General features: G+C 43.3%; 1 protein-coding gene across 1 annotated transcript; it reads right to left on the minus strand.

Moving 5' to 3' along the window:
• Positions 1-1,271: 1,271 nt before the first annotated feature.
• LOC124022075 (potassium voltage-gated channel subfamily D member 1-like) lies at positions 1,272-81,226 on the minus strand. The gene is made up of 7 exons (XM_046337133.1): positions 81,087-81,226; positions 78,081-79,986; positions 16,279-16,441; positions 15,905-15,988; positions 3,752-3,847; positions 2,977-3,224; positions 1,272-2,422 (listed from the first exon to the last, which is right to left on the minus strand). Exons 2-7 carry the CDS (start codon positions 79,193-79,195, stop codon positions 2,221-2,223), a joined length of 1,908 nt encoding a protein of 635 aa, XP_046193089.1. The 5' UTR covers positions 79,196-79,986; positions 81,087-81,226; the 3' UTR covers positions 1,272-2,220.
• Positions 81,227-111,440: the final 30,214 nt, after the last annotated feature.

The following is a 111,440-nucleotide window of genomic DNA, read 5'->3' on the forward strand; positions in this document are numbered from 1 at the left end:
TAGAGATAAAAACATTGAGGTAATGTCATCATTGTCTACCGTCATTTGAGTGTAAAGGTGAAAGGGGATTTTTTTACATCATATGTTGTAGCCTCCCCTACTGGTGACTTCTCAAATGAAATCCTACCAGAGGGGATTATGGATAAAATAGAAAAACACCACCATTATTCAGGGGAAGAAGCACCGGAACAAAGCGTCTATCCCTTCTCTTTTTGGGAGACTGAAAATAAAAGGCAACACAATTGTCTGAATTCTAATTGCTTTATTTGTGGAATAGAATATAGACAACTGTGCTTTTGATCTGTTCTGCTCGTCGTCCTCTAGGGAATCAGTGCATCTCTATCGCTGACTGAGTACTGGCTGGCGCCACCTCTCCTGAGCCTACACATCTGGTCACTTATCATTGGGTCAGGTAAACACTTCATTAGGAGTGGTATGTATAAGCTTCTTATAATTACTATATAATCTTCCCAGCAAACGTTTGTTGTATTCATACATCATAAACACGTATAAAGCACATGACACGACTTTACTCATCTGTTGTCACTTCCATGAGAGAACGACATTGTGTAAATAATGTGAATCATATCGCTATATATGTTTGGAAATAAATGTCAGCAAGTATGTGTGAGGTCGACATAGTGCTCATTCTACTCCTATCTGCATTATATGAATAAATACTAAAGTAACTTTAGAACAGCTGTAGTGCACAGTTACAGGGAAGTCTTTCATTGCAATATTATGAAAATAATAATCATCTGAGAAATAAAAGTAGGATTTGCCAAAGTTTGCGGAAAAATAATTACAACGGTTATTGCAGACACCAGATCTCATAAACAGAACTGGAGCCATGACAACAGTAAAGTCCAATGAAGTACAGTAGCAGCACCGATATGTTAGCATGTTTAACAAAAAACGTTGTTTGTCAATTACACAGCCATCAACCGGCTTGCATACACTTAACCCTGTAACACAATATTACAATAAGAGAAGTCAACGAAAGGTAACTGTGAGCTTGTCTTACTGGTAACCTCTTCTCCCGAATTTCTTTCTCATTGACAATGGATGCTGTTGAATCCCTCCTCTACATTTTATTTCCCAAAAGAAACAGGTAAAATACCTACAACGGTATCCATGCATATTTGTGATCAATAAACACAAGTCCTCCCAACCTACCACACACAGACCACACAATCATACTCACCCACTTCGCATTCTGGCGAGGAACATGCCTCAATATTTTTATTTCATTCATTCATTTTTTTTTTTTTTTTTTTTTTTTTTAACCTAATGTACACTTCTGGTGCAGCACGTGACATCATTATTACTTCACAATGTTGTCAGGAGACAGAAATCAAACTAACTGTTCTGCGGGAAAGAATAAGGTACCATGCAAAAAACCTATGAGCTCGTCATATCTGACACCACTAATATCAGGTTCTATTCTCCAGCATCTACTGTACAGGAACATGCATCGCTGTATTAAGCTCGTCATTACACTGACATTTTTTGGTAAGGTTTGAAGATGCATGTGATTTAGAGACGTATGATACAAAATATGTTACATATGCACTACCATCTAACAATCACTCCTTAATTTCCATCCGAGTTTGTGTGAAGAAATCTATTGCAGAATGCAGAACTAATATTTCTCTCTCTATAGGTGTATTCATATATCAATATCCTTTTGTCGTTATTCATAATCTTTATAATCTCTCCCTGCAATATTTTTTGACACACATGATGTACTGTATATTCGTTTTTCCTGCTTGTTCTAACGTTGCATATCTTGAAAAGTAAAAAGGCCTTCGATGCCACGGTGGGTATATGTGTCCGTTCTCTGAGACCAAGAGGCATGTACATTCCTGTTTCACACGCTGTCATCTGTTCCTGCTCAGCTCACAGTCTCCGTGAGTCTCTGTGATACTCACTCAATTTACTAACTCCCCCACCCCCCGTAACTCCCTGGACCAAAAGGTCAACCTCACAGTAACTTCCCCAGCACGTCACATGGATGGTTCAAATCAAATGAATGACTAAATGAAAAAGATTCACGCTAGCCCTACCTCTATTCAGTGGACATTACGTTGGTATTGGAGTGAAGCATTTGCAAAGAGTGTGTGGTATCATCCTTGAATGTCCTTCTTTCCCATGTTCTTCTCTGATGGGCCCCTTTCCTCTTCTTTTGTGCAATGGGTCAAGGTCCTGTGCTTCAGGGGGTTATAGAGAGGAGATCTTGACAGTTTCCTGGGTGTTGAAGGTACTGGAGCGAGAGTTGCGTAGAATGCCAGGGATGGCGGGGGAGTTAGGTAGGCTCTCATCAGGAGTGTTGGCTGGGGGAGTGGGGATACTGATGATGGCTGCCGTGTAGTCATCACAGTTCAGCTTCAGGTTTTCAGTCCTGGCATTTAGACTGGAGCGACTGTTCAGACACACACACATAGATAAAGTTAGACAATGCACACCAATATTCCTTTTAATAGTCCAACTTGTTAATTTTGTGTGGACTTGTGTGTAATCATTGTAAGTAGATCAGTGTATTCTAGACAGGTAATTTGTTCTTCCACTCTCTGTAAAGTGATACATCCATCTACAACAACTATATATAAAAATGCAAGTGCAATCTCACCATGATCAACTGTTTCTCTAAACAATAAACTACCATTAGTCATGCTACAGTGACAAATGTAAAACATTTTTTGCATGGTTTTAGGCTTCTGGTACATTTATCATTAAACCCACGGAGGTTGTTTTGACAAACATCAACAGCATCAGAATAGTTCGAGGCAGCAGAGCTTGAACAACTTTGCCTCAGCTCGTAATTCAGGATCAGCAGAAGGTTATTTTCAATGAATCAGCCAGAGTAATATATACTGAAACATCAACAGCCTCTACAGGTGATTTAGTGGTGGGGCAAAGATAGAAAGGGAGGGGTGGGCTCCTTGGATCAGGTGGAGGGTGTGTGTGGTACAGTACCTCTGTGGGTACTGGGTACTAGCAGGAGTCTTGGTGACGTGCAGCGTGTCCAGCTCCTGCACACTGCCCCGGCTGACAGAGACAGTGGAATTGGCAAGGCGGAAGGCCCTCCTCTTGGCCCGGCGGGAGCAGCAGGTTGTGGTGGCCCCCTGCTGGCTGGACAGCGAAGTGCTGCGGCTGGTGCGGAAGCCCACTGAGTCGGTCACACACACCTCGCTGTAGGTGACTTCATCGGTGAACTCGTGATTCTGTTCGAAACATACAAGAAATAAAAATGTCTATCATGTCCTTCAGTGAGTTTAAAACTCTGGGCAAAGATGTTCAGGAAGAGTGTAAATGTTTCCTGCAGACTGGATTGTGTTACTTTGCTGTACATTTTGATAATGTATTGACTACTGCTGCCTTCTTGGCCAGATCACCCTTGTAAAAGAGACTCTGTGTCTCAATGGGATTCTCCTGGTTAAGTAAAGAAAGAAAGAAATCAGCCTCACAGCTTTGAACTAGCTGTAGGTTTCTGCATGCTATAGCTCCTGATGGTGTTTAATGTCTGTTTTTAAGTGGTGAAGCCCAAAGACACATTTCCACATTGCGTGGACAATAAGGTTTTTGTAATTCTGTGATCACTGCTCATAACTGCTGAAAGTGTGAAACATCATGAGTGTAACACTGCTGAGTGTGCATAAAGTACATCAAAGTGAGTGATCACCTTGAATAAAACGTTATATCAGACAAAATGATCCATGAGATAGTGAACAGGCAAAAAAGGAGCACTCACTGTGGTTTTCTCCAAGCAGTGCAATAGGTGATGATGTTGGTGCTCAAAGGCGGACCTGTTCTTCACACAAAGAGGTGTGTTGTCACCATCACCATCCTGAGGGACACAGCAAGAGAGCAAATCACTTAGCCCAACATGGCCCCCACATGAAAAGATATTGTAAGTGAAAATACAATGACATGAATAGTTGAATTAGTAGCTGGTAATTGCTGTGATAAGCAAACTTAACATTGTAAACACATGTGAGACTTGATTTTGCCCGACAAACAATGTAGAATGAGTTCTTACTGATACAATAATACCATACACAGTACTACTGAGTAGACCGTGTGCCTCCACAGGGCTAAGGAAATACATCTGAGAGACTGTCCTTGACTGTCTGATTGAACAGTAAGTGACCGTTCATGGTCTCTCTCTCCAGTGATGTTCACCCGGACACACAATACCCCAGAGGACCAGTGCCCCCTCTGACGCTTCCTGGTTTGTTAAACATCTGGCTGTGAAGCTGAGATTTCTAGGTCAAGGTGGTTGATCGCTATCATTATTGCAATAGACGGCGAACAGCCTGTCAAAGTCATCTACATTGAGATCATCTTATCTGTTAGACTGAGAGAGAGTGTGTCAGACTGGGAGGGAGGGAGGGAGGGAGGGGGAGGGAGGGAGGGAGGGAGGGAGGGAGGGAGGGAAGGGAGGGAGGGGGAGGGAGGGAGGGAGGGAGGGGGAGGGAGGGAGGGAGGGAGGGAGGGAGGAAGGGAGGGAGGGAGGGAGGGAACAGCTATGTTAGTCACAAAGCTAGTCTGGAGACCTGCTGCAGTGTCAGCGGGCTAAGGGACATCTGTTTGATTCACTACAGACATGTCCGATAAGATCGTCCCTAAGTAGAAATAAAAACAATTAGCTTTGGCCCTTTGGAAGTCGTGCTCTATTGGGTCACTGAATAACAGAGGAGATGGATTAAGTGATTAGTGTGTTCTTTAGTTCATGGTTTTGCTGTTCTGCACCAGTCTATATGTTGCCGTGTACAACAGCACAAAACACTGCACTGCGGTGACATTGCATGAGTGGTTGAACATTTCATGTTAGCTATTGGAAATCTGAGAGAATGTTTTGCATTACACTACATTACATCACATCAAGTAGAAAACAGACTGCTAGCTTTCCCTCATACAGTAGATTAGAATGAATGTTAATCACGGTCATTTGGAATAGGATTATGCAGTCCTCATGATAGAATTCAATCCTAGGTTATTTGTTTTGCAATATATGACATAATTGGCTATATTTGTCCTAATTTATCAAAAGAGGAACATACTGTAAATAGAAATACTGTGGGAGATAGCATTGCAAATCATGATTCATAGATTAAGTTTGGTTATAATATAATAATAATATAATAATATATGCCATTTAGCAGACGCTTTTATCCAAAGCGACTTACAGTCATGTGTGCATACATTCTACGTATGGGTGGTCCCGGGGATCGAACCCACTACCCTGGCGTTACAAGCGCCATGCTCTACCAACTGAGCTACAGAAGCCATGCATTCTTTATGCTAATGTTTTTTTAAAGATCCATGTTACGGGAAACAGTGAAGGTTCAAATTGAGGAGATGGTTCTATAGGTGTTTGTGGGGGGGGGGGACTCTGGTATAGAGACTATACTGCAGGCAAGACTAAGAGGACCAGGAAAATATACAACGCTGTGATAGACCTGGGAGAAAAAACAACCCCTCTAGGTTTATAAATAGCTCTGCAGTCCTGTTAGTAATGGGTTTATAGATCCGTGCTGAAAAAATACCCTCTCACTCTGGGATTGTAAATATTGGATTATAGTAGCTTTCAGCTGCTGAGAAGAAATAAAGACTACTCTGGAATCAACCTGGTGCATAGTAAAGATGAGAATTCAATCCCTCCCCATCTGTGCCTCCTCCTCCTCTTCCTCCTCCTCTCCCACCTCCACTCGTTACATCAGCAGAATGGGCATCTTCTTATATCCCTCTCTCCTCCTTTGGTGAAGCAAGATTAGTATACTGAAATATGTATGGGAGGGAGCCCTTCTTTAATTCCCTGCACTGGCTACGGCTATTAAGGAATGTTACTGGAGATACTTCCAGTTGCATTGCTGTCTTCAATCATATTTGGCATCATAGAGAGTATGATATAACACACAGTTACTAACTACACTAGTCTGCCATGCACATATGTATGTCAACCTGGTCACAGAGCATTTAGTATTATTCTGTACGGAAATCTGAGACTCTCCATTTAGTATGATATGTTACGTTTCATATGGTATGTATTCATTTGTGGATATCCATCACCCATTCCGTATGATATGTTACGAATTACAATTCATATTATATGTTATGAATTGGCAAAACATACTATACAGTATGTTACAAATTTGCAAAGTGTATATTACATGTTACGAATTCTAGTTAAGTGGCTAACGTTAGCAAGATGGCTAACGTTAGCTAGGCTAGGGGTTAGGGTGAGGGGCTACGCGTTACGGGTTAAGGTTAGGGTTAAGTTTAGGAGTTAGATTAAAGGGTTAAGCTTATGGTGATGGTAAGGGTTAGCTAAAAGGGTTAAGGTTAGGGTTAGGGGGAAGGTTTAGCTAACATGCTACGTAGTTGCAAAAGTAGCTAAAAAGTAGTAAGTCTTTGAAAAGTGGCTAATTAGCTAAAATGAAAAAATGTCAGTCCAAGTCAAGCACTGATGATTACATGGAGTAAAACCTCTGTGAGGAGGTTATGCATGTTACGTGCAATGATGATAACATTAGAATAGTTACCTAATGCCTAGATTCCCTATAGGACAGGGCATTTCAAAATAGGATGCGGACAATATATACAGTGGGGTAAAAAAAGTATTTAGTCAGCCACTAATTGTGCAAGTTCTCCCACTTAAAAAGTTGAGAGAGGCTTGTGATTTTCATCATATGTACACTTCAACTATGACAGACAAAATGAGAAAAAAAATCCAGAAAATCACATTGTAGGATTTTTAATGAATTTATTTGCAAATTATGGTTGAAAATAAGTATTTGGTCAACTACAAACAAGCAAGATTTCTGGCTCTCACAGACCTGTAACTTCTTCTTTAATAGGCTCCTCTGTCCTCCACTCATTACTTGTATTAATGGCACCTGTTTGAACTTGTTATCAGTATAAAAGACACCTGTCCACAACCTCAAACAGTCACACTCCAAACTCCACTATGGCTAAGACCAAAGAGCTGTCAAAGGACACCAGAAACAAAATTGTAGACCTGCACCAGGCTGGGAAGACTGAATCTGCAATAGGTCAGCAGCTTGGTTTGAATAAATCAACTGTGGGAGCAATTATTAGGAAATGGAAGACAGTCAAGAACACTGATAATCTCCCTAGATCTGGGGCACCACGCAAGATCTCACCCCGTGGGGTCAAAATGATCACAAGAACGGTGAGCAAAAATCTCAGAATCACACGGAGGGGCCTAGTGAATGACCTGCAGAGAGCTGGGACCAAAGTAACAAAGCCTACCATCAGTAACACACTACGCCGCCAGGGACTCAAATCCTGCAGTGTCAGACGTGTCCCTCTGCTTAAGCCAGTACATGTCCAAGCCCGTCTGAAGTTTGCTAGAGAGCATTTGGATGATCCAGAAGAAGATTGGGAGAATGTCATATGGTCAGATGAAACCAAAATATAGCTTTTTGGTAAAAACTCAACTCGTCGTGTTTGGAGGACAAAGAATGCTGAGTTGCATCCAAAATAACACCATACCTACTGTGAAGCATGGGGGTGGAAACATCATGCTTTGGGACTGTTTTTCTGCAAAGGGACCAGGACGACTGATCCGTGTAAAGGAAAGAATGAATGGGCCATGTATCGTGAGATTTTGAGTGAAAACCTGCTTCCATCAGCAAGGGCATTGAAGATGAAACGTGGCTGCGTCTTTCAGCATGACAATGATCCCAAACACACTGCCCGGGCAACGAAGGAGTGGCTTCGTAAGAAGCATTTCAAGGTCCTGGAGTGGCCTAGCCAGTCTCCAGATCTCAACCCCATAGAAAATCTTTGGAGGGAGATGAAGTCCGTGTTGCCCAGCAACAGCCACAAAACATCACTGCTCTAGAGGTGTCAAGCAGGTGAAAGAGGACCCAAAAGCGACTTGGCGAAAACAGAGTCTTTAATCCAGAAAAGTGAATACAAACAAAAAAACACAACTTTCACTCGAAATGACGAGGACCAACTGGAGACTCGATCTTGAACAGCAGGTGAACAGCAGGTTGCCTCGGGAAGGCACTCGAACCAGACAGACTCAGACACCTGCTCACCACGCAGCATCTGAGGAAAACACGACACGACAGGGCGATTCACAGCACGGTGAATTTAAACAAGGAACCGACAGGACAGGAAACACAAAGGAAGAAATAGGGACTCTAATCAGGGGAAAGGATCGGGAACAGGTGTGGGAAGATTAAATGATTGATTAGGGGAATAGGAACAGCTGGGAGCAGGAACGGAACGATAGAGAGAAGAGAGAGCGCTGAGAGTGAGAAGACCTAATAAGACCAGCAGAAAACAATAGAATGGGAAGCACAGGGACAAGACAAGATAATAAATGACAAAACATGACAGTACCCCCCAATCCCTCCTGGCGCACTCTGTCCTGGCGGCAACGGAGGAAATCATCGATGAGTGAACGGTCCAGCACGTCCCGAGACGGAACCCAACTCCTCTCCTCAGGACCGTAACCCTCCCAATCCACTAAGTATTGGTGACCCCCTCCCCGAGAACGATGTCCATGATCTTATGTACCTTGTAAATATGTATGACAAGGACGGGAGGGGGAGGGAAGACCCGAAGAAAGGGCTTGACACAGGAGACATGGAAGACAGGATGGACGCGATGTCCGGAAGAAGCTGCACAGCGACAGGATTGACGACCTGGGAGACAGGAATGGACCAATGAACCGGAGTCAACTTACAGTGTCGTAAGAGGAAGGTTGCTGTCTCTCCGCAACAATACCTTGGACTCTTAATCCTAGGCGGCTCTCACAGTCTGTGCCCTGTAACGGCAAAGTGCAGACCTCACCCTCCTCCAGGTGCGCTCACAACGTTGGACAAACGCTTGAGCGGAGGGAACGCTGGACTCGGCAAGCTGGGATGAGAACAGAGGAGGCTGGTAACCCAGACTACTCTGAAACGGAGATAACCCGGTAGCAGACGAAGGAAGCGAATCTGCCATTCTGCCCAGGGGAGCTGTTCTGCCCAAGATGCAGGGTTTCTGAAAGAAAGGCTGCAGTATGGTCAAGAGCATTTGATTGGCCCTCTCTGCTTGACCGTTAGACTGGGGATGAAACCCGGAAGAGAGACTGACGGACTCCAATCAAACGACAGAACTCCCTCCAAAACTGATATTGTCTGTCTGAAACGGCGTCTAACGGGAGGCCATGAATTCAATACATTCTCGATATGATTTGTGCCGTCTCCTTAGCGGAAGAAGTTTAGCGAGGGGAATGAAATGTGCCGCCTTAGAGAACCTATCGACAACCGTAAGAATCACAGTCTTCCCCGCACAAAGGCAGACCGGTATCTAGGGCGATGTGAGACCATGGTCGAGAAGGAATGGGGAGCGGTCTGAGACGACCGGCTAGGAGAGTTACCCGACTTAGTCTGCGCGCAGTCCGCAAGCAGCCACGAAACGGCGCGTGTCACGCTCCTGAGTCGGCCACCAAAAGCGCTGGCGAATAGACGCAAGAGTGCCTCGAACACCGGGATGACCAGCTAACTTGGCAGAGTGAGCCCACTAAAGAACAGCCAGACGGTGGAAACAGGAGCGAAAAAGGAGGTTACTAGGACAAGCGGGGACGCAGTGTGCGTGAGTGCTTGCTTAACCTGTCTTTCAATTCCCCAGACTGTTAACCCGACAACACGCCCATAAGGAAGAATCCCCTCGGGATCAGTAGAAGCCACAGAAGAACTAAACAGACGGGATAAGGCATCAGGCTTGGTGTTCTTGCTACCCGGACGTGAAATCACAAACTAAACGAGCAAAAAACAACGCCCAACGAGCTTGACGGGCATTAAGTCGTTTGGCAGAACGGATGTACTCAAGGTTCTTATGGTCTGTCCAAACGACAAAAGGAACGGTCGCCCCCTCCAACCACTGTCGCCATTCGCCTAGGGCTAAAGCGGATGGCGAGCAGTTCAGTCTTTGACCCAAATCATAGTTGCGCTCAGATGGCGAAGGCGATGAGAAAAATAAGAAGGATGAACCTTAAGACTGGAAGCGCTGGGATAGAATGGCTCCCACGCCTAAGTCAACCTCGACAATGAATTGTCTAGTGACGTGATAGGAGCGGACGTAAAACGTTTTTACAAAAGCTCCCTGGGCGGAACCGGACCACTAAAACACGTCTTGACAGAAGTAAGAGCTTAGAGGGGCAGCAACTTGACCGAAATTACGAATGAAACAAGAAATTAGCGAAACCTAAAAAGCGCTGCAATAGTGACCTTGGAGGGCCAATCACTGATTGGACCTTAGCGGAATCCATCTGAATGCCTTCAGCGGAAATAACGGAACCGAAAAAGTAACGGAGGAGACATGAAAAGCACTTCTCAGCCTTTACGTAGAGACAATTCTCTAAAAGGCGCTGTTTGAATCTCGAGTATCAGATAGACAAAAACAAAGATGTTCAGCATGTCTCTCAGAACATCATTAAAATGCCTGAAAAACAGCTGGCGCATTGTGATTTTCAGAACCCGGTACTCAAAATGCCCTAACTATGAAACTCAGACAAAATGAGATGCGCAAGATGGTAAGCGTTAAAGGTCCAACTTGTAAAGCACCTGGCTCCCTGCAGAATCTCGAATTTGATGACATAAGGGAAATTTCTTAACCGTTGATTCAGCCCTCGAAATACGCAGGGGCGCAGAGTGATCCTTCTTCTTAACAAAAAGAACCCCGCCCGGCCGGAGAGGAAGAAGGCACTATGGTACCGGCGTCAAGAGACACAGACAAATAATCCTCGAGAGCCTTACGTTCGGGAGCCGACAGAGAGTAAAGTCTACCCCGAAGGAGTGGTCCCCGGAAGGAGATCAATACTACAATCATACGACCGGTGAGGAGGAAGGGAGTTGGCTCGGGACACTGAAGACCGTCAAATCATGATATTCCTCCGGCACTCCTGTCAAATCGCCAGGTTCCTCCTGAGAAGTAGGGACAGAAGAAACCAACATTAAACACTTCACATGACAAGAAACGTTCCAGAAATAGAATTACTAGACCAATTAATAGAAGGATTATGACATACTAGCCAGGGATGACCCAAAACAACAGGTGTAAACGGTGCAAAAATCAAAAAAGAAATAGTCTCACTGTGGTTACCAGATACTGTGAGGGTTAACGGTAGTGTCTCAAATCTGATACTGGGAAGATGACTACCATCTAAGGCGAACATGGGCGTAGGCTTCTCTAACTCTCTGAAAGGAATGTCATGTTTCCGAACCCACTTCGTCCATGAAACAACCCTCAGCCCCAGAGTCTATCAAGGCACTACATGTAGCACCGAACCGGTCCAGCGTAGATGGACCGACAAAGTAGTACAGGATTTAGATGGAGAGACTTGAGTAGTTGCGCTCACCTGTAGCCCTCCGCTTACAGATGAGCTCTGGCTTTACTGGACATGAATTAACAAAATGTCCAGCAACTCCGCAATAGAGGCACAGGCGGTTGGTGATCCTCCGTTCCCTCTCCTTAGTCGAGATGCGAATCCTCCCAACTGCATGGGCTCAGTCTCTGAGCCAGAGGAGGGAGATGGTTACGATGCGGAGCAGGGAAACACCGTTGATGCGAGCTCTCTTCCACGAGCCCGGTGACGAAGATCTACCCGTCGTTCTATGCGGATGGCGAGAGCAATCAAAGAGTCCACATCTGAAGGAACCTCCCGGGAGAGAATCTCATCCTTAACCACTGCGTGGAGTCCCTCCAGAAAACGAGCGAGCAGCGCCGGCTCGTTCCACTCACTAGAGGCAGCAAGAGTGCGAAACTCAATAGAATAATCCGTTATGGACCGTTCACCTTGGCATAAGGAAGCCAGGACCCTAGAAGCCTCCCTACCAAAAACTGAACGGTCAAAAACCCGAATCATCTCCTCTTTAAAGTTCTGGAACTTGTTAGAGCAATCAGCCCTTGCCTCCCAGATAGCTGTGCCCCATTCTCGAGCCCGGCCAGTAAGGAGTGAAATGACGTAAGCAACCCGAGCTCTCTCTCTAGAGTATGTGTTGGGTTGGAGAGAGAACACAATCTCACACTGCGTGAGAAAGGAGCGGCACTCAGTGGGCTGCCCGGAGTAGCAAGGTGGGTTATTAACCCTAGGTTCTGGAGGCTCGGCAGGCCAGGAAGTAACAGGTGGCACGAGACGTTGACTCTGGAACTGTCCAGAGAGGTCGGAAACCTGAGCGGCCAGGTTCTCCACGGCATGGCGAGCAGCAGACAATTCCTGCTCGTGTCTGCCGAGCATGGCTCCTTGGATCTCGACGGCAGTGTAACGAGCGTCTGAAGTCGCTGGGTCCATTCCTTGGTCGGTTCCTTCTGTCAAGCAGGTGAAAGAGGACCCAAAATGACTTGGCGAAAACAGAGTCTTTAATCCAGAAAAGTGAATACAAACAAAAAACACAACTTTCACTCGAAATGACGAGGACCAACTGGAGACTCGATCTTGAACAGCAGGTGAACAGCAGGTTGCCTCGGGAAGGCACTCGAACCAGACAGACTCAGACACCTGCTCACCACGCAGCATCTGAGGAAAACACGACACGACAGGGCGATACACAATCACAGCACGGTGAATTCTAAACAAGGAACCGACAGGACAGGAACGGAACACAAAGGAAGAAATAGGGACTCTAATCAGGGAAAGGATCGGGAACAGGTGTGGGAAGATTAAATGATTGATTAGGGGAATAGAACAGCTGGGAGCAGGAACGGAACGATAGAGAGAAGAGAGAGCGAGAGAGTGAGAAAGAGAGGGGATGAGAGGGGAAAGAACCTAATAAGACCAGCAGAGGGAAACGAATAGAATGGGAAGCACAGGGACAAGACAAGATAATAAATGACAAAACATGACAAGAGGACATCTGCATGGAGGAATGGGCCAAAATACCAGCAACAGTGTGTGAAAACCTTGTGAAGACTTACAGACAAGTATTGAGATAAACGTTTGTTATTGACCAAATACTTATTTTCCACCATAATTTGCAAATAAATTTATTAAAAATCCTACAATGTGATTTTCTGGATTTTTTTTAAGTGGGAGAACTTGCACAATTGGCGGCTGACAAAATACGATATGAGTGTACAAAACATTAGCAACACCTTCCTAATATTGAGTTGCACCCCTTTTGGCTCCAGAACAGCCTCAATTCACCGGGGCATGCACTCTACAAGGTGTCGAAAGCATTCAACAGGGATGCTGGCCCATGTTGACTCCAATGCTTCCCACAGCTGTGTCAAGTTGGCCAGATGTCCTTTGGGTGATGGACCAATCTTGATACACACGGGAAACTGTTGAGTGTGGAAAAACCCAGCAGTGTTGCAGTTCTTGACACACTCAAACCGGTGCGCCTGGCACCTACTACCATACCCCATTCAAAGGCACTTAAACCTTACAAGAGATACAACAGTACAAGTAATTGCCAAAATAAAGGAAACACCAACATAAAGTGTCTTAATAGGGTGTTAGGCCCCCACAAGCTATGCCATACACCTTGGCATAGATTCTACAAGTGTCTGAAAATCTATTGAAAGGATGCAGCACCATTCTTCAACAAAAAATTCCATAATTTGGTGTTTTGTTGATGGTGGTGGAAAATGGTGTCTCAGGCGAAGACCAGAATCTCCCATAAGTGTTCACTTGGGTTGAGATCTGGTGACTGAGACGGCCATGGCATATGGTTTACATCATTTTAATGCTCTTCAAACCATTCAGTGACCACTCGTGCCCTGCTGATGGCGAAATTGCCATCTTATGGGGGCATAGCTATGGTAGCCAAAATAAGCATTTTTACCCTAAGCATGATGGGATTTTAATTGCTTAATCAACTCAGGAACCACACCTGTGTGGAGCCACCTGCTTTGAATATACTTTGTATCCCATATTTACTGAAGTGTTTCCATTATTTTGGCAGTTACCTGTAGAATGTTTATTTAGGTGAAGTCTGAGGTAATACAACTGAGGCCAAAAAAAAAATCACTGCTTTAAAGATGAACAGCTCACGATGGATGGTGAATCAGGAGACTAGAGAATTGCTACTCATCCTCTAGTAACTATTTTGTGGCCCCTGTTACCAACACCATTACCTATGTGTGTCCATAAACCGCCTGTCTACAACCTCTGCTTTCTGTTCTCTGACTCATTGACTCCCTGATCTCTCAATACATTCTTAGAAAAAAGGCTTCCAAATGGGTTCTGTGGCGGTTCCCATAGGAAAACCCTTTTTGAATTCAAACAGAACTATTTTGGGTTCCATGTAGAACCCTCTGGGGAAAGGGTTCTACATGGTACCCAAAGAGGTTATTCAAAGGTTCTCCTATGGGGACAACCGAAGATCCCTTTTTTTTCTAAGGGTGTAGGATCATTGGTTGAGAACAATTTAATGGAATACTGTGAATGAGATTCATTCTGAGGGAAAAATAATAGATATTTGGTGTAGCAAGTCATCATTACAGGACTATTGGTGCTGACTGATAGATTTAATCAAAGGAAAGTTTGGGATTAAATATTAATGACTGTCAACGTGGCATTCGGTTATTTTAAATGTCATTGAAACTGAAGCTGACTGATTCTTACAATGTGCTTGATGTTCCCGGCCAGCAGCTTAATTCATCTTTCTTTTAAATGTATATATATATGTTTTTCAAATTGGCAATCATAATGACATGAGATTATTATGCAGATAAGGCCAGCAGGCTAGTCTCTTTTTATTGGTTTGTAACTGTTATGAAAGTTGTATTGTCAATTTGTTTTGTAATTAAACACCTCTTTAAATGTGTACATGACACTGCAACAGCATTTCCCCATGGGGACAATAAAGTCAGTAAAGTAAAGTAAAGATTAGGTAGGTGAAACTACAGCAGAAAGTGTTGGTGTCTGGGAGGTGTTCCAGAATTGAGAGAGAGAGAGAGAGAGAGAGAGAGAGAGAGAGAGAGAGAGAGAGAGAGAGAGAGAGAGAGAGAGAGAGAGAGAGAGAGAGAGAGAGAGAGAGAGAGAGAGAGAGAGAGAGAGAGAGAGAGAGAGAGAGAGAGAGAGAGAGAGAGAGAGAGAGAGCGAGAGAGAGAGAGAGAGAGAGAGAGAGAGGGGAGAAGAGAGATGAGAGAGAGACAGAGAGAAAGACAGAGGAGAGAGAGAGAGAAGAGAGAGAGAGAGGGAGGAGAGAGAGATGAGAGAGAGACATGGGAGAGAGAGAGAGAGAGAGAGAGAGAGAGAGAGAGAGAGAGAGAGAGAGAGAGAGAGAGAGAGAGAGAGAGAGAGAGAGAGAGAGAGAGAGAGAGAGAGAGAGAGAGAGAGAGAGAGAGAGAGAGAGAGAGAGAGAGAGAGAGAGAGAGAGAGAGAGAAGAGAGAAAGAGAGAAAGAGAGAAAGAGAAAGGAGAGAGAGAGAGAGAAAGAGAGAGAGGAGAGAGAGAGAGAGAGAGAGAGAGAGAGAGAGAGAGAGAGAGAGAGAGAGAGAGAGAGAGAGAGAGAGAGAGAGAGGGAGGGGGGAGAAAGAAAGAGAGAACAGCAATCTGTCTGATTCTGAAGTAAATCCAGTTATTATTGGCCAAGAATAAGCTACAGTTAAAGGAACAATTAATGATGCCATGGCAACAAAACTATCTCCAGAAAAGAGAAAAGCTTTAGTGCCATTTTGTTTTGTCACGAAGCTGAACTCCAAATGCTTTATCTTATCAGTCCAGAACCTCTGCTAAAAGCATTAAAGTAGGAATTCACCCTTTTGCCATGGACTCTTCCCTACTTTGCTCAGACCCTGATGAGTGTGTGCTACTATATATATTTAAACATACTTTAGGTGAAATACTGTATGCTGTACATGTGAAATCCAAACATGAAATAACTGTGATTCTCTATATGAGCATAAGGAAACATTTGCTCATGTGTATTGCTTACCTGCAATCCCCCATCCTCTTTGTGCTGCAAGAATGCATTGGTGGCCCCTTTTTTAGCCATTCGAATCCTTGCCTGGCGCACTTTCTGGAGAATGGAAAAGAATTGGATAGAAATGCCTGTGTCAGCATTTGCTCCACATACAACCCAGTGAGCAATATCTGGGGAATAAATACAAAACGGACATTTCACAAGACAGTGTGAATCCTTGTAGCTTTCCAATCGGCATTTGCCTGACAAGCACACCTAGTAAGAATAAAACCCTATCATACATAGGATACATTACAACAAAGGGTCTGTCAACCTTCACAACAAACTGACATGCAGATGATGAGAATGACATCACGCCTCTCTCTCTCTCTCTCTCTCTCTCTTACCTGCTGTGCCCTCATCTTATCTGCCCTTTGGTTCTGGTGGTAGATCCTTGCGAAGTTGGAGACTATAACAGGCACAGGTAGAGCAATCACCAGCACGCCACTGAGGGAGCAGATGGAGCCAAATATCTTGCCCGCTATGGAGTCGGGAACCATGTCTCCATATCTGCAAACAGCAACAACAAGCCAGGGGGGGATTAATGTGAGGAACGCTCCTCTCAGGTCATTACTGTGACTAGTGAGACAGAACAGTTATATCTCAGCATCGCAGTGTATACAGGCAGAGACACAAAATAATGGTTGTGAGTGTAAACGTGTCAATCATCCTGTCTTGGACGTTAGAATGGCTCTGAAATTAAAAAAGAAATGTGCCTGAAATAGATGACAGGTACAGCACTCTACCACCTGTGTAAAAACTCATAGGGTGACAAGAAAATTAAATCAACACAATTACTCTCACTACACTAGTAAGACTTCTGTCACGCCTTGGTCATTGTATTTTGTGTTTTTGTTATATGTTTGGGTAGTTCAGGGTGTGACATGGGTTTATATGTTGTTTTCGTATTGGGGTTTGTATTATTTGGGATCGCGGCTGATTAGGGGTGTGGTATAGGCTTGGCTGCCTGAGGCGATTCCTAATCAGAGTCAGGTGATTCTCGTTGTCTTGGATTGGGAACCGTATTTAGGCAGCCTTAGTTTCGCTTTGTATTTCGTGGGTGATTGTTCCTGTCTCTGTGTTGTGTTCACCAGATAGGCTGTAATAGTTTCACGTTCCGTTTTGTTGTTTTTTGTATTTAGTTTCAGTTATTTCATGTACGCGTTTCTTTCATTAAAGTCATGAGTAACCAACACGCTGCATTTCGGTCCGACTCTCTTCTTTCAACAGACGAACGTCGTTACAACTTCAATAAATCCATTGTGGCAAGTCTTCATTGTGCTTGTGTGAACATTTGATTACATCATACATTACTTGTCAAAACTCAGAAACTCATCTTTGCAACTGAACACCTCATTTAAGAAAGACTGATTGCCATGACTGAGAGTGATCACGCCAGAGCAATTAAGTAGACCATTTATGTCTCTCTCCTTCACTCTCACTGAACACACACATACTGTACATGCACACACGCACATGCACAGTCGTGCACATACACGCACATACGCAAGTTGCTGGTGGTTGCCTCATATAGAGTATTACACCATCTCACCTCTGGTTGGCCTAGGTTACTCCATAATTCACTGGTGCTGAGCTGAATGACTGTTACAAAGCAATAATAGGGGAGTGATGTCAGAAGCCAGACAGGTGTGGTGGAGCCAACATTTCCCACTTTCATCACGGCCATTGCTGTGCAGTAGAGGAATATGCCGCCTGCCTCCTGATCAGCAAGCTTTCCCATTACAATAAGGCCTACATAGACCTGCTGTGTCCCAACATGGCAGGGGGCTACTATCAGAGATAAACACTACGAACCTGTTAGCATCATTCACTCATGGAACGTTCGTCTTTCAAATCATGTGAAGACCAAAAGGTTTGTTTTGCCCATCTGGCTGTCACTGCCACTGGATAGATTTCTTGAAGGGGCTATTTACATAAATGATAAATGCACAACAAACTTCCCTGCTGTAAGACACATACAGTATGGCAGCTGTGGCACTGTCTGCACTTTGGACCACCAACAATACAAGTGCATAGTGGTACTACTGTATGTACTCTATTCACAACGGGTTGCCTTTTTGACGACATTCTGCAGGTACAAAAACAAGCATGAAGATACTGTGACCCGCATGCATTAATAGTCCATCACTGTTAGAGGAGAATATTGATCGGAGAAACATTGATACGCATATACCCATAAGGGAAAAGAGGAAAATATGAATTTTCTGTCTTAAAAACAGATTTGATTTACTGCTTTAATTTGAAGCTACTGATGGACTCCTCAAGCCATACAGTTGAAATCAGTTCTGGATAATTACAGGGGGAAACTGAGAAAGATTACTGTACAGTTGATGGGAAAGTTAATAGAGTTTCTCTGGACTGGGGACATTTGTAAACCACTCAAGTCATTTAGATTAGCACCATTTTGAGCAATTGTTTGTGCCTCATACTGTAGTTAGTGCAGCACACAATCATAGTGCTGAGGGAGCATCAGCTAGTTCCAACCATCCGAGTAGCTGCAATAGCTCTGTTAAAGTAGAGCTGTAGTGAAGGTGGTGGTTGTAGTAGTATTAGTACTAGTGTTTGGTTTAGTATGTTGATACTGTACTTACATACTGTACATCTTCATTCATGACAGAAATTACATGCTCATAATGAGACTTACATTTCTTATTACACAAGTTAAATTATGTATCATAAGCAAATGCCTAAGGGACATTTTTTTCCTACCATATCATTCAAATTCATTCTAGGTCTGATCCTAATACATTTTACAGCCAACTGTTTCCCCTTTGAATTGAAAAATAGATTCATGTTAGCAACATTTTATCCGATTGCAAGTTAGCTAGGAGGCAAGACGACTATCTCAAACCCAGCAGAATAAGGAGGGGGAACATCAAAAAAAGCACTCATCGAGACCATGAGACAAAGAGTTTGATAAAATACTACCTGCTGCCTTCTTTTTATGTGAAGATGTTGTCTATTGTTGTGTTCCCTGCTTCCCTCCGTTCAATAGCCCATAAGGGGCTCTGTGCTCCCTGGACCAATCTACATCAACTCCAGCCTCTAATCTAGTTTCGCATTGGAAAACGTCCAAATGATTGAATGGCAGGATCTCTGCAGATGGCCCTCGGTTCAAAGATAAGCAAGAGAACAAGTTATATACAGTACCAGTCAAAAGTTTGGACACACCTACTCATTCAAGGGTTTTCTTTATTTTTACTATTACTACATTGTAGAATAATAGTAAAGACATCACAACTATGCAATAACACATATGGAATCATGTAGCAACCAAAAAAGTATTAATCAAATCAATATATATTTTGCATTTGAGATTCTTCAAAGTTTGCATTTTGCCTTGATGACAGCTTTGCACACTCATGGCATTCTCTCAACCAGCTTCACAAGGTAGTCACCTGGAATGAATTTCAATTAACAGGTGTGCATTGTTAAAAGTTAATTTAGTCGAATTTCTTTCCTTCTTAATGCATTTGAGCCAATCAGTTGGGTTGTGACAAGGTAGGGGTGGTATACAGAAGATAGCTCTATTTGATAAAATACCAATTATATTATATTATGGCAAGAACAGCTCAAATAAGCAAAGACAAATGACAGTCCATTGTTACTTTAAGACATGAAGGTCAGTCAATGCATAAAATGTCAAGAACTTTGAAAGTATCTTCAAGTGTAGTCGCAAAAACCAACGCTATAATGAAAGTGGCTCTCAAGAGGACAGCCACAGGAAAGGAAGACCCAGAGTTACCTCTGCTGCAGAGGATGAGTTCATTACAGTTAACTGCACCTCAGATTGCTTCACAGAGTTCAAGTAACCGACACAACATGTCATGCAGGTGAATGAGGACCCAAAAGCGACTTGGCGAAAACAGAGTCTATAATCCAGTAAAGTAAAATACAATCAAAAAACACAACTTTCACTCGAAATGACGAGAACCGACTGGAGACTCGATCTTGAACAGCAGGTTGCCTCGGGAAGGCACTTGAACCTAGCAGACTCAGACACCTGCTCACCACGCAGCATCTGAGGGAAACACGAAACGACAGGGCGATACACAAACACAGCACGGTGAATTCTAGACAAGGATCCGACAGGGCAGGAACGGAAAACAAGGAGAGAAATAGGGACTCTAATCAGGGAAAAGGATCGGGAACAGGTGTGGGAAGACTAAATGATTGATTAGGGGAATAGGAACAGCTGGGAGCAGGAACGGAACGATAGAGAGAAGAGAGCGGGAGAGTGAGAGAGGGGGAGAGAGAGGGATAGAAAGAGGGAAAGAACCTAATAAGACCAGCAGAGGGAAACGAATAGAAGGGGAAGCACAGGGACAAGACATGATAATCAATGACAAAACATGACAGTACCCCCCACTCACCGAGCGCCTCCTGGCGCACTCGAGGAGGAATCCTGGCGGCAACGGAGGAAATCATCAATGAGTGAACGGTCCAGCACGTCCCCGAGACGGAACCCAACTCCTCTCCTCAGGACCGTAACCCTCCCAATCCACTAAGTATTGGTGACCCCGTCCCCGAGAACGCATGTCCATGATCTTATGTACCTTGTAAATAGGTGCGCTCGACAAGGACGGGAGGGGGAGGGAAGACGAACGGGGTGCGAAGAAAGGGCTTGACACAGGAGACATGGAAGACAGGATGGACGCGACGAAGATGTCGCGGAAGAAGCAGTCGCACAGCGACAGGATTGACGACCTGGGAGACACGGAACGGACCAATGAACCGCGGAGTCAACTTACGAGAAGCTGTCGTAAGAGGAAGGTTGCGAGTGGAAAGCCACACTCTCTGGCCGCAACAATACCTTGGACTCTTAATCCTGCGTTTATTGGCGGCTCTCACAGTCTGTGCCCTGTAACGGCAAAGTGCAGACCTCACCCTCCTCCAGGTGCGCTCACAACGTTGGACAAACGCTTGAGCGGAGGGAACGCTGGACTCGGCAAGCTGGGATGAGAACAGAGGAGGCTGGTAACCCAGACTACTCTGAAACGGAGATAACCCGGTAGCAGACGAAGGAAGCGAGTTGTGAGCGTATTCTGCCCAGGGGAGCTGTTCTGCCCAAGACGCAGGGTTTCTGAAAGAAAGGCTGCGTAGTATGCGACCAATCGTCTGATTGGCCCTCTCTGCTTGACCGTTAGACTGGGGATGAAACCCGGAAGAGAGACTGACGGACGCACCAATCAAACGACAGAACTCCCTCCAAAACTGTGACGTGAATTGCGGGCCTCTGTCTGAAACGGCGTCTAACGGGAGGCCATGAATTCTGAACACATTCTCGATAATGATTTGTGCCGTCTCCTTAGCGGAAGGAAGTTTAGCGAGGGGAATGAAATGTGCCGCCTTAGAGAACCTATCGACAACCGTAAGAATCACAGTCTTCCCCGCAGACAAAGGCAGACCGGTAATGAAGTCTAGGGCGATGTGAGACCATGGTCGAGAAGGAATGGGGAGCGGTCTGAGACGACCGGCAGGAGGAGAGTTACCCGACTTAGTCTGCGCGCAGTCCGAACAAGCAGCCACGAAACGGCGCGTGTCACGCTCCTGAGTCGGCCACCAAAAGCGCTGGCGAATAGACGCAAGAGTGCCTCGAACACCGGGATGACCAGCTAACTTGGCAGAGTGAGCCCACTGAAGAACAGCCAGACGAGTGGAAACAGGAACGAAAAGGAGGTTACTAGGACAAGCGCGCGGCGACGCAGTGTGCGTGAGTGCTTGCTTAACCTGTCTTTCAATTCCCCAGACTGTCAACCCGACAACACGCCCATAAGGAAGAATCCCCTCGGGATCAGTAGAAGCCACAGAAGAACTAAACAGACGGGATAAGGCATCAGGCTTGGTGTTCTTGCTACCCGGACGGTAAGAAATCACAAACTCGAAACGAGCGAAAAACAACGCCCAACGAGCTTGACGGGCATTAAGTCGTTTGGCAGAACGGATGTACTCAAGGTTCTTATGGTCTGTCCAAACGACAAAAGGAACGGTCGCCCCCTCCAACCACTGTCGCCATTCGCCTAGGGCTAAGCGGATGGCGAGCAGTTCACGGTTACCCACATCATAGTTGCGCTCAGATGGCGACAGGCGATGAGAAAAATAAGCGCAAGGATGAACCTTATCGTCAGACTGGAAGCGCTGGGATAGAATGGCTCCCACGCCTACCTCTGAAGCGTCAACCTCGACAATGAATTGTCTAGTGACGTCAGGAGTAACGAGGATAGGAGCGGACGTAAAACGTTCTTTTAGAAGATCAAAAGCTCCCTGGGCGGAACCGGACCACTTAAAACACGTCTTGACAGAAGTAAGAGCTGTGAGAGGGGCAGCAACTTGACCGAAATTACGAATGAAACGCCGATAGAAATTAGCGAAACCTAAAAAGCGCTGCAACTCGACACGTGACCTTGGAACGGGCCAATCACTGACAGCTTGGACCTTAGCGGAATCCATCTGAATGCCTTCAGCGGAAATAACGGAACCGAGAAAAGTAACGGAGGAGACATGAAAAGAGCACTTCTCAGCCTTTACGTAGAGACAATTCTCTAAAAGGCGCTGTAGAACACGTCGAACGTGCTGAACATGAATCTCGAGTGACGGTGAAAAAATCAGGATATCGTCAAGATAGACAAAAACAAAGATGTTCAGCATGTCTCTCAGAACATCATTAACTAATGCCTGAAAAACAGCTGGCGCATTGGCGAGACCAAACGGCAGAACCCGGTACTCAAAATGCCCTAACGGAGTGTTAAACGCCGTTTTCCACTCGTCCCCCTCTCTGATGCGCACGAGATGGTAAGCGTTACGAAGGTCCAACTTAGTAAAGCACCTGGCTCCCTGCAGAATCTCGAAGGCTGATGACATAAGGGAAGCGGATAACGATTCTTAACCGTTATGTCATTCAGCCCTCGATAATCCACGCAGGGGCGCAGAGTACCGTCCTTCTTCTTAACAAAAAAACCCCGCCCCGGCCGGAGAGGAAGAAGGCACTATGGTACCGGCGTCAAGAGACACAGACAAATAATCCTCGAGAGCCTTACGTTCGGGAGCCGACAGAGAGTATAGTCTACCCCGAGGAGGAGTGGTCCCCGGAAGGAGATCAATACTACAATCATACGACCGGTGAGGAGGAAGGGAGTTGGCTCTGGACCGACTGAAGACCGTGCGCAGATCATGATATTCCTCCGGCACTCCTGTCAAATCGCCAGGTTCCTCCTGAGAAGTAGGGACAGAAGAAACGGGAGGGATGGCAGACATTAAACACTTCACATGACAAGAAACGTTCCAGGATAGGATAGAATTACTAGACCAATTAATAGAAGGATTATGACATACTAGCCAGGGATGACCCAAAACAACAGGTGTAAAAGGTGAACGAAAAATCAAAAAAGAAATAGTCTCACTGTGGTTACCAGATACTGTGAGGGTTAAAGGTAGTGTCTCAAATCTGATACTGGGAAGATGACTACCATCTAAGGCGAACATGGGCGTAGGCTTCTCTAACTCTCTGAAAGGAATGTCATGTTTCCGAACCCATGCTTCGTCCATGAAACAACCCTCAGCCCCAGAGTCTATCAAGGCACTGCATGTAGCACCCGAACCGGTCCAGCGTAGATGGACCGACAAAGTAGTACAGGATTTTGATGGAGAGACTTGAGTAGTTGCGCTCACCTGTAGCCCTCCGCTTACTGATGAGCTCTGGCTTTTACTGGACATGAATTAACAAAATGTCCAGCAACTCCGCAATAGAGGCACAGGCGGTTGGTGATCCTCCGTTCCCTCTCCTTAGTCGAGATGCGAATCCCTCCCAGCTGCATGGGCTCAGTCTCTGAGCCAGAGGAGGGAGATGGTTGCGATGCGGAGCAGGGAAACACCGTTGATGCGAGCTCTCTTCCACGAGCCTGGTGACGAAGATCTACCCGTCGTTCTATGCGGATGGCGAGAGCAATCAAAGAGTCCACATCTGAAGGAACCTCCCGGGAGAGAATCTCATCCTTAACCACTGCGTGGAGTCCCTCCAGAAAACGAGCGAGCAGCGCCGGCTCGTTCCACTCACTAGAGGCAGCAAGAGTGCGAAACTCAATAGAGTAATCCGTTATGGATCGATCACCTTGGCATAGGGAAGCCAGGGCCCTAGAAGCCTCCCTACCAAAAACTGAACGGTCAAAAACCCGAATCATCTCCTCTTTAAAGTTCTGGTATTTGTTAGAGCAATCAGCCCTTGCCTCCCAGATAGCTGTGCCCCACTCTCGAGCCCGGCCAGTAAGGAGTGAAATGACGTAAGCAACCCGAGCTCTCTCTCTAGAGTATGTGTTGGGTTGGAGAGAGAACACAATCTCACACTGGGTGAGAAAGGAGCGGCACTCAGTGGGCTGCCCGGAGTAGCAAGGTGGGTTATTAACCCTAGGTTCTGGAGGCTCGGCAGGCCAGGAAGTAACAGGTGGCACGAGACGAAGACTCTGGAACTGTCCAGAGAGGTCGGAAACCTGAGCGGCCAGGTTCTCCACGGCATGGCGAGCAGCAGACAATTCCTGCTCGTGTCTGCCGAGCATGGCTCCTTGGATCTCGACGGCAGTGTTACGAGCGTCTGTAGTCGCTGGGTCCATTCCTTGGTCGGATCCTTCTGTCATGCAGGTGAATGAGGACCCAAAAGCGACTTGGCGAAAACAGAGTCTATAATCCAGTAAAGTAAAATACAATCAAAAAACACAACTTTCACTCGAAATGACGAGAACCGACTGGAGACTCGATCTTGAACAGCAGGTTGCCTCGGGAAGGCACTTGAACCTAGCAGACTCAGACACCTGCTCACCACGCAGCATCTGAGGGAAACACGACACGACAGGGCGATACACAAACACAGCACGGTGAATTCTAGACAAGGATCCGACAGGGCAGGAACGGAAAACAAGGAGAGAAATAGGGACTCTAATCAGGGAAAAGGATCGGGAACAGGTGTGGGAAGACTAAATGATTGATTAGGGGAATAGGAACAGCTGGGAGCAGGAACGGAACGATAGAGAGAAGAGAAAGCGGGAGAGTGAGAGAGGGAGGGGGAGAGAGAGGGATAGAAAGAGGGAAAGAACCTAATAAGACCAGCAGAGGGAAACGAATAGAAGGGGAAGCACAGGGACAAGACATGATAATCAATGACAAAACATGACACAACATCAACTTTTCAGAGGAGACTGCAAAAATCAGGCATTCATGGTCGAATTGCTTCAAAGAAACCAATACTAAAGGACACCAGTAAGAAGAAGAAACTTGCTTGGTCCAAGAAACACGATAAATGGACATTAGACCGTTAGAAATCTGTCCTTTGGTCTGATGAGTCCAAATTTGAGATTTTTGGTTCCAACAGCTGTGTCTTTGTGAGACGCAGAGTGGGTGAACGGATGATCTCTGCATGTGTGGTTCCCATCATGAAGCATGGAGGAGGAGTTGTGATGGTGTGTGAGGTGACACTGTTGGTGATTTATTTAGAATTCAAGGCACAGTTAACCAGCATGGCTACCACAGCATTCTGCAGCGACACGCCATCCCATCCAGTTTGCACTTAGCAGGACCATCATTTGTTTTTCATTAGGACAATGACCCAAACCACACCTCCAGGCTGTGTAAGGTCTATTTGACCAATAAGGAGAGTGATGGCGTATTGCATCAGATGACCTGGCTTCCACAATCACTCGACCTCCACCCAATTGAGATGGTTTGGGATGAGTTGGTCCGCAGAGTGAAGGAAAAGTAGCCAACAAGTGCTCAGCATATGTGGGAAGTCCTTCAAGACTGTTGGAAAAACATTCCTCACCAAGCTGGTTGAGAGAATGCCAAGAGTGTGCAAAGCTGTGAATGAGTAGGTGTGTCCAAACTTTTGACTGGTACTGTATGTTAATGCTCATTGATATCATGCTATGAAAGCTATACTATATAATTAGAATTGTTATATATTTTAACAATGACACATTTACAGTAGATTGAACACAGGAATTAATAGAATAGAAATGAAATATTTGAGACAAAAACAGAATACTACTGTGCACAGGTCAGTTCAGTGTCAGTGTCTCAATGTTTTCTTATGCAGCATTATCCATGCATTTCTCATCAGCATTATGTAGAGCTTCCTAGCTCTTTAATTTGCCCATAATAGAATAACGTCTTGGACAGATGCCCGTGGGGGAGAGCGAGAGAGAGGCAGCCTGGCCTAGATGTGGGTACTGAAAGGGGTCAAGGAAGGTTGTCAGTAGTTCACAGGGATATTGAGTAGAGAGAGAATAGTGAACTGAGAAATCGCAGAAAACTGTTAACTCTTCTTTTTTTCCTTTTTTTTCACAGCCTTCATGGAAAATGCTTCACATGATTCATTTTGATTTTTTTTAAAGATCAGCTATTATTTATATGGCTACCTTATATTCTTGGCAGTCATGTGAATGCAGTACAATGCTCTTCATATGAATCACCATCAGCACTACAGGCACTGTACCACTTTATTCCGGCCTCTTCACAATTCTGTCTCTACAATCAAGGCATGATTTTGGCTGTTCACATTTTCGAAAGAGAGGTTTTGTACATGATCCTTGTATCCAGGCTATGTTTTTGTGTCTAATAACAGTGCAATATGTTGTGTGTGTCCAAAAGGTCTGATTCAAACGAGACAAATCATTCCAATCCAGCATTCTCATACTGGAGGATAATCCTCTCTGAAAAAATGTTCGGGGAAAAGCCAATGAAAAACTTAACACTGACCACAAACAATCCCATTGGAGAATGGAGCATTTTTGCCAGATTCACCGAAGGTGAACCAATCATCTCAGATTGAAACTCATTGTGAGTCTTACCTACTCATAGCTAGCAGATTGTAACGGGCTAAGGCGATGTTCCATTAGCCGTTACAGGTTAGGTACTGTTGGAGTAGCAGATAAAGAAATAAAGTTGGTAGAAAATTATTTTATTTTATTTAACTAGGCAAATCAGTTAAGAACACATTTTTACTTACAATGTCAATCTACCCCGGTCAAACCCTAACCCAGACGACGCTGGGCCAATTGTGTGCCGCCCTATTGGCCTCCCAATCAAGGCCGGTTGTGATACAGCCTGGAATCGAATCAGGGTCTGTAGTGACGCCTCTAGCACTGAGATGCAGTGCCTTATGCGTCTGCGCCACTCGGAGAGCCCCAAAATTTTCGACCAACGTTAACTTGGCGACACATCCTATTTTCCGGACTTGGAAGACAGCCAATGTCTTCTTATTATCAATGTCTACTTGGAGGGTTTGCTTGAATATTTTAAACACTCCGTTATGAAATGTTTTGCTAACCGCCATCTTTTTCAAATTAAAAAACATTCTCTAATTTTATTGAGACAGGTGAGTGTCATCATGACATGCGTCACTTTGGGGTGGACACCCACCTGTCTCAATCAATGAGAGAAGATTTGAAATAGACAAGATGGCGGCGAATACATTGTTGGATTAATTCATGGAGCAAAATGTTTAATTTAATAACAGAGCATTTTCTAAATTCAAACAAACAACTAGACATGAACGTTTAGAAGACATTGGTCGTCTTCCGAGTCAGGAAGTGAGAAAGTATTGACAAGTTATGTTTGGTCGAAAATTCTATGTGCTACACCAAACAGTACGTATCTAAACACACCTATTAGCCAGCTGAAACAGAGTAATGGTCTGACTAGGCCATAAATTCTAATTGTTAACCTACTCAATACTGACTATCACATAAGGTGTGTAACTGATATTGACTTGTTGTGAGTGGAGTGGTGATTGTGTCCGGCAGCTCTGATTGGTTAAACACTCATTTGCTGTACATGATAAACAGCTGCTAATGCAAAGTGACAGACCCACAAGCACCACTTGACATGCATCCTATTCAAACCTAATGGGGACAATGAGCTCATCAGTGATTGCATCAGGTAATGACTCATTTGGTAATGAACAGGCAAATGTCAAGTGCCTGGGAATTAAACAAAGGAAGGACTTCCCCTTGGTTAGCTGACAATGTTAATGATTACAGGAGCACACCTGGATACCACTAAGAGAATGCTCTCTGTTTAGTTACGGTATGACCAATGATTTATGGACAGAAAGTGTCAGCAACTAATAGACCTGCGGTATTCATAGACTTTGAAATTGCTGGGATGGGACAACCACATCCCCTCATTCTATTGGGGTACGGGAAAAAAACTGTTTAATAAAGATTTTTAAAATCACTTTGGCTTTGAAGTGTGGGTCATTGTGGACTTGGATTCCTTCAGTGATGTCCACATGCTGTGTAGTTGAGGTGATTTCCCTCTGACAAAATCTGTTAAAATCATATGAATAATTCCCGGATATTAATAATATTGTCCCGTCTATGATTTATGACCCTCACTCTGTTATACTTCCAACAGGACTGAAACACAGAAGGGTGCCCTGACAACAACATTCAGAACAGCAGCATAACATAAATGTATGTATGAGTGATTCCATAAAGACATTCCATAAAACATTAACTTTATCACAGCATTAACATGGGCACTGAAACAGGTAAGGACATTCAATCAGTGTTTGCAGTGAGCAGCACTCTGTGTCGCTGGAGCCTCGAAGGTTGCTGTTGAGATCGGTTGTTTTGTGATGCTGGGTAGAGGGAGAGAGAGAGCAGAGCATGTGTCCTATATAGATAACCAGGCTATTTAATGCTGCCTGTCTACAGCCTGTGCAATTTGCTGGACTGATCATGAAAAGCTGACCTGTCACCTTAATACTAACCACAGCCAAGGGTATTAAAGTGTGTTTAGATGTGAATGAGTACATTTGTATTTGTGTTTTCACTGTCTAAAGAAAATTAAAGATTTTTATGGCACATTAAATCCCCATAGTGGTCTGGTGGTTGATTAATGAAAAGATCATGCAATGGAGAATCATTATACATGGTCTATTTAAAATCGTGATTCACTCAAATAAACTAGAAAGTATTTTCCTCTTTCGATAAACAGCTGTAGTCCTATCTTACTTAGGACAGAGTGGTAAATTTAAATTCATCAGCCACCATGGGTACCCTAACCATTCGCAGCACTCTGTAGTAGGAATGACAACATGAGTAACATAGGAATTACAACCCCTACGTGGGAAGTGATACTGTATGAGAATTGTCTGTTATTGAATCTCTGAACCAATTTATTTTGGGGACATAATACAGAAAAAATGATGACATACAGTACTGGCCTGTTGAGGAGTGAACGTAGAGACAAACGTAGAGAGGGCTCGAACTCCCCTAGCTCCACAATGAGATAGGGTCCAGGCCAGGCAGCAGGCTGTTAGCCAGCCTGCCAGCTTAGTGGAATTTGCCACTAGCACAGTCAGTGTAGTCAGCTCAGATATCGCCATTGAGACTGTGTCTGTACCTCGACCTAGGTTGGGCAAAACTAAACATGATGGTGTTCACCTTAGCAATCTCACTGGAATAAAGACCTCCTCCATTCCTACCATTATTGAAAGAGAATGTGATACCTGACATCTCAAAATAGGGCTACTTAATGTTAGATCCCTCACTTCCAAGGCAGTTATAGTCAATTAACTAATGACTGATCATAATCTTGATGTGATTGGCCTGACTGAAACATGGCTTAAGCCTGATGAATTTACTGTGTTAAAAGAGGCCTCACCTCATGGTTACACTAGTGACCATATCCCCTGCTCATCCCGCAAAGGCGGAGGTGTTGCTAACATTTATGAAGGCAAATTTCAATTTATTCTCAGACAACACAACGATTCCTTGATGCCCTTCCAGACTCCCTCTGTCTACCCAGGGACATCAGAGGACAAAAATCAGTTAACCACCTAACCGAGGAACTCAATTTAACCATGCGCAATACTCTAGATGCAGTTGCATCCCTAAAAACTATAAACATTTAAGAAGAAACTAGCTCCCAGGTATACAGAAAATACCCAAGCTCTGAAGCAAGCTTCCAGACAATTGGAACGGAAATGGCGCCACACCAAACTGGGAGTCTTCCGACTAGCCTGTAAAGACAGTACCGTGCAGTATCGAAGAGCCCTCACTGCTGCTCGATCATCCTATTTTTCCAACTTAATTGAGGAAAATAAGAACAATCCAACATTTATTTTTGATCCCATTCTTCTCAAAAAAAATGAAAAAGCTGTTGCACAGCAACTTACTGCCTTCCTGAAGACAAACAATGTATATGAAATGCTTCAGTCTGGTTTTAGACCCCATCATAGCACTGAGACTGCACTTGTGAAGGTGGTAAATTACCTTTTAATGGCATCAGACCGAGGCTCTGCATCTGTCCTCGTGCTCCTAGACCTTAGTGCTGCTTTTGATACCATCGATCACCACATTCTTTTGGAGAGATTGGAAACCCAAATTGGTCTACACGGACAAGTTTTGGCCTGGTTTAGATCTTATGTAACGGAAATATACAGGTTGTCTCTGTGGATGGTTTGTCCTCTGACAAATCAACTGTAAATTTCGGTGTTCCTCAAGATTCCGTTTTAGGACCACTATTGATTTCACTATATATTTTACCTCTTGGGGATGTCGTTCAAAAACATAATGTTAACTTTCACTGCTATGTGGATGACACACAGCTGTACATTTCGATGAAACATGGTGAAGCCCCAAAATTGCCCTCGCTGGAAGTCTGTGTTTCAGACATAAGGAAGTGGATGGCTGCAAACGTTCTACTTTTAAACTCGGACAAAACAGAGATGCTTGTTCTAGGTCCCAAGAAACAGAGAGATCTTTTGTTGAATCTGACAATTAATCTTGATGGTTGTACAGTCGTCTCAAATAAAACTGTGAAGGACCTCGTCGTTACTTTATCTTTGTGAGCTATACTCGGCCTTGTCTCAGGATGGTAAGTTGGTGGTTGAAGATATCCCTCAAGTGGTGTGGGGGCTGTGCTTTGGCAAAGTGGGTGGGATTATATCCTGCCTGTTTGGCCCTGTCCGGGGGTATCATCGGATGGGGCCACAGTGTCTCCTGACCCTCCTGTCTCAGCCTCCAGTATTTATGCTGCAGTAGTTTATGTGTCGGGGGGCTAGGGTTAGTCTGTTATTTCTGGAGTATTTCTCCTGTCTTATCCAGTGTCCTGTGTGAATTTAAGTATGCTCTCTCTAATTCTCTCTTTCTTTCTTTTTCTTTCTTTCTTTCTTTCTTTCTTTCTTTCTTTCTTTCTTTCTTTCTTTCTCTCTCTCTCGCTCAGAGGACCTGAGCCCTAGGACTACCTGGCATGATGACTCATTGCTGTCCCCAGTCCACCTGGCCATGCTGCTGCTCCAGTTTCAACTGTTCTGCCTGCGGCTATGGAACCCTGACCTGTTCGCCGGACATGCTACCTGTCCCAGACCTGCTGTTTTCAACTCTCTAGAGACAGCAGGAGTGGTAGAGATACTCTCAATGATCGGCTATGAAAAGCCAACTGACATTTTCTCCTGAGGTGCTGACCTGTTACACCCTCAACAACTACTGTGATTATTATTATTTATCATCTTGGCCATGTTCTGTTGTAATCTCCACCCGGCACAGCCAGAAGAGGACTGGCCACACCTCATAGCCTGGTTCTTCTCTAGGTTTCTTCCTAGATTTTGGCCTTTCAAGGGAGTTTTTCCTAGCCACCGTGCTACTACACCTGCATTGTTTGCTGTTTGGGGTTTTATGTACAGCACTTTGAGATATCAGCTGAAGTAAGAAGGGCTATATAAATACATTTGATTTGATTTACTGTATTGATTGAGATACGGTGAAGTAAAACCTCTCCGTTCTCTCAGTGAGAATGTTGTGGATGCAGACGCAGTACTCCTTTAGGCTCGGATGGTGCTGGAATGGATAACTGCTGTTTTACAGGCTCTTGACCAATTATTATTAACCAAGCTATTTATTGTGTTGTTTGCGCTGATTGTTACCTATGACCGAAAAGAGCTTCTGGACATTAGAACAGCCATCACTCGATTTTGATGAAGATTTCTACTGTAATGAGTCGGTGGCGCAGGACATAGTGCTCATCCCGGACTTGGCCCAAATCCCGAGACTCGGAGGAGAAAGAGACGGCGCAAGAGAGGCCGACAGAGGCGCTATCCTATCCTAGACTATCCTATAAACTGAAGAACTGTAATATCCTATGTTTCTCTGAGTAGTGGCTGAACAAGGACATGGATAATATACAGCGGGGAGAACAAATATTTGATAACCTGTAAAATTGGCAGTGTTTCTTACTTACAAAGCATGTAGAGGTCTGTAATTTTTTTATCATAGAAACACATCAACTGTGAGAGACGGAATCTGAAACAAAAATCCAGAAAATCACATTGTATGATTTTTAAGTAATTCATTTGCATTTTATTGCATGACATATGTATTTGATCACCTACCAACCAGTAAGAATTCTGTCTCTCACAGACCTGTTAGTTTTTCTTTAAGAAGCCCTAATGTTCTCCACTCATTACCTGTATTAACTGCACCTGTTTGAACTCGTTACCTGTATTAAAGACACCTGTTCACACACTCAATCAAACAGACTCCAACCTCTCCACAATGGCCAAGACCAGACAGCTGTGTAAGGACATCAGGGATAAAATTGTAGACCTGCACAAGGCTGGGATGGGCTACAGGACAATAGGCAAGCAGTTTGGTGAGAAGGCAACAACTGTTGGCGCAATTATTAGAAAATGGAAGAAGTTCAAGATGACGGTCAATCACCCTCGGTCTGGGGCTCCATGCAAGATCTCACCTCCTGGGGCATCAATGATCATGAGGAAGGTGAGGGATAAGCCCAGAACTACACGTCAGGACCTGGTCAATGATCTGAAGAGAGCTGGGACCACAGTCTCAAAGAAAACCATTAGTAACACACTACGCTGTCATGGATTAAAATCCTGCAGCGCACGCAAGGTCCCCCTGCTCAAGCCAGCGCATGTCCAGGCCCGTCTGAAGTTTGCCAATGACCATCTGGATGATCCAGATGAGGAATGGAAGAAGATGAAGATGATGCTAAGATACAGGACTGTTTTGCTAGCACAGACAGGAAGGAATATGTTCCAGGAATCATCCAATGTATTGCGGAGTTTAACATTTCAGTCACCGGCTTCATTAATAAGTGTATTGATGACGTCGTCCCCACAGTAACTATACATACAGTACCTACTCATTGAAGGGGTTTTCTTTATTTTATACTATTATTTTACATTGTAGAATAATAGTGAAGACATCAAAAGTATGAAATAACACAAAATTATTAAACAAATCAGAATATATTTTATATTTTTGATTCTTCAAAGTAGCCACCCTTTGCCTTGATGACAGCTTTGCAGGCTGTAGTGGAGCGCGCCGAGGGCTTCAAGTTCCTCGGAGTCCACATCACTAAAGATCTATCATGGTCCACACACACCAACACAGTTGTGAAGGGGGCATGACAATGCCTCTTCCCCATCAGGAGGCTGAAAAGATTTCAAATGAGCCCTCAGAACCTCAAAAAGATATACAGCTGCATCATTGAGAGAATCTTGACTGGCTGCATCAACTGCTTGGCATCTGACCAAGGGGGTAGTGCGTAAAGCCCAGTACATCACTGAGGCCAAAATCTCTGCCATCCAGGACCTCTATACCAGGCGGTGTCAGAGGAAGGCTCTAATAATAATAATAAAAATAATAAAATGCCATTTAGCAGACGCTTTTATCCAAAGCGACTTACAGTCATGTGTGCATACATTCTACGTATGGGTGGTCCCGGGAATCGAACACACTACCCTGGCATTACAAGCGCCATGCTCTACCAACTGAGCTACAGAAGGACCATTGTTAGACTCCAGCCACCAGTCAAAGGCTGTTCTCTGTGATACTGCATGGGAAGCAGTATCGATGCAGCAAGTCTGGAACCAACAGAACGCTGAACAGTTTCTACCCCCAAGCCATAAGACTGCTAAATAGCTAGTTAAATAGTTAACAAAATAGCTACCCAGACTCTCTGCATTGACCCTTTTTGCACTAACTTCATCACATAAGCTGCTGCTACTGTTGTCTAGTCACTTAGTCCTAGTTGTATGTACAGATCTTCCTCAATTACCTTGTACCCCTGCACAGCGACTTGGTAATGGTACCCTGTGTATTTTGCCAAGTTATCGTTGCTTGTTGCGTATTTATCATTGTTTTTATTATTATGTGTTATTACTTTTCTATTATCTATCTATTTTCTTTCCCTCTGCTTTGTTGGGAAGAGCCCATAAGTAAGCATATCATTGTTAGTTTCCAGGTTGTTTACGAAGCATGTGATGAATAATACAATTTTAAAAGTATTTATTGCCACTGTGGAAAATACATGAACTCCACACAGGGAGAATTTGTTATTCCTCCCTTGATAAAATAAAACAATACAGGGAACACCAATGGTGAAGAAAGTAATTTTAAAAAGCCTCCATTTGATCATATTAAAATAGAACTGGTCCTCAATGGGTGTTTTCATGTTCTAACAAAGGCAATAATGCATTCACAAGATCTTATCATCCTCCTCCTCTTCCTCCATCTACTTATCTTGCAGACTGATTCACCATCTTGTTTCGTCTCAAAATATTATAGCAATATCAGTTTTAGGAACAACTAATGCTTGCCTTTTTTTCCGGTATGCTAGTCCAGGTGTAAAACAGTCTTTAACCTTTCCAACTCTAGAGGGGAATTTCCCCAACTATTGAATCATATCATATGCATATCATATCATATATCATATTCTCCCTGCTAATATCTGCTCCATCGTGCTTATGAATCAGTGCCTACACCCCATTATGGTTCCAATGATTTTAGTGTGCAGAACTCCAATGTTAAATAATGGATGACACAATGCAGGCAGTTGTCATATATTTGTATGGCTTTTAGCCTTGCCCTACATGGCACCTCTGTTTTAAAAGACAATTCAACCCAAATTCAACCCAACCCAACCCAGTGCACTCTTTGATAAAAAGGGTTCCAAAAGGGTTCTTTGGCTGTCCCCATAGGAGAACCCTTTTGGTTCCAGGTAAAACTCTTGGGTTCCGTGTAGAACGCTCTGTGTAAAGGGTTCTACATGGAACTCAAAAAGGTCCGACCTGGAACCAAAAAGGCTTCTCCCATGCGAACAGCCGAAGAAACCTTCTAGGTTCTAGATAGCACCTTTTTCTATCTTAAAATGTATGGTTGTAACATATAACTTTTTAATGGAACTTTATTTAAAGGCTGAAATGTGAGGTTTTATTCTCTAACCTCTCCTATCCTCTCCAGCAGACGGTGTTCCTGCCTGCTGCCCTCCTATCCTCTCCAGCAGACGGTGTTCCTGCCTGCCGCCCTCCTATCCTCTCCAGCAGACGGTGTTCCTGCCTGCCGCCCTCCTATCCTCTCCAGCAGACGGTTTTCCTGCCTGCCGCTCTCCTATCCTCTCCAGCAGACGGTGTTCCTGCCTGCTGCTCTCCTATCCTCTCCAGCAGACGGTGTTCCTGCCTGCCGCTCTCCTATCCTCTCCAGCAGATGGTGTTCCTGCCTGCCACCCTCCTATCCTCTCGAGCAGACGGTGTTCCTGCCTGCCGCCCTCCTATCCTCTCCAGCAGACAGTGTTCCTTCCTGTCGCCCTCCTATACTCTCCAGCAGATGGTGTTCCTGCCTGCCACCCTCCTATCCTCTCGAGCAGACGGTGTTCCTGCCTGCCGCCCTCCTATCCTCTCCAGCAGACGGTGTTCCTGCCTGCCGCCCTCCTATCCTCTCCAGCAGACGGTGTTCCTGCCTGCCGCCCTCCTATCCTCTCCAGCAGACTGTGTACCTGCATGCCACCCTACCCTCCTCTCCAGGCCTCCTGTTCTCACTCTGCTCTGTTTATCCTCGGCTTGTCGATAGAAGACAGCCAAACAGCAGGATGCAAATGAACATTGAAGTCATTATCTGAGTGTGGTATTGAGACAGAAAGCCATACCATAATCTAGAGATGGGAGCAGCAAGGGGCAGGGTAGAGAGAGCGAGACAGAGAGAGAGATAGAGAGAGAGTACTGAAGGTGAAAAGGAAAGAGGAGAGAGATGGACACCAGGCAAAATTGGAAGATGCAGTGATAATAAGGGTTACAGACAAAGGTTGGCAAAAATAAGAAAAGAGCTTTGAGTGCTGGCTTGTCAGGGTGCCAAAAGTGGATGAGTGGATAAGGTGGGGTAAGGACAAATATGAGGGAAAAGAAGTGGAAGGACATGAGAGGTCAAGGAAACAAGTGGAGTATGGGGGAACGGGCTGACGATCAAGAGGGTATTCCAGTGAATTAGCTGATAGGAGCAAGGCCTTGAGATAGAACATAAAACCTGTGGCTGTGACCATAGAAAAGGGCTCAGATGGAATGTTGTGGCTCACTCATTCACTTTTGACATAATAAATGGTGTCGGAAGAAATTGTAGCCATTTTACGGGCGCCTAACCAATTGTGTTATTATGTGTTTTTTTTTGCGTAAATTGTAATTGTAATTTCTATCAGCTTTGTTAATGTGCAACCATAGGAAAAAAACTCTAGCAACCTTTACACCAAACACAGTGACGCATACAAAGCTCTCCCTCGCCCCCCATTTGGCAAATCTGACCATAATTCCATTCTCCTGATTCCTGCTTACAAGCAAAAACTAAAGCAGGAAGCACCAGTGACTCGGTCCACAATAAAGAAGTGGTTAGATGACGCAGATGCTAAACTACAGGACTGTTTTGCTAGCACAGATATGTTCCGGGATTCCTCCAATGGCATTGAGGAGAACACCACATCAGTCACTGGCTTCATCAATAAGTGCATCGATGACGTCATCTCCACAGTGACTGTACGTACATACCCCAAACAGAAACAATGGATTACAGAAAACATCCGCACTGAGCTAAAGGGTAGAGCTGCCGCCTTCAAGGAGCGGGACTCTAACCCGGATGCTTAAAATAAATCCCGCTATGCCCTCAGACGAACCATCAAACAGGCAAAGCGTCAATACAGGACTAAGATTGAATCGTCCTACACCGGCTCCGATGCTCGTTGGTTGTGGCAGGGCCTGAAAACTATTACAGACTACAAAGGGAAGCACAGCCGCGAGCTGCCCAGTGACACGAGCCTACCAGACTAGCTAAATCACTTCTTTGCTTGCTTCGAGGCAATCAACACTGAGGCATGGATGAGAGCATCAGCTGTTCTGGACAACTGTGTGATCACGCTCTCCATAGCTGACGTGAGTAAGACCTTTAAACAGCTCAACATTCACAAGGCCGCTGGGCCAGACGGATTACCAGGACAGATGCTCTGGGCTTGTGCTGACCAACAGGCAAGTGTCTTCACTGACATTTTCAACATGTCCCTTATTGAGTCTGTAATACCAACATGTTTCAAGCAGACCACCATAGTCCCTGTGCCCAAAAACACTAAGGTAACCTGCCTTAATGACTACAGACCCATAGCACTCATGTCCATAGCCATGAAGTGCTTTGAAGGGCTGCTCAAGGCTCAAATTAACACCATTATGCCAGAAACCCTAGACCCACTACAATTTGCGTACCACTCAAACGGATCCACAGATGATGCAATCTTTATTGCACTCCACACTGCCCTTTCCTACCTGGACAAAAGAAACACCTATGTGAGAATGCTATTCATTGACTACAGCTCAGCGTTCAACACCATAGTGCCCTCAAAGCTCATCACTAAGCTAAGGACCCAGGGACTAAACACCTCCCTCTGCAACTGGAACCTGGACTATCTGAGGTGCCGCCCCCAGGTGATAAGGGTAGTTAACAACACATCTGCCACGCTGATCCTCAACACTGGAGCCCCTCAGGGGTGCATGCTCAGTCCCCTCCTGTACTCCCTGTTTACTCATGACCTTGTGGCCATGCACGACTCCAACATCGAGAGCATCACTGCCTGGTACGGCAACTGCTCAGCCTCCGGCAGCAAAGTAAGTACGGCCCAGTACATTACTAGGGCTAAGCTGCTAGCCATCCAGGATCTCTCTATACCAAGCGGTGTCAGAGGAAGGCCCTAAAAATAGTCAAAGACCCCAGCCACCCCATTCATAGACTGTTTTCTCTGCTACCACATGGTAAGCGGTACAGGAGTGCCAAGTCTAGGACCAACAGGCTTCTCAACAGCTTTTACGCCCAAGCAATAAGACTCTGGAACAGCTAATCAAATGGCTATCCGGACTATGCATTGTGTCCCTTTTACGCTGCTGCTACTCTCTGTTTATCATCTATGCATAGTCATTGTATCTAATCCTACGTGTACAGTGGGGCAAAAAAGTATTTTGTCAGCCACCAATTGTGCAAGTTCTCCCACTTAAAAGGATGAGAGAGGCCTGTAATTTTCATCATATGTACACTTCAACTATGACAGACAAAATGAGAAGACAAAAATCCAGAAGATCACATTGTAGGAGTTTTAATTTATTTATTTGCAAATTATGGTGGAAAATAAGTATTTGGTCACCTACAAACAAGCATGATTTCTGGCTCTCACAGACCTGTAAATTCTTCTGTAAGAGGCTCCTCTGTCCTACACTCGTTACCTGTATTAATGGCACCTGTTTGAACTTGTTATCAGTATAAAAGACACCTGTCCACAACCTCAAACAGTCACACTCCAAACACCACTATGGCCAAGACCAAAGAGCTGTCAAAGGACACCAGAAACAAAATTGTAGACCTGCACCAGGCTGGGACGACTGAATCTGCAATAGGTAAGCAGCTTGGTTTGAAGAAAAATAACTGTGGGAGCAATTATGAGGAAATGAAAGACATACAAGACCATTGATAATCTCCCTCGATCTGGGGTTCCACGCAAGATCTCACCCCGTGGGGTCAAAATGATCACGAGAACGGTGAGCAAAAATTCCAGAACCACACGGGGGGACCTAGTGAATGACCTGCAGAGAGCTGGGACCCAAGTAACAAAGCCTACCATCAGTAACACACTACGCCGCCAGGGACTCAAATCCTGCAGTGCCAGACGTGTCCCCCTGCTTAAGCCAGTACATGTCCAGGCCCGTCTGAAGTTTGCTAGAGAGCATTTGGATGATCCAGAAGAAGATTGAGAGAATGTCATATGGTCAGATGAAACCAAAGTAAAAACTCAACTCGTCGTGTTTGGAGGACAAAGAATGCTGAGTTGCCTCCAAAGAATATCATACCTACTGTGAAGCATGGGGGTGGAAACATCATGCTTTGGGGCTGTTTTTCTGCAAAGGGACCAGGACGACTGATCCGTGTAAAGGAAAGAATGAATGGGGCCATGTATCATGAGATTTTGAGGGGAAACCTCCTTCCATCAGCAAGGGCATTGCAAATGAATCGTGGCTGGGTCTTTCAGCATGACAATGATCCCAAACACACCACCCGGGCAACGAAGGAGTGGCTTCGTAAGAAGCATTTCAAGGTCTTGCAGTGGCCTAGCCAGTCTCCAGATCTCAACCCCATAGAAAATCTTTGGAGGGAGTTTAAAGTCCGTGTTGCCAGCAACAACCCCAAAACATCACTGCTCTAGAGGAGATCTGCATGGAGGAATGGGCCAAAATACCAGCAACAGTGTGTCACACCATGACCATAGTTTGCTTTGTATGTTCTATGTTTTGTTTGGTCAGGGTGTGATCTGAGTGGGCATTCTATGTTGGATGTCTTGTTTGTCTGTTTCTGTGTTTGGGCCTGATATGATTCTCAATCAGAGGCAGGTGTTAGTCATTGTCTCTGATTGGGAGCCATATTTAGGTAGCCTGTTTTGTATTGGGTTTTGTGGGTGATTGTTCCTCTCTTTGTGTTTGTTACACCAGATAGGGCTGTTTTCGGTTTTTCACGTTTCTTGTTTTGTAAATTGTTCTATTTTTATCTTTATTAAAGATGTATCAAAATAACCACGCTGCATTTTGGTCTGCCTCTCCTTCCCAGGAAGAATCCCGTGACAGAATCACTCACCACAACAGGACCAAGCGGCGTGGTGACAGGCAGCGGAAGCAGGAGCAGCGCAAGGAGGAATGGACATGGGATGATGTATTGGACGGCAAAGGTTGCTACACATGGGAGGAGATCCTGGCGCGAAAGGATCACCTTCCATGGGAACAGGTGGAGGCTGCTAGGAGAGCAGAGGCAGCCGGAGAGAGGAGCCGGCGATATGAGGGAACACGGCTGGCAAGTAAGCCCGAGAGGCAGCCCCAAAAATGTATTGGGGGGGCACACAGGAAGTATGGCGAAGCCAGGTAGGAGACCTGCGCCAACTTCCTGTGCTTACCGGAGGGTGAGAGACCAGGCAGGCACCGTGTTATGCGGTGGAGCGCACGGTGTCCCCAGTGCGGGTGCATAGCCCGGTGCGGTACATACTAGCTCCGCGTATCGGCCAGGCTAGAGTGAGCATCGAGCCAAGTGCCATGAAGCGGTCTCTACGCATCTGGTCTCCAGTGTGTCTCCTTGGGCCGGCTTACATGGCACCAGCCTTGCGCATGGTGTCCCCGGTTCGCCTGCATAGCCCAGTGCGAGCTATTCCACCTCGCTGCACTGGCAGGGCGACCGGGAGCATTCAACCAGGTAAGGTTGGGCAGGCTCAGTGCTCACGAGCTCCAGTGCACCTGCACGGTCCGGTCTATCCGGTACCACATCCACGCACCAGCGGAGCCCCTCAGCCCAGAGGCGCCAGAGCCCCTCAGCCCAGAGGCGTCAGAGCCCCTCAGCTCAGAAGCGTCAGAGCCCCTCAAGGGCTTGTAAGTAAGAAAGTAAGGTCTACTACACCTGTTGTATTCGGCACACGTGAAAAAATAAACTTTGATTTGATTTGTAAGCAGGAAGTACATTTTACATGCCCCCTCTGCTATTTAGAGGAGTCAGTGTGCCATGGGATCTGAATGTCCTGGATGTACACAATGTAGACAATGTGTACATTAATTACTCATAGCGGTTTAAGCGAATATTCTGATGTGGATTACAGAAAGTCATTAGGCAAGAATAAGAATAACAATGACTTATCTTTGCACGGCACTTAAAGCATTCTCTATAAAAAATGGAAAACAAGGCAAATCCCCAAATAATGTTCAAGATTGGCACCATTTAATTACTTCTAATTAGATGTAGCTAATCTTCCATTTTCATTTTGAGTTTGGGATGAACTGGCCCTTTAAGAAATAACCTTATGAAGAGATATTCTGTTAATTATAGGTAAATTAAACCTGATAGACCAGAGACTCTGGGTTCGAGCCCAGGCTCTGTTGCAGCCGGCCGCGACCGGGAGGTCCATGTGGCGACGCACAATTGGCCTAGCATCGTCCGTGTTAGGGAGGGTTTGGCCGGTAGGGATATCCTTGTCTCATCGCGCACTAGCGACTCCAGTGGCAGGCCAGCGCAGTGCATGCTGACCAGGTCGCTAGGGGCACAGTGTTTCCTCCGACACATTGGTGCTGCTGGCTTCCGGGTTGGATGCTCGCTGTGTTAAGAAGCAGTGCGGCTTGGTTGGGTTGTGTTTCGGAGGACGCTTGACTCTCGAACTTCGTCTCTGCCGAGCCCGTACAGGAGTTGTAGTGATGAGACAAGATGGTAACTACTAAAAACAATTGGATACTACGAAATTGGGGTGAAAACAGGGGTAAAAAAATAAATAATAATAAATTAAACCTGATGGACTTGATACTAAACAGAGGTCAGTAGGCTATATTGTAAAAACAATGAACATCACAATCAGAATCACAGAAAGATTGTCTGCGTGTGGCCCATCAAGGAAGATGTCAAAGAGAGAATACAGAGAGGATCCTTGGCTGGTTCTGTAGAGCCAGATTGTGCAGATATGCGTCCATTTGTGATGACTAAGGCAGAGAAAGGCATTAGATCGTTATCAACAGTATCTAATCTAAACTGATTTAAGAAGGAGAGGAGGAAGGGCAATTCAACTCAATGTTCACTGCAAATAGAGTGACCACACTTGGACTGCTGCTAGTCTTTGTCAACCTTTGTGGTTGTTTGTTTTAGACTAAATATTTTAGCTAATGCTCATTTCCTGGTTTTCTACAATCTATTTAAAATTAGACAGATGATATTGTTCTATCCACAGTTTAAGTACCCTTGATTTTTGAAAGTTGCTAATTTATCTGTTGCTAATTTTTGCTCACATTTCTCTAGCCTTATGGCATGGCCTAAATATGGTAGTTGCCTAATATTTGTTTGTACTGTACAGTATATGCAATGAACAAGACATTTCGTACACAAAAGTAATTTTTCTTAGGATGAATGATCACGGTTGGCCCATTCAATTTACTTAGGCTTAGCTGCTGGTGCAGTGAAATCCAATTATCATAACCTCAACCAACAATATACTGTGCAATTTATCTCCTTAAAAAACACTAGGTTAATTCTCTCCTCTGGGTGGCCAATCGGTACTGCCCTGTGCCCTACAGTAGCTCAATGTTAAGGGGTAATGATATTAATGTAAGATTCTGTACATGTTTAAACATACATTTGGCCTCTGGTTATGTATGAACTGTCTGAGTGCAGGACTTGGCTGGTTAATGGGATTAGGAGGTAAATATTACCCCAGAGAAGAGGTTTCTCTGCAGCATCTGGTTTCTCTAAGAGTAGAATAAAAATGCTATACTACTAGAAGCTACTTTGAAATATGCATCTCCCTACAGCTTGGGGCACGGGGAGAAATAAAGAACACAATAAAAAACAGAGGTTCACTCTATCTCCCCTCCCTCGCATTACTCCACCATGCAATCTAATACCGAGCCTATAACTTAAATTCAATCCAGTGTACCTCGACAAAGCATGTGCAAGATACAAAAGGCAACAGTGACAGATCCACAATGAATTGCAATGAACACATCACTGTACAGGAATGCACGTCTGCTATACACTTTGAATGGGGGCTTATTGTTTTTGTCTAAATATAGCCACGTCCATGCAGAGTGGGTTAATGCAATGAACACAAGGATCACCATCAAATGGGGGGACATTGCAAATAATGTCTGTGGCATTTGTAAATCTACTGCAGAAAAATACCTCTTAAAGATACCTCTCAGGCAGATATCTGGAGAGCGTATTGAGTCCCCCCCCGCATTAACATTCTAGTAATGATAAAGAATTTAAGAATGACTCGTTCAAAGTAAGTCCGCATGAACATTTAGAAAGTGTTATTATAACCATTATACTGTCATTTTATGCATGATCAACTACTAACACAATAAAAACACAATTCTATAGGCCGACTATAGGTTCTGGAAAAAGCCTGTATTATATCAGACGACCAGAATAACATACTGTAGACATTATTCTGTCATTGTCACCCAGAACAAGATTTTCCAGTCTTCTGTGAGGGAATTGCATTTAAATCAAGTCTCCCAAACAGCAGATTGCTCAAGTAAAACTAAAAATGACCAACCATAACTCTTATCATCAGGTATTATGCTTATACGTTACTGTAAAAATTATGTTAATGTACAATGTTTATGCCATGTAGTAATGTTTCAACAAACAGTTACTCAATTCCAAAGGACCTCAGTTTCAGACTATAGAAACAGATCACATTCACAATATAGCTTCTGTACATGATTTCTTTAGCTTGTATTTTGCTAACATCTACAGTTGAAGTCGGAGGTTTACATACACTTAGGTTGGAGTTTTTAAAACTCGTTTTTCAACCACTCCACAAATTTCTTGTTAACAAACTATAGTTTTGGCAAGTCAGTTAGGACATCTACTTTGTGCATGACACAATTATTTTTTCCAACAATTGTTTACAGACAGATTATTTCACTTAAAATTCACTGTATCAGAATTCCAGTGGGAATTGAAGTTTACATATACTAACTTGACTGTGCCTTTAAACAGCTAGAAAATGATGTCACAACTTTAGAAGCTTCTGATAGGCTAATTGACATCATTTGAGTCAATTGGAGGTGTACCTGTGGAAGTATTTCAAGGCCTACCTTCAAACTCAGTGCTTCTTTGCCTGACATCATGGGAAAATCAAAATAAATCAGCCAAGACCTCAGAAAAAAATTCTAGACCTCCACAAGTCTGGTTCATCCTTGGGAGCAATTTCCAAATGCCTGAAGGTACCACGTTCATCTATACAAACAATAGTACGCAAGTATAAACACGATGGGACCACACAGCCGTCATACTGCTCAGGAAGTAGACGCGTTGTGTCTCCTAGAGGTGAAAGTACTTTGGTGTGAAAAGTGCAAATCAATCCCAAAACAACAGCAAAAGACCTTGTGAAGATGCTGGAGGAAACAGGTACAAACGTATCTATATCCACAGTAAAACAAGTCCTATATTGACATAACCTGAAAGGCCGCTCAGCAAGGAAGAAGCCACTGCTCCAAAAACACCATAAAAAAAGCCAGGCTGCGGTTTGCAACTGCACATGGGGACAAAGATCGCACTTTGTGGAGAAATGTCCTCTGGTCTGATGAAACAAAAATATAACTGTTTGGCCACAATGACCATTGTTATGTTTGGAGGAAAAAGGTGGAGGCTTGTAAGCCGAAGAGCACCATCCCAACCGTGAAGCACAGGGGTGGCAGCATCATGTTGTGGGGGTGCTTTGCTGCAGGAGGGACTGGTGCACTTCACAAAATAGATGGCATCATGAGGCAGGACAATTATGTGGATATATTGAAGCAACATCTCAAGACATCAGTCATGAAGTTACAGCTTGGTCGCAAATGGGTCTTGCAAATGGACAATGAACCCAAGCATACTTCCAAAGTTGTGGCAAAATGGCTTAAGGACAACAAAGTCAAGGTATTGGAGTGGCCATCACAAAGCCCTGACCTCAATCCTATAGAAAATGTGTGGGCAGAACTGAAAAAGCGTGTGTGAGCAAGGAGACCTACAAACCTGACTCAGTTACACCAGCTCTGTCAGGAGGAATGGGCCAAAATTCACCCAACGTATTGTGGGAAGCTTGTGGAAGGCTACCCGAAATGTTTGACCCAAATTAAACAATTTAAAGGCAATGCTACCAAATACTAACTGAGTGTATGTAAACTTCTGACTCACTGGGAATGTGATGAAAGAAATAAAAGGTTGAATGAATCATTCTCTCTACTATTATTCTGACATTTCACATTCTTAAAATAAAGTGGTGATCCTGACTGACCAAAGACAGGTGATTTTTACTAGGATTAAATGTCAGGAATTGTGAAAAACTGAGTTTAAATGTATTTGGCTAAGGTGTATGTAAACTTCCGACATCAACTGTATGTCATTTTTTTGTACTTTTCAGTACCACATAACCTAACAATGCAAGCATAGCTTCTCCCCTTCCAACAATTCATCAAAACAGTGTAATATTCTGCAATTACTTATTGATGAGAAGCATATAAAAGTTGCAGGAGGAAGGATTGGTATTTCGTGTTCCTCTGCTAGTCCCTGATATTTAATTGTTTACACCACCTGCCTTCCCTTCCTTCAACAATCCTGTAGCATGCATCTAAAATAGAGCAGCGTCCTCATACACACCCTAGTGAGACATGAAGTAGCGAGACATGAGAGCCCTGTGCAATGAAGCTGCTTGTGGATCGTTACTCAACATGTTCACGCCATTCTGCATCGCCGACTTAAATATAGATATTTTTTTATTACAGTATAAACATCAACTTCGTTCACATGTTTAATGGCTTTGACGTGCTCATCTAGGTGGTTTAAAACTTTAAAATGAAGGAGTTATAAAATGGTAGTGGTGTGAAGCAGTTTAACCGTATAGGGGTATGAAACCTACCTATTGTTGGTAGGGCAGGTATGTGCATTTATTTATCAATCAGTACAATAAACTGTAAGGGGCGAATGAGACTAGATACAGTGAATGAGACTAGATACAGTGCCAGGGTATTAAGAAGTAAGTATTTCTAGTCATGTTGTACCACTATTTCCCCCCTAACCTCTCAGTATGCTCTACCAGTCTCAGTGAAACCACTGCCCTGCCCAGCCTCAGTGCTGAGCCCAGCCCAGCCAAGCCTGGCAGGATGGGTGTAATGGCAGCAAGCCGAGGTTCATCCCAGCGATCTTCTGTGATTATTGTTAGAAGTGACTGTTGACATACACTGAGTATACAAAACATTAGGAACACCTTCCTAATATTGAGTTGCACCCCCATTTGACCTCAGAACAGCCTCAATTCGTTAGGGCATGGACTACACGGTGTTGAAAGTGTTCCACAGGCATGCTGGCCCATCTTGACTCCAATGCTTCCCACAGTTGTGTAAAGTTGGCTGGATGTCCTTTGGGTGGTGGACCATTCTTGATACACACAGGAAACTCTTGAGTGTGAAAAACCCAGCAGCGTTGCAGTTCTTGACATAAACCAGCGTGCCTGGCACCTACTACCATACCCTTTCAATCTTTTGTCTTGCCCATTCACCCTCTGAATGGCACACATACACAATCCATGTCTCAATTGTCTCAATGCTTAAAAGTTATTCTTTAACATGTCGCCTCCCCTTCATCTATACTGATTGAATTGGATTTAACAGGTGACATCAATAAGGGATATTAGCTTTCACCTGGATTCACTTGGTATGTCTGTTATGGAAAGAGCAGGTGTTCTTAATGTTTTGTACACTCAGTGTAAATCCCAAACTTACTAACTGTGCATAAAAGGTGGTAATTGGAGAGGCTGTGCTGAGAATGAAGGTAAGGCATCAACACTCACACTAGAGTCATTTGAACACTGCAAATAACATCATTTAAGGAGTAACCGAAAATGCAATTGACATTTTGCCTCCACTGTACATGTTCAATGACTCATTTTCTAAACAAACCAGACACATTTAGTCCCACAGAGTGTGTTTGTTGCCCAGAAATAAAGATCACCTGGGTAACAAACACATATTGTACAGTAAGTTACATGATTTGATGTACAAGACTACAATAGGCATCTTAAACTACTGTATCTAAGGATTAAAGCAAGTTGAGATTGTGTACAGAGATATAAATAATTGTTATTCAAATACAGTTGCACTGGTTATTAGTTAGTTAATAAGCATACAAAATTGTGGAAATTGCTGATTTTTCTTTAAAATGACAAACACATATAGCATACATAAAAGCTTCACAAACACTACATAAATGCTTCACACATCTATAAGCGTATGTTATACTCAATAAAGGGTGTATAAACATACATAGTATGTTATGTCACATTTGGCAATTCACCCAACAGTGGGAATGGTTGTCACCCTTTATACTGTATACCATTTATAGAGGATGGCATAGGCTTATAGATGATTTGTAAAGCCTTTATGTATAAGTTGTGCTTCTTTTAAAGTGGAACCGAAAAGGGACTTAAAGGCACGGCAAAATTGAGATTTACGCAAAAAGAAGACATCTGGGAGATTATGAAGAAATGATCAGAAGATAGATAGGAGTTACAGAATACACAAGATCAAGCACACACATTTTGAAAGTCATATGTCATTGACAAGCTACAGTAGAAGTGATTTATTGATGACTAGAGCTGTAAACACATCAGATGGCTTCCACAACATGTGAACAATATCAGAAAAAGGGGATTGATAGACTTAACAACCAAAATGGGCAGATGTTTTTGAAAGTGTTGTCAGGTGTTGTCACGGGACGTTTCCATGTGTCCCTAAACCTCTCCAAAGTGGCGTAAATTAGATAATTCCAGTGCTTTTACTTACTTGCAATCCCTAAATGCTATTTGTTTAGTATAAAAACACAATTTCTACCATATCAACTTCACTCAAACATTGTGGTGGTGATATGGGTTATCCAACGTACATTCAAGTGTCCTTTCAACCCCTCCAAAGTGTCAAAATGTAGTAATTGCACTGTTTTTACACGCTGGATGTGCCTAAAAGTGATTATTCACTATACAAACAACATTTATACGACACCAACCTCTCTCAAACATTGTGGTGGTGTCGGGGGACTTGCAGGGGATATCCAAGTGTGTTCTCAACCTCTCCAAAGTGCCTGAACGTTTAGCCTAGGCATATCCAATGTACTGGTCCCACATGCAAATGAACTGTTTACAAAAACAATATTAAAGCAAAAGATATATATAAATATGTCATATCAAACACAAACTTGGTTACACACCTGTCCTTCACTAAAAAAGGTGCAAAAATAGGAATTAGCTGAACTATTTACAAATGGCATTCATGTTGGTTTTACATCCCAGGTGTAGATGATTAGACTTCACTTTCGGCATAGAGTGTGCATGTCATGAAAGTCTTTGAAGCAGTCCCTCTCTGCCAGGGAATAAAAGTGAACTGGCATTTTGGACAGAAGATCTGGTATTTCCCCCTTTCTTACCTCCTGTGTTTTGTGCACTGCTTGCAGTTCTTCCTTTTTGTCTTTTGGAATATGTGTTAGATAGTGGTGCTCACCTTGAGTGGGGGTCTTGTGATGGTTGTGAGGTTGCTTTGGGCCCCCAATTCAGCCATTTCCAACACCAGCTCTTCTCAGAAGGCCAACTGGGTGAGAGGGTTTTGACCTTTTGCTTTGGCCATGTGCTTGTGGAGAATAAAAGCATTTACTGTAGCAATGTCCACAAAGTGGTAAAAAAAGTATTATACCACTTCCTGGTCTTGTGGAGGACTGGTAGTAGCCTATCAGAGCATCAGATCAACATCCCCCATGCTGGCATTGTAGTCCTTCACATAAAAAGGAATGGGGACATTCTTCCTCACCCAATGGCATTTTTCACCCATGGTCGTTATTGAATGCCTTCTGCTGTGTGGTAAGTATGCTGTGTGGTAAGTAAAATTGTCCACAAAGAGCTTGTACACGCTGCCAAGTAAGGGAATGTCATCAGCTGCATTCCTAGTGGGTGTGATCTCCTTGCCTTCATAGATTAAAAAGTTCTACATGTGGGCAGAGGCTGAATTGGCTAGCACAAAGAGCTTGTAGCCCCATTTGGTTGGCCTATTTTTCATATATTGCTTCAAGCCAATTCAAGCCTTTGAGGCAACCATGCGCTCATCTATAGATAGATTTTGAGCAGACTGGAAGAAAGTTTTGCATGCCTCCACCATGTCATGATAATGGGGCTTGACTCTTGCAAGACGATCAGACCCTGCAGTCCCCTTCTTCTGGTCATTCACCTGATCCTTTTGTGGATCACTCATGTGAAGAGTACGGTTAAAGGCCAATAACCTGTTTTCACTCATGTGAAGAGTACGGTTAAAGGCCAACAACCTGTTTTCACTCATGTGAAGAGTACGGTTAAAGGCCAATAACCTGTTTTCAGTCATGTGAAGAGTACGGTTAAAGGCCAATAACCTGTTTTCAGTCATGTGAAGAGTACGGTTAAAGGCCAACAACCTGTTTTCAGTCATGTGAAGAGTACGGTTAAAGGCCAATAACCTGTTTTCAGTCATGTGAAGAGTACGGTTAAAGGCCAATAACCTGTTTTCAGTCATGTGAAGAGTACGGTTAAAGGCCAATAACCTGTTTTCAGTCATGTGAAGAGTACGGTTAAAGGCCAATAACCTGTTTTCAGTCATGTGAAGAGTACGGTTAAAGGCCAACAACCTGTTTTCACTCATGTGAAGAGTACGGTTAAAGGCCAATAACCTGTTTTCACTCATGATGGAGGTGGGGAACTCAAACTGATAGAGTGGGGACTTGCTCCAGTTGTCAACTAGTCTTGATACCTTCACCAGTCTGATGTAAATCACCAAGGAAATGTAGTTGATCTTGTCACCCTGCTGCTTCTTGACCCATACTTGTTGGTATTACAAATGAGTATTACCAGTACAGAAGTGGTAAAGTAGAGCTGAAACAGCTGTAATGTGGTTAATGTTTCATCACTAACCAACTGTTGGTCTTCAGTTTGTTTGAGTTTAAACCTAAATTGTTCTGGCTCCTCATCATCTTCAAGGACCGTATGCCACCAGTCCTTAATTTCATCTCCCTCTGTTGTGCTGCTTCCACTGTCTCTCCCTCTTCTCTGTTGAGGCCTAGATCTCCTCCCTGCCTCCGCACCTCCAGATGAACTTGCAGAGAGGAGAGTGGTGCCAGGGCCTGCAGTGAGGGTGATTGAAGAGGAGTGGGGCCTTTGTCGAATGGTGGATGTAAAACCATCAGATAGGGTGATTGACATAGCAGTGAGGGGTGAAGATCTTGACCGACTGGGCGCTTGCTGGGGAGGGGTGGCTCCAAAATATCATCATCCAAATCCTCTGCATCCTCCGGTCTGTGGTGAATAAAATAAAGGGATATATTGTTGTAAGACACACAGAATTACAGTTTAAATTTTTCAAAATTACATTACTGTAAAGTAAAAACACCAAGCCTAAACTTTATCAGTACAGTGACTCACATAGAAGGTGTGAAGCACACACACAATGCAAACACTTTGGAGACAAAGCCAGAGGTGAGAACCACAAATAAACATTGGCCATGAGAGTTTAGTGACCTCTCCAAAATTACAAGTATGAAACATAGACAATAACTACTTTGTAATTATATAACATTGAAATGACTTGTTACATAGGCATATGTCAATTAAATCCAAAGCACAAAAAGCAGACAACTGAGAAAAAAAAAAAATATGTAGTAAATTAGCTACACAAAGTCATGATAATAATTTACTTACAGATCTAAAAGTGGATCCAATCCTTCTAGAATGCAATCTTCGTCGGCCAAGTCGAATTCCTCGTTGTCCAAATCGCTCCCCTGATCTGAGTCGGACTCCAGTATTTTATTCAAAGCTTCTATGTTGGTATAATTAGTCATAACTACCTTCTTTTTAGGTTCCTGTTCAATATTCTTAGCTTTTACCTTTCTTTTCCACCTTGAGAAGCCATCTTTTATGCTAAAGTGATGAAATTAAAGCGATGAAATCTGTTTACAATGTCATGTAGCGTGCTCGGTGTGTCTTGTCTCTGAGCCAGGTAACAATAGTTCGCATTACACATAAAAGGTTCTAGGCCTTTGTCCCACCCAGGTCAACTGCATATCCTGTAGAGGTTATCTCATTGGCCACAAGACTGTCAAGGTTACATAGTAGCCAATCCCCTGTGTAATGGATGCGCATAAGCAGGACACATCATATTTTTGATGCTCATAGATATAGTCACTCAGTGGACATCCAATGTTGCCATTAAGTCATAAATCATCAGATAACATGACAATAGGCTAGATAGGCTTTGTTCCTACCAACCTAAGGATTCATTTTATACCCCCATGTAGCTATAGCTCGAACACAGATCAAATCAAAGCTTACCATGTGGGGGGGGGGGGGGGGTTCAGATGTTGTCAGAAGATGGGCAAGGACTCTGCTGTCCTAGCTTCAGGAGGAAGTTGGCTCCACCATTGGGGTACCAGGACAGAGAAGAGCTTGGACTGGGCTGAGTGGGGGGAGGGAGGCCAAGATACCTTAGGAGGCAAAACGGAGTGCTCGGGTTGGGTGTAGGGTTTGAGCATAGCCTGAAGGTAGGGAGGGGCAGTTCCTCTTGCTGTTCTGTAGGTAAGTACCATGGTCTTGCAGTGGATGCAAGCTTTGATTGGAAGCCAGTGGAGTGTGTGGAGGAGCGGAGTGACATGAACACCAGGCAGGCTGCAGCGTTTTGGATAATAATATATAATAATATATGCCATTTAGCAGGGCTTTTATTTGTCATTTCATACATTCTAGTATGGGGAGCCCACTACCAACTGAGCTACAGAAGGACCAAGTTGCAGGGGTTTGATTTCACAAGAGGGGAGCCTGCCAACCGCGAGATGCAGTAGTCCAGACAGGAGAGGACAAGTGCCTGGATTAGGATATGCACCGCTTCCTGTGTGAGGTAGAGTCGTACTCAACGGATGTTTGCAGAGAACGACAGGGTGTTGTCCATGGTCACGCCAAGGTTCTTTGCCCCCTGGGATGGTGACACTGTGGAGTTGTCAACCGTGATGGAGAGGTTATTAAGCGGGTAGGCCTTCCCCAGGAGGAAGACCAGTTCCGTCTTGTTGAGCTTGAGCTTGAGATGGTGGGCCGACATCCAAGTTGAGATATCTGTCAGGCACGCAGAGATGCGTGTTGCCACCTGGGTGTCAGAAGGGGGGAAGGAGAAAAGTAGTTGAGTGTCATCCGCATAGCAATGATCGGAGAGACCATGTGAGGATACGGAGCAGAGTGACTTGGTGTATAGAGAGAAGAGGGGAGTGCCTAGAACTGAGCCCTGTGGGACACCAGTAGTGGGAGTATGTAGTGCAGACACAGATCCTCTCCATGTCACCAGGTAGGAGCGGCCTGCCAGGTAGGATGCAATCCAAGAGTGTGCATAGCCTGAGACGCCCAGCCCTGAGAGGGCGGAGAGGAGGATCTGATGGTTCACGGTGTTGAAGGCAGTGGATAGATCAAGAAGGATAAGAACAGTGGATAGAGAGTCAGCTTTGGCAGTCCGGAGAGCCTCAGATGTCTTCCACTTTTTTTCAAAGTGGTTGACAAAGTTGTCATCAGAGAGGGAGGAGGAAGGAGGAGGGTTGGAGAATTAAGGAGGGAGTAGAAGGTGGAAAATACCAAAATACCAGTGCTGTAGGCTACCTCACCTGTGAGAGTCAGATGGAGAAACACAGGAAGTAATCAGCACCTACGTCACAATGTTGTCCTTTTCTGCACTACACTGTTGTATGCAAGTAAGTGTGTCAAAGAGGATGCCTACTGTAACTGTTGAGAGATATGTCATAACATTCTCTGTTTCCTGTTTGGTTTGCGTGTAGAGAATTGTAAACAGTGTCTCAGACAGAGTCTGTTTGGTTAAATCAACATTGTCCAATAGCTGCAACGTGGGTTGGCAGTATCAGGCATGGTTTAAGGACTGCCAATGTCTTCATCTTATTGACATGAGCAGCAGTGGAAAATAGAGAGGATGATATATGGTGGATTGATCTTGGAAGAAATGTAAAAACATCATCCAATGTGCATATTTCAACTGCCAATTTAGTTACAACTTGACATATGCCACTGTACTGGCTGCTACACAAATCAAATCAAATCAAATCAAATCAATGTGATATCTCAAAGTGCTCAGTGTTGTAAAAGCACGGTCTGTCCCTAGAAAGGCCAAAACCTATGGTACTGGCTGTGTAAATATAACAGATACTCTTCAATGTCCAGGTCAGTGTTGTATCTGTGTATGGTACTGTTGTAAATAGATGTGTACTTGCTTACATGTACTTGTTCTCTGTGTAAGTGGATATGTGAGTCTGTGACTGAATGGGAGTGCCTGCTGAGCGATGCACAGCTGATCGATTTTCTTCCAGCATATTTGAGAGGAAGGCATCTTTTCATTAATGTGTTTACTGACTCTGTGGAAAAGGCGGGGGCAGGACAGGGAGGGAAACTTGCTCAGGCTATCAGGAACATATTTTGGGCAGTACAAAATCTGTTTAAAATGTGTTAACTTTTCACTGTCATCATAAGGAAAGGTTTTAAAGCTTTAAAATATAAACATTTTATCAAAACTTTGAATTCAAAATGGAACAAGTGATATAATTTCCTTTGATAGATGTTTCTCAGTGTAACGAACTTCGTCTGCTGTTTGAAGAGAGTCAGACCGAAATGCAGCGTGTAGGTTACTCATGACTTTTAATGAAGATATATGCGGTACATGAAATAACTGAAAATACAAAAACAACAAACGAGTGAAACTAATACAGCCTATCTAGTGACTAACACTAAGACAGGTACAATCACCCACGAAATACAACACGCACTCAAGCTACCTAAATACGGTTCCCAATCCAAGACAACTAGAATCAGCTGACTCCAATTAGGAATCGCCTCAGGCATCCAATCCTAACTAGACACACCCCTACTAATACACACTCCTAATTAATACAAACCCCAATACGAAATACAACATATAAACCCATGTCACACCCTGGCCTACCCAAACATATAACAAAAACACAAGATACAATGACCAAGGCGTGACAGAACCCCCCCCTAAGGTGCGGACTCCGGGACGCACCTCAAGAGCATAGGGAGGGTCCGGGTGGGCGTCTGTCCATGGTGACGGTTCTGGCTCGGGACGTGGACCCCACTCCATAAATGTCCTAGTTCCTCCCCTTCGCGTCCTAGGATAATCCACCTTCTCCGCCGACCATGGCCTAATAGTCCTCACCCTGATCCCCACATAACTGAGGGGCAGCTCGGGACCGAGGGGCAGCTCGGGACAGAGGGGCAGCTCGGGACAGAGGGGCAGCTCGGGACAGAGGGGCAGCTCGGGACAGAGGTGCAACTCAGGGGCATCAGAGGGGCATCTCGGGACAGCGGGGCCGGGACAGAGGGGCCCGGGACAGAGGGGCAGCCCGGGACAGAGGGGCAGCCCGGGACAGAGGGGCAGCCCGGGACAGAGGGGCAGCCCCGGTACTGAGGGGAAGCCCGGTACTGAGGGGAAGCCCGGTACTGAGAGGGAGCCCAGTACTGAGAGGAAGCTCAGTACTGAGAGGAAGCTCGGTACTGAGAGGGAGCCCGGTACAGAGAGGGAGCCTAGTACTGGGAGGAAGCTCAGTAATGATTAAGGTTGTCTGGCCGATCTAGAAGATCTTGGCAGACTGGCACTTCTGGCGGATCCTGGCAGACTGGCACTTCTGGTGGATCCTGGCAGACTGGTGACGCTGGGCCGACTGGCGGCGCTGGGCAGACAGGAGACTCCGGCAGCGCAGGAGAGGAGAAAGGCTCTGGCTGCGCTGAACAGGCGGGAGACTCCAACAGTGCAGGAGAGGAGAAAAGCTCTGGCTGCGCTGAACAGGCGAGGCGCACTGGACGCGCTGGGCCGACTGGGAGCACTGGCGGCGCTGGGCAGACAGGAGACTCCGGCAGCGCAGGAGAGGAGAAAGGCTCTGACTGCGCTGAACAGGCGGGAGACTCCAACAGTGCAGGAGAGGAGAAAAGCACTGGCTGTGCTGAACAGGCGAGGCGCACTGGAGGCCTGGTGCGTGGTGCTGGAACTGGTGGTACTGGCGCGAGGACACGCACAGGAAGCCTGGTGCGGGGAGCTGCTACCGGAGGACTGGTGTGTAGAGGTGGCTCTGGATAGACCGGACCGTGCAGGCGCACTGGAGCTCTTGAGCACCGAGCCTGCCCAAGCTTACCTGGCTCGATGCCCACTCTAGCCCGGCCAATAGGAAGGGCTGGTATGTGTCGCAGCTGGCTCTGCACCCGCACTGGAAACACCGTGCGCTCCATAGCATAACACGGTGCCTGCCCGGTCTCTCTAGCCCAACGGTGAGCACAGGGAGTATGCGCAGGTTTCCTACCTGGCATAACTATTCTCCCTTTTAGCCCCCCCCCCCCCCCCCCCCCCCCAATATTTTTTGGGGGTGACTTTCCGGTTTCCAACCGCGTCGCCGTGCTGCCTCCTCATACATGCGCCTCTCCGCTTTAGCTGCCTCTATTTCCTCCTTGGGACGGCGATATTCTCCCGGCTGCTCCCAGGGTCCTTGACCGTCTAATTCCTCCTCCCATGTCCAAATCTCCAAATGATGCAGTCTCTCCCATTGCAACTGCTCTTCACGATTAACAGGGAGAGTAGGCTCAGGTCTATTCTCTGACTCAGCCACTCTCTCTCTGCGCTTTCCCCCTTTACCTTCGGTTTTCGCTCTGTATAGCAATGCTTTCCTTCTCGATTCCATACGTGTATAGCCCTCTTCGCATTGCTGTAGGGAATCCCAGGCGGGCTCCTGCACTCGCTCTGGGTCGGCCGCCCACCTGTCGATTTCTTCCCACGTCGTATAATCCCTGCTTCTGCCGTCCATATCGTCCTCCTTTAGCTCCTGCCAGTTCACACGCTGCTCGGTCTGTGAATGGTGGGTGATTCTGTAACTAACTTCGTCTGCTGTTTGAAGAGAGTCAGACCGAAATGCAGCGTGTAGGTTACTCATGACTTTTAATGAAGATATATGCGGTACATGAAATAACTGAAAATACAAAAACAACAAACGAGTGAAACTAATACAGCCTATCTGGTGACTAACACTAAGACAGGTACAATCACCCACGAAATACAATGCGCACTCAAGCTACCTAAATACGGTTCCCAATCCGAGACAACTAGAATCAGCTGACTCCAATTAGGAATCGCCTCAGGCAGCCAAGCCTAACTAGACACACCCCTACTAATACACACTCCTAATTAATACAAACCCCAATACGAAATACAACATATAAACCCATGTCACACCCTGGCCTACCCAAACATATAACAAAAACACAAGATACAATGACCAAGGCGTGACACTCAGAAGCTATTCATTATACAGTATGATGTTTCAATGTAATTACTATGTAAATGACCCAGTAACAAAAAGGAAATACATCTTTAGTCCCAAACGTACTTACTAGGAACCAAGCAAATGCGTACTACATATTTAACTAGTAAATACAAACAACATGTAATTATTATATAGTATATTTTTTGTCTCAAAGGTTAATATTGAGAACCTTATAGTTAAGTACAAGGTACTTACTATGTAAATACCTAGTCACAACATACACTACTGTTCAAAAATTTGAAGACACTTAGAAATGTCCTTGTTTTGACAGAAAAGCATATTTTTTGTCCATTAAAATAACATAAACTTGATCAGAAATACAGTATGGACATTGTTAATCTATTAAATGACTATTGAAAATGGAAACAGCTGATGTTTTATGGAATATTGTCAAACTAGACACTCTAATATACTTATCCTCTTGGTCAGTTGTGCACCTGGGCCTCCCACTCCTCTTTCTATTCTGGTTATAGAGCTAGTTTGCACTGTTCTGTGAAGGATGTATTACACAGCACTGTATGAGATCTTCAATTTCTTGGAAATTTCTCAGATGGAATAGCCTTCATTTCTCAGAACAAGAATAGACACGAGTTTCAGAAGAAAGGTATTTGTTTCTGTCCATTTTGTGCCTGTAATCAAACCCACAAATGCTGATGCTCCAGATACTCAACTTGTCTAAGGAAGGCCAGTTTTATTGCTTCTTTAATCAGCACAACAGGTTTCAGCTATACATACTGTAATTGCAAAAGGGTTTTCTAATGATCAATAAGCATTTTAAAATGATAAACTTGGATTAGCTAACACAATGTGCCTTTGGAACACAGGAGTGATGGTTGCTGCTAATGGGCTGTTGTCATGCCCTGACCATAGAGAGCCCTTGTTTCTCTATGGTGTAGTAGGTCAGGGCGTGACTAGGGGGTATTCTAGTTTATAATTTCTATGTTGGTGTTTTGTATGATTCCCAATTAGAGGCAGCTGGTAATCATTGTCTCTAATTGGGGATCATATTTAAGTAGCTATTTTTCCCACCTGCGTTTGTGGGATATTGTTTTGTGTTTGTGCATGTGCACCACGTAGTCACGTTTAGTTGTTTGTTTATTGATATATTTTGTTTTGTTTAAGTTTCTCTTTGAATTAAATACAGTGGGGCAAAAAACTATTTAGTCAGCCACCAATTGTGCAAGTTCTCCCACTTAAATAGATGAGAGAGGCCTATAATTTTCATCATAGGTACACTTCAACTATGACAGACAAAATGAGAAAAAAATCCAGGAAATTATTTTTTATGAATTTATTTGCAAATTATGGTGGAAAATAAGTATTTGGTCACCTATAAACAAGCAATATTTCTGGCTCTCACAGACCTGTAACTTCTTCTTTAAGAGGCTCTGTCCTCCACTCGTTACCTGTATTAATGGCACCTGTTTGAACTTGTTATCAGTATAAAAGACACCTGTCCACAACCTCAAACAGTCACACTCCAAACTCCACTATAGCAAAGGGTCTGAATGCTTATGTAAATAAGGTATTTCTGTTTTTCATTTTAAATCAATTTGCAAACATTTCTAAACCTGTTTTCTCTTTGTTATTATGGGGGATTGTGTGTAGATTGATGAGGAACATTTTTTATTCAATCAATTTTAGAATAAGGCTGTAATGTAAAAGTGGAAATAGTGAAGGGGTCTGAATACTGTAAGTAGAAACACATTTGTAGTCATGTACAATCATGAAATCATACAAGCTAGCACAACAAGTAAAGTGAACTGCATTCATTTCTATGTGTCAACCTACCTGGATAAAGAAAATTAATTTGAATGGACGGATAATGTGATCATAGATCTATTAACTCTGGTAAAATAAACTCAATGACAACATGTAAATGTTCACATCATGATAGTCAATATAATGTATGTACTCACAAATGATGTCTCTTTAAAGGCTATAAAGAGAAGGATTGCTTTGGATTGTGGCAGACTTGTACAATCATGGGTAACGTTCAAAAGTAGATAGCCTAGTGCAGTGGTTCCCAAACTTTTTATAGTCCCGTACCCCTTCAAACATTTAACCTTCAGCTGCGTACCACCTCAAGCACCAGAGTCAGCGCACTCTCAAATGTTGTTTTTTGCCATCATTGTAAGCTTGTCACACACTATACGATACATTTATTAAACATACGAATGAGTGAGTTTGTCACAACCCGGCTCGTGGGAAGTGACAAAGATCTCTTACAGGACCAGGGCACAAATAATAATATAATAATAATCAATCATTATGCTCTTTATTTAACACATCTTGACTGCCAAAATCCATCTGATGTCACATAGCTGTCCAGTACATGAAACATATCCTTTCCTGTTGTCCTGGTTTCCAGTGGTTTGCAGAAGCGGATGTCTTCCAGGAGCTGTGTGCCAGGCCCGCCACGTCTGTTGACTCATCCAGCTGTAACGCATTGCATTCATTGGCTTGTATGAGAAGCAGTAATTGTTTCAATACATCTCCTGCCAATGCACTGATGCATCGTGAAACAGTTTTGTTTGATGAAGACATTGTCTGTATAGTTTTTTGGGCCTTTTCCTCCAGCATTTCCGAGCCATATCCGCGGTAGCAGAAAGAATGAAGTCCTCCACAAAAGTATGAGGCTTGCCTGTCCTAGCCACTCGGTGGCTCGCCATATAAGACGCTTCTAGCACCTTCTTATTAATGGTATCTGTTGCTTTTATACATGTCTTACTACTCAAAAATCTTAATTCTCTGAGAAAAAAAAGTCATGTGTCTTATTATTCAAATTGCCATGTTTTGTTTCTAAATGTCTGCGCAGGAGTAAAGATTTCATATAATTGTGAGATAGTACTTTTGCACATATAACACACTGTGGCTGAGGAAAGGCACTACTCCCAATATAAGTGAACCCCAAATCAATGTAGTTCTCATCATCTTTACGCCTCTTCGATGTCTGTTGTTCGGTGCTTTCCCGGGTAAGGGGGCAGTAGCTCTTCGGCTGCATCAGATTCACAACTGTCAGTGTCCATGCTAGCTGGGCTAACAACAAACGTAGAATTACCGATGCTTGCATTGGATGTGCACGTGGATGCAGAACAACTTGTTTCATCGACAGGTGCAGGTGTAGTACAGCTGGTAGTAGCAGTACTACCAGTAGAGCTGGTATGTGTCTCTATGGTTGCGGGACTTACTTTTTTTAACCATTTATAATTTTTTGAGCAAACGGAATGAGCAGCAGCTATGTTTGGCTACATACGGACCGTTAGTGGAATTTTTGCGAGAGAGTAACGGTTAATGTGATTGGATGTTAATTATTTGACTAGGCTACCTGTATTTGACATTGTGTTGTTATTTCGCTGAACACTAGATGGTTTCATTTTATTTTTGGCAGTGAAACAAGGCTACTCAGGCGAGAAGAAAACCTCACCATATGTATAGCCCCGTTGGAAAATATAAATGGACTGTTAGAAAATGTGAAGACATTTTATTTGTCTTCTAAAATATATATATTTTATATTTAAAAAAAAATGGCGACTCACATTTTTATTTGGCATACCCCCAATGGCATTGCGCATACCCCAGTTTGAAAATACCTGGTCTAGTGTATTGCTACTGTAGCAACACTAACTAGTCATTTCTGGGTCAAGTAATTTTCAAATTTTGTCATAGTTGAAAAGTGTCGATCACATAACTTGTAGTAATCATGGCCGAATACCGACCAGGAACGCAGGGCACGTCCCCAGGCCCTGATCTTCAGGGGACCCCTATTGATTTTTTTAGTAATTCTCACTCACATATCAATGGGTAGAATTGTAGGAAATTAGCTTTAACGGTCCAATGCAGCTGTTTTATCTCAATATCAAATAATTAATGGTAACAATTAAGTACCTTACTTTGATTGTTTTTAATTCAAATTGTCAAAAACAAACAAATAGCTTTTTAGCAAAGAGCAATTTCTCAAAGAATAATTTTGGTAGGACTGTCTGGGAGTGGACTGAGTGGGGAGTAAACTGAAAAATTGCTGTTATTGGCAGAGAGGTTCGGAACTCTCTTTCTTATTGGTCTGAGTAAACTGAAAAATTGCTGTTATTGGCAGAGAGGTTCGGAACTCTCTTTCTTATTGGTCTATTAACTAACTAATTTACCGCATGGTGATGTCACGCCTTGGTCATTGTATTTTGTGTTTTCGTTATATATTTGGTCAGGCCAGGGTGTGACATGGGGTTTTGTTGTTGTATTTCGTATTAGGGTTTTTGTATTATTGGGATTGTGAATGATTAGGGGTGTGTCTAGTTAGGCTTGGCTGCCTGAGGCAATTCTCAATCAGAGTCAGGTGATTCTCGTTGACTCGGATTGGGAACAGTATTTAGGTAGCCTGAGTTTCACTTTGTATTTTGTGGGTGATTGTTCCTGTCTTTGTGTAGTGTTCACCAGATAGGCTGTAATAAGTTTCACGTTCCGTTTGTTGTTTTCGTCTTCATAAGTTATTTCATGTACCGCGATTCATTTAATTAAAGTCATGAGTAACTAACACGCTGCATTTCGGTCCAACTCTCTTCCTTCAACAGACGAACGCCGTTACAGAATCACCCACCACAATCGGACCGAGCAGCGTGTTAACAGGCAGCAGTGAAAGGAGGACGTTATGGATAGCAGAGGCATGGAGTAAACGACGTGGGAAGAAATCGACAGGTGGGCGGCCGACCCAGAGAGAGTGCAGCAGCAATGCAGCAATGCGAAGAGTGCTATAGGCGAATGGAGTCGAAAAGGAGAACACGGCGGCGCAGAGCGAAACCCGAAAGTCACCCCAAAAAATGTATTGGGGGGGGGGGGGGGGCTCAGGGAGAGTATGTCTGAGTCAGGAGATAGACCTGAGCCAACTCTCCTTGTTTATCGTGAGGAGCCAAGGAGGAGACCAGAGCCAGAGCCGGTGTTAGAGGTGAGCGAAGCAGAGACTGTGAAGGAATTAATGGGGAAAGTGGAGTGGAGAGTAATGAGGGAGTTGCTAGCTTGGTGCTATAGATACGATATTCGTCCGACGGATCGTGTCGGGGATTTGATAACACCTGAGTTAGAGCTCTATACTCAACCTGAGGTGCGTGTTAGTCGGCTGGTGAAGTTGGTGCCAGCCTCACGCACCAGGCCTCCTGTGCACATCCCTAGCCTTGCACGTCCTGTGCCAACACTGCTCTCAAGATCTCCAGTACGCCTTCACGGTCAAGCCCATCCTGTGCCACCTCCACACTCCAGTCCTCCGGTGGCAGCTCCCCGCACCAGGCTTCCTGTGCGTGTCCTCGATCCTGTAGCACCAGTTCCAGCACCACGCACCAGGCCTCCAGTGCGCCTCGCCTGTTCAGGGCAGCCAGAGCCTGTCTCCTCTCCTGCGCTGCCAGAGTCTCCAGTCTGCCCAGCACCGCCAGTCTGCCCAGCGCCGCCAGTGCCGCCAGTCTGCCCAGCGCCGCCAGTGCTCCCAGTCTGCCCAGCGCCGCCAGTGCTCCCAGTCTGCCCAGCGCCGCCAGTGCTCCCAGTCTGCCCAGCGCCGCCAGTGCTCCCGGTCTGCCCAGCGCCGCCAGTGCTCCCAGTGCTCCCAGTCTGCCCAGCGCCGCCAGTGCTCCCCAGTCTGCCCAGCGCCGCCAGTCTGCCCAGCGTCGCCAGTCTGCCCAGCGCCGCCAGTCTGCCCAGCGCCGCCAGTCTGCCCAGCGCCGCCAGTCTGTCAGGATCTGTTGGATCCACCAGTCTGCCAGGATCCGCCAGAAGTGCCAGTCAGCCAGGATCTGCCAGTCTGCATGAAGCAGCCAGAGCTGTCAGCCTGCATGGAGCAGTCAGAGCTGTCAGCCTGCATGGAGCAGTCAGAACTGTCAGCCTGCATGGAGCAGTCAGAGCTGTCAGCCTGCATGGAGCAGTCAGAGCTGTCAGCTTGCATGGAGCAGTCAGAGCTGTCAGCCTGCATGGAGCAGTCAGAGCTGTCAGTCTGTTCGAAGCAGCCAGAGCTGTCAGTCTGCATGAAGCAGCCAGAGCTGTCAGTCTGCATGAAGCAGCCAGAGCTATCAGTCTGTAAGAAGTAGCCAGAGCTGTCAGTCTGCATAGAGCAGCTAGATCCGCCAGTCAGCCATGATCTTCCAGATCTGCCAGACAACCAGTCTCTTCCAGATCTGCCAGACAACCAGTCTCTTCCAGACCTGCCAGACAACCAGTCTCTTCCAGATCTGCCAGTCAACCAGTCTCTTCCAGATCTGCCAGTCAACCAGTCTCTTCCAGATCTGCCAGTCAACCAGAATCCTCCAGATCTGCTAGTCAACCTGAATCTTCCAGTTCCGCCAGCCAGCCAGGATTTACCGGAGCCTACTACCTGCCTGAGCTTCATCTCAGTACTGGGCTTCTTCTCAGTACTATGCTTCCTCTCAGTACTGGGCTTCCTCTCAGTACTATGCTTCCCCTCAGTCCCGGGCTGCCCCTCAGTCCCGGGCTGCTTCTGTCCCGAGCTGCTCCTCTGTCCCGTGCTGCCCCTCTGTCCCGAGCTGCCCCTCTGTCCCGAGCTGCCCCTCTGTCCCGAGCTGCCCCTCTGTCCCGAGCTGCCCCTCAGTCACGAGCTGCCCCTCAGTCCAGTGGGGATCTGGGTGAGGACTATTAGGCCATGGTCGGTGGAGAGGGTGGATTATCCCAGGACGCGAAGGGGAGGAACTAGGACATTAATGAAGTGGGGTCCACGTCCCGAGCCGGAGCCGCCACCATGGACAGACGGAGTCCGCACCTTAGGGGGGGAGGGGTGGGTTCTGTCACGCCTTGGTCATTGTATTTTGTGTTTTCGTTATATATTTGGTCAGGCCAGGGTGTGACATGGGGTTTTGTTGTTGTATTTCGTATTGGGGTTTTTGTATTATTGCGATTGTGAATGATTAGGGGTGTGTCTAGTTAGGCTTGGCTGCCTGAGGCGATTCTCAATCAGAGTCAGGTGATTCTCGTTGTCTCGGATTGGGAACCGTATTTAGGTAGCCTGAGTTTCACTTTGTATTTTTTGGGTGATTGTTCCTGTCTTTGTGTAGTGTTCACCAGATAGGCTGTAATAAGTTTCACGTTCCGTTTGTTGTTTTCGTCTTTATAAGTTATTTCATGTACCGCGATTCATTTCATTAAAGTCATGAGTAACCAACACGCTGCATTTCGGTCCGACTCTCTTCCTTCAACAGACTAACGCCGTTACAGGTGATGTCACTATGGAAGGCCAAAACTTAATCTCACCAAAACAAGCTAAAATGTCACAAGGTCTTTTCTAACAGCTGTTACGCCTAAAGGGCATTATCATCATAATTTCACATTATTATTCCAACCTCAGTGTGGAAATATCTATAAAACACAAGACAATCTACTAAAAACTGCAACATTTTCTCTACTCTCCATGTCAAAATGTGTAGAATTGCAGGAAATTAACTTTAAAACAATAAATATTCTCTCCACTGTCAAGAGGGGGGCCACTAAAATGTTTTGCTGCGACGTGGTGGGGGGGGGTGGCGCCCCAAACAAATCACGCCCCAAAAGGTTAGAATCCTGACTATGAAAGACTGCTTTTAAATTGTTTGTTTGACCTGCTGGCCACAATGAATTCTACAGCAGGATTAATGCACGCTTCTCCGGCTCAGTGGCTCCAGAGACATGCTCTGACCACCACCTGTCTATCATGTGCACACAGAAAAAAGATCACGTTGCAGGCAGCATAGAAAAGGAAAAGACATGTTTAGAACTGATAAATGATTGCATGGTGCAAGAATGAATGCAATCAATTCATTATTGAATGTTATCGATGGACACAGCTTTGTAGAACCAAAACGTACACAGCCTGTCTCTGCTCAACACTCGACCAAAAACGAATCCAGAGAACAAATCGTTTGGGTGGCTGCTGCAGTTAGCAAACGATAGCCTATTGGGCAAATCTCCCTCGCGCCAGTCAAGCAATTGCATTACGCCAAGAGTCATTCAACATGGTAGGGATAAAAACACAGCAAACAGAGGACATAGAAAGCACAGTATGTGGGTATGTGCGGGTGTATTGTGATGGAAGGTTGGGTGTGTGTTTTGTGTTTGGAAAAGTGAGTGATAAAGGAAAATGGCTGCAAATGCCAGAGCCCATGTGTGTCTATGAGCAGGGGTTGTGACAGAGAGAGCTTTCCATTTTGTGCAAATAAAATACATTCTAAATATAGTTGATTTATTTATCCTATCATGATGGAACGGTCCCCAACCCTATACCCTAGAAACCCACCTGAACGACCCATACACAAAGTAGGTCCTTCTCTGTTTTATAGGCCTACTGCAAGTAGTCTATATGCAGCCAAGACAGAAGGATAAATGTGGTCAGAGATCCACTAGAGCAGCACCGCCCCCTCAAGATTCTGAGCCTGCCTGGCAGGGTTTGGTCCTACAAAGCCAAAGCCCCCTGATGGGAGAGCATAATATACAAGGAAATTCTCAAAGCTGCTAATGAGAACCTTGACGACCTTGTACCTAGCCGGTGGTGATTCCGGTGGGGTGCCCCCACCCAGGTAGTGGCAGTGCTGGCAACACTAGCTGCAGTAACCAATGGGGAGGGGTCACACTCGGACAATCAGAGAGGGGGCAAATTATTGTGGCTCTGGTGGCACAAAATAATCAAAGGTCTCACTGCACAGAGATGCTTGGGAGAATGGTCACAACAGGGGACCAGCGTTTGTATGTGTCAGGGGAAGGGGGTGTATCGGAGCTCCACCAGCTAAGACTTGACATTGGTTAATCAAATCTCCCCATTCTTGTTCAATGTTGCATGCCTTCCCTAACAGTTGTATATGCATTCTCACATCAAGTCTTCTCTTGAGTTGGGCTCGGGGATGGAACAACTGTTGAACATCTGAGCTTGTGGTTATTTGTGGAGGAAGTGTGGGGAGTGTGTATGAATGTGGGTGTGTGTATGTATGTATCCCACATCTGTTTCTATGGGGTAATGATGTTAGAGACAATATAGGATGAAAGATAATAAAAAAAATTGTAATGGCAATCCTGGTTATAGGTAACAATCCTGGTTATAGGTAACAATCCTGGTTATAGGTAACAATCCTGGTTATAGGTAACAATCCTGGTTATAGGTAACAATACTGGTTATAGGTAACAATCCTGATTATAGATAACAATCCTGGTTATAGATAACAATCCTGGTTAGAGGTAACAATCCTGATTATAGATAACAATCCTGGTCCTGGTTATAGGTAACAATCCTGGTTAGAGGTAACAATCCTGGTTATAGGTAACAATCCTGATTATAGATAACAATCCTGGTTATAGGTAACAATCCTGGTTATAGGTAACAATCCTGGTTAGAGGTAACAATCCTGATTATAGATAACAATCCTGGTTATAGGTAACAATCCTGGTTATAGGTAACAATCCTGGTTATAGGTAACAATCCTGGTTAGAGGTAACAATCCTGATTATAGATAACAATCCTGATTATAGGTAACAATCCTGGTTAGAGGTAACAATCCTGGTTAGAGGTAACAATCCTGGTTAGAGGTAACAATCATTCGCTTGAACTGCCTACATTATTACACATATTATTAGTTAATTCTGGAAATAAAGACATGCAAGATGTTTTATATACAGTATATATCTTTTAAATAACTGTATATAATACAATTGAGTTGAGGGAAAGGCTTTTGGCGGATGATCTGCTTCTGTTCTGTGAGTGGCACTGTGTGAACTTTATGAAGAATGGGTCCCGGTCTCTCGGGGGCCTTAGGATCCGGGGGGACGGGGGTGGTCTGTCGGTTACTGGGACGACAACCCAACTTCGGATGGGGGTAGGTTTTAGTGGGTGGAATAGTGGAGAACAATTAGAGGTTTACTTAGTAGCCATGCAAATATCATGGTACAGCTATATGGACACTCAATCATTATGGTACTTTTAAATGGTAAGTTTACAAACATATATTATGATAAATAGAATATAGACTTGTATCTCATTATGGTAAATAGAATAGTGAAATAAGTATAGCCAGTTGTAATTGTAATGGCTTAGCAGATAATATGACAATACAATCAGTATTTACCTGGCTAAAAGAGAAGGAATATAAGATCTATTGTTTACAGGAAACCCATTCAACTATTTTAGATTAAGTTGTATGGAAAATGGACTGGGGGGGGGGGTGAAATATACTTCTCCCATGGACAAAGAAATTCAAAAGGGGTGATGATATTAATTAACAATCATTTTTATCTGAGTGTGCAAATTGTCCAAACAGATCCACAAGGTAGAAATATGTTATTGGGTCCTAAACAGGCACATTTATCTATACGGTCCAATAATGATGATTCACACTTCTTTGAAAGTATATTTAATAATTTATCAAACATACAAGCATTACACAACTATACTATTATGGTGGGAGATTATTCTATGGTTTTAAATACCTCAATGGACCGTAAGGAAATTACACAAAAAATATCACCCTTGTGCACTTAAGGAAATCATGAACATCACAGCTATATTTTTAACTAGTGGAACCTTAGCCAAATACATTTAAACTCAGTTTTTCACAATTCCTGACATTTCATCCTAGTAAAAATTCCCTGTTTTAGGTCAGTTAGGATCACTACTTTATTTTAAGAATGTGAAATGTCAGAATAATAGTAGAGAGAATTATTTATTTCAGCTTTTGTTTCTTTCATCACATTTCCAGTGGGTTAGAAGTTTACATACACTCAATTAGTATTTGGGAGCATTGCCTTTAAATTGTTTAACTTGGGTTAAATGTTTCGGGAAGCCTTCCACAAGCTTCCCACAATAAGCTGGGTTAATTTTGGCCCATTCCTCCTGACAGAGCTGGTGTAACTGAATCAGGTTTGTAGGCCTCCTTGCTCACACACGCTTTTTCAATTCTGCCCACAGATCTTCTATGGGATTGAGGTCAGGGCTTTGTGATGGCCACTCCAATACCTTGACTTTGTTGTCCTTAAGCCATTTTGCCACATCTTTGGAAGTATGCTTGAGGTAATTGTCCATTTGGAAGACCCAAGCTTTAACTTCCTGACTGATGTCTTGAGATGTTGCTTCAATATATCCTTTTCTCCCTCATGATGCCATCTATTTTGTGAAGTGCACCAGTCCCTCCTGCAGCAACGCACCCCCACAACATGATGCTGCCACCCCCGTGCTTCTTCGGCTTGCAATTATCCCCTTTATCCTCCAAACATAACGATGGTCATTATGGCCAAACAGTTCTATTTTTGTTTCATCAGACCAGAGGACATTTCTACAAAAAATACAATCGTTGTTCCCATGTGCAGTTGCAAACCGTAGTCTGGCTTTTTTATGACGGGTTTGGAGCAGTGGCTTCTTCCTTGCTGTGCAGCCTTTCAGGTTATGTCGATACAGGACTCGTTTTACTGTGGATATACATACTTTTGTGCCTGTTTCCTCCAGCATCTTCACAAGGTCCTTTGCTGTTGTTCTGGGATTGATTTGAGCTTTCCTCACCAAAGTATGGTCATCTTTAGGAGACAGAAAGCGCCTCCTTCCTGAGTGGTATGATGGCTGCATGGTCTCATGGTGTTTATATTTTCATACTATTGTTTGGACAGATGAATCTGGTACCCCCAGGCTTTTGGAAATTGCTCCTAAGGATGAACAAGACTTGTGGAGGTATACCATTTTTTTCTGAGGTCTTGGCTGATTTATTTAGATTTTCCCATGATGTCAAGCAAAGAGGCACTGAGTTTGAAGGTAGGCCTTGAAATACATCCACGGGTACACCTCCAATTGACTCAAATGATGTCAATTAGCCTTTAAGAAGTTTCTAAAGCTATGACATAATTTTCTGGAATTTCCCAAGATGTTTAAAGGCACAGTCAACTTAGTGTATGTGAACTTCTGACCAACTGGATTGTGATACAGTGAATTATAAGTGAAATAATCTGTCTGTAAACAATTGTTGGAAAAAATACTTGTATCATGCACAAAGTAGATGTCCTAACCAACTTGCCAAAACCATAGTTTGATAACAAGAAATTTGTAGGAGTGGTTGAAAAATTAGTTTTAATGATTCCAACCTAAGTGTATGTAAACCTCTGACTTCAACTGTACATGGCGGAGGCTCAATCAAGCTAGTCGTCTTGATTACTTTCTTATGTCATTCTCGCTGGCACCAAAAGTCTCAAAAGTGTTGACAGGACAGAATGCTGTCGGACCATCAAGTAATTGGCATATACAGTGCCTTGCGAAAGTATTCGGCCCCCTTGAACTTTGCGACCTTTTGCCACATTTCGGGCTTCAAACATAAAGATATAAAACTGTATTTTTTTGTGAAGAATCAACAACAAGTGGGACACAATCATGAAGTGGAACGACATTTATTGGATATTTCAAACTTTTTTAACAAATCAAAATGTCAGGACCCGACACGAACCTGGGTCTCCAGAGTGAGAAACAGTCACTAAACCAACTGAGCCACAAATAGTCAGCAGAACCCAGAAGATGAGGCAGACACAGCAGTACTTGAGACGGTGTATTTAATTAATTTAACTCCACAACCTCAAAATGAATTCCACAAGAACAAAGGTAATCCTCCAAGACAAAAAGGTAAATCCACAAGGTGGAAGGTATAGCACAGCCCCTTTACTTTCAGTGCAGCAAACTCTCTCCAGAAGTTCAGTGAGGATCTCTGAATGATCCAATGTTGACCTAAATGACTAATGATGATAAATACAATCCACCTGTGTGTAATCAAGTCTCCGTATAAATGCACCTGCACTGTGATAGTCTCAGAGGTCCGTGAAAAGTGCAGAGAGCATCATGAAGAACAAGGAACACACCAGGCAGGTCCGAGATACTGTTGTGAAGAAGTTTAAAGCCGGATTTGGATACAAAAAGATTTCCCAAGCTTTTAACATCCCAAGGAGCAATGTGCAAGCGATAAAATTGAAATGGAAGGAGTATCAGACCACTGCAAATCTACCAAGAACTGGCCGTCCCTCTAAACTTTCAGCTCATACAAGGAGAAGACTGATCAGAGATGCAGCCAAGAGGTCCATGATCACTCTGGATGAACTGCAGAGATCTACAGCTGAGGTGGGAGACTCTGTCCATAGGACAACAATCAGTCGTATATTGCACAAATCTGGCCTTTATGGAAGAGTGGCAAGAAGAAAGCCATTTCTTAAAGATATCCATAAAAAGTGTCGTTTAAAGTTTGCCACAAGTCACCTGAGAGACACACCAAACATGTGGAAGAAGGTGCTCTGGTCAAATGAAAACAAAATTGAACTTTTTGGCAACAATGAAAAACGTTATCTTTGGCATAAAAGCAACACAGCTCATCACCCTGAACACACCATCCCCACTGTCAAACATGGTGGTGGCAGCATCATGGTTTGGGCCTGCTTTTCTTCAGCAGGGACAGGGAAGATGGTTAAAATTGATGGGAAGATGGATGGAGCCAAATACAGGACCATTCTGGAAGAAAACCTGATGTCTGCAACCTGAGTCTGCAAAAGACCTGTTACGCCTTGGTCTTAGTATTTTGTGTTTTCTTTATTTATTTGGTCAGGCCAGGGTGTGACATGGGTTATTGTGGTGTGTTTTTTGTCTTGGGGTTTTGTGGGGTGTCTAATTAGTCTATGGCTGCCTGAGGCGGTTCTCGATCAGAGTCAGGTGATTTATTCGTTGTCTCTGATTGGGAACCATATTTAGACAGCCATATTCTGTGAGTGTTTTCGTGGGTGATTGTTCCTGTCTCTGTGTAGTTGTTCACCAGACAGGCTGTATAGGTTTATTCGTTCGTACAATTCCATGGTAGGATAACTAAATTATGGCCTGTACTAAGATATTTCATAGTGTTTATTATTGTAAACTGTAGTGCCATGCCTTGGGGACAATAGCTATATTCATTATTTTTCATCCATAAATAAATCCGATTTTTAAATACCTTGGCTATTCCCAAATGAATGGTTCGCTCCCTAATTTTCATGATTAATCAATATACATGTTCAGTGGTTGATATTTTTTAATTGAGGATATTTATATAGTCCAATAATTTGGATTAACATAATTTCAGGTTGTCCTCCAACAATTCAGATTATCCCCTCTGAATACATAATGAGGGTAAAGGCTATGTAAAGTCATCGCCTCTGAAAAGAGAACTGCATTTAAACCTTGTCTACAATACACAATATAAGCCATTTATAAACACAATACACAAAATAAGTGCTTTTTTGAAATAGCTGTGCAAAAGAAGTCAATCTAAACATTTTGTCATCCAACGAAACCCTCTGAGTAGAGACTAAGAATCTTACTCAAGACGTGATCTCATGCATCTTCTTACAGTGAAATGGGGTGAAAATGTGGTCTGGAGCAGCTGAATAAAGTCATGATTTGAATCCCCTGTATTTACCCCTCAAGACAACAAACAAGCATCATAATAACCATATACATGAAGGATATTGAACCACAGAATGGGCACAATTAGAGTAAGAGTGTTAAATTGATAAGACACGTTCATGGAACTCTAATAAACCAGAGCTATCTAGTGTAGTAATGCGTGGGTCATATATATTAAACACACAGTAGAGACAGAATATGAACACTGAACAGAGAATAAAACCATTACATTGCAGTTTTAGCATGTTGTGTTATTTATTGGGTACTATGCATAGAGTTAAGAAGCTCCCATTTGAAACAAATGAATATGAATCACTCTATGTGAGGGTCATCCTTGTTATTTTCATCTTAATGTGGAGGTTGAGCTCAGTTATATTCTAATAATAACTCACAATCTCATATTTCGGCTAGGCTACGTATGTTCTGTATGTGTGCGTGTATGCAAGTGTTATATTCTCAAGTAATACAAAACCATGGAAACAAAAGAATGATAGCTTAGCCAAGTGAGGATTTCAAAATACAATATATATACAATAGATATACAATATATATATATATATAGAGGATTTCAATATTTGAATATACACTTTGAATATACACTGGGGCGCATGACATTCAGAGAGGCACTTAGAATTGCAAGGAAACTTAATGAAAATAATTGATGAGAGTAGAGTATTCGGTGGCTGTGTTCTCTGCCTCAGTGAGAGAGATATTCAGAGACAGAGTCTAAGTGGTCCAGCTGTGCAGTGTCTGCCCATTCCTGAGAGTTCCACGGGGAGAGGTGTGGTGTGGACACTACCGAGGCAGATGGGGACATGGGAAGAAGATAAGTCAGCTTTGTCATCCCACCACATAGCCAGTAAATAGGTCAGCTTGAGAAGGCAGAAGGGCCACAGCGAGAGCCTGTCCAAAATTGTGAGCACCCCAATTACTTAGAAAGGAAGTCAACTCAAAGCTTCATAGAGTACAGGAAGAAGAAAAGGGGAATAATGTATTTCGTCTACTTAAACAATCCCGCATGTGAAGAATCTGGATGTGGAGGTCCTGGGCTGGCGTTGTTACACGTGGTCTACGGTTGTGAGGCCAGTTGGACATACTGCCAAATTCTCTAAAATGACATTGGAGGTGGCTTATGGTAGAGAAATTAACATTTAATTATCTGGCCACAGCTCTATTGGACATTCCTGCAGTCAGCATGCCAATTGCATGTTCCCTCAAAACATGAGACATCTGTGTCATTGTGTTGTGTGACAAAACTGCACATTTTAGAGTGGCCATTTATTGTCCCCAGCACAAGCTGCACCTGTGTAATGACCTTGCTGTTTAATCAGCTTCTTGATATGCCACACCTGTCAGGTGGATGGATTATCTTGGCAAAGGAGAAAATGTTCATAAACATGGATGTAAACAAATTTGTGCACAGCATTTGAGAGAAATAAGCTTTTTGTGCGTATGGAAAATTTCTGTAATTATATTTTTGTTCAGTACATATAGACAACATAGAGATCACCATTGTGACTGATTTTACAGTATACAGTACCATTAAATAAAAGAAGGCCTCAATGGACTATTCAGTTGATACTTTGTTCAGTAGATGCCTACCCCTCCATCTGTTCAGTCACTGTTAAACTCCCTGAGTACAGAAGTATACCACTTCATGATATGAAATAAGGCAAGGGCCAATACCTTCAGCCTGTTGTGTTTTGCTTATGTTGCCTTCTTTTGAGTAGAATCCCCTACGGAGCCACGTCTCCTCACTATGTGCTTTATTCTCAATGTTCGTCATAGTCCACAAAACAACTATAATTCTCATTCTATTGCTGTGACCTGAGAATGGTCCCTGAAAGAACTCAACTCAGCTTAGCATTTGCACAGTGCACACAGAATATATTCGACAACAACTGGGTTAAAACAAGAGTTAACCTAACACCAATTATCCTTTCAATTTCCATTGATCAATTTTCTAGACCAGAGAAAGTAGCACACTGTACAGCAGACCATTTGACTCCCAACTTGCAGTTCAGTGTCAATGGGTGGTGCCTTCATGACACTAATCTGCTCAACGCACCCTGTTGACCTTTACGGGTCAACAAATCCAGTTATCTGGAGAAAATCCAGTTGTCTGTTTTTTTCCATAGATTATGAATAGCTTGGTATTGTCAAACTGCAGAGTACTGTCAAAATGGCAGCATAAGCATAAACTATAATGGTATATAAAACGGCTTAGATATGCCTCCATGAAAAATGAACCCTCGCATGCCTTGACAAACAGTCAACGTCTCAGAAAGTAAAATATATAGTGAATGTTAGATTGCTGCTTTGGCACAGGCCTCTCGCTCTCCCTCTGAGAAGTGTTGGCTCCTAGGAACACTTTTTATCATGCCATCCTGTGAATGAGAGCAGTTTGGGAACAAAAGGTCAGACCAATATGAAACATCATACACCACATGGCACTTGGCTGACATGGTTGAAATCAGATTCTTCAACAAAATGAAATAAAACTAATTTCAAGTCAACTAGAATCATTCTCTTTATGGTTCTCCTCGACCTCCAGCAGCAATGTTAATACCACCAGCAGGTAGACAAGACAGGCCGTCTGGTACAGTACAGTATTTGGCTAGTGGAAGGCAATTTCTAAGTATCACATAATTCAGAAACTAGGATTAAGCCAGGTTACATCACAAAATAATACAATTATTCATAAATACTAAACCCAATCTCATGCAAAGGAGCTCATGGTCAAACCTAAACATTCAGATCCAACAATTTGTCACGAATGATATCTGAAGTCAGTTATAAAACACTTTGAGTTATAAAACAGTTGGTGAGCCCAGTCAGTCAGCCTACTATTGTTCAAGGACAGCGGTGCTCCCAAAAGGCACTTATGTAATATAATAACAGATGGTGACTGAAGTGTATTGGGAGTGAATTACTCAAGAAAGGGGAAAGTGATGCAACGGGAGTAAAGAGGCTTGTCTTTCAACTGAAATTGAGGATTAGGATCAAAGTCAATAAGGTATTTCACATTTTAAAACATATTTTACCTGTTCCTGATGGGATTGGACAGTTTTCGCTATCAACAAGGTATGCAAGATCTAGAAATACTGTATCAATATTAACTATTTGTTAATAGGAATATTTGTTGTATTCAAAGTTTAGAAATAATTGCTACATGTTGTGGGCAGGTTTTCACAGCTAGTTATTTCCTCCTACGCTATCTTGAATACTTATTTCCTTTCCTTCTAAACTATTGGCCAATGTGCTGGATGAGAATAGGCCAAGGTCAAAATGGGAATGAAAAAAGCTCGATATGAAGTCCCATTAATGAGGAATCAAGTCGGTTGCCCCAGAGACGGGGTCAAGTAATTGCAAATAGAAACGTGCATTTATTGGAGCATCTATAAGTCTCAGAGTCTTTTCCCCTATGCTTGGATCAGCATACATGACTTGCAATCTTTCTGCTAACTAAGAAGAAAGTATAACGTTTAACGAGCTATCATCAGTCTAGCCTGAACAGAATACATTACAGGAGATTGTATAACCATGCCAGCATAACACATGAACAATTTCCATATTGTTTTTTATTACCATTGAGAATTACAGTGTACCGTTCTAATCTGAGCAGGAGTGGTTCCTTACACTATTAGGGAATAGTTCCATCTGCCTGTAATTCTGCCAGATCAAACATCCTTGGCAAGCTGATAACCGTTTTTTGGACTGTATTAAATTCCTCTTCCGTATACACATACTATTACAGCACAGTACTGAATTATTTACATCTGGCTAAGACAAAACTAAGGCCAAAATCAGTGTCATTAAGCCACTTCAAAGTAGTCTGAACATCAGTGAGGGATCGATCATCGGTCTGCTCTAACAATGCTAATACCATTATTGGAAACATGTTCCTAAATAGAAGAAAACATGTGTTCTGTAATAGTGTAACAGTCATCACCAGAACACAATTCTCAAATCCTTTTTCTCTTCAAATGAACTAGAATTCCGAGTAAAAACGACATGAATAAGGGATTTTGGGAAATTATGTTTCCATTTTGGGAGGATAGTGTCATATAACCGTTGACATACTCCAAACCTGAGTGGGTGCAATGAAATACAATCATCGGGTTGGCAGAGGCCAATGAAATGTTCTTGTTAAGGTATATTTGGTAAGTAGACTACAGTATAATGCCAAAATGTTAGAATGTATCTTTACTTTCTATATATTTCAATAATTGCACCAAAAAATGCAGCATATATCATAGAATACCGACAGCACAGTAGTCTCCAATCCTGAGTCCCTTCCCTCTGAAATGGTTAACACTGCACTGCTATTCACTCCATTAATAAGGGGTCTAGCTATATGGTAACATTTGATCAGAAATACCACAGCAAAATTATTTTCATGCAGTAGTTAGCCACAGTCTGGATAGCTTGTTAGCTAGCTGGCTGAAGCCAGCATCAAAGCTCAGAAAAGACACAACCTCGTCCACTTACCCTTGCCTTATGCCCTTGAGGGAATCCCCGAGGCCATATTTGTCGTCGGTCCAAATTATTAGCCAAGCAAGGGAAGTTTGCAACGTAAGCCCCACAGCCCTAGTTTTTAATGGAGTTTGCGAGTGTACAATTATGTACAATTATGCCTGAAACGTCCCATAATTCAATTCACAATGATTATACATCCGCTAAGAAAAGTCAGCCAAAACTTAAAACCTCAACATATATGTGTAAGTAAAAACTAATGTAAATAAGTTAGAAATTGTGCTACTAATGCACAAACACGTCTCGTAAAAATGATGTTTTTGTTTGGTTAGCTTTTGGAAATTGTAGAAATAAAAGATGTTCCTTCTTCAGAAGTTCCAGCTAGGCAGGCAAATGTTAGTTAGCTAATTAATTTGTTAGCTATCATACAGTATACATATATTAATAATTATATAGTTAATATAAGTAGACATGCAATCATAATTGACTGTAGCGCATATAAAGCACGCACAAGCTACCAGTGGTAGAAAACACAATCGTCGCAGGACGAATGAGTGACGAATTTCCGGGCAATGGCGGTCCATTTCAAATTCACTCCTTCCTCCCTCGCCCCTTGACCTGCAAGTGTAAGCTCGTCAGACATCATGATACGTCATCAGAAGTGTCCACTTAATTTGAGGGTTAAGGTGAGAGGTTGTGTCTGTTAACTGTTTGGAATGCAGCCCTAGATTACTTATTGGGAAACAATATTTCTGCTAGCTAGCTAAATGTATATGTTTATTACGTTAATTAAGACACCTTATGTTGATGTTTACTTTATTTGTCAGTTACCTGTATATGAATGTTAGCTAGCTAGTTGTACATGTGTTGTGTCATCCAACAATTTCTTAACTAAAAAATGTTGCTTGCTAGCTAGTATTAGCTATTTGAATGGCAGCCAATTCACTGACTGGCTATAGCTAGAGAACTAACTAAATCATATCTATCTGCATATGAGTGAACATTTTTGTCATAAATGTTTATTCCCCAGATATACGAGCGCCTTCTCACATGTCGGTATCATTTCTGTTGTCATTTCTGATCCAGAGAAGGACTCACAAAAACCATGTCTGTAGCTTGTGTTGCTTGCAATAAGCCATTATTCTTTTCTTTTTGACCTGAAATGATGTAATTCATGACATCTTCACAAAAAAGTAGAAATGACAGCCAAAATGTAGCGATAGACAAAAATGCTGTTGAGGCTTATTTGATGAAGCCTAAATTAGCATTGGCATTATGTTTTATAGATTGTGTCCTTTGCCTTTCACCGTTAATCAATTCCTGAAAAGAAGAGAAATGTCACTGCCATACATCTACATTGTTACATCTTCTCAAACTGCCTCCACACAATGGCAGGATCCAAAGTTCAAAACATGCCAAAATGACATCACACCTACATGTGTCAAGTGGATTCGGGGGAAGGAGACAATAGGCCAAGGGATCACTCCCTTCTCTCCTCTCCTTGGTTCTTATCGTTTACACACTGACACAGAAAAAGGCTCCACCTCCATCAATCAAATGGAAAGATGATGCTGTTGCAGTGATAAACAGAAACCTCGAGCAGTCCCTCCGACAGAGCTTATTTGTCTATTGATGGCAAGGCTGCTACACTGCTCATCAAGCAGCTCTTGCTACATCATTACCTGAGGGTGAAGCTACATTAATAAGCCAGCATTAGATAATGTAATTCAACATGAGATAAGATGGACACACAGATATATGTTACAAATCCACACCACAGGTGCTACATTAAAAGGCCCAAACCACGCATCTAATCCATTCTAGCAGTGCCAAATGGCCTATCTGAAATTCAAACAGCCATCTTCAAACGCAGATATTTTCCCCCCGGGTGACTGTAATTCTACAGAGGAAATCAAGGAGATTGCATGAAGTTGTATGGCGTCATGGTACATTATCTCTCTACTCTACATGTCAATACATTGGATCGTCTCAGACTCCTGTTGGTTTGAAGTAGAAATTATGATGGAGACGGTAGTAAAAACATCTGTGCTGCGTTTGAGCCCATTTAGTGCTTGGACACATACTGTTTTGAGTTTAATGGCCTGGGGGATTGCCATCAAAACAAGTCGGATTACTCATGGACATATTGGAGAAAGAGGCCTGGGAAAACACAGGGGCGAGGACCATGGCTCACTGAGGTATTGTTGTTCCTGTGGCCCAGCTGCACTTGAAATAATCCTACAGATGAGTCCTCAATCAACATAACAACATGTAGTCTCTGCTGCAGTGGTAGTCAGATGAAGGACAGTTTGAAACAGGATGCATCTGAGGTCCCTTAAATATCCCTTCTCCTGCACTCATTCTGCCTATTTAACTACCCTTCATCACAGTAAGATACTCATCTGCAAACCACTGCTTTCATTTCAGGAATGATCTTTGTTAGGATTTTGATGAATTAATAATGATGACATGTTTTCAAACCAAATTAAATGATGCGACAGGTTCCCTACATTGGGGAACTGTCATATAAAATTCTGCATCTTTGTACAGCACAGAATACTATTACATAACAATAAACCTTATGTCAAATTAAATAAGGTTACATGATTTTTGTACTACTCGATCTCAAATACAAACTGAAGACAATATCCTTAAACCCTGGTCGTTCACATCAAGTGCATGGAGTGGGCTGTAAAATCTTCTTAACACCATTCATTTCCCATTCACAGTACACAAGCCATTACTCTCCCATTCATAACACACCTGCAGGGAGAGTGTTGGAGTGTGTGACACCTGAGAGCAGTGTAAAGATGAGGTGACGACAGGGGATTGAACAACTAAAATGACTCATTCACAGTCCAAGATATTTCTCAATCGATTCTACTGAGATTAGTACCACCATTTCATATTCAAGCAACACTGTATGTGGGTGCTAGAAGTTGCTACGGAACTGGTTATGATACTTTTACAGTTTATAAAGGTTAAGTAGTATAACAACATCCAAAACACTTACCCCAGTGTTGTCATGGTGACGATGGTGTACCAGAAGGAGGCAGGGATGCTGGAAAACGTGGTTCCCTTGGTGCCTTTCTCAGCGTAGAACATGACGGTGGCAAAGATGATGACGGCCATGGTGAGGGAGAAGAGGAGGAAGCCCAGCTCCGAGGCGCAGGCTTGTAGCGTGCAGCCCAGGATACGCAGCCCCTGAGAGTGACGGGAGAACTTGAAGATACGGAACACCCGGAAGACTCGCAGGGTGACAAAGGCCCCACTGACTTCCTCATTCTCTGGCATAACAAGGCCAATGTAGAAGGGCAAGATGGCCACCACGTCTATCACGCTCATCACCGAACGTGCAAAATCACAGCGGCTGGGGGCAGCATACAGTCTCATGAGGTACTCAAAGGAGAAGATAAGCACACAGGCCGTGTCCAAACAAGAGAAGGCCACTGAAAACTTCTCACCACATGGCAGGTCCTTTATACTCCCTTTGATTGGTCGGCAGGGAACTGTTTCCACAACGTTGGCAATAACAGACACAGCGATGAAGAAGCCAGTGACGTAGTAAAAAACCAAGGCCATGGTGCTTGTGTGAGGGTTCTCAAAGGCCCTCCAAAGCCTCTCTCGTAATGTGGCGTCTGGGGGCAGGGGAGCGTCTCCGGCATTCTCGGCCTCAGTGTCCTCAGCCAAACGCTCCTGGTTCTCCTTCTTGCGATCCCGGTACTCTTCCATACAGCAGTCACCTATGATCTCCGGTATTATGCCATAGAAAGCCAGCTCTTCCTCAAAAGCCTGAATGCATTCATGTCGGGGGTAATGTAGCTTGCCTGTTCGAAAAAAGTTTAGTATATGGCGGAACATCTCTGGATCCCTGTCAAAGAAATATTCCTGAGTTTCCTCATTGTAGAAAAACTCCTTTTCTGAGCTGCCTAGAAGGGTGTCTGGGTAACGGTCCAAGGTGTTCTTCCATGTCTGAAAGCGTAGTCCACTCACATTTACAAACAAGATCTCATCACTGCGACTCTTTTTGTCCACAGGAGGCTTGGGCATGGTCTTTTGGGCCAGTGGTAGCCAGCCTACGGCTGCTGCCCGAGCAAAGGGCATCCATGTTGCAACTCCAGCAGCCATTTTTGTTTAGTAGCTTTTGTTTCAGGAGTAAGCTGGGATGGTGAGTAAAGGTACAGAGTGTGTCTATGTACTTGAGGGCTATTTCTGGGCCTTTTTCCGGATCAGGAGGAAAAGTATAGGTATATCCGATCTAATCATCCGAACTGAAGGCCTCAACAACCGGGTTGGCTTGCCTCCATTTCCAGTCTGTCAGTTTGTTTGTGCATTGGCTTCAGTAGGAGGGAAATGTAAGGCAGGCAGGGAGATGATAGTGTTTACATCATCAAAGAAAATGGTCAAGATAAGGCAGTTAGGGACTGAACCTAAAGTTCAGGCCATTGGAATAGCTCAGGAAAACTAGGCCTGATTCATAAAACATCAGACTATTGACAGGGTTTGTATAAATAATAGCACAGTAATATTGTAGAACAATACTGTATATGGCTTTTCAGTAGTGTTAAAAATCAAATAAATAATACGTCTCTGACCTTCGCTCACTGCCTCCCCTTTCTCAGAAGACAGATTAGTTGCAGCGCTGTGGTTTTTCAAATTCGTATTCAATTGTGATGATGGTCGCCGAAGTTGCAAGATAGACACATTGCTTTCTCCCTTTCCCTCTCACTGTTGCTCTCCAGCTTTGATTATGGATGCCTCTCTCTGTCCCTTGGATTCTCTCGCCCTCTCTCTCAAATGCACAACCAAACCTTAAGTATAATCGATTTCTTTGATTTCTTTGGTGTCAGAGGTCTTGTGAAGGGAAACGTTTGAGTCTTAGGCATTTCTATTCCTTGTATGGTCGTCCCTTTTTATACCTGTCAAGAAACACAACACACACAACTTAGATATTGCGCAGCACAAGGTGTAAAGGCATGCTATGTCTCTTTGTGTCACAGCTTGGGTGAACTTAGCATACAGTTTGCGTCAGTCTGTTTAAAAAGTCTGAGCTTCAATATACAAACAGAGAGGTCCCTCACAGAGAGAACTTTCAAGTTGACCACATTTTAATCATATTTAGAACCTAGACCAAACATTTGTACCAATAGAAATACACATGTTCCTTTTGCACTGATTGTCCAATTGTACACATCAACCACTCAAAACCATAAGATAATGACATGAAAAAATGCTAAAACACAACTGTACCTCTTCAGTATTAATCCACAAAGGGATTATGCTTTAATTGTGCAATAATGTAAACAACACTAAATTGTATTTCAGTATAAAAAGGTTTAACATTAAACGTCGAGATTAAATCAATTCTAAACAAATTCAGATGACTGTATGTTCTTGTTCTTTTTGTGTCACTCTTCTAAACAAGAGATGTGTGAGGGTGTATCCATGAAACATCTAGTCTGTCTTGTGAGGGGAGCTGGAATGTGCCCCGACCCTAACCAACAGACAGGTGACCCAACCCAGATGCATTACAGTGCACAACATGCTCACCCAATCAAAAATCAATAAGACTCTATAACACAGCAACGCTGCTGCAGTGGACACAAATTACATCCAAAACAGCTACTTCAGTATATAAAGAAAAACACAGCAATCTCACATATCAGTCGAGCACTAACGGTTAGTTGTGAGGCTTTCATGCTGTGTTCACTTAGCCTTCTATGTAAATTGTTACTTCAATGTTCTCGCCATGTTGCTTAAAACCACATGGTCACGCAGTCAATAGAAAATGAAATACGAAATAGTCCTAAGGAAAATGCATCATTTCAACTACATTATCTTTAGACTTAAATTCAGACAAGGGTCATAAAAAAAATGTCTGTATATATGTCAGAGTATAGTAGAGTATGTTATGGGCATGTGTTGACATACGAAAAGAAATCTGAAAAACTCGTGAAGTTCTGTATGCCATTACTATTAAGGCTTGGGTTGTAGCTAGAGCAATTAAGAGCTTACTTACCATGCATTAAAGCTGCAGACAATGTGGAAGAGAAAGCAAAGGCAATGAGAGAATTATAAGCAGCCCCTCTCCTGGAATCGAACCACATCGCACACCGGAGAGTGAGGGAGTGATTGTCATGCTTAGCCTTAGCTCCTCTCCTGTCCACTCTCTCCTCTCAGTCAGCTCTGTGCCTCAGCTTGCTCTCACTTTCTCTAACTCTACCTCTCATTTGCTTGCACGACCCCCCCCCCCCCACACAACCTCTCTCTCTTTCTCTCTCCTGCGCTCTCCCATCACATACACAATCACATACACACACTCCTTACCTCTTGAAAACACAGAGCATCAAACACTGGGAAATAAAGATGATGTTATTTGATACACAGAAATCCCAGACTACTGTTTTTGCATGCACCACGGTTTAAATCTGACTAAGCAGTTTTACTGGGGGAATACACTTCACATTTTATACTCAGTCTCAAATCTTTCATAGAGATTCTTTGCGAGCCTGTTTTCCTACAGTTCTTTTAGGGCAGCTTGATTAGGAAGTAGGGGTGGTATTTCAGGCAGTGTTTAAGCTTCAATTACCTACCCAAAAAAAGAAAACAACACAGGCCTGCTATTCCCAAAAGCACTTAAGTAGTGTCACATTTGCCGTTCCACTTAGGATAACAAATAGAACGTTCAAATAGTTCTCAATACAACCTACCTGGATACTGTGCCTGGACTACATTTTTAAAGAGACATATGAACGGCTGAGGAGGGAAGCTTGTGATGATGACAGACACAGCCTGAGGAGGAACATAGGATAAACAGCACCTTAAGAAGAACATAAAGAAACAGCATACAAACACAAGCTCTGGTGAATCTATTCCCTCGCTTGAATTATTCATGTGGGCAAAAGCTGCATTCAGCACTCGAACATTCATTCAACCTACCATTTATAACCAGCCAATGGCCATTGGCCGAAACAAACATACAGCACAAACCCACGTTTGTGAATGGGATAAACAGTTCATGCAACTGGTTCATTCTGTATGTATGGGTCTAGATTGTCAGCCTCCATAAAATACATATATACAGTATGATGCACATCACATTGAAAATAATGTATCGTATCAAAGAAACCTAAAAACGGACAAATCTTGTGAAAGAACTGTACTGAACTGTACAGCTATCAGATATTGTTCTGTTTGCCTTTGAAACCTTCGATGCAAAGGATCTGGAGCAAGATTAATCATTTTGTGGATCACGTGCTTCGTTTTTAATGCCCACTTGTTTATTTTCAATGAAACCATAGCCATCACAGCGCACGTGAATCTCTTGCTCAAATTTCATGGTGAGTTATTGTGACTGATACTAAACAAAAGGCCTTAAGACAAACAACATGGATTCTTCACTGGCTTGAGCATGGATTTTTATATGGTGTTGGCATTCCTGCGTTCAATAGTGAATAAAAGCACTACCGATACATTTAACTGCAGTGAAGGGAAAAGCAAGGCAGAGGCGCTTCGTCAAAGGAAGATGGCTGAATTGCATTGAGGTGAATGACTTGATAGTGAAAGAGGCTGCATCAAGAATCACTGCTCAAACTAATGTTAATGGTAATCATGGGCATGGCATGGCAGTTACTTAAAGGAACATTTTCTCTCTTCCAATTGGTGAAGTAGTGATATGATATCCAATGGGCTTTGCTTTTCGTTAAAGTCAACTTTGATTGGCTGCTTCTGCAGTATGTATTACCTTATTAATAATTCACCAATCTCAGTGCGGTCAGGTGCAGAGTGGAAGTAATGGGATGGAGAAACATTTCAAGAGTGAATGAATAAATACAATAAAAGGAATGATGGGAAAAGGAGAAGCTCAATGGTTTGTCTCTACTTGCCCCTGCAGCTGTCTGATGTGTGTGTTTGTGTTCCACTTTAACAGTATCTGTATGACCTTTTTACTTGTTCCATGACTTGCTCTGGTTCGACTCGTGTTGAAGGTTAAAGGACCCCAACTGATGTATAGAACAACCTTACAACTATCTACTTTGGTTTAGATACAAGCATCATGAAACTGACAACACAATCAATTCATTTGACACATTTATTTGGACCAAAACTTGCTCACCATTTTTTCCATGTGTTTTTTTCTCCATAAAATCATGACCTCTTCCTAAATACGCTATTTTGTCAAATTATTATTTTTGTATGGTTTTTGTAGAAACAAGGCTGGTTCAACTTACCCTTTTGGCTCAACTTACCCCACTCCCCCATATGGTTCACAGAGTTATTTTCACCTCCTGTTCTCCATGTACATTTGGTGGCTTTACGTTCCTCTTAATTCAGCTAAGAGCCGTCAGCTCTTATCACATCCAACAACACTATTCCACAAAGCTGATTTGAGAGCTTTACAGTATGCTACACTAGATTTCAAGGGAACTGCTTTCTTAGCTATGCAAACATCATCACTGCCACGGTGTCACCATCAAACTTCACGTGATTAGTAACACATCTACTACAGTTAAAATAGCTACCTATCTCAAATACACTGACCCCCCTTGGGTTGTGCCGTGGCGGAGATCTTTGTGGGCTATACTCGGCCTTGTCTCAGGATGGTAAGTTGGTGGTTGAAGATATCCCTTTAGTGGTGTGGGGGCTGTGCTTTGGCAAAGTGGGGGGGTTATATCCTTCCTGTTTGGCCCTGTCAGGGGGTGTCATCGGATGGGGCCACAGTGTCTCCTGACCCCTCCTGTCTCAGCCTCCAGTATTTATGCTGCAGTAGTTTATGTGTCGGGGGGCTAGGGTCAGTTTGTTATATCTGGATTACTTCTCCTGTCCTATCCGGTGTCCTGTGTGAATTTAAGTATGCTCTCTCTAATTATCTCTTTCTTTCTCTCTCTTGGAGGACCTGAGCCCTAGGACCATGCCTCAGGACTACCTGACATGATGACTCCTTGAGAGAAAGAAGCATTTTGTGTGGATAGAACATTTCTGGGAACTTTTATTTCAGCTCATGAAACATGGGCCCAACACTTTACATTTATATTTTTATATTTCTGTTCAGTGTAGATTACACTTAATTTAGTAACACCCAAATGGACAATAACAAAAGCCACATAAATCAGAAATCATATATGGACATCAATTGGTGATTTAAACATTACAAAGTTACCATAGTAACTGTATTCCACATTTGGTGAGTTCCTTCATTCCTACACACTTAGAAAATAATATGATATCTAGAACCTAAAAGGGTTCTTCAGCTGTCTCCAAAGGAGAACACTTTGAAGAATCCTATTTGGTTCCAGGTAGAAACCTTTTGGTTCCATGTAGAACCCTTTCCACAGAGAGTTCTACATGGAACTCAAAAGGGTTCTACCTGAAACCAAAAAGGGTTCTCCTATGGGGACAGCCAAAGAACCCTTATGGAACACGTTTTTGTAAGTGCACTCCTGATACTCTGAAATGTTAGCACACTGGCTCACATGACCAGAGTCTGGAGAGCAACATCTTACAACCCATTACTGTAATGTGTAGCAACCTGGTTAGAAATAGGAGACTTTACACTTTTACATTTTCCATCCAGTGAAATTTTATGTCCACAATTGGACTCTTAGAGCACTACTACGGTACATGAAGAAGAATCATAATACCTACTTGCCATCTGAGTTCCTTGCATGTTGGCCTGTACTATACTTGAGGGCAGAATTTAAATTATCGTTACCTTTCTCTGAATGATTACAGAGATGTGTAAAAAGGCTAGCACTTCATTCCAACACTTCAGATGCTCGCACTGCTTCATCTGACTGCAGGCCAATGCTTGACTTGTCATTTCTCATAGACCCCTTTCCAATACACGACACACTGACGTCACGCATAAATGCGTGCGACTCTTGGCAGCAGTAAGAAAGCCATCGCCATCTGCACCCAATCAACATAGCCTGGATTTATGTTTTTATTACTTGTAAACCAAATAACTTTTTGGGGTTATCAATGATGTTTTGATTCTTGCTTGAACAGCCGTTAAGATTATATTTGGTTGTGATATTTTCAAAATAACTATTTTGGATGCAGCAGCTCATTAATATAGGCCAAAAGCAAAAGCCAAAGAGCCATTGTACTGGTTGAAGTTTAAGTGTTTTTTAAAGTATAATGCAGTGTATATGCGATGATGACGCACATATTATATTAAGCAGGACATTCATATGAGTCTTAAAATCCCAAAGTATTGTGTAATGCATTCATAAGCAACATGTAAATATAGGCTTTTTTTGCTGGCGTTCTTTAAGAACTCCCCTCTTGTTCTGCCAGCAACTGGCACGCATCACTCTCGTACGGCGAGGTTTGCAAACACAGAAAGGGGTCTATTGGGATGGGCAACTGGCACGCATCGCTCTCGTACGGCGAGGTTTGCAAACACAGAAAGGGGTCTATTGGGATGGGCAACTGGCACGCATCGCTCTCGTACGGCGAGGTTTGCAAACACAGAAAGGGGTCTATTGGGATGGGCAACTGGCGACTCTCAGATCAATTCCCCCCAACACACACATTTATTTGTTAAAATATTGCGAGTTGCAATAGTAGAATACACAAGGTGCAATGTTGAATTTTGGTTGTGCATCAGCAGTACTTCTCTTGTATGTCAGTCACTGATAGCCACTCATTTAGCCCATGTCAGCTAACATTTTCAGATTGGTAAAATAGACTAGCAGCCAGCTACAGTTCCCTCAGAAAGTATTCATACCCCTTGACTAATTCCACATTCTGTTGTGTTACAGCCTAAATTCAAAATGGATTAAATATATTTCCTCTCTCACCCAACTACATGCAATACCCCATAATGACAGTGAAAACATGTTTTTAGAAATGTTTGCAGATTGATTGAAAATTAAATACAGAAATATCTCATTTACATAAGTATTCACACCCCTGAGTCAACACATGTTAGAGTGATTACAGCTGAGAGTCTTTCTGGATAAGTCTTTAAGAGCTTTGCACACCTGGATTGTATAATATTTTCAGCTCTGTCAAGTTGGTTGTTGGTCATTGCTAGACAGCTATTTTAATGTCTTTCCATAGATTTTCATGCCAATTTAAGTCAAAACTGTAACTAGGCCATTCAGGAATATTCAATGTCATCTTGGTAAGCAACTCCAGTGTATATTTGGCTTTGTGTTTTAGGTTTTTGTCTTGCTGAAAGGTGAATTTGTCTCCCAGTGTGTGTTGGAAAGCAGACTGAACCAGGTTTACCTCTAGGTTTTCCTCCCATGTTGCTCAGTTGGTAGAGCATGGAGCTTGCAACACCAAGGTTTGGGTTCGATTCCCACGGGGGACCAGTACAAAGAAAAGTTGTAAAAATGATGCACTCATTACTGTAAGTCGTTGTGGATAAGAGCTTCTGCTAAATGAGAAAAATGTTAAATGTGTTGCATTTCTTTGTATCTCCCACCATCATGCTTGAAAATAATGAAGAGTGGTATTCAGTGATGTGTTGTGTTGGATTTGTAACAAACATAACGCTTTGTATTCCGGACATCAAGTTCATTTCTTTGCCACATTGTTTGTAGTATTACTTCAGTGCCTTGTTGCAAACAGGATGAACGTTTTGGAATATTTGTATTCTCTACAGGCTTCCTTCTTTTCACTCTGTCATTTAGGTTAGTATTGTGGAGTAACTACAGTGTTGTTAATCCACCCTCAGTTTTCTCCTATCACAGCCATTAAACTCTGTAACTATTTTAAAGTCACCATTGGCCTCATGGTGAAATCCCTGAGTGGTTTCCTTCATCTCCGGCAACTGAGTTAGGAAGGACGCCGGTATCTTTGTAGTGACTGGGTGTATTAAAACACCATCCAAAGAGTAATTAATAACTTCACCATACTTAAAGAGATATTTGATGTCTGTTTTGTATGTTTTTTTTACCCATCTACCAATATCTGCCCTTCTTTGCGAGGCATTGAAAAACCTCCCTGGTCTTTGTGGTTAAATCTGTAAAATTCACTGCTCAACTGAGGGACCTTACAGATAATTGTATGTTTGGGGTACAGATATGAGGTAGTCATTCAAAAGTCATGTTAAACACTATTACTGCACACAGAGTCCATGCAACTTATTATGTGACAGGTTAAACAAAGTTGAACTCCTGAACATATTTAGGCCATAACAAGGGTTGAATACTTATTGACTCAAGACATTACAGTTTTTCATGTTTAATTAATTTGTAAAAATTACACTTTGACATTATGGGTATTGTGTGTAGGCCAGTGAAACATGTCAATTTATTCGATTTAAAATTCAGGCTATAACAAAACAAAGTGTGGAAAAGGTCAAGGGGTGTGAATACTTTCTGAAGGCATTGTATCTATAAATCTAGTAATCATGGTCAAATTACCGGCCCGGTGGTCCCACATTGATTTTGCTAGTCAGCCTCACTCAGATATCATATTAAAAACTGCAAAAATTTGTAACGTGTACGCTGGGAGTTAGGAAGAAAGTACAGGGAGTGAATAATTTAAAAAATAAACGAACATGGAAACAAACAAGTAACACAAAAAGCGTACAAACATGAAACACGAACTGAGTCAATAACACCTAAGAAAAGAACCAAAGGGAGTGACAGTTATAGGGAAGGAAATCGAGAAGGTGATGGAGTCCAGGTGAGTCTGATGAGGCGCTGGTGTGTGTAACGATGGTGACAGGTGTGCGTAATAATAAGCAGACTGGCGAACTAGAGCGCCGGAGAGTATACAGTGGGGCATAAAAGTATTTAGTCAGCCACCAATTGTGCAAGTTCTCCCACTTAAAAAGATGAGAGAGGCCTGTAACTTTCATCATAGGTACACTTCAACTATGATAGACAAAATGAGAAGAAAAAAAATCCAGAAAATCACATTGTAGGATTTTTTATGAATTTGTTTGCAAATTATGGTGGAAAATAAGTATTTGGTCACCTACAAACAAGCAATATTTCTGGCTCTCACAGACCTGTAACTCCTCTGTCCTCCACTCGTTACCTGTATTAATGGCACCTGTTTACCTGTATTAATGGCACCTGGTCCCCCCTTATCTCAGCTCGCTGGTCACAATAACATCTCCCACCTGTAGCACACGCTCCAGCAGGTATATCTCTGTAGTCACCCCCAAAACCAATTCTTTTTTTGGCCGCCTCTCCTTCCAGTTCTCTGCTGCCAATGACTGGAATGAACTACAAAAATCTCTGAAACTGGAAACACTTATCTCCCTCAATAGTTTTTCACTCAAAAAATGTTATTCTTTTCACTCCATGGTGATTTTTTTGTGGCCCCCACCCCCATCAAAGTTGCCCATCCCTGCTCTGCACATCCACATTACACTGTATGGCCCGCTATCCAAGAAAGACACAATAGTGAAATATATGCCCACTTGCTTTTCGACCATACAGTTAAATATCCTTCACTATCAATCATAGCATTTCCAATTGTTCATAAGTAGGTAGTACAATATGATTTACTATCAAATGAGATTGGCACTTTCCCTTTTATAGGCCCATCTCTATTGCATACTAAACTCAGCAAAAAAATTAACGTTCCTTTTTCAGGACCCTGTCTTTCAAAGATAATTTGTAACAATCCAAATTACTTCACAGATCTTCATTGTAAAGGGTTTAAACACTGTTTACCATGCTTGTTCAATGAACCATAAACAATTAATGAACATGCACCTGTGGAATTAAGACACTAACAGCTTACAGACGGTAGGCAATTAAGGTCACAGTTATGAAAACATAGGACACTAAAAGAGGACTTTCTACTGACTCTGAAAAACACCAAAAGAAAGATGCCCAGGGTCCCTGCTCACCTGTGTGAATGTGCCTTAGGCATGCTGCAAGGAGGCATGAGTACAGCAGATGTGGCCAGGGCAATAAATTGGAATGTTCCTACTGTGAGACGCCTAAGACAGCTCTACAGGGAGACAGGATGGACAGCTAATCATCCTCGCAGTGGCAGACCACGTGTAACAACACCTGTACAGGATCGGTAGATCCGAACATCACACCTGCGGGACAGGTACAGGATGGCAACCACAACTGCCTGAGTTACACCAGGAATGCACAATCCTTCCATCAGTGCTCAGACTGTCTGCAATAGGCTGAGAGAGGCTGGACTGAGGGCTTGTAGGCCTGTTGTAAGGCAGGTCCTCACTAGACATCACCGGCAACAACATCGCCTATGGACACAAACCCACCGTCGCTGGACAAGACAGGACTGGCAAAAAGTGCTCTTCTCTGACGAGTCGCGGTTTTGTCTCACCAGGGGTGATGGTCAGATTCGCGTTTATCAATGAAGGAATGAGCGTTACACGGAGGCCTGTACTCTGGAGCAGGATCCATTTGGAGGTGGAGGATCCATCATGGTCTGGGGCGGTGTGTCACAGCATCATCAGACTGAGCTTGTTGTCATTACAGGCCATCTCAATGCTGTGTGTTACAGGGAAGACATCCTCCTCCCTCATGTGGTACCCTTCCTGCAGGCTCATCCTGTCATGACCCTCCAGCATGACAATGCCACCAGACATACTGCTCGTTCTGTGCGTGATTTCCTGCAAGACAGGAATGTCAGTGTTCTGCCATGGTCAGCGAAGAGCCAAGATCTCAATCCCATTGAGCACGTCTGGGACCTGTTGGATCGGAGAGTGAGGGCTAGGGCCATTCCCCCCAGAAATGTCTGAGAACTTGCAGGTGCCTTGGTGGAGTGGGGTAACATCTCACAGCAAGAACTGGCAAATCTGGTGCAGTCCATGAGGAGGAGATGCACTGCAGTACTTAATGCAGCTGGTGGCCACACCAGATACTGACTGTTACTTTTGAATTTCACCCCCCTTTGTTCAGGGACACATTATTCCATTTATGTTAGTCACATGTCTATGGAACTTGTTCAGTTGATGTCTCAGTTGTTGAATCTTATGTTCATACAAATATTTACACATTTTAAATTTGCTGATAATAAACAGTTATTTGACAGTGAGAGGACGTTTCTACACGAGGACTAATATTGCAATAGCCACCTGTAATACTAAAACAATGACAGGATGTGTGATGCATACAATGGCAAAGTCAAGGCCTTCGAGCCCTTTATATAACTGTTTTTCCCAGAACATGATAGTCTAGGTGAAATAGGGACCCATTAATAAAATATGAGGATGAACTCACATGGAATGGGTTTAATTCAGACACAAAGATATGAGTTAAAAGCTATGGAATGGTAATGTGGCTGAAATTGCATTTGACAGCACTCTCCAAAATCCTGAGTGCGACCTCCCAAACCTCCCAAATGTACTTATCCCTTTTGAGGACATGCAGTGGAACAAAAACATACCATTATTCATAGCACATGGCAGCCTTCTTTACCTATGCACAGCACAGATCATACCTTACATACAGCATACAGTAGCCTCCAACACAATAACACTATTGGTAGAGCATGGTGCTTGTAACGCCAGGGTAGTGGGTTCGATTCCCGGGACCACCCATACGTAGAATGTATGCACACATGACTGTAAGTCGCTTTGGATAAAAGAGTCTGCTAAATGGCATATATATTTTAATTCTGCCTCAGGATTGGTACCACATAGGTACCAGAGCGACCAGAATAGATAGTGATTTGATCATCAAGATAAGTTAGCAATACAGTTATGCAGTGACTCCTCCATCAAGCCTAACATATCACTTTGATACGACCAAATCAAATACGAATGCCTATAATGCTTCCAGAGAATGCAAGCATCTTAACCACACACAAACCACGGTGCAGCATGGTGTACACTTTCCATATGAAAAGAGTATTCCAATGGGACACTGTATTATTCATTCGAGTTGAATGTTTACCTAACAGGTGGCAGATTTTTTTTTAAAAACCTTTATTTAACCAGGCAAGTCTATTAATAACAAATTGTTAATTATAATGACGGACTGGCAAGAGGCAAAAGGCCTCCTGTGAGGACAGGGTCAGATAAAAAAGAAAAAGAAAACAATGTAAGACAAAACGGACGACACAGATAGAAGACTTTGGCAACAGCACAAATACAACAGAAAACAAACAGTGGATGTGTGTGTCCGTTCTATGGAACCTTCTTCCCAGATAGTAATTACCATGCATTTTATTTTAGAGGGATTCAGAACAAACTTCAAATCATGCAGATTCTGTTAAATGATGTTAAAAGCTTTTTGAGCTTTTTCAAAAGCCAAAGTCAAACTCCTGCTGCCACTTGAATAGAGAACAGTGTCATCCGCATAAAAACATACATCAGCTATCTTAATATGTCTCCCAATGTTGTTGATATAGATAATAAACAGCAGGGGACCTACAATTGATCGAGGCAGAACTCAGCATAACTCTGCGGTGTCCAACTTACAACCATCTGCCTTAACACTAGGGGTGGAGCGGTTCACTAAACCCACAGTTCGGTACGTACTTCGGTTTTGGGGTCACGGTTCAGTTCGGTTTCGGTACAGCAGGAAAATGAAATGCCGTTCACAATGTTAAGCATTCACAATGTTCCTAGCATTGTCTGTTGTGAGAGGATTGTTGGGCCTCTCAAGTTTCCACTCTGATGCTGCTTTTGTAACAATGTGGGAGGTGGGAATTTGCCAGTCGTAAATACCAGTCGTAAATACATTCATGAGATTTGAACTTGTTTAGAAATGCTGATTGGGGGTCTCCTGAGTGGTGCAGCGGTCTAAGGCACTCATTGCATTGCTTGAGGTGTCACTACAGTCCCATATATGACGGCGCATAATTGGCCCAGCGTTGTCTGGGTTAGGGGAGGATTTCGCCGGGAGGGCTTTACTTGGCTCATCATGCTCTAGTGACTCCTTGTGGCGGGACTGATGCCTGCAGGTTGACCTCGGTCATCAGTTGAACAATGTTTCCTCCGAAACATTGGTTCTGGGTTAAGCAGGCGAGTGTTAAGAAAAGCGGTTTGGCGGAGGATGCATGGCTTGATCTTTGCCTCTCCCGAGCCCGTTGTGGATTTGCAGTGATGAGGCAAGATCGTAATTGAAATTGGGAGAAAAAAAAAAGAAAAAAAATATTGCTGATTGGCTAATGGCCAACAAGCTGCATCAACCATAAACTAAAAGTAAATGCTTGTAAAATAAATTACAGAGTTAAAAAACCACAATAATACATTACTTTTTATAAATAATGCTGTTATAGAGGCCATTTCCTTAGTAGGTGACATTAGAGATCACCACGTAGGAGAAGTGGGTGCTCAGGATGATGGATGAGATTCCCACTAGTAATTACCAGTTGGAGGTCCACTCAAGGTGATTTTCCCCAATCTTATGTGGTAAATTCCCACTTCCCATTTGCTTCCCATTTGGCCTCCTTCAGTGCAAGACGCTCACTTGTGACTCTCATAAAGGGGGCTTGTCTGTAGCACGGTACATCTCCCACTCTGGGGTAATGTGATGGGCTATCACTTAAGTAAACGCAGAGTGTTGGCCAATTAATAAAAAACATCTGCTTTGACTTGGGTAGTTTCCAATTAATTCAACATTTCTGCTTTGACTTAGGTAGCGGGTACTACCTGTTTGCTGAAATGGGTGCAAGAGGGACGTTGTAAACAATGATGGAGGATCCTCCAATTCTGGTTTATCAACCCCACCACCATGATCATACAGAACAAGTTCCCGGCTGCTGCTCACAAAAGGGCAGTTTGAAATGTGGCAATTAGGATTAGAATTTCGATTACCGGCTCAAATTTACTAATTGGCCTACTACGCAGCGTAGGCCTAGCCTACAGATGTAGGGTCTTAATTTGATCTTTCTTTTGTTGATGTGAATTTAACTGCACAGTAGGAAATGCAAACTTGTAGTGTATTCCAGGTTTAAAAAGATTCTTAAAACCTTTTACTGCGGTGGACTAAATCAGGGGTACATTGGAATTCTTGGTAGTCAAACAAATCGACTTTGAAACAAAGTATACACCTCACAACCGTGGTTATAGAAGACACCTGCACTATGTAAGATATACAGTGCCTTCAGAAAGTATTCAGGCTTTTTTGACATTTTGTTACGTTACAGCCTTTCTCTAAAATGGATTAAATAAAATACGTCTCTCAGCAATCTACACACAATACCCCATAATGACAAAGCGAAAACAGGTTTTTAGAAATGTTTAAAAAACAGAAATACTTTATTTACATAAGTATTCAAACCCTTTGCTATGAGACTGAAAATTAAGCTCAGGTACATCCTGTTTCCATTGATCATCCTTGAGATGTTTCTACAACTTGATTGGAGTCCACCTGTGGTAAATTCAATTGATTGGACAGGATTTGGAAAGGCACACACCTGACTATATAAGGTCCCACAATTCACAAGCCATGAGGTCGAAGGAATTGTCCGTAGAGCTCTAAGACAGGATTATATATAGGTACAGATCTAGGGAAGGGTACTAAAACATTTTTGCAGCATTGAAGGTCCCCAAGAACACAGTGGCCTCCATCATTCTTAAATGGAAGAAGTTTGGAACCACCAAGGCTCTTTCTAGACCTGTCAACCAGGCATTACTAAGCAATCGGGGGAAAAGGGCCTTGGTCAGGGAGGTGACCAAGAACCCGATGGTCACTCTGACAGAGCTCCAAAGTTCCTCTGTGGAGATGGGAGAACCATCCAGAAGGACAACCATTTCTGCAGCACTCCACCATTCAGGACTTCATGGTAGAGTGGCCAGACCGAAGCCACTCCTCAGTAAAAGACACATGATAGCTCACTTGGAGTGAAACAAGAAACAAGATTCTCTTATTTGATGAGACCAAGATTGAACTCTTTGGCCAACAGCACAACAACCCTAAGCACACAGCCAAGACAATGCAGGAGTGGCTTCAGGACAAGTCTCTGAATGTCCTTGAGTGACCCAGCCAGAACCCGGACTTTAACCCGATCGAACATCTCTGGAGAGACCTGAAAATAGCTGTGCAGCAACACTCCCCATCCAACCTGACTGAGCTTGAGGGAATCTGCAGAGAAGAATGGGATAAACTCCTCAAATACCAACCTTGTAGAGTCATCGCTGCCAAAGGTTCTTCAACAAAAGTACTTAGGCTCTGAATACTTATGTAAATGTAAAATTTCATTTTTATCTTTTTTTTTATTATAACTTAGCAAAAATGTATAAAAACCTGTTTGTGCTTTGTCATTATGGGGTATTGTGTGTAGATTGATGAGGGAAAAAAACAAATTCATAAATTTTAGAATAAGGCTGTTATGTAACAAAATATGGAAAAAGTCATGGGGTCTGAATACTCTCCGAAGGCACTGTAGAGTTGAAATGTATTCATTTTTGAGTTTGCATCCTGATAAAACACTTTATATACATCACAGAAGACTGAAATATAACAAAACTGTTTGACATAGAAACACTGGATTTTCGCTCTGAACATCTGTTTAAAAAAAACGTTATTAATTATGAAATTATGAAAATATGAATAACATTCCACCCATGAGGCCAAAGAGGGCGCTTTTGGTCAATGACTGCAGGAAAGGGCTCATTTCCACTTTAAAATTAGATTTTTTTAATCAACCCTTAAACAATGTCCATTTATTATACTCCACATAATAATTAACATTTCCTGTTGCTTCAGGATTACTTTCCTTCTTTTTGCACACAATGTATATAGACTCTCTTTTTTTTCTACTGTGTTATTGACTTGTTAATTGTTTACTCCATGTGTAACTCTGTGTTGTTGTCTGTTCACACTGCTATGCTTTATCTTGGCCAGGTCGCAGTTGCAAATGAGAACTTGTTCTCAACTAGCCTACCTGGTTAAATAAAGGTGAAATAAAAAAATTATAATAAATAGCAAACTGTCTCAAATTAAGATCATACATCTGTATAGGCCTAGTGCTTAAATTTTGTAAAAAAGAAATGGTATTCATTCGGGTTCACAGTGTGGACCAAACCGAGGTCCCTGTACCGAACGGTTCGGTACGAATATGTGTACCATTGCACCCCTTAACACAATGGGTTCAATTTGACAGGTAGTTCACAAACCACTCCAGAACATGACCAGTAATCGCAATACACTTCAATCTCTGCACCAAGACAGTATGGTCCACAGTGTTTAACGTATTCGACAGATACAGATACACAATGCAGCTTCTTATCCAGGGCACAGTAGATATAATACAAAACCCTCAAAGTTGCTGTGAAACCTGGAACCTGATTGCATACAACTCAAAATATTGTTTTCCTGAAGGTATGCCTTAACCTGCTTATTGACTAGGGACTTTTTTTTGCCAGAACAGACCATTTAAATATGGGCTGATAGTTATTCAGTAGGGGGATCAACTTCTTTCAAAAGAGGTAGTTTCTCTCAAACCCTCCCTAAGCACCCAAGTCCTTGCAATCGCAAAAAATCTCTCCTCACATCTACCCTCAGCACTTAGACGCGTGAGTCTGGGTGTTTATATGCTGACCTCACGCCTCAACAAGCTTCTGATTGGTCATTGTCAATACTCCTGGCCACCATTGATTGGCAGATCTGTGAAGCAAATACGCGTGCCAACAGAACAGTTTTTAGAGGTTGAGGGAAGGTCTGAGAGAAACATCCACACGAGCTCAGCCATCCACATAAAGAGAATGCAATTACTGAACTGGGAACATTTTCACGCTGGGAGAAATTTTACAGCATGACGTCACAATCAGAACACAATCAGAACGATTGAGAGCTATTTCATGCTGGGAAAATATTTACATGACAGCTGGCAGTGGGAGACGAGAGATGGATTTTGGCCAACATTCTGCACAGTTCTCTTTAATTAAATATTTAATCTCAATACAGTGTTCTGTTCCCAAAACTAGAATCCGTTATGAACAAAGTGGACAAAGTTTTGTAGAGTTTACCCTTTGTAAAAGTTGAAAAAATAGCGTTGTTTAGAAGGAGTGCAAAGACAAATTGAGTTATTGCATACGCGCAATTCACAGAGTAGGCGTTACCTAATGGGAATATGCAGCTGCATGCCAGAACACGCCAATAGGATCTCGCTAGCTTGTGCTTGGCTCTGCCCACCACCTTTCGAATTCTGCCCACTATGACTCATTTGTTCCCATTGGAAACGACAGGCTGTGGTCTATCTTGGTTTAGTTATACAAATCTTTGATATTGTATTATTTCAAACAGCAACTATCAGAAAATAACACTGATCACATTTGACCACACATTTAGAGTGTTCATTTCATCAACTGTTGTACAAATATGATAGAAAACACAGATTTTTTTGAGTGCACAGGGCTTTTAAAAGTTGAAAAGGCAGAAACGTTCCATCAACTATTTGACTTGTTTCACATTTAACATTTGACATTTTAGATGCTCTTATCCAGAGCAACGTACAGTTAGTGCGTTCATCTAAGTTAGGTGTGAGTTCATACCCGCTGACACTAATGTCTTGTCTCGTGCATGGTTTCATCGACTAAACATTGACGTAGCTTTGTTTAGAACAAGGGTTGGACCCAATATTATTTTCCAATCATTTAGTTCTGAGAAAAACAATTCCTTTTTCCATCCCGTTCCACTGTTCTGACCAGTGACGGATTATATAATTCCTTTCTGTTCTTATTCAACCTCTGATAATTGAAACATTTAAACATTTAGCTCAACATTAAATGACTTCACCAAGCAGAGCAGCTTGCTATGGATAGGGCAATACACAGTTGATGTCGGAAGTTAACATGCACATTTATAAAAAAATCTAAAACTAAAAATATATAATTTACATAAGTTTTCAGACCCTTTACTCAGTACTTTGTTGAGCTTCGCACCCCTGTAATAGGGGAGTTTCTCCCATTCTTCTCTGCAGATCCTCTCAAGCTCTGTCAGGTTGGATGGGGAGCGTTGCTGTTCATGGCACAGACAGGAATAAGAAAATAAAAATATATAGATGAGCAATGTCAGAGCAGCATAGAATAAGATACAGTAGAATAGTATAGGATACAGTATAGTCGGAAGTTTACATACACTTAGGTTGGAGTCATTAAAACTCGTTTTTCAACCACCCTACACATTTCTTGTTAACAAACTATAGTTTTGGCAAGTCGGTTAGGACATCTACTTTGTTCATGACACAATAACTTTTCCAGCAATTGTTTACAGACAGATTATTTATAATTCACTGTATCACAATTCCAGTGGGTCAGAAGTTTACATACACTGAGTTGACTGTGCCTTTAAACAGCTTGGAAAATTCCAAAAAATTATGTCATGGCTTTAGAAACTTCTGAATTGGAGGTGGGCCTGTGGATGTATTTCAAGGCCTACCTTCAAACTCAGTGCCTCTTTGCTTGACATCATGGGAAAATCAAAATAAATCAGCCAAGACCTCAGAAAAAATTGTAGACCTTCACAAGTCTGGTTCATCCTTGGGCGCAATTTCCAAACGCCTGAACAATAGTACGCAACTATAAACACCATGGGACCACGCAGAAAGGAAGGAGACGCGTTCTGTCTCCTAGAGATGAATGTACGTTGGTGCGAAAAGTGCAAATCAATCCCAGAACAACAGCAAAGGACCTTGTGCAGATGCTGGAATCAGGTACAAAAGTATCTATAGCCACAGTAAAACGAGTCCTATATCGACATAACCTGAAAGGCCGCTCAGCAAGGAAGAAGCCACTGATCCAAAACCGCCATGAAAAAGCCAGCCTACGGTTTGCAACTGCACATGGGGACAAAGATCGTACTTTTTGGAAAAATGTCCTCTGGTTTGATGAAACAAAAATTGAACTGTTTGGGCATAATGACCATCATTATGTTTGGAGGAAAAAGGGGGAGGCTTGCAAGCCGAAGAACCCCATCCCAACCGTGAAGAACGGGGGTGGCAGCATCATGCTGGGGGGTTGCTTTGCTGCAGGAGGGACTGGTGCACTTCACAAAATAGATGGCATCATGAGGCAGGACAATTATGTGGATATATTGAAGCAATATCTCAAGACATCTGTCAGGAAGTTAAAGCTTGGTCGCAAATGGGTCTTCCAAATGGACAATGACCCCAAGCATACTTCCAAAGTTGTGGCAAAATGGCTTAAGGACAACAAAGTCAGGGTATTGGAGTGGCTATCACAAAGCCCTGAACTCAATCCGACAAAAAAATCTGTGGGCAGAATTGAAAAAGCGTGTGTGTGCAAGGAGGTCCACAAACCTGACTCAGTTATACCAGCTCTGTCAGGAGGAATGGGCCAAAATTCATCCGACTTATTGTGGGAAGCTTGTGGAAGGCTAACCGAAACATTTGACCCAAGTTAAACAATTTAAAGGCAATGCTACCAAATACTAATTGAGTGTATGTAAACTTTTGACCCACTGGGAATGTGATGAAAGAAATAAAAGCTGAAATAAATAATTCTCTATGCTATTATTCTGACATTTTACATTCTTAAATTAAATTGGTGATCCTAACTGACCTAAGAAAGGGAATTTTTGATAAACACCATGTGAAGAGTGGCACCAGTTCCCTGAACCGGTTCCAAGCCCTGGTGTGAGGGTAGTAGCTGATACGCAGCCTAATGTCTCCTCTCTCTGATGAATGATTGATAGAGCGGTGAGACTGAACTGTAGGTACCTGTCACTCTGTCCTTAATCAGCTCTAGCACTGCAACAAAGTTTCCTGATGAAGAGGTCATTTCAGCTTTTTAGGAGTATCCGAGGTGATGTCATCTGACTTATCAATGATCCCCAGGAGCATGGTTAGACCCAGTATTCTCTCCCTTGGCTAAAGTGTGTAGAGAGCTAAGCGATAGTCTATGAGATGAATATGTGCACTGACAGGGCTATGCTTTAGCAGGATAAGCACCAACTGTGCTGAGGGGAAAGATTACATTAAACAGTGTCATGAGATGAGAACTTAATTCTAGACCGCACTAATGTGACTTCACTTTTTATCATTAATCTGAAGACTGTTATTTATCTAATTAAGTAACTATGTTTAATTGTTACCCAATTAAATGAATCATGTAACAATTAACTCATTAGGATCTGGGGCACCACAAGAGCATTTCTTTAAAGAGTTGCCATCTTCCAAATTAAACTCTAAAGGTCTTTACCAATCACATCTATAAACATTCAACTTATTAATCATAACCTCGTATCATATCATCACTCTGAACAGTCGTAACCTCCATGCATCTGCAAAAACCCGGGCTGTACTTATGATTCAGTACTACACGAATTGGTTTCATTGTTTATTTACTAGCTAACTAAATGGTAACACAGGATAAACATACACACTTAATACATTAAAATCAGTTCCCTAGTGGACTGACAACAATATGGCTGCTTGTTACAAAATTCATGGAGAGGGCAAGAAAGAGAGAGGGACAGGGACACTTAACGTTTTGGGTCTTTTCGCGGCACACTTGTAAGGCTCTGAATGTCCGAAATGGTTCAGACAAGTCTTCTACTGTTGTCCTTTTCTATAGTTGTCCGGTATCCAGTGACTTGTCATGTAGTCCTGAACAGAGATACAGAGTTGATTCTCCTTCCATTCACTCTAGAAGACGCTTCTTTGAAGATAGGCTAGCCAGCCGTGTCGCTGGTTCCCAGTGGGGTGACGAGATGGTTTGAGCAGAGTTATAGAATGGTCCCACTTAAATTCGCTTTTCTAGATACTTTACTTAGGACAGCTAATCAGCTGTACCTGTGATTGGTCGGGAGGTGAGTTGATTGTCTCTACCTCGTTTTGAGATTCAGAATTCAAACCACTTTAAACATGAGCTGAAGCACTACGTCTCTCTGGTCTGATAAGTTAATTCTTAACCCATCATTTTATACAGTTTGTTAGGAAGGGGCGGTTCCATCAGGCTGACATGCTCTCTGACCTCCCTCAAGGGTGTGACTTGCCACTTTTACAAAATTATGTAAAACTATTATCCCTTATGGCTCCTAACACATAGGACGGACACTTCGTACATGTGTATGTCCTTTATATCATTTTTTTAATGACAACCAGAAAATAACGCACAATATGACATTAGTGTTCTATAGATCGCCTCTGACCGTTCCATGTTCCAGTATTCGCTTTAGAACATGTTAAGAGTTTCGGCGGGAAATGTCTGTGAAACAAAGGCACATTCCCCTGGTGAACATTGGAGAGGGAGACCTGAATCTTCTCTCCTTGATTTTACAACAGGGCGTGAGGTGTTATCCCCCACCAGTTCCCTCCTCCTCCCTCTGCAGGTGAGAGGGGGTCTGGTTGAAGTTATTTATTGCAAAGCTGTTCTGGCCTATTTGGATCCTCACAGGACAGTCATGACAGCACATTGCGGATATGGTTTCAGGGAGTCAAAATAGCCTACATTACCTGTAACAATCCAGGTACCCAAATTTAGAAGAGGCCAAGGAAAATAAATCACTTCATTTTAAGGACTGCATTCCCCAGGTTGGGTCCATAAAGTTGCAGCGATGAGATACATTAGACTCCGTGTGTCATAATGACACAGTAGGATATCAACACCACTGCAGGGATGACTGGTGCTGATAGGACAGGCAACAATTCTATACATTGAAAGTCACTTACTGACTCATGTAACTTGCTGAAAGCTCTACACTCTGAGGTCTTTCCACTGAGGTAGATTAGTGTAGTGACTGATGATCATCTCATAACAATCAGGGTGCTGAAGTTCTAAAGCTTGGTATCTCCCTTCCATGCAGACTTGACAAACGACAGTGTGACATGCGTCCAGTTAGCGGGGCAGGGTTTTGCATTTAAATGACCAGTGTTTCCTTGCATCCAGCAGATCTCCTCTAGGCGGGTACAGGTTGGCGTGCCCTGGGAGGACTAGAGCGGGGACGGTGCGGCATAGTCCACATTCAGTGGAACCAAATCGTGTAAGTGTGCATGGGCTGTGAGTGCCCATCTCCCTCCAGATCAGCTCTCCTTCTCCCAGGGCACTCCCTCCTTGAATTCTTTGCATTTACTGTAGAAAAACTGCTCTAAACTATTTCAAAACTATTTCTCTATATTTTTGTGCACAGCCTGATGTATGCGCATTAGCGCTGAAGATGATGTTTGAGATGTGCGGAGCGCTCTGATTATTTATTGATGATTGAATGTGATCACGTTGCTTTTTATTTACTGCAGCAACGAGAAGCAGCTATCTGTCTTATCATTCCCATGGTCCACCCCTGATGTTTAGAAACGGTATTTTGTTCATGTTTAGTTGTATTTAGTTATTTATCAGAGGACCATAACTCTGTAAAAGCTGGGGCATCTGCGAAAACCTTCTCCTCATCACAATAGGAACTTGTGGGGGACTATGGAATTAGCAATATATCAAATAAAATCAAATTGTATTAGTCTCAAATACAACAGGTATTTCACCTTACAGTGAAATGCTTACTTACGAGCCCCTAACCAACAACTCAGTTTAAAAAAAATACGGATAAGAATAAGAGATAAAAGTAACAATACTTAAAGAGCAGCAGTAAAATAACAATAGTGAGACTATATACAGTGGGGTACCAATACAGAATCAATGTGCCGGGGCACAGGTTAGTTGAGGTAGTACGTACATGTAGGCCGTGTTACTATAGTTACTATGCGTAGATGACAACAGAGAGTATTTTTTATTTTTTTATTTATTTAACTAGGTAGGCTAGTTGAGAACAAGTTCTCATTTGCAACTGCGACCTGGCCAAGATAAAGCATAGCAATTCTACACATACAACAACACAGTTACACATGGAATAAACAAAACATACAGTCAATAATACAGTAGAAAAAAAGAAAACAAATGGTCTATGTACAGTGAGTGCAAAGGGAGTTAAGGCAATAAATAGGCCATGGTGGTGAAGTAATTACAATATAGCAATTAAACACTGGAATGGTAGATGTGCAGAAGATGGATGTGCAAGTAGAGATACTGGGGTGCAAAGGAGCAAGATAAATAAATAAATACAGTATGGGGATGAGGTAGATATATGGTGTGTTTACAGATGGGCTATGTACAGGTGCAGTGATCTGTGAGCTGCTATGACAGCTGGTGCTTAAAGCTAGTGAGGGAGATGTGAGTCTCCAGCTTCAGTGATTTTTGCAGTTCGTTTCAGTCATTGGCAGCAGAGAACTGGAAGGAAAGGCAACCAAATGAGGAATTGGCTTTGGGGGTGACCAGTGAGATATACCTGCTGGAGCACGTGCTACGAGTGGGTGCTGCTCTGGTGACCAGTGAGCTGAGATAAGGTGGGGCTTTACCTAGCAGAAACTTGTAGATAGCCAGTGGGTTTGGCGATGAGTATGAAACGAGGGCCAACCAACGACAGCGTACAAGTCGTAGTGGTGGGTGGTGTATGGGGCTTTGGTGACAAAACGGATGGCACTGTGATAGACTGCATCCAATTTGTTGAGTAGGGTGTTGGCGGCTATTTTATAGATGACATCGCCGAAGTCGAGGATCAGTAGGATGGTCAGTTTTACGAGGGTATGTTTGGCAGCTTGAGTGAAGGATGCTTTGTTGCAATATAGGAAGGCGATTCTAGATTTAATTTTGGATTGGAATGGGAGTCTGGAAGGAGAGATTACAGTCTAACCAGACACCTAGGTATTTGTAGTTGTCCACGTATTCTAAGTCAGAGCCGTCCAGAGTAGTGATGCTGGACGGGCGGGCAGGTGCAGGCAGTGATCGATTGAATAGCATGCATTTAGTTTTACTTGCATTTAAGAGCAGTTGGAAGCCACAGAAGGAGAGTTGTATGGCATTGAAGCTCGTCTGGAAGTTAGTTAACACAGAGGGTCCAGAAAGAGGGTCCAGAAGTATAAAGAATGGTGTCGTCTGCGTAGAGGTGGATCAGAGAATCACCAGCAGCAAGAGCAACATCATTGATGTATACAGAGAAGAGAGTCGGTCCAAGAATTGAACCCTGTGGCACCCCCATAGAGACTGCCAGAGGTCAACAGGCCATCCAATTTGACAGAATGAACTCCATGAGAAGTAGTTGGTAAACCAGGCGAGGCAATCATTTGAGAAACCAAGGTGGTCGATTCTGCCAATAAGAATGTGCTGATTGACAGAGTCGAAAGCCTTAGCCAGGTCGATGAATACAGCTAGACAGTAATGTCTCTTATTGATGGCGGTTATGATGTCGTTTAGGACCTTGAGCGTGGCTGAGGTGCACCCATGACCAGCTCTGAAACCGGATTGCATAGCGGAGAAGGTACGGTGGGATCCGAAATGGTCGGTAATCTGTTTTTTAACTTGGCTTTCGAAGACCTTAGAAAGACAGGGTAAGATAGATATAGGTCTGTAGCAGTTTGGGTCTAGAGTGTCACCCCCTTTGAAGAGTGGGATGACCGCGGCAGCTTTCCAATCTTTGGGAATCTCAGACTACAAGAAAGAGAGGTTGAACAGGCTAGTGATAGGGGTTGCAACAATACTTTTAGAAAGAGAGGGTCCAGATTGTCTAGCCCGGCTGATTTGTAGGGGTCCAGATTTTGCAGCTCTTTCAGAACATCAGCTATCTGGATTTGGGTGAAGGAGAAATGGTGGGGGCTTTGGCGGGTTGCTGTGGAGGGTGCCCGGCAGTTGACCAGGGTAGGTGTAGCCAGGTGGAAAGCATGGCCAGCCATAGAGAAATGCTTATTGAAATTCTCAATTATAGGTGATTTATCGGTGGTAAGTGTTTCCTAGCCTCAGAGCAGTGGGCAGCTGGGAGGAGGTGCTCTTATTCTCCATGGACTCTACAGTGTCCCAGAACTTTTTTGAGTTTGTACTACAGGATGCAAATTTATGTTTGAAAAACTGCCTGTGTATATTGGTTCCTAACTTCCCTGAAAAGTTGCATATCACGGGGCTATTCAATGCTAATGCAGAAGGCCACAGGATGTTTTTGTACTGGTCAAGGGCAGACAGGTCTGGAGTGAACCAAGGACTATATCTATTCCTAGTTCTAAATGTTTACAACACCAGAGGAACAGAGGAGAAGTAGGATAAGGGTACGGCTAAAGGCTATACAAACTGGTTTTCTAGCACGTTCAGAACAGAGCGTAAAAGGAGCAGGATTCTGGGCACGATAGCATAGATTCAAGGCATAGTGTACAGACAAAGGTAAGGTAGGATGTGAGTACATTGGAGGTAAACCTAGGCATTGAGTAATGATGAGAGAGATATAGTCTCTAGAGACGTTTAAATATGTTGATGTCATCGCATATGTAGGAGGTGGAACAACATGGTTGGTTAAGGCATATTGAGTAGGGCTAGAGGCTCTACAGTGAAATAAGACTAATCACTAACCAGGACAGTAATGGACAAGGAATATTGATATTAGAGAGAGGCATGTGTAGCCAAGTGAACATTTGTGTCCAGTGAGTGGTTGGGCTGGCTGGGGACACGACGATTCAGACAGTTATCTTACCAGGACTAGCAAGCTAGCACTTAGCAGACCGGGTTAGCAAGCAAGCAGTTAGCAGACCGGGGCAAGCAAGCTAGCAGTTAGCAGACTGGGGCAAGCAAAGTAGTAGTTAGCAGACCGGGGCAAGCAAGCTAGCAGAAGGGCCTTTGGGGGATGTCGTGATGGAGGTAAGTCTGTTTTTGCCTCTTCGTGCGGTGACGTTGATAGACCAGTGGTGGATTAGCAGCGGAGTAAAGAGAGGGGGGGGTGCAATGCAAATAGTCTGGGTAGCCATTTGACTAGATTTTCAGGAGTCTTATGGCTTGGGGGTAGAAGCTGTTTAGAAGACTTTTGGACCTAGACTGGCCCTCCGGTACTGCTTGCCAAGGCCTTCCTCTGACACCACCTGGTATAGCGGTCCTGGATGGCAGGAAGCTTGGCCCCAGTGATGTACTGGGCCGATTGCACTACCCTCTGTAGTGCATTGCAGTCGAAGGCCGAGCAGCTGCCATACCAGGCAGTGAGGTAACCTATGCTCTCGATGGTGCAGCTGTAGAACATTTTGAGGATCTGAGGACCCATGACAAATCTTTTCCATCTCCTGAGGGGGAATAATTATGTGGTGCCCTATTGCACCATGTTAGTTTGGTGGTGATGTGGACACCAAGGAACTTGAAGCAGTCAAACTGATCCACTGCAGCACCGTCGATGAGAAGGGGGCATGCTCGGTCCTCTTTCAACTGTAATTGGAGTGGGTCTAGGGTTTCTGGGATGATGGTGTTGATGTGAGCCATGACCAGCCTTTCAAAGCACTTCATGTCTACGGACATGAGTGCTACGGGTCGATGATCATTTAGGCAGGTTACCTTAGTGTTCTTGGGCACAGGCACTATGGTGGTCTGCTTAAAACATGTTGGTATTTCAGACTCAGACAGGGAGAGGTTGAAAATGTCAGTGAAGACATGTGCCAGTTGGTCAGCGCATGCTCGCAGTACACGTCTTGGTAATCTGTCTGGCCCTGCGGCCTTGTGAATGTTGACCTGTTGAAAGGTCTTACTCACATCAGCTGCGGAGAGCGTGATCACACAGTCTTCCGTAACAGCTGGTGCTTTCATGCAGGTTGCAGTGTTATTTGCCTCGAATGCGAGCATAGAAGTAGTTTAGCTCGTCTGGTAGGCTTGTGACATTGGGCAGCTCTCGGCTATGCTTCCCTTTGTAGTCTGTAATGGTTTGCAAGCCCTGCCACATCCAACGATCGTCGGAGCCGGTCTAGTACGATTCGATTTTAGTCCTGTATTGATGCTTTGCCTATTTGACGGTTTGTCGGAGGGAATTGAGGGATTTCATATTAGCTTCCGGGTTAGAGTCCGGCTCTTTGAAAGCGGCAGCTCTAGCCCCTAGCTCAGTGTGGATGCTGCCTGTAATCGATTCCAGTCTGTGCTAGCAAAACAGTGCAGTAGCTTAGCATCTGCTTCATCTGACCACTTTTTTATTGATGTAGTCACTGGTGTTTCCTGCTTTAATGTTTGCTTGTAAGCAGAAATCAGGAGGATAGAATTATGGTCAGATTTGCCAAATGGAGGGCGAGGGAGAGCTTTGTAAGCATCTCTGTGTGTGGAGTATAGGTGGTCTGGAGTTACAGTGGGGCAAAAAAGTATTTAGTCAGCCACCAATTGTGCAAGTTCTCGCACTGAGAGAGGCCTGTAATTTTCATCATAGGTACACTTCAACTATGACAGACAAAAAATCCAGAAAATCACATTGTAGGATTTTTAATGAATTTATTTGCAAATTATGGTGGAAAATAAGTATTTGGTCAATAACAAAAGTTTATCTCAATACTTTGTTATATACCCTTTGTTGGCAATGACAGAGGTCAAACATTTTCTGTAAGTCTTCACAAGGTTTTCACACACTGTTGCTGGTATTTTGGCCCATTCCTCCATGCAGATCTCCTCTAGAGCAGTGATGTTTTGGGGCTGTTGCTGGGCAACACAGACTTTCAACTCCATCCAAAGACTTTCTATGGGGTTGAGATCTGGAGACTGGCCAGGCCACTCCAGGACCTTGAAATGCTTCTTACGAAGCCACTCCTTCGTTGCCCGGGCGGTGTGTTTGGGATCATTGTCATGCTGAAAGACCCAGCCACGCTTCATCTTCAATGCCCTTTGCTGATGGAAGGAGGTTTTCACTCAAAATCTCACGATACATGGCCCCATTCATTCTTTCCTTTACACGAATCAGTCATCCTGGTCCCTTTGCAGAAAAACAGCCCCAAAGCATGATGTTTCCACCCCCATGCTTCACAGTAGGTATGGTGCTCTTTGGATGCAACTCAGCATTCGTTGTCCTCCAAACACAACGAGTTGAGTTTTTACCAAAAAGTTATATTTTGGTTTCATCTGACCATATGGCATTCTCCCAATCTTCTTCTGGATCATCCAAATGCTCTCTAGCAAACTTCAGACGGTTCTGGACATTTACTGGCTTAAGCAGGAGGACACGTCTGGCACTGCAGGATTTGAGTCCCTGGCAGCGTAGTGTGTTACTGATGATAGGCTTTGTTACTATGGTCCCAGCTCTCTGCAGCTCATTCACTAGGTCCCCCCGTATGGTTCTGGGATTTTTGCTCACCGTTCCTGTGATCATTTTGACCCCACTTGGGTGAGATCTTGCATGGAGCCCCAGATCGAGGGAGATTATCAGTGGTCTTGTATGTCTTCCATTTCCTCATAATTGCTCCCACAGTTGATTTCTTCAAACCAAGCTGCTTACCTATTGCAGATTCATTCTCCCCAGCCTGGTTCAGGTCTATAATTTTGTTTCTGGTGTCCTTTGACAGCTCTTTGGTCTTGGCCATAGTGGAGTTTGGAGTGTGACTGTTTGAGGTTGTGGACAGGTGTCTTTTATACTGATAACAAGTTCAAACACGTGCCATTAATACAGGTAACGAGTGGAGGACAGAGGAGCCTCTTAAAAGAAGAAGTTACAGGTCTGTGAGAGACAGAAATCTTGCTTGTTTGTAGGTGACCAAATACTTATTTTCCACCATAATTAGCTAATTAATTAATTAAAAAATCCTACAATGTGATTTTCTGGATTTTTCCCCCTCATTTTGTCTGTCATAGTTGAAGTGTGCCTATGATGAAAATTACAGGCCTCTCATATTTTTAAGTGGGAGAACTTGCACAATTGGTGGCTGACTAAATACTTTTTTGCCCCACTGTATTTTTCCTCTGGTTGCAGATTTAACATGTGGATAGAAATTTGGTCAAATGGATTTAAGTTTCCCTGCAATTAAAGTCTCCGGCTATTAGGGGTACCACCTCTGGGTGAGCGTTTTCTTGTTTGCTTATGGTGGAATACAGCTCATTCAATGCTGTCTTAGTGCCAGCCTCTGACTGTGGTGGTATGTAAACAGCTACGAAGAATACAGATGAAAACTCTCTCGGTTGGTAGTGTGGTCTACAGCTTATCATGAGATACTCTACCTCAGGCGAGCAATAGCTCGAAACTTCCTTAGATATCGTGCACCAGCTGTTATTTACAAAAATACATAGTCCGCCGCCCCTTATCTTACCAGACACTGTTGTTCTGTCATGCCGGTACATTGTATAACCAGCCAGCTGTATGTTGATATTGTCGTCGTTCAGCCACAACTCTGTGAAGAATAAGATGTTACAGTTTTTAATGTCCCGTTGGTAGTTTAATCTTCCACTTAACTCGTCAATTTTATTCTCCAAGGATTGTACGTTTGCTTGCAGAATGGAGGGAAGTGGGAGTTTATTCGATCGCCTATGATTTCTCAGAAGGCAGCCCGCCCTTCATCCCCTCATTTGTAACCTCCTCTTCACACAGATCACAGGGATCGGGGCCTGTTCTTAAGGAAGCAGTAAATCCTTTGTGTCCGGCTCGTCAGAGTCGTGAAAGGAAAATAATTCTGCTAGTCGGTGGTGAGTAATCGCAGTCATTGATGTCTAGAAGTTATTTTCGGTCATAAGAGATGGTAGTGGCAACATTATGTACAAAATAAGTACAGAAATTTGTTACAAACAACGCAAATAAGCAAACAAATAAACACAATTGGCTGGAGGCAAGTAAAACATCTGCCTTCTTCTCCGGCGCCATCTTACAATATTAATCAATAGCAATCCCTGCTAAAGCAACATGGGAAACATACAAAAAAATACGTACTGCACTGTACAAGCTCTTGAGGGATGTCTAAAACAATTTCAATCTACCTATTATAGAGACATTACACAGACTCATTTACCCATTACAATCTGTCAATCAATGTATTAAGTCTAAACTACAAAACACAATGAACTTCTAACATCTCCTCATAATGTAATTACTGAAATATCACTTGGAGCGGATATTATGATAACATATGATTAACTGTCCCAGCCATGGTGATGACTTGAGAAACAGAGATTTCCGGAATGTTGTGGGAATCAGCAACAGTAATCTTAAAAGCCTGGGAAAATACTGTATTATCCATCAATCTTATCTTACTATCATTATAGTACATTCCAGGTCTCTCTTGAAATACAGATTTTTATCTCAATGAGTCTAACCTGGTGAAATAAAGGTTAAATAAATAACAATGCCTCTGTACTGCACTGTGTAAGCTTCTTAATGAAATGGGATGCGAGGACCCTTGGAAAGCAAAACTAATAAAGACACGTGACAAGTGTGTGTTTGGTTTTTATTGTGTGTCCTTCACACAGTTGTGGTGCTCTCAGTCAGAGTGCAAATCGTCATTTACCCAGTCTGCTCTTCTTCAAGAATCTCCCTCCCTCCCTCCAGCCATCCAGGATCACACGTCTCCCCAGCTTGCCTCATTGACTCCATTAGATTTCAATTAGGTCTCCCTTTCCCCCCCCCCCCTTCTCCTGTAAATTCAGGGAAGTGGAAGAGGAGGATGAGAAAAGGTGCTGTGTGGGGCATTAATAGAGGACGGGTGAGAGAGAGTAATGTAAAAAGATTGGTGGAGATACAGGGGCAGAAGGAAAGAGGACACATTATTTATTCATGATGCCTCTGTAATGATTTCTATTACCAGATAGATTGCCTTCTGTTAATGGGCACTCTCTTTTATTTCTGTCTATATTTCTTTGTAGTCAGTTTTATGCTCTGGAGTGGAACATCAATGCAGGGCAATGGGGGATCCAAGGCTGTTCTATGTCCTCTGGAGTGGGATCAGTGTGTGAAAAAGGCTGGACTGTGAGTGTCAACTGTGGTTGTACTCTCCCTCACCTCCTGCTTCTAAAGCCAATCTCTTTGTCCCCTGGGTCACATTGTTAGTATTGATGATTGGTGTCCTCTCATAAGCTGTTTCTCTTGACAAAAATAAATAGTTTCACTCCTTCCCATTCATTTTTAATGATCAATGAAACTAGATCATGTGTCCCATGATACAGGTAACTGCCAAAATAAAGGAAACACTTGAGTAAATGAAGTATATTGAAAGCAGGTGCTTCCGCACAGGTGTGGTTCCTGAGTTAATTAAGCAATTAACATCCCATGCTTAGGGTCATGTATAAAATGCCCAGTTGCCCATTATTTGGCAGCATTTTCCACCCCCATCAACAAAACACCAACTGATGAGATTTCTCATGGAAGAATGGTGTCGCACCCCTCCAATAGAGTTCCAGACACTTGTAGAATCTATGCCAAGGCACACCAAAGGTGTTCTGGTGGCTCGTGGTGGCCCAACGCCCTATTAAATAAAATAAATTGTATTTGTCAGATGCGCCGAATACAACAGGTGTAGGTAGACCTTACCGTGAAATGCTTACTTACAAGTACTTAATCATCAATGCAGTTCAAGAAATAGAATTAGAAAAATATTTACTAAATAAATTCAAGTAAAAAATAAAAAGTAACAATAAAATAACTATAATGAGGATATATACAGGGGCTGCCGTTACGGAGGTAGTTTGTACATGTAGTTGGGGTAAAGTGACTATTCATAGATAATAAACAGCAAGTAATTGTTCAGCAGTCTTAAGGCTGTGGGGTAGAAGCTGTTAAGCAGCCTTTTGGACCTAGACTTGGTGCTCCGGTACCGCTTGCCGTGCGGTAGCAGAGAGAACAATCTATGACTGGAGTCTGACAATTTTATGGGCCTTCCTCTGACACCGCCTAGTATATAGGTCATGGATAGCAGGAAGCTTGGCCCCAGTGATGTACTGGGCCGTACGCACTACCTTCTGTAGCACCTTATGGTCAGATGCCAAGCAGTTGCCATACCAGGGGGTGATGCAACCGGTCAGGATGCTCTCGATGGTGCAGCTGTATAAATTTATGAGGATCTGGGGAACCACGCCAAATCTATTCAGTCTCGTGAGGGGGAAAACGTGTTGTCGTACCCTCTTCACGACTGTCTTGGTGTGTTTGGACCATAATATTTTGTTGGTGATGTTGACACCAAGTAACTTGAAACTCTGGACCCGCTCCACTACAGCCCCATCGATTATAGTCCACTGGGAAAGGGCAGTGTGGAGTGCAATATAGATTGCATCATCTGCAGATCTGTTGGGGCAGGTTGCGTATTGGAGTATGCCTAGGGTTTCCGGGATGATGGTGAGTGCTAAGGGGCGGTAGTCATTTAGGAAGGTTACCTTCACTTTCTTGGGCACAGGGACTGTTGTGGTCTGCTTGAAACATGCATTACAGACTCGGTCAGGGAGACAGTGAAGACACTTGCCAGTTGGTCTGCGCATGCTCTGAGCACACGTCCTGGTAGTCCGTCTGGCCCCGCGGCCTTGTGAATGTTGACCTGTTTAATGGTCTTGCTCACATCGGCTACGGGGGGCGTGATCACACAGTCGCCTGGAACAGCTGGTGCTTTATGCATGCTACAGTGTTGCTTGCCTCGAAGGCGAGCATAGAAGTAGTTTAGCTCCTCTGGTATGGTCATGTCACTGAACAGCTCGTGGCTGTGTTTTCCTTTGTAGTCCGTAATTGTTTGCAAGCCCTGCCACATCCGACAAGCATCAGAGCCGGTGTAGTAGGATTCAATC

Source organism: Oncorhynchus gorbuscha, linkage group LG03 (assembly GCF_021184085.1).
Source record: "Oncorhynchus gorbuscha isolate QuinsamMale2020 ecotype Even-year linkage group LG03, OgorEven_v1.0, whole genome shotgun sequence".
In the NCBI taxonomy this organism is placed as follows: domain Eukaryota; kingdom Metazoa; phylum Chordata; class Actinopteri; order Salmoniformes; family Salmonidae; genus Oncorhynchus; species Oncorhynchus gorbuscha.

Bases quoted from the DNA above. Each gene is read 5' to 3' on its own strand.
- LOC124022075 (XM_046337133.1), bottom strand. From the start codon at position 79,195: ATGGCTGCTGGAGTTGCAACATGGATGCCCTTTGCTCGGGCAGCAGCC. The intron at 16,442-78,080 runs GTAAGTGTTTTG...TGCTGTTTGCAG, and splicing joins GTCACCATGACAACACTGGG to ATATGGAGACATGGTTCCCG. The intron at 3,225-3,751 runs GTGAGTGCTCCT...TGTTTCGAACAG, and splicing joins ACTGCTTGGAGAAAACCACA to AATCACGAGTTCACCGATGA.